General features: G+C 53.7%; 5 protein-coding genes across 15 annotated transcripts; 3 read left to right on the plus strand and 2 right to left on the minus strand.

The window, feature by feature from the left end:
• Positions 1-590: 590 nt before the first annotated feature.
• SF3B3 (splicing factor 3b subunit 3) lies at positions 591-20,094 on the minus strand. Of its 4 annotated transcripts, none has more exons than XM_073564333.1 (26): positions 19,946-20,094; positions 17,422-17,530; positions 16,948-17,274; positions 16,589-16,761; positions 16,271-16,412; positions 16,030-16,142; positions 15,719-15,856; positions 15,533-15,636; positions 13,618-13,783; positions 13,448-13,543; positions 13,197-13,269; positions 6,280-6,431; positions 6,037-6,192; positions 5,805-5,960; positions 5,583-5,726; positions 5,103-5,225; positions 4,862-5,016; positions 3,972-4,146; positions 3,688-3,893; positions 3,453-3,609; positions 3,246-3,371; positions 2,405-2,617; positions 2,192-2,290; positions 1,975-2,118; positions 1,149-1,253; positions 591-943 (listed from the first exon to the last, which is right to left on the minus strand). In XM_073564333.1, the coding sequence occupies exons 2-26, from the start codon at positions 17,489-17,491 to the stop codon at positions 803-805; spliced, it is 3,654 nt and encodes a 1,217-aa protein (XP_073420434.1). In that variant the 5' UTR covers positions 17,492-17,530; positions 19,946-20,094; the 3' UTR covers positions 591-802. The 4 variants fall into 4 exon arrangements, with proteins under 4 accessions (XP_073420434.1, XP_073420436.1, XP_073420433.1 ...); XM_073564335.1 differs by having other exon boundaries at positions 19,935-20,051; XM_073564332.1 differs by lacking the exon at positions 19,946-20,094 and adding an exon at positions 19,728-19,930.
• COG4 (component of oligomeric golgi complex 4) lies at positions 19,965-42,947 on the plus strand. Its single transcript, XM_073564339.1, has 19 exons — positions 19,965-20,167; positions 24,299-24,381; positions 24,486-24,600; positions 24,948-25,122; positions 27,840-28,033; positions 37,391-37,496; positions 39,041-39,198; positions 39,298-39,356; positions 39,436-39,569; positions 40,442-40,560; positions 40,723-40,889; positions 40,978-41,143; positions 41,210-41,272; positions 41,595-41,711; positions 41,783-41,875; positions 41,951-42,034; positions 42,124-42,225; positions 42,333-42,461; positions 42,539-42,947. Exons 1-19 carry the CDS (start codon positions 20,048-20,050, stop codon positions 42,671-42,673), a joined length of 2,319 nt encoding a protein of 772 aa, XP_073420440.1. The 5' UTR covers positions 19,965-20,047; the 3' UTR covers positions 42,674-42,947.
• Positions 42,770-69,595, minus strand: FCSK (fucose kinase). Of its 3 annotated transcripts, XM_073564336.1 has the most exons (24): positions 67,992-69,593; positions 66,223-66,314; positions 64,941-65,092; positions 64,819-64,869; positions 61,041-61,166; positions 60,863-60,935; positions 60,673-60,770; positions 60,516-60,596; positions 51,383-51,502; positions 51,152-51,299; positions 50,923-51,044; positions 50,702-50,803; positions 48,706-48,876; positions 48,554-48,627; positions 48,108-48,478; positions 47,059-47,269; positions 46,760-46,926; positions 46,432-46,659; positions 46,209-46,352; positions 44,446-44,565; positions 44,173-44,360; positions 43,992-44,091; positions 43,294-43,517; positions 42,770-43,163 (listed from the first exon to the last, which is right to left on the minus strand). In XM_073564336.1, exons 2-24 carry the CDS (start codon positions 66,296-66,298, stop codon positions 43,089-43,091), a joined length of 3,222 nt encoding a protein of 1,073 aa, XP_073420437.1. In that variant the 5' UTR covers positions 66,299-66,314; positions 67,992-69,593; the 3' UTR covers positions 42,770-43,088. The 3 variants fall into 3 exon arrangements, with proteins under 3 accessions (XP_073420437.1, XP_073420439.1, XP_073420438.1); XM_073564338.1 differs by lacking the exon at positions 67,992-69,593 and adding an exon at positions 67,953-67,988 and having other exon boundaries at positions 64,819-65,092; XM_073564337.1 differs by lacking the exons at positions 42,770-43,163; positions 43,992-44,091 and having other exon boundaries at positions 43,299-43,517; positions 67,992-69,595.
• LOC141077421 (uncharacterized) lies at positions 52,519-60,077 on the plus strand. The gene is made up of 2 exons (XM_073564347.1): positions 52,519-53,587; positions 54,081-60,077. Exon 2 carries the CDS (start codon positions 54,093-54,095, stop codon positions 55,164-55,166), a length of 1,074 nt encoding a protein of 357 aa, XP_073420448.1. The 5' UTR covers positions 52,519-53,587; positions 54,081-54,092; the 3' UTR covers positions 55,167-60,077.
• ST3GAL2 (ST3 beta-galactoside alpha-2,3-sialyltransferase 2) lies at positions 68,099-110,521 on the plus strand. Of its 6 annotated transcripts, none has more exons than XM_073564340.1 (8): positions 68,103-68,168; positions 106,290-106,362; positions 106,470-106,907; positions 107,368-107,561; positions 108,892-109,071; positions 109,141-109,186; positions 109,387-109,506; positions 109,574-110,521. In XM_073564340.1, exons 2-8 carry the CDS (start codon positions 106,348-106,350, stop codon positions 109,754-109,756), a joined length of 1,176 nt encoding a protein of 391 aa, XP_073420441.1. In that variant the 5' UTR covers positions 68,103-68,168; positions 106,290-106,347; the 3' UTR covers positions 109,757-110,521. The 6 variants fall into 6 exon arrangements, with proteins under 6 accessions (XP_073420444.1, XP_073420441.1, XP_073420447.1 ...); XM_073564341.1 differs by lacking the exon at positions 68,103-68,168 and adding an exon at positions 74,192-74,328; XM_073564343.1 differs by having other exon boundaries at positions 68,099-68,168; positions 106,290-106,907.
• Positions 110,522-143,153: the final 32,632 nt, after the last annotated feature.

Below are 143,153 nucleotides of genomic sequence, written 5' to 3' on the forward strand. Positions count from 1 at the left end.
TACCAGCAGAATAGTGAGTGCAGCTCTGGAGTATAATACAGGATGTAACTCAGGATCAGTAATGTATGTACACAGAGACTCCACCAGCAGAATAGTGAGTGCAGCTCTGGGGTATAATACAAGGAAATATATATTTCATCATATCATGACCAGGGGACGCCGTGTGCGGACCCTTTAGCTGTACAGGGGGTCTTCCTCGCTGTCGGCGCTCCTGGGTACATATATATAACCTGCAGGCACACGGTGTCCGTCTCTGCCCGCGTCCTACAGCTGGATATATTTATCATCGTCTGGTGGACGGATCATATGATCACCATAAAGGAAAGGTGACTTGAGGCTCCTCTGTAAATAACAGGAGGCTGAGTATTTTTACCCCGGGTCGCAGGATTTCATCACCTCTGCTGCAGCCGCAGACTCTGCACGATACCCGGCAATCACCAAAATAGCAGTTACCTACATAGTAATGGCAGAGAGTATGCCGTGAACATGCCGCCATCCTGACAGCAGACCTACGGCTGAGGAGCAGTCTGTACAGCGCTGCCTCGTGCGCCATCAACCTCCTCACATACCGGAGCGCTGTACACAGCAGATAGAAAACCGCGTTTATTGCGCCGTCTGTGCGGCCGGCGAACAATCTGACAAAGAACATAAAAAAAATCATTTTACAAAAAGTATTTACAAAAGTTCCACGAGAAATCAGGAGTCGAAAGCGGAGAAAGTCACCGATGCCAGGTGCGCTCCAGCTGTGGGGGGATACAGTGTGAGCACCCGGTCCCAGGAGCCGCGCCACGACCCTGCCTCATTAGAAGGCGTAGCGAGTACGGATGTCCTCCAGCTTCTTGGAGACCTCGGGAGGCGTTCGGTCCAGCTCCTCGGCCACGCTCTTCTGCTTCATGGGCTCCATGGAGTTGAACTGTTCACACAAGTCTCCATCAATCACATTCTGGGGGCAGAAGAGGCGACAGGTCACGATTCAGTGACGGTGCAAAGCTATGCGTCTCCATGGTTACAGCCAAGCGATGGGTGGTCTGCAGTCACACGCCCCAGACAGGCAGCGGCAGAGACTGTGCTCCTGGGCGTCCAGCTGCCAGCGGGGACGTGAGACCCCAGATGCAGATGTCAGTCAGGAAGAGAAGACCACCACCTACCTTCACCGGGAAGTAATAGGAGCGGAAGCTGAGGTGGTCTCGCCCACAGATGGGGGGATGCTCTGAGCGCAGGTGCATCTCTACATGCTGGAAGAAATCATGATCCTGCAGAGAGCGAAAGTGTCATCAGTGTCCTGGACAAGATTCACAAATCAGAGAGGGCCCAGGGCCCCCCCGCGGCCGGCCACCTTCCCCGGCCCAGAGCCCCCCGCGGCCGGCCACCTCCCCCGGCCCAGAGTCCCCCGCGGCCGGCCGGCCACCTCCCCCGGCCCAGCCTCCCCCGGGCCCAGCCGCCCCCCCCGCGGCCGGCCACCTCCCCCCGGCCCAGCCGCCCCCCCGCGGCCGGCCACCTCCCCCCGGCCCAGGGCCCCCCCCGCGGCCGGCCACCTCCCCCCGGCCCAGGGCCCCCCCCGCGGCCGGCCACCTCTCCCCGGCCCAGAGCCCCCCCCCCCCCCCCCCCGGCCGGCCACCTCTCCCCGGCCCAGAGCGCCCCCCCCCCCCCCGGCCGGCCACCTCTCCCCGGCCCAGAGCCCCCCCCCCCCCCCCCGGCCGGCCACCTCTCCCCGGCCCAGAGCCCCCCCCCCCCCCCCGGCCGGCCACCTCTCCCCGGCCCAGAGCCCCCCGCAGCCGGCCACCTCTCCCCGGCCCAGAGCCCCCCGCGGCCGGCTGCCTCCCCCCGGCCGGCCGAGCTGCGACCCTCCATATGAGCTTCTCATTCACATCAGCTTACTGACAGCCAAGTGCACAGGGGTGGCGGCTACGAGCGACCACTTCACGGCCGGTGCCGCGCTCCCTCCTGAGATCACAAGCGATACAAAACATTCACCTCATGGGAAGTAAATGGGACAAGGATGCCGATGCCCCCGGATAAGGTGGTGTAGACCAGGGACTCCGAGCCCCCGGGGATGAGCGTCGTCTTCTGCAGTGACAGCACCGTCTCGCCCACGTGATAGTTCATTATCACCTCTGCCTGTGGGATGGAGTATCGGTAAGAACAGGATTCACAAGAGGCGCTGCAGCAGCTTCCTCCACATGTACATTACCTTCTGAGAGGCCCCGTTCAGCAGCCCCCTGTCCCACAACGCCTTGTTACCAGTCGGATCTTCATCAACATCATCATTTATATTGGGGGGCAGCCGGACCTGCAGCGGACGGAGAGAGCGATGACTGTCCGTATGTGCAGACACTGACCCTACGGTCGCGGCCCCCCACATCTGTAGGAGGCGGTTGCTATACACCGGCCCGCCGTTACTCACCACACAGATGTTTCCAAACTTGTCGGCGCCAGCAACCGTGTCGTAGTCCAGCAGCGAAGAGTTGGTGACCCAGCGAGGATACGTGTCGTCAGCAAAAATGATCAGCTGGTTCTCATTGCGCTTGTAGCGCACCCAGATGAAGCTTTCCTGCACGTCGGACACGATGACGCGCTGCCCGATGGTCTGGATGCCCACAATGAAGTTGGCGATGTGCTGTGAATGGACAAGGGAATTAACCATGTGAGAGCCAGTGGGCGCTCAGGCCGGGGGGGGGGGGGGGGGGGGGGACAGCATGCGGACGGACCGCGCGCTCAGGCCGGGGGGACAGCATGCGGACGGACCGCGCGCTCAGGCCGGGGGGACAGCATGCGGACGAACCGCGCGCTCAGGCCGGGGGGACAGCATGCGGACGGACCGGGCGCTCAGGCCGGGGGGGACAGCATGCGGACGGACAGCATGCGGACGGACCGGGCGCTCAGGCCGGGGGGGACAGCATGCGGACGGACAGCATGCGGACGGACCGGGCGCTCAGGCCGGGGGGGACAGCATGCGGACGGACAGCATGCGGACGGACCGCGCGCTCAGGCCGGGGGGACACAGCATGCAGACGGACCGCGCGCTCAGGCCGGGGGGACAGCATGCGGACGGACCGCGCGCTCAGGCCGGGGGGACAGCATGCGGACGGACCGCGCGCTCAGGCCGGGGGGACAGCATGCGGGCGGACGGACCGCACGCTCAGGCAGGGGGGGGGACAGCATGTGGATGGACCGTGCGCTCAGGCTGGGGGGACAGCATGCGGACGGACCGCGCGCTCAGGCCGGGGGACGGCAGGTGGACCCACCTTGTTTTCACATTTCCTCAGGAGCTTCTTCTTCCCCAAATCATAAACTCTCAGCAGTTTCCCAACTCCTATCAAGACGCGACCTTGGAAAGGAGCGATGGCGGCTGGAACTTCCTCTACGGGGGTCTTCAATGTAAAAGCACACTTATATACTTGACAGGTCCGGAGCGGACGGCCGAAGTCCACCCCAGGTGCCCCCACACATACCTTGTGCATAAACTCCAGCTTCTCGCCACTGTTCACCAGCTTGTACGTATACACCAGTCCTCCAGCCACGGAGCGGGGGTTCAGGATAAGGTCCTTGGCTACGCCGACCAGGACGTACCAGTCATCTCCAGTGTTGTTGAAGCGGCACACTGCCACACTGCCAGGGATAACTACACATTAGCCTCATACAGAAGTATCAGGGACCCCCAATCAGGAGCAGAAGACCCCCCCTCACCTGAACGCGGCCTCGTTCTGCTCCAGCTGCACCAGGTCCAGCGTGTTCCCCTGGATGGGGTTCATCACCCGGATCACAGACGCCCACTGACCATTCCCAGCTTTCGGTGCTCCAAAGATGGACTCTGGCAGGTTCTCATTGAGGAAAGCAGCCGCCATCTCCGCAGCCAGCTCTCGCTCGTCCTCTCCGGCAGCTTCTACCATTTCCTACAAGAATCATTGGCAATCTGGGGTGACGGCACAGTCCCTGCCCGAGAAGGGTGGTGGCATCTGCCGGCAGCTTACCTCGGCCATCTGCTGCTTGCGCTGGGCCTTGGTGGCCTCCGTGTAGGCGTTGTGGTCCGTCTCTATGATAATCAGGTTGTTACTCTCAGGATGGATCACAAACTTTCGTGGCGTGTACTGAAGAGGGAACGCCACCTGGTTAAACACCGCACCCAACTTCTCCAGCGCCAAAATCCTGGCAGGGGACAAATGGGAGCGTTGTACGGAACACCGCCTCACTAGACCGGATGTGTGGACCGAACGGCAGGAACCCCACACCATCACATCCAGATACTCAACACGGGTGAGTGGGCTAAGGATAGCGCCAGGGTGCAATACGTGCTGCCTGAACTACAGGCATCGCCTTACCGCAGTGCCACGGCCCTCCACACAGAGTGCTGCCCACTTATTGAGAAGCAGCCGGCAGCGCACCCTTCAGCCACAATGGGGCAGCACCGCGCCGCACACCATGAAGGGGTTGTTCTATGTACTGCGGCTTCGATCACATGCACTGTCATCTCCAGGAGCGGCACCCACGGTGGACGGAGCGGCACCCACGGTGGACGGAGCGGCACCCACGGTGGACGGAGCGGCACCCACGGTGGACGGAGCGGCACCCACGGTGGACGGAGCGGCACCCACGGTGGACGGAGCGGCACCCACGGTGGACGGAGCGGCACCCACGGTGGACGGAGCGGCACCCACGGTGGACGGAGCGGCACCGATCTGGCTCCATACACTGAACCACAGGACCTGAAAATCACTTATCTTGCGAGTGCCAGACCCCCTGACGTGGATCTAAACACTTAGGTGTGGACCCCCGCTTGGCTTAGACATCTGTTCCACCATTACTGCAGTATAAGTTGTCGCAGACAGACCCCAACAGAGCACCCGATGGCGTCGGCTCTTACCTCAGGGTGTTGGTGGATATGGCCACGATGCCCTCTGGACACTGCTCGGAGGCAAAGCCGGACGCGTACTCCAGGGTCTCATACGAGAGGGGGGTGAGGTGGAAACGAGACTGGTAGGAATAACTGAGCCACGAACGGCTGGACATGGCCAGGACCTGCACACAGGAGCAGAGCGCACATATATCACCCTAGGAAGAGAAATGCAGCCCCCGCCGCCCCATGATCAGTATCGCCTCCTTACAGCCTCTTGTCCTTGCATCCTCACACGAAACAACTTGACCGGACGGGACCCGAGATAACGAGTTCTGGTATCAGACAGGTCGCCGGTCACGGGATCCAACACGGTCCGGAGCAGCACTCCGTTCTGTAGAGATTGAGGTGCATGTCAGAAGCAGCGACGAGGCCTTACACCACCCCCCCAACCCGGGACAGACGGGCCTTACAACACCCCCCCAACCCGGGACAGACGGGCCTTACACCACCCCCCAACCCGGGACAGACGGGCCTTACACCACCCCCCCAACCCGGGACAGACGGGCCTTACACCACCCCCCCAACCCGGGACAGACGGGCCTTACACCCCCCCCCGACCCGGGACAGACGGGCCTTACACCCCCCCCCCCCGCACCCGGGACATACGAGGCCTTACATCACCCCCCCGGGACAGACGGGGCCTTATACCACCACCCAGGACAGAATCAAGAACCTGCCGACATCTCACCTGCAGCCCAATGTTGAGATAGAGGAATCCAATGGAGCCGCGCTCCCCGAGCTCGTCCTGCCGCTCCGCACCCCCCATCTCCACGATGCACAGGGCCTCGGGCTGTGCGGGGAGCGCCTGCATACTGAGCGGCTGCAGACAGTCCTGTCAGGAGGAGGGCGAGAGTTACATAATGGCAGGTGTCAGGAGCACCACCTAGCACAGACATGTCCGCCACCTTACCGACGGGTCCAAAGAGATGATCCGGACAGTATTATCCACCAGCCCCACGGCCAAGAAGCGGGAACGCTGCTCCCCAGGGGGTACGTTGGCCAGGCTCATGCACACCACATCCGCAGACATCTCCTTCCTCTCCGTGTACTCGTTTAGCTGTCCTGACTGAGGGGGGACGTGAAGATCAATGAGGTGGGAATCCAGGAGAATGCATGCTGCTCTGAAGAGAGCCGGGACTTACAGGGTCCATCTCGAAGTAGACCAGCTCGCCCCCCGTCAGAGCGATCACCACCTGCCGCTGGTTCACCGCACACTTCACAATAATCTTCTTCCCCGGCGTCTTCCACTCGTTCACCCTCTTGTCTGCTCGAATGTGGCGGATCCCATCGGGATAGACCTGAAAGCACAAGATCTCGGGTAACATCCGTCATCTGCGACACATCGTGTCCTACAAGGCCCATCATCCCCCGTCATCAGTACCTACCTGGACCAAGGCGTCCTCACCCAGCAGAGAGCAGGACAGGGTGGGGGTCGTTCCCAGAAAGCCAGAATCCGTCACTTCTTCTACAGTCTCCCCGATAGACAATACCAGGGTGGCGTTCACGAAGGACACAATGATGTAGGCGTCATACTCATCTGTAAGAGGGAAGGTGGGCAGAGACCAGCGTTTAGATGCGGACCCCCAGACCTCAGATCTGTACATTCAGGATCTCTGCTTGCTGACCACTAGCTCATCCATCGGGTACAGGGCTCATTACACAAGGCCTCAATATACAGTACCACGGCGTGCCAGGGATAGGATGGGACGTGTCAGCCACTGGACAAAGACAGGAAGCAGAGATTCTACACAACTCCCCAATATACAGTACCACGTCGTGTCGGGGACAAGGGACGTGTCAAAGACCTCCGGATTCAGTTGGTATGAAGTGAAAAAGGAAGTAGATCCGGCTGGCGCCAGACCCACCGATGTCAGGCGGGATGGTGGTCCGCTCTGCCAAGGCTCACATGGGCACCACCCGGAAGCCTGCACTTCATATCCGGGACCCAAGTCTAAGGGTCCGGCTCACACAGACCTACAGGCGACACGACCGCTGAGAGGTACAAACTTTCACCGAGTGGCAGTCACTCGCCTGTTTACACGGCCAAGCAAACGAAGCGCCGGAGGGATCTGGCGGCCATGGCCCTCGGCAGCACGCCAGACCACCGAGAACGACGATGCTGCAGAGAAGCCGGATTCACCCGACGAGCGAGCGTTGTGCTCTGGAGCCTGTTCACACGGCAGGACCAGCGACATTAACGCTCACGCCGACCCGGCCGTGTAAAAGCCCCTTAAGAGGCAAACAAGTACTAGAGCAATCCTACTCGAGCGCTATGGTATGTGGTGGGCGCACGGCGGGTGAATAGCGAGGAGACGTCAGGAGGGATACACACCTGCGTGTGTGGAGGGGGGTTATACCAGCACCACCTCCACCAGCAGCCACCTGTGGAAGAAAAACAGAGGCTTGGTATTGGGAGAGTATCACCAAGTACCAGCCAGCGTTAGTATGAGCGCCAAGGGCGACACGTGAGAAGAAACCGGGAGCGGCACCGCCAGGGCCCTGCAAGGACTACCCATCGGTACTACAAGGACCCCTCACCTACAGCGGACGCTGCACTCGGGAGGACCACCCATCAGTACTACAAGGACCCCTCACCTACAGCAGACTCTGCACACGGGAGGACCACCCATCAGTACTACAGGGACCCCTCACCTACAGCGGACGCAGCACACGGGAGGACCACCCATCAATACTACAGGGACCCCTCACCTACAGCGGACGCTGCACTCGGGAGGACCACCCATCGGTACTACAAGGACCCCTCACCTACAGCGGACGCTGCACACGGGAGGACCACCCATCAGTACTACAAGGACCCCTCACCTACAGCGGACGCAGCACACGGGAGGACCACCCATCAATACTACAGGGACCCCTCACCTACAGCAGACGCAGCACACGGGAGGACCACCCATCAATACTACAGGGACCCCTCACCTACAGCAGACGCAGCACACGGGAGGACCACCCATCAATACTACAGGGACCCCTCACCTACAGCGGACGCTGCACTCGGGAGGACCACCCATCGGTACTACAAGGACCCCTCACCTACAGCGGACGCTGCACACGGGAGGACCACGCATCGGTACTACAAGGACCCCTCACCTACAGCGGACACTGCACTCGGGAGGACCACCCATCAGTACTACAGGGACCCCTCACCTACAGCAGACGCAGCACACGGGAGGACCACCCATCGGTACTACAAGGACCCCTCACCTACAGCGGACGCTGCACACGGGAGGACCACGCATCGGTACTACAAGGACCCCTCACCTACAGCGGACACTGCACTCGGGAGGACCACCCATCAGTACTACAAGGACCCCTCACCTACAGCAGACTCTGCACACGGGAGGACCACCCATCAGTACTACAGGGACCCCTCACCTACAGCAGACGCAGCACACGGGAGGACCACCCATCAATACTACAGGGACCCCTCACCTACAGCGGACGCTGCACTCGGGAGGACCACCCATCGGTACTACAAGAACCCCTCACCTACAGCGGACGCTGCACACGGGAGGACCACCCATCAGTACTACAAGGACCCCTCACCTACAGCGGACGCAGCACACGGGAGGACCACCCATCAGTACTACAGGGACCCCTCACCTACAGCGGACGCTGCACTCGGGAGGACCACCCATCAGTACTACAACGACCCCTCACCTACAGCGGACACTGCACTCGGGAGGACCACCCATCAGTACTACAGGGACCCTCACCTACAGCGGACGCTGCACTCGGGAGGACCACCCATCAGTACTACAGAGACCCCTCACCTACAGCGGACGCTGCACTCGGGAGGACCACCCATCAGTACTACAGAGACCCCTCACCTACAGCGGACGCTGCACTCGGGAGGACCACCCATCAGTACTACAGAGACCCCTCACCTACAGTCATGGCCAAAAGTTTAGAGAATGACACAAATATTAATTTTTACAAAGTCTACTGCTTCATTTTTTCTAATGGCAATTTGCATATACTCCAGAATGTTATAAAGAGTGATCAGCTTAACAGCAATTACTTGCAAAGTCAATATTTGCCTAGAAAATGAACTTTATCCCCCAAAACACATTTCAACATCATTGCAGCCCTGCCTTAAAAGGACCAGCTAACATCGTTTCAGTGATTGCTCCATTAACACAGGTGTGGGTGTTGATGAGGACAGGGCTGGAGATCAATCTGTCATGATTAAGTAAGAATGACACCACTGGACACTTTAAAAGGAGGCTGGTGCTTGGCATCATTGTTTCTCTTCTGTTAACCATGGTTATCTCTAAAGAAACACGTGCAGTCATCATTGCACTGCACAAAAATGGCCTAACAGGGAAGAGTATCACAGCTAGAAAGATTGCACCTCAGTCAACAATCTATCGCATCATCAAGAACTTCAAGGAGAGAGGTTCCCTTGTTGCCAAAAAGGCTCCAGGGCGCCCAAGAAAGACCAGCAAGCGCCAGGACCGTCTCTTAAAAGGGTTTCAGCTGCGGGATCGGGCTACCAGCAGTGCAGAGCTTGCTCAGGAATGGCAGCAGGCAGGTGTGAGTGCATCTGCACGCACTGTGAGGCGGAGACTCTTGGAGCAAGGCCTGGTCTCAAGGAGGGCAGCAGAGAAGCCACTTCTCTCCAGGAAAAACATCATGGACAGACTGATATTCTGCAAGAGGTACAGGGAGTGGACTGCTGAGGACTGGGGTAAAGTCATTTTCTCTGATGAATCCCCTTTTCGATTGTTTGGGACATCTGGAAAACGGCTTATTCGGAGAAGACCAGGTGAGCGCTACCACCAGTCTTGTCTCATGCCAACTGTCAAGCATCCTGAAACCATTCATGTGTGGGGTGGCTTCTCAGCCAAGGGAATGGGCTCTCTCTCAGTCCTGCCTAAAAACACAGCCATGAATAAAGAATGGTACCAGAATGTCCTCCAAGAGCAACTTCTCCCAACCGTCCAAGAGCAGTTTGGCGATCAACAATGCCGTTTTCAACATGATGGAGCACCTTGCCATAAAGCAAAGGTGATAACTAAATGGCTCAGGGAACAAAACATAGAGATTTTGGGACCATGGCCTGGAAACTCCCCAGATCTTAATCATATTGAGAACTTGTGGTCAATCATCAAGAGACGGGTGGACAAACAAAAACCTTCAAATTCAGACAAAATAAAAGCATTGATTTTGCAAGAATGGACTGCTATCAGTCAGGATTTGATCCAGAAGTTGATTGAGAGCATGCCAGGGAGAATTGCTGAGGTCCTGAAGAAGAAGGGTCAACACTGCAAATATTGACTTGCTGCATTAACTCATTCTAACTGTCAATATAACCTTTTGTTACTCATAATATGATTGCAATTATATTTCTGTATGTGATAAAAACATCTGACAAACACATAAAAACCAGAGGCCAGCAGATCATGTGAAAATATAATATTTGTGTCATTCTCAAAACTTTTGGCCATGACTGTACAGCTGACGCTGCACTCGGGAGGACCACCCATCAGTACTGCAGGGACCCCTCACCTACAGCGGACCCTGCACTCGGGAGGACCACCCATCAGTACTACAGGGACCCCTCACCTACAGCGGACCCTGCACTCGGGAGGACCACCCATCAGTACTACAGGGACCCCTCACCGACAGCGGACGCTACACTCGGGAGGACCACCCATCAGTACTACAGGGACCCCTCACCTACAGCAGACGCTGCACTCGGGAGGACCACCCATCAGTACTACAGGGACCCCTCACCTACAGCAGACGCTGCACTCGGGAGGACCACCCATCAGTACTACAGGGACCCCTCACCTACAGCGGACGCTACACTCGGGAGGACCACCCATCAGTACTGCAGAGACCCCTCACCTACAGCGGACGCTGCACTCGGGAGGATCACCCATCAGTACTACAGAGACCCCTCACCTACAGCGGACGCTGCACTCCGGAGGACCACCCATCAGTACTACAGAGACCCCTCACCTACAGCAGACGCTGCACTCAGGAGGACCACCCATCAGTACTACAGAGACCCCTCACCTACAGCAGACGCTGCACTCGGGAGGATCACCCATCAGTTCTACAGGGACCCCTCACCTACAGCGGACCCTGCACTCGGGAGGACCACCCATCAGTACTACAGGGACCCCTCACCTACAGCGGACGCTACACTCGGGAGGACCACCCATCAGTACTACAGGGACCCCTCACCTACAGCAGACGCTGCACTCGGGAGGACCACCCATCAGTACTACAGGGACCCCTCACCTACAGCGGACCCTGCACTCGGGAGGACCACCCATCAGTACTACAGGGACCCCTCACCTACAGCGGACGCTACACTCGGGAGGACCACCCATCAGTACTACAGGGACCCCTCACCTACAGCGGACCCTGCACTCGGGAGGACCACCCATCAGTACTACAGGGACCCCTCACCTACAGCAGACGCTGCACTCGGGAGGACCACCCATCAGTACTACAGGGACCCCTCACCTACAGCAGACGCTGCACTCGGGAGGACCACCCATCAGTACTACAGGGACCCCTCACCTACAGCGGACGCTACACTCGGGAGGACCACCCATCAGTACTGCAGAGACCCCTCACCTACAGCGGACGCTGCACTCGGGAGGATCACCCATCAGTACTACAGAGACCCCTCACCTACAGCGGACGCTGCACTCCGGAGGACCACCCATCAGTACTACAGAGACCCCTCACCTACAGCAGACGCTGCACTCAGGAGGACCACCCATCAGTACTACAGAGACCCCTCACCTACAGCAGACGCTGCACTCGGGAGGATCACCCATCAGTACTACAGGGACCCCTCACCTACAGCGGACCCTGCACTCGGGAGGACCACCCATCAGTACTACAGGGACCCCTCACCTACAGCGGACGCTACACTCGGGAGGACCACCCATCAGTACTACAGGGACCCCTCACCTACAGCAGACGCTGCACTCGGGAGGACCACCCATCAGTACTACAGGGACCCCTCACCTACAGCGGACCCTGCACTCGGGACGACCACCCATCAGTACTACAGGGACCCCTCACCTACAGCGGACGCTACACTCGGGAGGACCACCCATCAGTACTACAGGGACCCCTCACCTACAGCGGACGCTGCACTCGGGAGGACCACCCATCAGTACTACAGGGACCCCTCACCTACAGCGGACCCTGCACTCGGGAGGACCACCCATCAGTACTACAGGGACCCCTCACCTACAGCGGACGCTACACTCGGGAGGACCACCCATCAGTACTACAGGGACCCCTCACCTACAGCGGACCCTGCACTCGGGAGGACCACCCATCAGTACTACAGGGACCCCTCACCTACAGCGGACGCTACACTCAGGAGGACCACCCATCAGTACTACAGGGACCCCTCACCTACAGCAGACGCTGCACTCGGGAGGACCACCCATCAGTACTACAGGGACCCCTCACCTACAGCAGACGCTGCACTCGGGAGGACCACCCATCAGTACTACAGGGACCCCTCACCTACAGCGGACGCTACACTCGGGAGGACCACCCATCAGTACTGCAGAGACCCCTCACCTACAGCGGACGCTGCACTCGGGAGGATCACCCATCAGTACTACAGAGACCCCTCACCTACAGCGGACGCTGCACTCGGGAGGACCACCCATCAGTACTACAGAGACCCCTCACCTACAGCAGACGCTGCACTCAGGAGGACCACCCATCAGTACTACAGAGACCCCTCACCTACAGCAGACGCTGCACTCGGGAGGATCACCCATCAGTACTACAGAGACCCCTCACCTACAGCAGATGCTGCACTCGGGAGGACCACCCATCAGTACTAGAGACCCCTCACCTACAGCAGACGCTGCACTAGGACCACCTAACAGAAGATATTGTGCCAGCGCCGGCTGCCCACACAATACCGCACCACCCCGTACCACTACAGCGCCATAGTTGTATGGGACATTACAGTTGCAGGAAACAGGTGGAGGACCGAGGACGCGGTGCCGGGGGGCTACATGGTGATCATTTCCTTTGGTACTTTAGGAGTATTTTTGCTAGTTTGAAAAGCCCCTTTAATGACAATTACTCTGGCTCAATGACTACCACCCCCTCTGTCTGCACCTGCTGGGAGTCTAGGAGCCTTAGTGTATGGCCATGATTGGAGGCGAGGACAGGCCGGTCACAAGCAGGACCCCAGTAGAGGGAAGGAATGATGACCCCGCAGTCTCTAGAGCGGGGGTTGTACGGCCGTCACCCTCCCCCACTGTAGAGGGGCCGCACTACCAACCTTCAATATGTCTCCGCACCGTCCACACAGCATTGGGGTTACCGGGCAGCTCTGAGACAGCCATTTCAGAGACCTGGAGAGACGAAACAAGCGATCAGCGTCCTGGAAGGATCTCGCCCCTCCGCGGCCCTTACCGGACAGTGACCATCAGAATCTCACATCTTCTCCATGATGGCGGTCAGAGAAGAGACATGACAATTCATCAGCGAGACACAGAACAAGGCAGAAGGCAAGACGAGACCACAGCATACCTCCAGTCCGTGTCTCAAGACCCTGAGAGAGGAGCGCGGCCCCCGGCCACTCGCCACGTACAGCTGAGGAGTGTCCTCACTGGCCAAGTCAGCAATCTAAAGAAAGGACAGAGACAGTGGAAGGGTCCTCAGGAGAAGCACCACCCTCACCAGGTCCGGCCGGTGCTTACCTGGCAGCACATGATCGGGGACAGACTGTCCTGCTCATCCACCAACACCAGGTTCTTCAGAGGACGCGGCTGGAAGAAGAAAGTGTCCCCCTCCTCTAGGGGCATGGCAGAGGAGAACTCTGGCTCCTCATCGTCATCCCCCAGGTGAGCGATCTGGTACAGGTAACTGGAGGAGAGACGAGCAGTCAGCTCCCTACAGCGCAGCGTGCACGCACGTACTTCAGCCCCCCACAGCGGAGCACGCACACTGCCCCCCCCCCCCCACAGCGGACCACGCACACTGCCCCCCCCCACAGCGGTGCACGCACATCGCCCCCCCCCCACAGCTGACCACGCACATCACCCCCCCCCACATCGGTGCACGCACGTCCTACAGCCCCCCACAGCGGACCACGCACACTGCCCCCCCCCAGCGGACCACGCACATCGCCCCCCCCCCACAGCGGTGCACGCACATCGCCCCCCCCACAGCGGACCACGCACATAGCCCCCCCCACACACACACACAGCGGAGCACGCACATAGCCCCCCCCCCACACACACACAGCGGAGCACGCACATAGCCCCCCACACACACACACAGCGGAGCACGCACATAGCCCCCCCCCCCCCACACACACAGCGGAGCACGCACATAGCCCCCCCCCACACACACAAAGCGGAGCACGCACATAGCCCCCCCCCACACACACAAAGCGGAGCACGCACATAGCCCCCCCCACACACACACAGCGGAGCACGCACATAGCCCCCCCCACACACACACAGCGGAGCACGCACATAGCCCCCCCCCCCCACACACACACACAGCGGAGCACGCACATAGCCCCCCCCACACACACAGCGGAGCACGCACATCGCCCCCCACACACACAGCGGAGCACGCACATCGCCCCCCACACACACAGCGGAGCACACACATCGCCCCCCCCCCCCACACACAGCGGAGCACGCACATCGCCCCCCCCACACACACACACACACAGCGGAGCACGCACATCGCCCCCCCCCCCACACACACAGCGGAGCACGCACATCGCCCCCCCCCCCCCCACACACACAGCGGAGCATGCACATCTCCCCCCACACACAGCGGAGCATGCACATCTCCCCCCCCCCCACACACAGCGGAGCATGCACATCGCCCCCCCCACACACACACAGCGGAGCACGCACATCGCCCCCCCCACACACACACAGCGGAGCACGCACATCGCCCCCACATTGCCCCCACACAGCGGAGCACGCACATTGCCCCCCCCACAGCGGAGCACGCACATTGCCCCCCCCACAGCGGAGCACGCACATTGCCCCCCCCCCACAGCGGAGCACGCACATTGCCCCCCCCCACAGCGGCGCACGCACATTGCCCCCCCCCACAGCGGCGCACGCACATTGCCCCCCCCCACAGCGGCGCACGCACATTGCCCCCCCCCACAGCGGCGCACGCACATTGCCCCCCCCCACAGCGGCGCACGCACATTGCCCCCCCCACAGCGGCGCACGCACATCGCCCCCCCCACAGCGGCGCACGCACATCGCCGCCCACACAGCGGCGCACGCACATCGCCGCCCACACAGCGGCGCACGCACATCGCCCACACAGCGGCGCACGCACATCGCCCACACAGCGGCGCACGCACATCGCCCACACAGCGGCGCACGCACATCGCCCACACAGCGGCGCACGCACATCGCCCACACAGCGGCGCACGCACATCGCCCACACAGCGGCGCACGCACATCGCCCACACGTCGACACCCCCTCGCAATAGCGGAGCATGCGCGCATGTTGCCCTCCCCACAGCAGAGCATGCACGTCGTCCCCGCCCCCCCCCCCACAGCGGAGTACGAATGCACGTCGCCCCCCCTCACACACACAAAGCGGAGCGCTCATGCCAGGGCTGACACTTACTGGTTCCCAAACTCTGAAGCCACAAAAAGGAAGCCGGTCTTCAGGACGCACATCGCTGACGCCACTGGAACGGTGTCAAAGTATTTCAGCCGGATTTCTGTGACCTGAGGGAGAAGGTGCAGAGGGTGAGGAGACGGCGTCACACCCTGCCCCGCGGAGGCCTCCCATCGCTGGCACCGCCCTCACCATGTCCTCGTCTGTCTCCAGCGTGATCTTAAAGATGTCTCCCTGCTCCGTCTGCGCCAGGAAGAAGAACATGGATTTGGTTTTGTGCGTGGCGGAGCAGACGAAGATCATCCCTCGCTCGGGGTCGTCCAGGTCGTTCTGCGCAGAGACAAGGAAGTGTCAGGAGGGTTTACAGCAAGAAAGCAGCGATGATCCCCGAGGGCCGGCACAATCAGGGACTTCACTTCCTCTCCAGAATAGGGTCAGAGAAGAGACATGAGAATTCATCATTAATGGCTGCCAAGAAAGCCGGCGGCACGGCCGACACTCACCCTCCTCCTCGGGATGGGACAGCGGATGTCCGGCTGATCACCAAAGTTCTTGTATGTGATGTAGTTTTCAGAGCAGATCAGCACGCCGCTGGGGCCGTCCGAGCCGCCAGGAACTGCAAGGAAGAGACGTGAGGAGGTGTCAAAGATGCGGAAGCTGCCGCACCCAGTGATCATCAGCAACCACATCCCCGGAGGGGCGCTGGACCACCGCACATGCCGTGATTGGACACCGTGGCCTCACCTGTGATGAGGAAGTTGCCATGCTCCTCCAGCGGCTCGCTGTACTTCCGCACCACGTGATTCAGACCCAGATCCAGCTCGTAGAAGGTCAGTGTCTGCTGGGTGTTGGCGGCCGCTTCCCCCGTAGGGTCATTATCGGCCTCCTACAAAGAAACCAAATCCAGTCTAGTGCAAAGAACCAAATCCTGGCCCACGGTGCAACGGCCCAAGGAAGCTCAGCATCAGCAACACCACTCTCTCCAGCAGAGTCAGAGAAGAGACATGAGGACTCATCACACAGAGCGCAGAGCAGGAGCACAACCCCCAGCAGCCATCTCACCTCATAGTCCATCTCCAGGCAGGCAAACATGGGGTTCTCAAAGCCGACGTCCACCCCCACCACGTGGTACACCAGGGTGTTGGCCTTGTGAGCCTCCAGCGGGGAGGAGATGGTAAGCCGAGCAGCGGCGTCTCTGTTCAGGATGTAAACCAGCTTCTGCTTCTCTATGGCACCTGAAAATGGAGACAGAGGTGAGGAGCGGGCCTCCTCAGACACCCCAACACCATCACAGTACAGTCACATGGGAGAGACACCACCAGTCACGGCGGACCTGCTGCATAACGACGAGAGCCCAGCCTGAATAAAGGGGTCCTCAAAACGCTCCCGGCTAGGGCGGAGACCCCCGGGGAACAACTCACTTATCATCACAGCTCTGCCCTTGGGGTCCACTGCCAAGAACTGCCCGGGCACAATCCTGCGGCAGCCACTCTTCCCGAACGTCTCCTGGTGGATCTTCTCAAACATGTTCTTGGAAGGGTGGTACTCCAGGATGATGATGCGGCCGGAGTCGCTGCCCACCACTATGTAATCCTTGGTGCCGCCGGTCAGACGGAAAGCCATGAGCGAGCGGATGACTCCGAACACCTCCACCGTCAGCAGCGTGTGCACCTTGCCCGTGTTGGCATCAGGGCGCAGCAGCTCCAGGATCTTCCCCCGGGAAACAACGATCTCCTGGAGTTTAGTTCCTGGACACAAGAGAACAGAAGATGAGAAACTGAAGGGGGCCGCAGAGTGAGGAATCCCCAGAGGGGCCGGCACTACTACACCAGCCTCAGGAACGTCTCAAGAGGACGGAGCCGATCACTGGGACACACGGCGGCCGGGAACCGTACCTGAAAAGTTCCCATGGATGGCGAAGCTGATGCCGGTGGCTCTCTGCAGGGTCAGGTTATAAAGGAACATGGCGGCAGCGGCTCCAGATCAGTGGTGAGAACAGGCGAGCTGGAAGACAGGAAGAAGCATGTCAACTGGCGGCACCAGGTAATGTCACCGCGTGGCCACACAAGCAACTCCCACTGCTCAGAGGTCAGCCGTCTCCAGCAAGCATGTCAGAGAAGAGACATGAGGACTCATCATGGAGGGAGAGTGCGCGCGCGGGGCCCGAGAGAGAGGGGGAGGCGGAGAGCGCGCGGGGCCCGAGAGGGGGGGGGAGGCGGAGAGAGGGGGGGGAGGCGGAGAGAGGGGGGGGGGACGGAGAGCGCGCGCGGGGCCCAAGAGAGGGAGGGAGGCGGAGAGCGCGCGCGGGGGGGGGGGGAGCGGAGAGCGCGCGGAGCCCGAGAGAGGGAGGGGGGAAGCGGAGAGCGCGCGCGGGGCGTAAGCGGGGAGTGAGCACGGCCCGGTAGACTAGGGGGGGGGGAGAGCACGGCCCGGTAGACTGGGGGGGGGGAGGAGCGCACGGCCCGGTAGACTAGGGGGGGGGGAGCGCACGGCCCGGTAGACTAGGGGGGGGGGGGAGCGCACGGCCCGGTAGACTAGGGGGGGAGCGCACGGCCCGGTAGACTAGGGGGGGGGGGGGGGGAGCGCACGGCCCGGTAGACTAGGGGGGGGGGGGGAGCGCACGGCCCGGTAGACTAGGGGGGGGGGGAAGCGCACGGCCCGGTAGACTAGGGGGGGGGGGGGGAAGCGCACGGCCCGGTAGACTAGGGGGGGGGGGGGGGAGCGCACGGCCCGGTAGACTGGAGGGGGGGGGGTGAGCGCACGGCCCGGTAGACTGGGGGGGGGGGGGGGTGAGCGCACGGCCCGGTAGACTGGGGGGGGGGTGAGCGCACGGCCCGGTAGACTGGGGGGGGTGGGGGAAGCGCACGGCCCGGTAGATTGGAGGGAGGGGGGTGAGCGCACGGCCCGGTAGACTGGGGGGGGGGTGAGCGCACGGCCCGGTAGACTGGGGGGGGTGGGGGAAGCGCACGGCCCGGTAGATTGGAGGGAGGGGGGTGAGCGCACGGCCCGGTAGACTGGGGGGGGGGTGAGCGCACGGCCCGGTAGACTGGGGGGGGGTGAGCGCACGGCCCGGTAGATTGGAGGGAGGGGGGTGAGCGCACGGCCCGGTAGACTGGGGGGGGGGGGGGGAGCGCACGGCCCGGTAGACTGGGGGGGGGGGGGGGAGCGCACGGCCCGGTAGACTGGGGTGGGGGGAGCGCACGGCCCGGTAGACTGGGGGGGTGGGGGGAGCGCACGGCCCGGTAGACTGGGGGGGCGTGGGGGAGCGCACGGCCCGGTAGACTGGGGGGGTGGGGGGAGCGCACGGCCCGGTAGACTGGGGGGGTGGGGGGAGCGCACGGCCCGGTAGACTGGGGGGGTGGGGAGCGCACGGCCCGGTAGACTGGGGGGGGGAGCGCACGGCCCGGTAGACTGGGGGGGGGAGCGCACGGCCCGGTAGACTGGGGGGGGGGAGCGCACGGCCCGGTAGACTGGGGGGGGGAGCGCACGGCCCGGTAGACTGGGGGGGGGAGCGCACGGCCCGGTAGACTGGGGGGGGGGAGCGCACGGCCCGGTAGACTGGGGGGGGGAGCGCACGGCCCGGTAGACTGGGGGGGGGAGCGCACGGCCCGGTAGACTGGGGGGGGGAGCGCACGGCCCGGTAGACTGGGGGGGGGGAGCGCACGGCCCGGTAGACTGGGGGGGGGAGCGCACGGCCCGGTGGACTGGGGGGGGGAGCGCACGGCCCGGTAGACTGGGGGGGGGAGCGCACGGCCCGGTAGACTGGGGGGGGGAGCGCACGGCCCGGTAGACTGGGGGGGGGGAGCGCACGGCCCGGTAGACTGGGGGGGGGGAGCGCACGGCCCGGTAGACTGGGGGGGGGGAGCGCACGGCCCGGTAGACTGGGGGGGGGGAGCGCACGGCCCGGTAGACTGGGGGGGGGAGCGCACGGCCCGGTAGACTGGGGGGGGGGGGTGAGCGCACGGCCCGGTGGACTGGGGGGGGGAGCGCACGGCCCGGTGGACTGGGGGGGGGGGAGCGCACGGCCCGGTGGACTGGGGGGGGGGGAGCGCACGGCCCGGTAGACTGGGGGGGGGGGGTGAGCGCACGGCCCGGTAGATTGGGGAGGTTATTCGGTACCCGAGTCTTCTCTGCTCTCGCTCCTCACGGTCCCGTTATCCCCCGGCCTCCTGACCCCTCGCTCCCCCCGGCCTTTCCTCACCGGTGTCGGGCCGCGGCTCGGGCGGATGGCGGAGATTCCGGGCGGATTGCGGGCGGGGATCACTCTGCCGCCATTCCGCGCCGCGCACACTGCGGAGGCCGCCACACAGCTGCCTGTGGTGGTGGTGGTGCTGCTGCTGCCGCCGTCACCCCAGTAGTTCCGGCCGCACCTCTCTATGCTCGGTCCACCCGTATGGCCAGTGCTCACCGCGCACTCACCCGCCGCCCGCTCCGGTCACCGGCACCACGAGGACAGCCCTCGCTGCAGGACACCGGAAGTGACGTCAGGCGCGAGAGCCGGAAGTGACGCGTCCCGCCAATATGGCTGCCTCAGTGCGTTACCAAGGAGACGGGGGCTCAGCGCTCAGCATGGACCGGATTCGCTCCCTCACCGACCTGCAGGAGCTGGAGGAGGCGTACACGCGGCTGTGTGCAGAGGAGGTGAGGGGCCCCGAGACGGGCAGTGACGGGAGGAGCCGCCGGAGTAGTGAGGGGCCCCGAGACGGGCAGTGACGGGAGGAGCCGCCGGAGTAGTGAGGGGCAGTCTGGTTCCTTTAGTTCATTATTTCTCTGGATTCTGCTGAGAGGAGATTGATCCGTTCTCGTCACACAGCAGCTGCGGCTCCCAGGAGGAGTTATCGTTGGGTTACAATGATCAGCAATAGTTAATCCATCTGCTGATTCTATAGCGCGGCGTCGGGCTGCGGGGAGCTCGGCGTCGGGCTGCGGGGAGCTCGGCGTCGGGCTGCGGGGAGCGTGGCGTCGGGCTGCGGGGAGCTCGGCGTCGGGCTGCGGGGAGCGCGGCGTCGGGCTGCGGGGAGCGCGGCGTCGGGCTGCGGGGAGCGCGGCGTCGGGCTGCGGGGAGCTCGGCGTCGGGCTGCGGGGAGCGCGGCGTCGGGCTGCGGGGAGCGCGGCGTCGGGCTGCGGGGAGCGCTTTGTCGGGCTGCGGGGAGCGCTTTGTCGGGCTGCGGGGAGCGCTTTGTCGGGCTGCGGGGGAGCGCTTTGTCGGGCTGCGGGGAGCGCTTTGTCGGGCTGCGGGGAGCGCTTTGTCGGGCTGCGGGGAGCGCTTTGTCGGGCTGCGGGGAGCGCGGCGTCGGGCTGCGGGGAGCGTGGCGTCGGGCTGCGGGGAGCTCGGCGTCGGGCTGCGGGGAGCGCTTTGTCGGGCTGCGGGGAGCGCTTTGTCGGGCTGCGGGGAGCGCTTTGTCGGGCTGCGGGGAGCTCGGCGTCGGGCTGCGGGGAGCGCGGCGTCGGGCTGCGGGGAGCGCGGCGTCGGGCTGCGGGGAGCGCTTTGTCGGGCTGCGGGGAGCGCGGCGTCGGGCTGCGGGGAGCGCGGCGTCGGGCTGCGGGGAGCTCGGCGTCGGGCTGCGGGGAGCGCGGCGTCGGGCTGCGGGGAGCGCTTTGTCGGGCTGCGGGGAGCGCTTTGTCGGGCTGCGGGGAGCGCGGCGTCGGGCTGCGGGGAGCGCGGCGTCGGGCTGCGGGGAGCGCTTTGTCGGGCTGCGGGGAGCGCTTTGTCGGGCCTGCGGGGAGCGCTTTGTCGGGCTGCGGGGGAGCGCGGCGTCGGGCTGCGGGGAGCGCTTTGTCGGGCTGCGGGGAGCGCTTTGTCGGGCTGCGGGGAGCGCTTTGTCGGGCTGCGGGGAGCGCTTTGTCGGGCTGCGGGGAGCGCTTTGTCGGGCTGCGGGGAGCTCGGCGTCGGGCTGCGGGGGAGCGCGGGCGTCGGGCTGCGGGGAGCGCGGCGTCGGGCTGCGGGGAGCGCAGGCGTCGGGCTGCGGGGAGCTCGGCGTCGGGCTGCGGGGAGCGCTTTGTCGGGCTGCGGGGAGCGCTTTGTCGGGCTGCGGGGAGCGCGGCGTCGGGCTGCGGGGAGCGCAGCGTCGGGCTGGGAAGATGATATGGCCTCTGGCACACAGCAGCTGAGCAGCACTGGGAAGCGGATTACTATTTTTTTTACATGTATAACTTTCCTCAGATTTCACTTGCCAGAGCAATATCAGAACGCTGAGCTGTGATTGGTTGCTATGGGGCAAAGAAAATCTTCCTATAAGACAGCCTGATCATTCTCCCCCCTGTGAGGAGCTGATAGGAAACGCATCATGTGACCTGTGAGCTAAATGGTCTAGTGACGCATCTCACTGAGCCCAGCAGCGCCACCTGTGGTAGTGTAGAGTACTGACTCCTAGTGATTGTGTATGAGGAGAAGCAGCTCAGCATCCACCATTGTGAGAACAGAACAGGAGCCAGTGGGAAAGATTTTAGCAAGACTGATCTTCTGGCCTACCGGAGGCCGATCCTCTACCGGAGGCCGATCTTATCACAAAGACAAGTGAGGGGCATGAGCCACACACAGAAACACTCGCTCTCATACACAACATTGGAGCTGTGTCTGGCTACTGTGCAATTCCAGTTTTTATTAATAATATTATTATATTTGTGTGGTATTATAGTGTTTTAACACCTTCTTTATAAAGAGCAAGTGTGAGACAGAGCAGGGAGCGTCCTGGAGCTGGAGGAGGGGTCACTCTGTCTCCTCCCACTTGCTGTTTAGTTCATAATGAGCTAATCTCAGTCAGGATGGTGATGAACTAGTTCACTCTGAAGAACTACCCATCACTACTCCGTGGCGTCGGTGACAGGAGCAGCGTCGGACTGGAGCACCTTGGGCCCACCAGAGAAAATCATTCTTGGGGCCCACTATGTAGCTACATAGAAATAAATACAAGAAACCAATTGTGCGGTAAAACACACTAATATCCAGGTATAATATAAGGTGGTACACGTCCTAATTATGTAGCAGGGGTTGGGGTAGCCTCCTCAGAATATAATGCAGCCGTCTCATAGGGTATAATGCTTCCCCCCCTCATAGGGTATAATGCTTCCCCCCCTCATAGGGTATAATGCTTCCCCCTCATAGGGTATAATGCTTCCCCCCCTCATAGGGTATAATGCTTCCCCCCCTCATAGGGTATAATGCTTCCCCCCCTCATAGGGTATAATGCTTCCCCCCCTCATAGGGTATAATGCTTCCCCCCCTCATAGGGTATAATGCTTCCCCCCCTCATAGGGTATAATGCTTCCCCCCCTCATAGGGTATAATGCTTCCCCCCCTCATAGGGTATAATGCTTCCCCCCCTCATAGGGTATAATGCTTCCCCCTCATAGGGTATAATGCTTCCCCCTCATAGGGTATAATGCTTCCCCCCCTCATAGGGTATAATGCTTCCCCCCTCATAGGGTATAATGCTTCCCCCCTCATAGGGTATAATACTGCCCCCCTCATAGGGTATAATGCTTCCCCCCCTCATAGGGTATAATGCTTCCCCCCCTCATAGGGTATAATGCTTCCCCCCCTCATAGGGTATAATGCTTCCCCCCCCTCATAGGGGTATAATGCTTCCCCCCCTCATAGGGTATAATGCTTCCCCCCCTCATAGGGTATAATGCTTCCCCCTCATAGGGTATAACACTATATATATATATATATATATATATATATATATATATATAGATAGATAGATAATGGATAAAAAGATAGATAGATATATAGATAGCTATAGAAAGATAGATATAGAAATAGATATAGATAGTTAGATAGGGGATAAATAGATCTATGGATAGATGATAGATAGAGATAGCTATAGATAGGTATAGAGATAGAGAAATAGATAGCTAGATAGATGTATAGATAGATATAGAGATACATAGATATAGAAATAGATGTAGAGATAGATATATGTAGAGAATAGATATATAGAGATATAAAAAAACCAAACCACAGTACTCCCCTCTCCTCCTCGCTCCCACGCTTCAGACTCAGGAGCTGTCCCGTCTGCCAGACAGCGGGTGAGCGGTGAAGTGACGCCATCGCGGACTGATAGGAGAGAGACTCTCTCTGTTCCATTGCCGGCTGCCTAGGCTGGGGGGCGGGGCCCCGGGGAGTGGAGACCGAGAGTGAAATGATATGCGCTGCTTCCCACGCCCATGTGGGCGTGGGATGCAGTGAATATTCATTTCTCTTTAGTAGTGGGGACGGGCTGCTCCGCTGGCACGCAGCCCCCATAGCAGCTGTGTGGTGTGCCGCTGTTAGCGGCAGATCACTGGCTGGGGCCCCCTGAAGCAGTGGGGGCCCTAGGCAACTGCTGGCCCTGTACGCCAGCAGGTGCCAGGGCCCACGGGAATCCTCCGGCTCTCCGGTGGGCCAGTCCGACGCTGGACGGGAGGAGCCGCCGTAGTGTTAGGGGAGCCTTCATGTGTAGGAAGCTGCAGATTGTTTCCTTTCGGCCGCAGTCACTGTGATGTGTAGCGGTTGTCAGATCCTGGCCGTCATCAGATGGAACCTGTGCTGTGAGAAGAGCGTGCGACCGTTGGAGGAATGGAGAGCCACCGGATCCAATGCAGCAGATCTCCCACGGTCACACACTCCTCTGTGTTATTGCCTGAGATGGGACCTGACATCATCAGCAGCCAGTCAGAGGGGCGTGGTGCTGCTGCTGCACCGTCGTGTCAGGAACCCCACATGGGACTGTCGCCGTGTGTATCGCCCTGTACAGTAATTCCGGGAATCTGATGCCTCTCTTACAGGTGCAGGTGGAAGCAGAGCTAGAGGCGCTGCTCGGACAGCAGGGGGCAGTAGAGAACAAGATGCTGTCCTTACAGCGGATGGGGTACGTACACATGGGGGGGCAATCATCCTGCAGACACTGCACCGTCAGTCCACTCCCCCATAATCCTGCAGTCTGCCTCTGACCACCCTCGATCATTCATCCAGGCCGAATCTGCAGCTGATAGACGGAGACGCCCAGCAACTGTCCGGCATGATCAGCTTCACCTGCAACCTGGCTGAGAACGTCAGCAGTAAAGTGCGGCAGCTCGATTTAGCCAAGGTAGGCCGCCCAGTGTACGAGAGTAAATATATATATATATATATATATATATATATATATATATATACAGGGACTGCAGTACTCCATGTCTTATCCTCCAGTCACCTCCAGAGCTGCACTCACTATTCTGCTGACATTGTGTGCTATACTCCAGTATGGGGTGGTCTGTTCCCTCCGGCCCCTGATCGTGCTGGGCTCATGTGTCTTTCTAGTGAGGTCCAGTATGCCTGGTTCTTACCGCCAGTATCTGTCGACCCCTGTGCACAGTAGCTGGGGGGCTGGTGCAGTGTGCTCAGTGCCATTTTGTGGTCGATGGTGGAGACTGACGCCCGGGGTCTTCTCCACAGTGCCGGCTGTATCAGGCCATTCAGCGAGCGGACGACATCCTGGATCTCAAGTTCTGTATGGACGGTGTTCAGACGGCGCTGAAGAGCGAGGAGTACGAGCAGGCGGCTGCGCACATCCACCGCTACCTGTGCCTGGACAAGTCCGTCATCGAGCTGAGTCGGCAGGGACGAGAAGGTGACGTGTGCACGCTCAGCAGCCGTGTCCAGACACACTGACCCAGAATCCGGCCGCGCCGGTCCTTACTGTGGTTTTCTTGTTGGCTTGTGCACATTGTAGATTCAGACTGAAGGCAGTAAAACCCGGAAGGTGCAGGTAGGAAACGATGAGCACAGCAGGGGTCTGAGGGGGTGCAGGTAGATTACGATGAGCACAGCAGGGGTCTGAGGGGGCGCAGGTAGGAAACGATGAGCACAGCAGGGGTCTGAGGGGGTGCACGTAGGAAACGTGGCGCACAGCAGCGGTCTGAGGGGGTGCAGGTAGGAAACGAGCACAGCAGGAGTCTGAAGGGGTGCATGTAGGAAACGAGCACAGCAGGGGTCTGAGGGGGTGCAGGTAGGAAATGTGGAGCACATCAGGGGTCTGAGGGGGTGCAGGTAGGAAACTTGGAGCACAGCAGGGGTCTGAGGGGGTGCAGGTAGGAAACTTGGAGCACAGCAGGGGTCTGAGGGGGTGCAGGTAGGAAACGTGGAGCACAGCAGGGGTCTGAGGGGGTGCAGGTAGGAAACGTGGAGCACAGCAGGGGTCTGAGGGGGTGCAGGTAGGAAACGTGGAGCACAGCAGGGGTCTGAGGGGTTGCATGTAGGAAACGAGGAGCACAGCAGGGGTCTGAGGGTGTGCAGGTAGGAAACGAGGAGCACAGCAGGGGTCTGAGGGGGTGCCGGTAGGAAACGTGGAGCACAGCAGGGGTCTGACGGGGTGCAGGTAGGAAACAAGGAGCACAGCAGGGGTCTGAGGGGGTGCCGGTAGGAAACGTGGAGCACAGCAAGGGTCTGAGGGGGCAAATGAAGTACACGAGGGGCACAGCAGGGGTCTGAAGGGGTGCAGGTAGAAAACTTGGAGCACAGCAGGGGTCTGAGGGGGTGCAGGTAGGAAACGTGGAGCACAGCAGGGGTCTGAGGGGGTGCATGTAGGAAACAAGGAGCACAGCCGGGGTCTGAGGGGGTGCAGGTAGGAAACGTGGAGCACAGCAGGGGTCTGAGGGGGCGCCGGTAGGAAACGAGGAGCACAGCAGGGGTCTGAGGGGGTGCAGGTAGGAAACGAGGAGCACAGCAGGGGTCTGAGGGGGTGCAGGTAGGAAACGAGGAGCACAGCAGGGGTCTGAGGGGGTGCAGGTAGAAAGCGAGGAGCACAGCAGGGGTCTGAGGGGGTGCAGGTAGAAAGCGAGGAGCACAGCAGGGGTCTGAGGGGGTGCAGGTAGGAAACGAGCACAGCAGGGGTCTGAGGGGGTGCAGGTAGGAAACGAGGAGCACAGCAGGGGTCTGAGGGGTTGCAGGTAGGAAACGAGGTGCACAGCAGGGGTATGAGGGGGCACAGGTAGAAAAGAAGGAGCACAGGAGAGGTCTGAGGGGGCGCATGTAGGAAACGAACACATGAGGGGTCTGAGGGGGAGCAAGTAGGAAATGAGGGGGTATAGGAGGGGTGACAGTTCGCACTTGTTTCTTTTCTCCTTGTTTCCAAACTTTTCTCTGGTAATGCATATACACCCTAAGTAATATACAGTTGTGCTCAAAAGTTTACACACCCCGGCAGAATTTTTGCTTTCTTGGCCTTTTTCCAGAGAATATGAATGATAACACTCATGGTTAGTGGTTGGGTGAAGCCATTTATTGTCAGACTACAGTGTTTTCTCTATTTTAAATCATAATGACAGCCCGAAAGATCCAAATGACCCTGATCAAAAGTTCACATACCCCATTTCTTAATACCGGGGTATGTAAACTGTCACGTACACTCTTCTCAGCACGTGACTTAGGGTTGCGCCTGCAAGGGTTAATCATCTTCAGCATTCACCCTCTGTCCTATGCTGCAGTGGGAGCATAAATCACAGACCACACACCCCGCTCCTACACGCTGCCACCACTCACCGAACACACGGGCGATGAGTCCCGGAAATATTACTACTACTGTCTGCCAATCACCAGGAGCACACACTCTAAGGCTGTGGATTCTTTACAGCAACAAGGCTCAGACTTATTAAAGTTTTAAGCTTTAATAGAAAAGGTAAAGTGCAGTGCTTACAATAAAAGGATATAAAAATAGAAATAAAAAGTGACATACAAATATGCAAAACAGTGATAAAAACAAAATGGAGAAACTTACAGAAAAATCTAAACTTTGCAGTCTGGCATTCTGCTCCCTGAGTGAGGAATATGGAATGGAACACATCAGCTTCGCTGCCCCTCAAACTGTGAACAACTTTCTTTGTGTTGACCCCCAAGTTATAGACTCAGCTTGGAGATCAGATCTAGTCCCTGGTGTGTGACTGGATCATGGCTACTTTACCAATGAATGCATTATTTTCCTCTGAACACTCTATGTGTGACCTTTCTTTCTCATAGTAAATAGAGTGTCAGTCTGCAATTTGGTGTCTCCCTTCAAAATGCATCAGAGGTCTGATATGTTCCAATTCTGTGTGTTTGCGGGAAGGCATCCTGGGGTCTGAGACAGGAAACTGCCTTTTCTCAGGATAACATATGATAATGACCTTTGTGATAGCTGCAGCCTAAGGACAGATGCTAGTTAGCTGCCGACCAGACATATACATATTTTCACTACATAAACTTTTGCGCACAACTGTATATTTGGATGTCCACTAGTTCGGCCTCTCCACCGTCTCTCTGACCTCAGGAGGCGCCGACGTCTCATTCTCATCTTTCTGCATTGTGGTCTAGGCAGCATGATTGATGCCAACCTACAGCTCCTACAGGAGGCTGAGAAGCAGCTGAAGGTACTGGTCAGCGAGAAGTTTGATTCAGCAACTAAAGCCGGGGACCTTCCCCAGGTGGAGAGATTCTTCAAGATCTTCCCACTGCTGGGGCTGCACGAGGAGGGAATCAGCAAGTTCTCTGCATACCTGTGTCAGCAGGTGAGAATGTTTGTCTCCTACCCTAAATCTTTGCTGCATCTCTCTGCATCCTGCCGTTGCCTCCCCCGTCCGTCCACGCCTCCCCAGTCTGTCCCGCCTCCCCTCGCCTCTCCCGTCCGTCCGTCCGTCGCCTCTCCCGTCCGTCCGTCCGTCGCCTCTCCCGTCCGTCCGTCCGTCGCCTCTCCCGTCCGTCCGTCCGTCGCCTCTCCCGTCCGTCCGTCCCTCGCCTCTCCCGTCCCTCCCTCCCTCGCCTCTCCCGTCCCTCCCTCCCTCGCCTCTCCCGTCCCTCCCTCCCTCCCTCGCCTCTCCCGTCCCTCCCTCCCTCCCTCGCCTCTCCCGTCCCTCCCTCCCCTCTCCCGTCCCTCCCGTCCCTCCCTCCCCTCTCCCGTCCCTCCCTCCCTCCCTCGCCTCTCCCGTCCCTCCCTCCCTCCCTCGCCTCTCCCGTCCCTCCCTCCCTCCCTCGCCCCTCCCTCCCTCGCCTCTCCCGTCCCTCCCTCCCTCGCCTCTCCCGTCCCTCCCTCCCTCGCCTCTCCCGTCCCTCCCTCCCTCGCCTCTCCCGTCCCTCCCTCCCTCGCCTCTCCCGTCCCTCCCTCCCTCGCCTCTCCCGTCCCTCCCTCCCTCGCCTCTCCCGTCCCTCCCTCCCTCGCCTCTCCCGTCCCTCCCTCCCTCGCCTCTCCCGTCCCTCCCTCCCTCGCCTCTCCCGTCCCTCCCTCCCTCGCCTCTCCCGTCCCTCCCTCCCTCGCCTCTCCCGTCCCTCCCTCCCTCGCCTCTCCCGTCCCTCCCTCCCTCGCCTCTCCCGTCCCTCCCTCCCTCCCTCGCCTCTCCCGTCCCTCCCTCCCTCCCTCGCCTCTCCCGTCCCTCCCTCCCTCGCCTCTCCCGTCCCTCCCTCGCCTCTCCCGTCCCTCCCTCCCTCGCCTCTCCCGTCCCTCCCTCCCTCGCCTCTCCCGTCCCTCCCTCCCTCGCCTCTCCCGTCCCTCCCTCCCTCGCCTCTCCCGTCCCTCCCTCCCTCGCCTCTCCCGTCCCTCCCTCCCTCGCCTCTCCCGTCCCTCCCTCCCTCGCCTCTCCCGTCCCTCCCTCGCCTCTCCCGTCCCTCCCTCGCCTCTCCCGTCCCTCCCTCCCTCCCTCGCCTCTCCCGTCCCTCCCTCCCTCCCTCGCCTCTCCCGTCCCTCCCTCCCTCCCTCGCCTCTCCCGTCCCTCCCTCCCTCGCCTCTCCCGTCCCTCGCCTCTCCCGTCCCTCCATTCCCTCGCCTCTCCCGTCCCTCCCTCCCTCGCCTCTCGTCCGTCCCTCTCCCGTCCGTCCCTCCCTCTCCCGTCCGTCCCTCCCTCCCTCTCCCGTCCGTCCCTCCCTCCCTCTCCCGTCCGTCCCTCCCTCTCCCGTCCCTCCCTCTCCCGTCCCTCCCTCCCTCTCCCGTCCCTCCCTCCCTCCCTCCCTCGTCCCTCCCTCTCCCGTCCCTCCCTCCCTCTCCCGTCCCTCCCTCCCTCTCCCGTCCCTCCCTCCCTCTCCCGTCCCTCCCTCCCTCTCCCGTCCCTCCCTCCCTCTCCCGTCCCTCCCTCCCTCTCCCGTCCCTCCCTCCCTCTCCCGTCCCTCCCTCTCCCGTCCCTCCCTCCCTCGTCCCTCCCTCCCCCGTCCCTCCCTCTCCCGTCCCTCCCTCCCCCGTCCCTCCCTCTCCCGTCCCTCCCTCCCTCTCCCGTCCCTCCCTCCCTCTCCCGTCCCTCCCTCCCTCTCCCGTCCCTCCCTCCCTCTCCCGTCCCTCCCTCCCTCTCCCGTCCCTCCCTCCCTCTCCCGTCCCTCCCTCCCTCTCCCGTCCCTCCCTCCCTCCCTCTCCCGTCCCTCCCTCCCTCCCTCTCCCGTCCCTCCCTCCCTCCCTCTCCCGTCCCTCCCTCCCTCTCCCGTCCCTCCCTCCCTCTCCCGTCCCTCCCTCCCTCTCCCGTCCCTCCCTCCCTCTCCCGTCCCTCCCTCCCTCTCCCGTCCCTCCCTCTCCCGTCCCTCCCTCCCTCTCCCGTCCCTCCCTCCCTCTCCCGTCCCTCCCTCCCTCGTCCGTCCCTCCCTCCCTCGTCCGTCCCTCCCTCCCTCTCCCGTCCCTCCCTCCCTCTCCCGTCCCTCCCTCCCTCTCCCGTCCCTCCCTCCCTCTCCCGTCCCTCCCTCCCTCTCCCGTCCCTCCCTCCCTCCCTCTCCCGTCCCTCCCTCCCTCTCCCGTCCCTCCCTCCCTCTCCCGTCCCTCCCTCCCTCTCCCGTCCCTCCCTCCCTCTCCCGTCCCTCCCTCTCCCGTCCCTCCCTCTCCCGTCCCTCCCTCTCCCGTCCCTCCCTCTCCCGTCCCTCCCTCCCTCTCCCGTCCCTCCCTCCCTCGTCCGTCCCTCCCTCCCTCGTCCGTCCCTCCCTCCCTCTCCCGTCCCTCCCTCCCTCTCCCGTCCCTCCCTCCCTCCCTCTCCCGTCCCTCCCTCCCTCCCTCTCCCGTCCGTCCCTCCCTCCCTCCCTCCCTCTCCCGTCCCTCCCTCCCTCTCCCGTCCCTCCCTCCCTCTCCCGTCCCTCCCTCTCCCGTCCCTCCCTCCCTCCCTCTCCCGTCCCTCCCTCCCCCGTCCGTCCCTCCCTCCCCCGTCCCTCCCTCCCTCCCCCGTCCCTCCCTCCCTCCCCCGTCCCTCCCTCTCCCGTCCCTCCCTCCCTCTCCCGTCCCTCCTTCCCTCTCCCGTCCCTCCTTCCCTCTCCCGTCCCTCCTTCCCTCTCCCGTCCCTCCTTCCCTCTCCCGTCCCTCCTTCCCTCTCCCGTCCCTCCCTCCCTCTCCCGTCCCTCCCTCCCTCCCTCTCCCGTCCCTCCCTCCCTCCCTCTCCCGTCCCTCCCTCCCTCTCCCGTCCCTCCCTCCCTCTCCCGTCCCTCCCTCCCTCTCCCGTCCCTCCCTCCCTCTCCCGTCCCTCCCTCCCTCTCCCGTCCCTCCCTCTCCCGTCCCTCCCTCCCTCTCCCGTCCCTCCCTCCCTCTCCCGTCCCTCCCTCCCTCCCTCTCCCGTCCCTCCCTCCCCCGTCCCTCCCTCCCTCTCCCGTCCCTCCCTCCCTCCCTCTCCCGTCCCTCCCTCCCTCCCTCTCCCGTCCCTCCCTCCCCCGTCCCTCCCTCCCTCTCCCGTCCCTCCCTCCCTCCCTCTCCCGTCCCTCCCTCCCTCCCTCCCTCCCTCTCCCGTCCCTCCCTCCCTCTCCCGTCCCTCCCTCCCTCTCCCGTCCCTCCCTCCCTCTCCCGTCCCTCCCTCCCTCTCCCGTCCCTCCCTCCCCCGTCCGTCCCTCCGTCTCTCTCCCGTCCCTCCCTCCGTCCCTCCCTCTCCCGTCCCTCCCTCTCCCGTCCCTCCCTCTCCCGTCCCTCCCTCTCCCGTCCCTCCCTCTCCCGTCCCTCCCTCTCCCGTCCCTCCCTCCCTCTCCCGTCCCTCCCTCCCTCTCCCGTCCCTCCCTCCCTCTCCCGTCCCTCCCTCCCTCTCCCGTCCCTCCCTCCCTCTCCCGTCCCTCCCTCCCTCTCCCGTCCCTCCCTCCCTCGTCCCTCCCTCTCCCGTCCCTCCCTCCCTCCCCCCCTTTCCCGTCCCTCCCTCCCTCGCCTCTCCCGTCCCTCCCTCCCTCGCCTCTCCCGTCCCTCCCTCCCTCCCCCCCTTTCCCGTCCCTCCCTCCCTCCCCCCCTTTCCCGTCCCTCCCTCCCTCTCTCTCCCGTCCGTCCCTCCCTCCCTCTCTCTCCCGTCCGTCCCTCCCTCCCTCTCTCTCCCGTCCGTCCCTCCCTCCCTCTCTCTCCCGTCCGTCCCTCCCTCCCTCTCTCTCCCGTCCGTCCCTCCCTCCCTCCCCCGTCCGTCCCTCCCTCCCTCCCCCGTCCGTCCCTCCCTCCCTCTCCCGTCCGTCCCTCCCTCCCTCTCCCGTCCGTCCCTCCCTCCCTCTCCCGTCCGTCCCTCCCTCCCTCTCCCGTCCGTCCCTCCCTCCCTCTCCCGTCCGTCCCTCCCTCCCTCTCCCGTCCGTCCCTCCCTCCCTCTCCCGTCCGTCCCTCCCTCCCTCTCCCGTCCGTCCCTCCCTCTCTCTCCCGTCCGTCCCTCCCTCTCTCTCCCGTCCGTCCCTCCCTCTCTCTCCCGTCCCTCCCTCCCTCTCCCTCCCGTCCCTCCCTCCCTCTCCCGTCCGCCCGTCCCTCCCTCCCTCTCCCGTCCCTCCCTCCCTCTCTCCCGTCCCTCCCTCCCTCTCTCCCGTCCCTCCCTCCCTCTCTCCCGTCCCTCCCTCCCTCCCTCTCCCGTCCCTCCCTCTCCCGTCCGTCCCTCCCTCTCCCGTCCCTCCCTCCCTCCCTCTCCCGTCCCTCCCTCCCTCTCCCCTCCCTCCCTCCCTCTCCCGTCCCTCCCTCCCTCCCTCTCCCGTCCCTCCCTCCCTCCCTCTCCCGTCCCTCCCTCCCTCCCTCTCCCGTCCCTCCCTCCCTCCCTCTCTCCCGTCCCTCCCTCCCTCCCTCTCTCTCCCGTCCCTCCCTCCCTCTCCCGTCCCTCCCTCCCTCTCCCGTCCCTCCCTCCCTCTCCCGTCCCTCCCTCCCTCCCTCTCCCGTCCCTCCCTCCCTCCCTCTCCCGTCCCTCCCTCCCTCCCTCTCCCGTCCCTCCCTCCCTCTCCCGTCCCTCCCTCCCTCTCCCGTCCCTCCCTCCCTCCCTCTCCCGTCCCTCCCTCTCCCGTCCGTCCCTCCCTCCCTCCCTCTCCCGTCCGTCCCTCCCTCCCTCTCCCGTCCGTCCCTCCCTCCCTCTCCCGTCCGTCCCTCCCTCCCTCTCCCGTCCGTCCGTCCCTCCCTCTCCCGTCCGTCCGTCCCCCCCTCTCCCGTCCGTCCGTCCCCCCCTCTCCCGTCCGTCCGTCCCTCCCTCCCTCTCCCGTCCCTCCCTCCCTCTCCCGTCCGTCCGTCCCTCTCCCGCCCGTCCGTCCCTCTCCCGTCCGTCCCTCTCCCGTCCGTCCCTCTCCCGTCCGTCCCTCTCCCGTCCGTCCCTCTCCCGTCCGTCCCTCTCCCGTCCGTCCCTCTCCCGTCCGTCCGTCCGTCCCTCTCCCGTCCGTCCGTCCCTCTCCCGTCCGTCCGTCCCTCTCCCGTCCGTCCGTCCCTCTCCCGTCCGTCCGTCCCTCTCCCGTCCGTCCGTCCCTCTCCCGTCCGTCCGTCCCTCTCCCGTCCGTCCGTCCCTCTCCCGTCCGTCCGTCCCTCTCCCGTCCGTCCGTCCCTCTCCCGTCCGTCCGTCCCTCTCCCGTCCGTCCCTCTCCCGTCCGTCCCTCTCCCGTCCGTCCGTCCCTCTCCCGTCCGTCCGTCCCTCTCCCGTCCGTCCCTCTCCCGTCCGTCCGTCCCTCTCCCGTCCGTCCGTCCGTCCGTCCCTCTCCCGTCCGTCCGTCCGTCCCTCTCCCGTCCGTCCGTCCGTCCCTCTCCCGTCCGTCCGTCCCTCTCCCGTCCGTCCGTCCGTCCGTCCCTCTCCCGTCCGTCCGTCCGTCCCTCTCCCGTCCGTCCGTCCCTCTCCCGTCCGTCCGTCCCTCTCCCGTCCGTCCGTCCCTCTCCCGTCCGTCCGTCCCTCTCCCGTCCGTCCGTCCCTCTCCCGTCCGTCCGTCCCTCTCCCGTCCGTCCGTCCCTCTCCCGTCCGTCCGTCCGTCCGTCCCCCGTCCGTCCCTCCCTCTCCCGTCCGTCCCTCCCTCTCCCGTCCGTCCCTCCCTCTCCCGTCCGTCCCTCCCTCTCCCGTCCGTCCCTCCTTCTCCCGTCCGTCCCTCCCTCTCCCGTCCGTCCCTCCCTCTCCCGTCCGTCCCTCCCTCTCCCGTCCGTCCCTCCCTCTCCCGTCCGTCCCTCCCTCCCTCTCCCGTCCGTCCGTCCCTCCCTCCCTCTCCCGTCCGTCCGTCCCTCCCTCCCTCTCCCGTCCGTCCCTCCCTCCCTCTCCCGTCCGTCCCTCCCTCTCCCGTCCGTCCGTCCGTCCCTCCCTCTCCCGTCCGTCCCTCCCTCTCCCGTCCGTCCGTCCGTCCCTCCCTCTCCCGTCCGTCCGTCCGTCCCTCCCTCTCCCGTCCGTCCGTCCGTCCCTCCCTCTCCCGTCCGTCCGTCCGTCCCTCCCTCTCCCGTCCGTCCGTCCGTCCCTCCCTCTCCCGTCCGTCCGTCCGTCCCTCCCTCTCCCGTCCGTCCGTCCCTCTCCCGTCCGTCCGTCCCTCTCCCGTCCGTCCGTCCCTCCCTCTCCCGTCCGTCCGTCCCTCTCCCGTCCGTCCGTCCCTCCCTCTCCCGTCCGTCCGTCCCTCCCTCTCCCGTCCGTCCGTCCCTCCCTCTCCCGTCCGTCCGTCCGTCCCTCTCCCGTCCGTCCGTCCGTCCCTCCCTCTCCCGTCCGTCCGTCCGTCCCTCCCTCTCCCGTCCGTCCGTCCGTCCCTCCCTCTCCCGTCCGTCCGTCCCTCCCTCTCCCGTCCGTCCGTCCGTCCCTCCCTCTCCCGTCCGTCCGTCCGTCCCTCCCTCTCCCGTCCGTCCGTCCCTCCCTCTCCCGTCCGTCCGTCCGTCCCTCCCTCTCCCGTCCGTCCGTCCCTCCCTCTCCCGTCCGTCCGTCCGTCCCTCCCTCTCCCGTCCGTCCGTCCGTCCCTCCCTCTCCCGTCCGTCCGTCCGTCCCTCCCTCTCCCGTCCGTCCGTCCGTCCCTCCCTCTCCCGTCCGTCCGGCCCTCTCCCGTCCGGCCGGCCGTCCCTCCCTCCCTCTCCCGTCCGTCCCTCCCTCTCCCGTCCGTCCCTCCCTCCCTCTAACGTCCGTCCGTCCGTCCCTCCCTCTCCCGTCCGTCCCTCCCTCTCCCGTCCGTCCCTCCCTCTCCCGTCCGTCCGTCCCTCCCTCTCCCGTCCGTTCGTCCCTCCCTCTCCCGTCCGTTCGTCCCTCCCTCTCCCGTCCGTCCGTCCCTCCCTCTCCCGTCCGTCCGTCCGTCCCTCCCTCTCCCGTCCGTCCGTCCCTCCCTCTCCCGTCCGTCCGTCCCTCCCTCTCCCGTCCGTCCGTCCCTCCCTCTCCCGTCCGTCCGTCCGTCCCTCCCTCTCCCGTCCGTCCGTCCGTCCCTCCCTCTCCCGTCCGTCCGTCCCTCCCTCTCCCGTCCGTCCGTCCGTCCCTCCCTCTCTCGTCCGTCCGTCCCTCCCTCTCCCGTCCGTCCGTCCCTCCCTCTCCCGTCCGTCCGTCCCTCGGCCGGCCGTCCCTCCCTCCCTCTCCCGTCCCTCCCTCCCTCTCCCGTCCGTCCCTCCCTCTCCCGTCCGTCCGTCCCTCCCTCTCCCGTCCGTCCGTCCCTCCCTCCCTCTCCCGTCCGTCCCTCCCTCCCTCTCCCGTCCGTCCCTCCCTCCCTCTCCCGTCCGTCCCTCCCTCCCTCTCCCGTCCGTCCCTCCCTCCCTCTCCCGTCCGTCCCTCCCTCCCTCTCCCGTCCGTCCGTCCCTCCCTCTCCCGTCCGTCCGTCCCTCTCCCGTCCGTCCGTCCCTCTCCCGTCCGTCCCTCCCTCTCCCGTCCGTCCGTCCCTCCCTCTCCCGTCCGTCCGTCCCTCCCTCTCCCGTCCGTCCGTCCCTCCCTCTCCCGTCCGTCCGTCCCTCCCTCTCCCGTCCGTCCGTCCCTCCCTCTCCCGTCCGTCCGTCCCTCCCTCTCCCGTCCGTCCGTCCCTCCCTCCCTCTCCCGTCCGTCCCTCCCTCCCTCTCCCGTCCGTCCCTCCCTCTCCCGTCCGTCCCTCCCTCTCCCGTCCGTCCCTCCCTCTCCCGTCCGTCCCTCCCCCTCCCGTCCGTCCCTCCCTCTCCCGTCCGTCCCTCCCTCTCCCGTCCGTCCCTCCCTCTCCCGTCCGTCCCTCCCTCTCCCGTCCGTCCCTCCCTCTCCCGTCCGTCCCTCCCTCTCCCGTCCGTCCCTCCCTCTCCCGTCCGTCCGTCCCTCCCTCTCCCGTCCGTCCGTCCCTCCCTCTCCCGTCCGTCCGTCCCTCCCTCTCCCGTCCGTCCGTCCCTCCCTCTCCCGTCCGTCCGTCCCTCCCTCTCCCGTCCGTCCCTCCCTCTCCCGTCCGTCCGTCCCTCCCTCACTCCCTCTCCCGTCCGTCCGTCCGTCCCTCCCTCACTCCCTCTCCCGTCCGTCCGTCCGTCCCTCCCTCACTCCCTCTCCCGTCCGTCCCTCCCTCACTCCCTCTCCCGTCCGTCCGTCCGTCCCTCACTCACTCCCTCTCCCGTCCGTCCGTCCCTCACTCACTCCCTCTCCCGTCCGTCCGTCCCTCACTCACTCCCTCTCCCGTCCGTCCGTCCGTCCCTCACTCACTCCCTCTCCCGTCCGTCCCTCACTCACTCACTCCCTCTCCCGTCCGTCCGTCCCTCACTCACTCCCTCTCCCGTCCGTCCGTCCCTCACTCACTCCCTCTCCCGTCCGTCCGTCCCTCACTCACTCCCTCTCCCGTCCGTCCGTCCCTCACTCACTCCCTCTCCCGTCCGTCCGTCCCTCACTCACTCCCTCTCCCGTCCGTCCGTCCCTCACTCACTCCCTCTCCCGTCCGTCCGTCCCTCACTCACTCCCTCTCCCGTCCGTCCGTCCCTCACTCACTCCCTCTCCCGTCCGTCCGTCCCTCACTCACTCCCTCTCCCGTCCGTCCGTCCCGCACTCACTCCCTCTCCCGTCCGTCCGTCCGTCCCTCACTCACTCCCTCTCCCGTCCGTCCGTCCCTCACTCACTCCCTCTCCCGTCCGTCCGTCCCTCACTCACTCCCTCTCCCGTCCGTCCGTCCCTCACTCACTCCCTCTCCCGTCCGTCCCTCACTCACTCCCTCTCCCGTCCGTCCGTCCCTCACTCACTCCCTCTCCCGTCCGTCCGTCCCTCACTCACTCCCTCTCCCGTCCGTCCCTCACTCACTCCCTCTCCCGTCCGTCCCTCACTCACTCCCTCTCCCGTCCGTCCCTCACTCACTCCCTCTCCCGTCCGTCCCTCACTCACTCCCTCTCCCGTCCGTCCGTCACTCCCTCTCCCGTCCGTCCCTCACTCCCTCTCCCGTCCGTCCGTCCGTCCCTCCCTCACTCCCTCTCCCGTCCGTCCGTCCCTCCCTCACTCCCTCTCCCGTCCGTCCCTCCCTCACTCCCTCTCCCGTCCGTCCGTCCCTCACTCCCTCTCCCGTCCGTCCGTCCCTCACTCCCTCTCCCGTCCGTCCGTCCCTCACTCCCTCTCCCGTCCGTCCGTCCGTCCCTCCCTCTCCCGTCCGTCCGTCCGTCCGTCCCTCCCTCTCCCGTCCGTCCGTCCCTCCCTCTCCCGTCCGTCCGTCCGTCCGTCCCTCCCTCTCCCGTCCGTCCGTCCGTCCCTCCCTCCCCCGTCCGTCCATCCGTCCGTCCGTCCCTCCCTCTCCCGTCCGTCCGCCCCTTCACCTGTCCCCTCAGTGAGTGTCTCCAGCTGATCTTGGCCTCTGCTTTGCAGGTAGCTAAGAAGGCTGAAGAGAACTTGGCGCTGGCTTTGGCCTCGGAGGGCAATGAGCTTCGGGCGTCTCTCTTATTTGCAGATACGCTTACCCTGCTGTTTGAAGGTGAGTACAGAGCGGCGCGTCTCTGCACTGCCCCCACTTATAGACAACTCGCAGACAGTGCAGTTTTATCTCCAGCTGCGCACACGGGGGCAGTTCTTTCTCTGGCTTTGCACGCGGGGGCAGTTCTTTCTCTGGCTTTGCACGCGGGGGCAGTTCTTTCTCCGGCTTTGCACGCGGGGGCAGTTCTTTCTCCGGCTTTGCACGCGGGGGCAGTTCTTTCTCCGGCTTTGCACGCGGGGGCAGTTCTTTCTCCGGCTTTGCACGCGGGGGCAGTTGTTTCTCCGGCTGCGCACGCGGGGGCAGTTGTTTTTCCGGCTGCGCACGCGGGGGCAGTTGTTTTTCCGGCTGCGCACGCGGGGGCAGTTGTTTTTCCGGCTGCGCACGCGGGGGCAGTTGTTTCTCCGGCTGCGCACGCGGGGGCAGTTGTTTCTCCGGCTGCGCACGCGGGGGCAGTTGTTTCTCCGGCTGCGCACGCGGGGGCAGTTGTTTCTCCGGCTGCGCACGCGGGGGCAGTTGTTTCTCCGGCTGCGCACGCGGGGGCAGTTGTTTCCCCGGCTGCGCACGCGGGGGCAGTTGTTTCCCCGGCTGCGCACGCGGGGGCAGTTGTTTCCCCGGCTGCGCACGCGGGGGCAGTTGTTTCTCCGGCTGCGCACGCGGGGGGCAGTTGTTTCCCCGGCTGCGCACGCGGGGGCAGTTGTTTCTCCGGCTGCGCACGCGGGGGCAGTTGTTTCTCCGGCTGCGCACGCGGGGGCAGTTGTTTCTCCGGCTGCGCACGCGGGGGCAGTTGTTTCCCCGGCTGCGCACGCGGGGGCAGTTGTTTCCCCGGCTGCGCACGCGGGGGCAGTTGTTTCTCCGGCTGCGCACGCGGGGGCAGTTGTTTCTCCGGCTGCGCACGCGGGGGCAGTTGTTTCTCCGGCTGCGCACGCGGGGGCAGTTGTTTCCCCGGCTGCGCACGCGGGGGCAGTTGTTTCCCCGGCTGCGCACGCGGGGGCAGTTGTTTCCCCGGCTGCGCACGCGGGGGCAGTTGTTTCCCCGGCTGCGCACGCGGGGGCAGTTGTTTCCCCGGCTGCGCACGCGGGGGCAGTTGTTTCCCCGGCTGCGCACGCGGGGGCAGTTGTTTCCCCGGCTGCGCACGCGGGGGCAGTTGTTTCCCCGGCTGCGCACGCGGGGGCAGTTGTTTCCCCGGCTGCGCACGCGGGGGCAGTTGTTTCCCCGGCTGCGCACGCGGGGGCAGTTGTTTCCCCGGCTGCGCACGCGGGGGCAGTTGTTTCCCCGGCTGCGCACGCGGGGGAAGTTGTTTCCCCGGCTGCGCACGCGGGGGAAGTTGTTTCCCCGGCTGTGCACAAGGGGGAAGTTGTTTCCCCGGCTGCGCAGTTATTTCTCCGCCTGCGCACACGGGGGCAGTTCTTTCTCCGGCTGCATTGGGCTCTAGCACAGTCGCTCTGGGCTTGTTATACTGTTTTGGTGATATAGAGGGAGGTGTGCGCCGGGCACAGCCTTGTACTGTCCTGCCACTCGCGCTCATCAGTACCTCTGTATTTCAGGTATCGCCCGTATAGTGGAGACTCATCAGCCCATTCTGGAGACCTACTACGGACCCGGCCGCCTCTACATGCTTATTAAACACCTGCAGGCTGAGTGTGACCGACAGGTGGAGAAAGTGGTGGATAAGTTTGTACAGCAGAGAGACTACCTGAGGAAGGTGAGGTGTGGTCCCCGGTTGTGAGGAGGGTCTCGGCTGTGAGTTGATTACTGGGGGTGATGATGTGTGTGATTCACGGTGTGACCTCTCTTCCTGTAGTTCCAACGGGTGCAGAGCTGCATCATCCGAGCTTCATCCTCTGACAAGATCGAGCCACGGTGAGTGTTTGTCAGGTGTTGGAGTCTGACCCTCCAATCCTCAAGATGAAGTGATTGTAGTGTGTTGTGTAATATACAGGGACCTGGATCCCATCCTGGCTGAGGTGACTCTGATGAGCGCGCGGACAGAGCTCTACCTCCGCTTCATTAAACGCCGCATCACGTCAGATTTTGAGGTTGGAGACTCCATGGCAGCGGAGGACGTAAAACAAGGTCAAGTCACAATTCAGCTCAATGTCTGGGGTGTAACGCTGTGTTCACATTTCCATCCGGGATCCCTGTTGGGTTTTCTTAATTTGCAGCATTATATTTGGCTCTGATTCTGTACATTTCCCATTATTAGCTCTGGGTCCATTATATGGTGTATCCAGAACCACATTATAACTCCTGCAGTAGGCGGAAACCGTGACACCAGTGTGAACATAGATGAAGCCCCAAATATCAGGAGATGGAGTGGATGGTGCTGACCTCAGTAAAATCACTCCTATCCTCAGTGCCGTTACTCCTGGGCTCGGCGCTGTCACTGTCGACCTTGTCACTCCTGGTCTCGGCGCTGTCACTGTCGACCTCATCACTTCCGGCCTTGAGGCTGTGACTGTCGACCTAGTCATTCCCGGCCTCGGCGCTGTCACTGTCTGCCTTGTTGCTCCTGGCCTCCACGCTAACACTCTCAGCCTTGGCGCTGTCACTGTCTGCCTTGTTTCTCCCGGCCTCAGTGCTGTCACTGTCTGCCTTGTCGCTCCTAGCCTCCGCGCTGTCATTATTGAACTTGTCACTCCCAGCCTCGGCGCTGTCACTGTCTGCCTTGTCACTCCCGGCCTCGGCACGGTCACTGTCTGCCTCGTTCCCAACCTCCGTGCTGTCACTCTCGGCTTCGACACTCCCAGCCTCAAAGCTGTCACTGTCAACCTCATCACTCCCAGCTTCGGCGCTGTTGAGCTCATCAGTCCCGGCCTCGACGCCGTCAACCTAGTCGCTCCTGTGCTCATCACTCCCGGCCTCGACACCGTTGACCTCTGTCGCTCCCAGCCTCGGCACTGTCATTCTGTCATTCTCAGCCTCACCATTTTGATTCTTTCTTCCAGAACATCAGCAGAACCTGGACAAGTTGCTGAAGCATTGCCTCCTGAGCCGCTCCTTGCAGGAGCTGATTGGATACTACATCACCATGGAGGAATACTACATGAGGGAGTCCGTCAACAAGGTACGTGCCGACACCCGGGAGGAATAAGGGAGGCTGCCCTATGGATATAGGGGATGTTACGGAGGAGTGGACTGGCCTGCTGGGAGCACTGGTGCCGCTGGGAATGAGCTGAGGCCTGTACGATGCTGTGTAATGGGAGGCCGTGCTTTACTCCGTGTGTAGGCAGTGGCCATGGACACGTGCGAGCGGGGACAGCTGATTTCCAGCATGGTGGATGACGTGTTCTACATAGTGAAAAAATGCATCGGGCGGGCGCTGTCCAGCTCCAGTACTGATTGTCTCTGCGCCATGATTAACCTGTCGACAACCATGATGGAGTCTGACTTCAGGTGAGTGTAGGGACATTAATGCCGTGATCCAATTCGTGCATTGTGGGGTCTGATTGCCCTCATGTCAGGAGTCTGCCATCGATTGCAGGGAGGTCCTGTGTAACAAGCTGCGGATGGGCTTCCCGGCCACCACCTTACAGGACATCCAGCGCGGCGTGACCAGCGCCGTCAGCATCGTGCACAGCAGCCTGCAGCAGGGCAAGTTTGATACCAAGGGCATCGAGAGTAACGATGAGGCCAAGATGTCCTTCCTGGTACGACACTGAATCTGGGGGATGGGATCCGCCATTGTCACTGCTCAGTCTTGTTGTCTTTTCCAGGTCAGTCTGAACAATGTGGAAGTTTGCAGCGAGAACATTATGACCCTAAAGAAGAATCTGGAGGTAAGAGGACGGGTGATACACGGGGGCCAGGGTGGGTTATAGACTGGGGCCAGGGAGGGTGTGGCCGGCGGGAAAGACAGCTGTAGCCTATACCTTCTACAACCGGCAGCCATTGTCTCTATCCCTCACACCGGCTCAGGCTGTGCAGGAGGGCTGCGGGACGCACAGGGGGCTCATCACCCACCTGCTGTATAGCGGGCGGCCAGCCCAACGTTCTGTGCAGTGATCCATGTGATTATATATCAGTCCCGTAAGGCTGTAGTGACGTGTGCCCCTCACTGCGTCCCCCCGTGATACCAGTAAATGTTCCACCATGTTCCAGAATGACTGCAGGAAACTGTTTAGTCAGGACCTTGGAGGAGACCAAGCGAAAGCGAAGATTGAAAGCTGCCTCTCCGATTTGGCCTCTGTATCAAACAAATTCCGAGACCTCCTGCAGGTGAGTGCGGGGGTCCTGGTGGACAGGCAACGCCAGGGGGGCAGTGACATTTCTCCATTTCTCCTGGATAGGAAGGTCTGGGGGAGCTGAACACTACGGCCATTAAACCGCAAGCAAAGCCGTGGATTAACCTCTTCCTGTCGGTGTCCCACAACATTGAGGAGGTGAGAATATAGAGACTGGGGGGGACACGAGATTGACCATTGAAGTGAATCATCCCTTACCCTTCTTTTTCCCAGGAGGAATTTAATGACTATGAAGCCAACGACCCCTGGGTGCAGCAGTTTATTGTGAATCTGGAGCAGCTGATGGCGGAGTTTAAGGTGGGCGCTCCTCGTGCTGCTGGGCTGGACCCTGCACCTGTCGAGTGCTTGTAGAGTAGGGTTATTGAGCAGTGTGTATCGCCCTGTAGGTCGGCCTCTCGCCCGTCAGCTATGAGAATCTCACCAGTCTGCTCACCAGTCTGATAGCCTTGGAGCTGGAGAAGGTGGTTTTAAAATCCACATTCAGCAGGGTAAGATGGATGCCGAATGCCTGCGCTCCCCTATAGATACACCCATAGTCCTCATGGTTGTCACACATGGGGGTCCTCTCCGGCTAACTGCTCCTCTCTCCGCACAGCTCGGTGGGCTGCAGTTTGACAAGGAGCTGCGCTCTCTAATCGCTTACCTGACCACGGTTACAACATGGACCATCCGGGATAAATTTGCTCGCTTGTCCCAAATGGCAACGATTCTGAACCTGGAGCGGGTAAGTGGCAATGTGAGGCGGCCTGTGCTGGCCCATCCGGGCCGTGTCCTCACCACTCACACTCTCCATGTTCACAGGTGACGGAAATCCTGGATTACTGGGGTCCAAACTCAGGCCCACTGACGTGGCGCCTCACACCCGCTGAGGTCCGCCAGGTGCTTGCCTTACGTATGGACTTCCGCAGTGAAGACATTAAACGCTTGCGGCTGTAACGTTGAACTTGTGTATGGCCTGTGCGGAGCATCCTCATGGTCAGGCATGGTAGACTGGAGGCGCGTAAATGTCAGGGGGACACATGGTGATGGCACTTTATAACACAAATTCTGGGACATTTATTGATTAGGTAAGAAAATATAATCTACAGGACAGGTCTAAAAAGAGCTGAGGAGGAATCAGCAGCCCCCACCAGGGTAACGCTGCCCCTCAACTCCCTGCAGAGGGAGCAGCTTTCACCTTCATTGTCTCAATAAATCTCTACAACATCCACGTGACTTGTCCCGTCAGTACATGGCGCCATATCGGGTGACTAACGCAATGATTTCAGCTGGGCACAGGATCCGACCTGGGGCTGATGTGTCCCAGGACGATGCCCCACACTCCTCTGGGCCCCCGCTGCGCTCACATGCCTTAATCAGACTCCAGCCAGACCGTGACAGTCTCTGTGTCCACTTGTACCCTGTGGACGCTGCATCTCTCCAGGCCCTAGAAAACAGAAGAGGCGACCATGGCTATAAGCAGAGCTCAGGGCCAGATTTAGGGGTGACCCCAGAGGTATCTGCACACTCCAGCAGACAGACCACCTGCTCCCGCCCTGGTGGGGGACGCCTCGTACCTGAGTGCTCTCCAGCAAGTTCTGCAGGATGTCTCTCTGGTTTGGCCTTTTGGCCAGTATGTAGAGATAGCCGCCTCCACCTGCCCCTGCCAGGCTCTGCCCATGCACATGCGCCTCTAACGTGTCCATTATCCGCCGTACCGCCAGGGGCTCACAGCCGGGGGCCATGCACTTCTTCTGGCGCCAGTATGTGGAGAGACAGCATCCAAGCAGCTGCAAGTCCCCTGCAGACAGACAGATCCCGTGTTATTCTGCAGCCGCTGTATGTCAGTCATTATAAGGCCAGGGTCACACTAGCGTATGGCATTGGATGTGAGAGCATAGGATGCGATATGTATGACCCTCGACTCCTGCTCTGCTCCGATCGGGCGCAGAGTGTCATGCGACTGCTCCGAGCCTCTCGCACAGGGTCAGCGTATATCGCACAGCACTCGGATGATATCCGAGTGATGTGCGCTGTGTCACTCGCACCCATATAAGTCTAGCTGAGACTCGGCCGAATCTCGGTGCTAACTGCAACATGCTGCGATTTCTCCCTCACATAGAATATGGCCGAGGAAAGAAAACGGTGATGGGACCTGCCCCATAGATTAACAGTGGTCTGAGTGCTGTGCAGGTTTTATCGGATATCACTCGTCCGTACTCAACGCAAGTGTGACCCCGGCCTAAGCAGTATAATGGTTATCCCCTGCTCTCACCTCTGCGGAAGGACTCTGCACAGAGCTCGGCCGTGGTCACCAGGGCGTCCACGTTCTGCAGAATGGCAGGGAGGCGAGCGTACCAATTGCGGAGCACATCCTGAGGGGGACACAGATCTCACTTCCCACCCATCACCGCTGCCCCTGACAGGCGAGTGGCACAGACACGAGAATCGCTCACCTGCAGCAGGTTGCGGGCCAGACGCGTTTTTCCCGTATACACAAGCAGAAGATGTTGATTTATCGTCTCCAAAAACCCATCAGCTACCTGAATCCGCTCGACCTTTACATGGAGAGGAAGTTCTGGAGCTGAGCGGCCGATCTTCACTCCTGGAATCAATCCTCCAACCTGGTCCTGCCAGCCGCCACCTGACGGCGAGGGCACGAGGAAGGGGACGGCATTATCCTACACGAGCCACAAATCCGGGGTACACATGCACAACGGCGGACGTACCTGTGGTGAGCACCTGCTCCAGATGGAGAACAGCATGGATCAGGGATTCTGCATCCACCGACCGCCCAGAAGCCTCGTACAGCACGGCCATTACTGCCCCGGCCAGGATGCTGCTCGTGCCTGCAGGAGATGAGCGTTAACACTGCGGTGTCCTGCACACTTACAGCTTATAGGGTGGGCTCTGGGGATGTCTGAACCTGACAGGTGCGCTCTGCGGGGGTGGCTGCAACCTGACGGGAGTACAATGCGGGGGTGGCTGTGACTCCACAGGTGGGATCTGAAGGGACGGCTTCAGCTCGATGGGTGGGCTCTGCAGGGGCAGCTGTAGCCCCAAGGGTGGGCTTTGCGGGGGGCTGCATTCTACGAAGCCTGCACACCACGAGGGCGCTTCCTCGTGATATACACTACCGTTCAAAAGTTTAGGGTCACTTAGAAATTTCCTTATTTTTGATAGAAGTTTTTTCCAATGAAGCTAACATAAAAATGATTCAGAAACACACTCTATACATTGTGAATGTGGTAAATGACTATTCTAGCTGCAAACGTCTGGTATATAAGGCAATATCTTCATAGCTGTATAGAGGCCCATTTCCATCAACCATCACTCCAGTGTTCTTATGGTACTTTGTGTTTGCTAACTGTGCAAGAAGGCTAATGGATGAATACCCTTGAAAACCCTTGTGCAAGTATGTTAGCACAGCTGAAAACAGTTTGGCTGATTACAGAAGCTGTAAATGTGACCTTCCTTTGAGCTAGTAGAGAATTTGGAGCATTACACTTGTTGGTTCCATTAAACTTTCAAAATGGCCAGAAAAAAAGAACTTTCATGTGAAACTCGACAGTCTATTCTTCTTCTTAGAAATGAAGGCTATTCCATGTGAGAAATTGCCAAGAAACTGAAGATTTCCTACAACGGCGTGTACGGCTTCCATCAGAGGAGAGCACAAACAGGCTCTAACCAGAGTAGAAAGAGAAGTGGGAGGCCCCGCTGCACAACTGAGCAACAAGACAAGTACATTAGAGTCTGTAGTTTGAGAACTCGACGCCTCACAGGTCCTCAACTGGCAGCTTCATTAAATAGTACACTCAAAACGCCAGCGTCAATGTCTACAGTGAAGAGGCGACTCCGGGATGCTGGCCTTCAGGGCAGAGTGGCAAAGAAAAAGTCATATCTGAGACTGGCTAATAAAAGGAAAAGATTAATATGGGCAAAAGAACACAGACATTGGACAAAGGAAGATTGGAAAAAAAGTGTTATGGACAGACGAACCCAAGTTTTAGGTGTTTGGATCACACAGAACATTTGTGAGACACAGAACAACTGAAAAGATGGAGTGGCCAGCGCAGTCACCAGATCTCAGCCCCACTGAGCTGCTGTGGGAGCAGCTTGACCCTATGGTGCAAAAAGTGCCCATCAAGCCAAACCGACATGTGGGAGGGGCTTCTGGAAGCATGGGGTGAGATTTCTCCAGATTACCGCAGCAGATTAACTGCTAGAATGCCGAAGGTCTGCAATGCTGGAATTGCTGCAAAGGAGCATTCTGTGACGAAAGGAAAGTTTGAAGGAGAAAATTATTATTTCAAGTAAAAATCTTTTTTTCGAACCTTGTCAATGTCTGGACGAGATTTTACATTCATTTGGCAACTCATCTGATTGATAAAAGTTTTCATGGGTGACCCCAAACTTTTGACTGGTAGTGTATCTCATACCCAGATGTCCTAAGAATTGCAGTGAAAGATCACTCTGAATAGTTCTCATTTACCCAGACCGGATCCGTGGGGGAGATCAGACCACGTCTGCAGCTCAAACCCGCCACGATAGCGCACAGCGAGTTGTTCAGACAAGGACTTGTCGCCTGTCAGCTCCACCGTCCTCGAGCAGATGAATGCGGCTTTCAGTAATGCTCCTTAGGAGACAGAGACAATATGGCGTCATATGACGACGAGGGCCGATGTCGGCACTGACAAGCGTCTGCTCCTGGTCACCTGGTGCCTGCGGCTGGCAGTAATCCTGTAGATCATCGAGGCTTCCGCAAGTCAGCTGCAGATGGATTTCCGCTCCTGCAGGGCCGCTCTTACTGTACAGACGCAGCACGGGCTCCGGTATCCGTCGAGCTCGGGCACCAATTGGCCTCTTACCATCCACCAGCACAGCCACATTGACCACCGCACCACCATGCTCATATGTGATGGGAGGAGTGTCGCTCCAGCCTCCTGCCAATAAGCGGCTGCCATGTCACAAGTGCCGCGCTATGTACGAGAAAGAGTACGGGGGCTGATAGCACTGAGTATGGGGGACACTCCTGTAACTTACCAGACATATCGATGCGCGCCGGACACTCTGCAGTCACCCACCGGCCCTGAGGCGGAAGCTCCTTATCAACAATAGATACAAACATGAAGGAAGACATCACCGCTCTGCGAATTAGGATCTGCTCTGCGCCTTCATAATGTCGGGCAGCGCGGATCAGCAGCGCAGGTCTGGAGGGGGAATCGAGAAAGGCAGGAGTGTCAGGGCCGAGCCTGAGGGCAAGACGGGGCCGAACCCAAGAATATCTTTGGTGTTTTGCTTTTTCCTCACACCACGGTAATGCACCTTCATAACAAGGTCACCTTTGCAGCCACCGCTCCCGCTCTTCAGCCAGCAGCTTCACACCTTGCGTCACGTTGCCTTCTTCCAGCAGCCGGTAGGCAGGAGCCCAGGCCTTGTTAGCTGCTGGCCCGCTCCTAAGTCCTCCTTCCCTGCCAGCCATACAGCCCAGGAGGTCGGCCACACATGCGAGAGTCCGTGCTGCAACCCCAGCGTCATCAGTCGTGGCAGCCACTGTGTAACAACAAGAAACCTGATTATTCTGGTGGCACGGTACGCAGTTGTACCAAGCTGGTCAGGTGGCTCGGCGCGCAGTTGCACCCAGCTGGTCTGGCGCGCAGTTGCAGCGGCTGGCCTAGCGGCCCCGACGCTCAGATACACCGGCTAGCCTAGCGGCCCGGCGTGCAGTTGCTCCCTTACATGGTATGTGTTACTAGGGATCTCTGACTGCTTGGATCTCATCTGATGAATTTTATGGGTGGACGTGGTCACGCTCTGCCAATTTTGGAGGAGCTGATACAAACTGGTGTGAAAACTACCTATTGTGCAACAATTTTGTGACTTTTAACATTTATTATGGAAGTTTTTGCCGAAAAAACTTTGGTAAATGATGTCAGGACTCGAACCCCGCGACCCCTGTGCACCAGGCAGAAGCTCTAATGCTATTTAGATTGTGAGCCCCATCGGGGACAGCGATGATGATGTGTGCAACCTGTAAAGCGCTGCGGAATACGTTAGCGCTATATAAAAATAAAGATTATTGAGCTATTCAGACAGTTCCCTGCTAATCCAGATTCCTATACCGGTGTCTTTTCCTGGGAGGTTCGGCCCTACGGTGGTCCTGTTTGACCACCATATATAAACCTGGCCTGGCACTTCCCTCCTGACGAGGTTACTCGCCTCTCATCTGGCTCTCTCACCCGCTGCCCTCCATTACCATACCACCATTCCCAGACTCTGCTGTCCCTAGTGGTTGAAGTTGTAAAAACTCCAATTCAGATCAGATTATAACAAACCAGCGGCACAATGCATTCCTCTCCTCTGTACCGTGGGGCTGGTGCAGTGATCTTACCAGTATCTAGGGTGTCTAGCAGCTGGAGGTGGGTGCCCTCCAGCACTGCCGCGCGGATGATGGGCATCACACTCCTCTCCTCCCTGCCACAAAGAATGCTCTGCACCTTGTCCTGGGCCTGGCTGAAGAACAGCTCTCTGCGAGCCTGCAGCGTCCTATCCTGGTCACGATGCTGCCGCATCTGCTGCCATGACATGCGCCAGGAGCTGCGCCACACCTGAAGTTGATGCTGCGTGCTTTGGTTCTTTGGACTGAGGAACCATAGGACAGCTCCCACCCCCAGGTTGTGAGAGGGGTGTAGGACCGGGAACAGGGGGGCAGATAACACGTTCCGTTCCTGGCTGCACCCATGGCCCCAGAGGTCGTTCACGCTGCAAGAAACAGAGCAGACGCTCAGCGTACAAGAGAAGATGTCACTGATACCGCAAGCTGCGCCCACCACTCACCAGATCCCCGTGTTCTCAAAGAAGTCACTCCAGGGCATATTGAGAAACGTGGCCGATTCGCCCTCATCCAGGAGCTGGAGCACACAACATGCACAGAACATCACTATACAGCGCTTCCTACACCTCCTCCCTCCAGCCGGCAAAGCACGTACCTCCAGCTGATCATCTGCGCCAAGGAGGCTGTACACCGTCAGTGGCAGGGACTGGACTCGGATGAAATGTGCTTGGAGAATAACGTCCTTCAGGTGATGGCCTTGAAGACCTAACGACGCCGAGTGGTCAATCCCAGTCAGGAGACACCCGCTGCCCACACACAGCGGACCCTGAGGACGGAAACATTCTCAAAAGGGTCTGAAGAAAGCGGGGTGAGGAGGTACCACAGGAGTGGCAGCGAGTAATACAGTCAAGATGACTGGAAGAGGGGCGGCGAGTGTCCACCACAAGAGGACGGGACGAGGGGCGGCGAGAGTCCGCCACAAGAGGACGGGACGAGGGGCGGCGAGAGTCCGCCACAAGAGGACGGGACGAGGGGCGGCGAGAGTCCGCCACAAGAGGACGGGACGAGGGGCGGCGAGAGTCCGCCACAAGAGGACGGGACGAGGGGCGGCGAGAGTCCGCCACACGAGGACGGGACGAGGGGCGGCGAGTGTCCGCCACACGTGGACGGGACGAGGGGTGGCGAGTGTCCGCTACACGACACGAGGACGGGACGAGGGGCGGCGAGTGTCCGCTACACGACACGAGGACGGGACGAGGGGCGGCGAGTGTCCGCCACACGAGGACGGGACGAGGGGCGGAGAGCGTCCGCCACACGAGGACGGGACGAGGGGCGGCGAGCGTCCGCCACACGAGGACGGGACGAGGGGCGGCGAGGGTCCGCCACACGAGGACGGGACGAGGGGCGGCGAGAGTCCGCCACAAGAGGACGGGACGAGGGGCGGCGAGAGTCCGCCACACGAGGACGGGACGAGGGGCGGCGAGTGTCCGCCACACGAGGACGGGACGAGGGGCGGCGAGTGTCCGCCACACGAGGACGGGACGAGGGGCGGCGAGTGTCCGCCTCACGAGGACGGGACGAGGGGCGGCGAGTGTCCGCCACACGTGGACGGGACGAGGGGCGGCGAGTGTCCGCCACACGTGGACGGGACGAGGGGCGGCGAGTGTCCGCTACACGACACGAGGACGGGACGAGGGGCGGCGAGTGTCCGCTACACGACACGAGGACGGGACGAGGGGCGGCGAGTGTCCGCTACACGACACGAGGACGGGACGAGGGGCGGCGAGTGTCCGCCACAAGAGGACGGGACGAGGGGCGGCGAGAGTCCGCCACAAGAGGACGGGACGAGGGGCGGCGAGAGTCCGCCACACGAGGACGGGACGAGGGGCGGCGAGAGTCCGCCACACGAGGACGGGACGAGGGGCGGCGAGAGTCCGCCACACGAGGACGGGACGAGGGGCGGCGAGTGTCCGCCACACGAGGACGGGACGAGGGGCGGCGAGAGTCCGCCACACGAGGACGGGACGAGGGGCGGCGAGAGTCCGCCACAAGAGGATGGGACGAGGGGCGGCGAGAGTCCGCCACACGAGGACGGGACGAGGGGCGGCGAGTGTCCGCCACACGAGGACGGGACGAGGGGCGGCGAGTGTCCGCCACACGAGGACGGGACGAGGGGCGGCGAGTGTCCGCCTCACGAGGACGGGACGAGGGGCGGCGAGTGTCCGCCACACGTGGACGGGACGAGGGGCGGCGAGTGTCCGCCACACGTGGACGGGACGAGGGGCGGCGAGGGTCCGCCACACGAGGACGGGACGAGGGGCGGCGAGCGTCCGCCACACGATGACGGGACGAGGGGCGGCGAGCGTCCGCCACACGAGGACGGGACGAGGGGCGGCGAGCGTCCGCCACACGAGGACGGGACGAGGGGCGGCGAGCGTCCGCCACACGAGGACGGGACGAGGGGCGGCGAGTACACGCCACATGGGATCTGGAGGACTGGTCAGAGTTGGCAAGACCAGAGGAGGGGTGGTGACTACCAGCTACACAAGAACCAGAGGACAGGACAAGAGCAGTTAGTGGCACCGCCATGAGGACTGGAGGATGGTGGTAAGAGTTGGTGGCTTGGATTCGCCACAGTCATGTGGTTTTACCTGTAGGTGACAGTTCTGGATCACGCTACCCCGGGAGATGGCTACTTCTCCGCGCAGGCGGCTGCTAATCACGCAGCTTCCGTCTTCCACCAGCTCAGGATGCTACAGACACAACACATGTAACACCGTTAGACGGCGCCACACAACACCGCCAGATGCAGCACCAGGGATACAGCTGCAGTTCTGCCATGTATCAGACAGAAGCTCCCCCATCATTGTACCGTAATCGAGGAGTGCGCCATGGTGCTGCGGTCGCCGCCCGCTGAGGCCGCTGTGACCAGATTAGCGATGTGATCTCGAGCTCGCAGGGACAGATACTCGTAGCTGCCATCTGGGATGTACACTGCAGATGGAAACAGGCCAGGATGTAACGTCACCTCCCAATGGTAAGGGGCACCTGTGCGGCCGCTCCTGGTACTGATGTGCGGCATGTCCGTATCTTCCACCTACCCAGACTCAGCGGGAGGTCGTGCAGCTCCTTCCACAGGATGGAACGCGCATTTCTTAACTTCTGGCTGATGTGATGGTCGCCGCTCAGGAATGTCTCCTCGCTGACATCGCGGCACATGCTCATCAGAACGTCGAGGAACAGAGACACCTAGGAAAGCACGTCACGGTCAGCACAGAGAGCGCCGGGGCCCGATACACAAAATCCAGAGAATCCCCCCACCCCCCGCTCACCTCCAGGGGCTCCGCGCCAGAGTCCAGACCCTGATACGTGCAGCCGTCCAGGGGAGAAGCAGCGAGAGCACAGAGGAAACGCTCCGCTGTCTCTGTGGACAGGAAGACGATGCCGGAGACCTTGGAGAGGACACAGTGAATGAGAAGACAGATGGAGGCGAAAGAGACAGGCCTGTGATCTAGGAAAGGAGACAGTGAATAAGACAAGGGACGGCGCGAGAGAGACGAGGCCGGAGACCTAGGAAAGGAGACAGTGAATGAGAAGCGAGACGGAGGCAAGGCGAGGGAGAAAAAGAGAGACGGGGCGAGCGAGAGTGAACACAAAAGAGACTGAGAAGGGAGACATCTGGGACTGAAGGAATAAAGGTACAGTGCCTTGCGAAAGTATTTGGCCCCCTGGAACTTTTCAACCTTTTCCCACATATCCTGCTTCAAACATAAAGATACCAAATATAAATTTTTGGTGAAGAATCAACAAGTGGGACACAATTGTGAAGTTGAACGAAATTTATTGGTTATTTTACATTTTTGTGGAAATTCAAACACTGAAAAGTGGGGCGTGCAATATTATTCAGCCCCTGTAACTTAATGCTTTGTTGCGTCACCTTTTGCTGTGATTACAGCTGCAGTCTCTTGGGGTATGTCTCTATCAGTTCTGTACATCGAGAGACAAATTCTCGCCCATTCTTCCTTGGCAAACAGCTCGAGCTCAATGAGGTTGGATGGAGATGGTTTGTGAACAGCAGTTTTCAGCTCTTTCCACAGATTCTCGATTGGATTCAGGTCTGGACTGTGACTTGGCCATTCTAACACCTGGAGACGTTTATTTGGGAACCATTCCATTGTAGATTTTGCTTTATGTTTGGGATCATTGTCTTGTTGGAAGACAAATCTCCGTCCCAGTCTCAGGTTTTTTGCAGACTCCAACAGGTTTTCTTCAAGAATGGTCTTGTATTTGGCTCCATCCATCTTCCCTGTCCCTGCTGAAAAAAAAGCAGGCCCAAACCATGATCCTGCCACCACCATGTTTGACAGTGGGGGTGGTGTGTTCAGGGTGATGAGCTGTGTTACCTTTATGCCAAACATATCGTTTGGCATTGTTGCCAAAAAGTTCGATTTTGGTTTCATTTGACCAGAGCACCTTCTTCCACATGTTTGGTGTCTCCCAGGTGGCTTGTTGCAAACTTTAAACAACACTTTTTATGGATATCTTTGAGAAATGGCTTTCTTCTTGCCACTCTTCCATAAAGGCCAGATTTGTGCAGTGTACGACTGATTGTTGTCCTATGGACAGCCTGTCCCACCTCAGCTGTAGATCTCTGCAGTTCATCCAGAGTGATCATGGGCCTCTTGGCTGCATCTCTGATCAGTCTTCTCCTTGTTTGAGATGAAAGTTTAGAGGGATGGCCGGGTCTTGGTAGATTTGCAGTGGTATCATACTCCTTCCATTTCAATATAATCACTTGCACAGTGCTCTTGGGATATTTAAAGTTTTGGAAATCATTTTGTATCCAAATCCAGCTTTAAACTTCTCCACAACAGTATCACGGACCTGCCTGTTGTGATCATTGGTCTTCATGATGCTCTCTGTGCTTCACACAGAACCCTGAGACTATCACAGAGCAGGTGGGGGGCGGAGCCTGAACGTTGGTGGAGCAAGAAGCAGGAAACCTGAGCTCCCGGACAAATGCACCAAAAGGGGCTCTAATATCACCAGAGCCTTCTTTTTATACCATCCCCGCATTACAACCCAAACCAGGACCCCACTGGATCGCATAGACCCTGGGTGGCAAGTCACGTTCGGGATAAAGAAGGGATTCATATAACTGTGGCCCTGCAGGCGGGAGATTGCCGGAGTGGCGGAAGGATATACTGCTAACAGCACCATCGCCTCGGGTAGAGGACTTCACCCCTGACCCAAGGCTGTCAGATAAGAGAGACCCCGGAGCTAACCCTCCCCTGCAAATAAGGTACCATTGCGAAACCCCCTGACCAGGACACATAAAATCGCTACTATTCTCATAGCTGGGGGACGGCTACAGAGAGTGTGTATCACGCCGCAGCATTGAAAATAGTCCCGTCGGGCTTGCAGAAGACACGCGGCCCGGGACCTAGAATAGACGTGCAGCGGCACGCTTCAGCCTCCTCCCCTCTCTGCAGTCAGTGAGAGAGATCTGAGGAATTCAAGCGTCTCCTGGAGCTGAGGTAACATTGAAATAACAGAAGCAAGGTGACGGAGTGTCTTAAGCAGAGGGGTCTGATTCAGGGGACAGAGGACCAGGAGAGCATGGTCATTCTCCCTAACTCCGTAGCAATAAAGGAGATAATCAATTAATCAAGTGGGGGCCTGAGACTGTCTGACCCGAGGGGTGCGAGGAGAGAAGGGAGTAATATAAGGAGCCTTAGATCTGTATTAAGCGCTCCCCCCCCACCAGTGCTGTCCCTACATCTTTCATCCCCCCCTTATTTGCTTTCTAATTGACCCATGTTATACCTAGCTGTACGAATATAAGAGAGGATTCTCTGGAAAACCAGCAGAAAGTGGTTATAGACTGCCATCTAGTGACCAGAGCCAGAACGACATCTCTTTCCATTGTTTATCACTTATAAGATTGGGCATAAAATGGAACATTAGCTAAATTCATAGCCAGCGAGAGGAATTCTAATCTTCAAACTGCTCTATTCTTCTCTGCTTTAGATAACTGCAAAAATGGGGAGATCCAGCGTAAAAACGCAAAAAAGCATGCCCAAACCTACAAAGTCCACTACGCAAACAGACATGGATGACTTTCTTACAAAACAAACGGTTCCGTCAGATTCTCTTAAACCATCCAAGCTTCGTGATTTGACCTCATTAGGAGATTCAGATTCTGAACCGGAGAGTGACTCTGACACGGGCAGCACAGCGAGAGAGGCCTTAGTCACTCGTTCGTTCATCAAACGTATATTGTCTAAAGCTCTTGAGCCAATAGGACAAGAACTTGCAGAGATAAAACACGACCTAAAACTTCAAGGCCACAGACTTGAGACATTGGAAAATTCGCAAGTTGCCATGACGCAAAGTTCGAACGCTGTACTAGACTCTTTAAAAGTCCATGAAATCCAACTACATACAATTCACACGGTGCTAGAAGATCATGAGAACAGAGAACGTCGTAACAACATAAGAGTTAAAGGCCTTTCTGAAACGGTGGCCGTTGAGGCGTTATGGAAAGCAACACAAGAGATATTCAAAGAACTACTTAATGAATCAGATCCGCAGGAAATTGAACTGGTGAGAGTACACAGAGCATTGCGTCCGAGGCCTTCTCAAGGGGAAACTCCACGAGATGTGATCTGTCGCTTCCTCGATTATCGAGCAAAAGACTTAGTTCTTCGCAGAGCGCGGGAGGCGCAGGAGATCTCGTATGAAGGCTCACAAATTAAACTTTTCCAGGATTTATCGGCCAGCACTCTCAGGAAGCGGAGGATCTTGAAACCGTTCACTGAAGCATTGATAAAAAAAGGCGTCCGTTTTAGATGGTTGTTCCCGTTTGGAGTACATATCACAAATGGAGAAAAAGGTATCTCAGCAAGAACATCACAAGACATCAAAGAGGCATGTGAGTCCTTGGGGATTGAGCTGGAGGCCTACCCGGATCTGGAGTCCTTCCATTCGGCGACCCTATTGCATCCGCTGCCAGATGACCCGGCGTGGCAGATAGCCCTGACGCCAAAATCACAAAGGCTGAAAAGGAAGCTGACAAAGACCTCGCTTCCTAAGGACTCCAGAGACAATACTTGATCTTTGGGTTAGACCCAGATTTTGCAGTTAAGTTTTTCTTGGTGTCTACCCCAGTTGGGGTATTGAATGTGGTTGAAGCAAATCTGATGGGGTTGGCGTGCTTTTCCAAATATGGGTAAGCACTGCTGCCACATCTATCCAATAATTCGTTGTAAGGTTTCAACCTAGATTTAGTTACAGCCCAAACTGGGCATTCTCCTAGAATGGAGCATTTCATATTTCATATTTAGTTTATAGGCTGATTGGAATTTTCCTCAAGCTGGCATTCTATGAAACAATGTCAGTAGGTAACTATGGTACGTTGGCATATTGGTCAATGATATTGTGCAACTTAATAACATGGATAATGTTAATATTGTGTTCTCCCCCTCTTTACCTTTCTGTTTTCTCTACCCTTTTCTTTCTTTCGTCTGGTCTACTTGTCCTAGACCCCCTCCCCACACCTATAGGCACAAGGATTCGTCTCCGTCGTGAGCTGCAAGGATGCTGCTGTGTACAGAAACATGATGGATTCGGATAAGGTACACACATTCATCTCTTTTAACGCACATGGGCTGAACTCTCCAAACACTAGACGCCACACATTACAACTATTCAAAAAACAGCAGGCAGCAGTATTGCTTATTCAGGAAACGCACTTCAAACCGGATAAATTGCCCTCCTTTGAAAGCTCGATTTATGATAAATGGTTTCATGCGACAACCACCCAGTCCGGTTCCAGAGGAGTGTCAATAGCAGTGGCAAGGGGAGTGCCCTTCCAGCTAAGAGAAACTATGGCGGACCCTCAGGGTCGTTACATCTTTGTCAAAGGTCTACTAAACGGTGCCCTGGTAACATTGTGCAGTTTATACGCACCAAATAAAAAACTATTGAGATGGGTACTCTCAACACTGAAAAAAATTGATGGCTTTAGAGAGGGTGCATTGATAGTGGGTGGGGACTTGAATGTTGCATTAGAGCCTTTGCTAGACACGACTAAACAGAAAAGTTCGCTCTCACCTAAAGATCTTTACAGAATAAAGTCACAACTGGGATCTCTACAATTGATTGACACATGGAGATATCTAAACCCCTCTGACCGAGACTACACCTTCTACTCCCACCCTCATAAATCTTACCACCGTTTAGACTATATTTTTATATCCAGTAAAATGCTTGCCAATATACAACAGGCGAAAATAATTCCGAATATTTATTCCGATCACTCTTCGGTTTTGTTAAAATTCTCATTATCTAAAGCCTTTCCCCGACATAGAGTATGGCGGCTCAATGAGTCAGTACTTGGAAGTACCGAGGTACAGACACGTATAAACAAAGTGCTCTCCCAATATTTTGAGCAAAATGCTTCACCAGAAATTTCCTCACAGATACTATGGGAAGCACATAAGTCAGTTGTCAGAGGGGAGTTGATATCTATCACTTCCTTTCTAAATAAACTGCAACAAAAAGAAATCCAGGATCTTTATGATAGTATATCACAGCTGGAGCTTACACATAAACATAAAATAGATCAACATAGCTTAGAGAAGCTGCAACAAAAAAGACAGCAACTTAAAGACATATTAAACTCGAGATCTGCTAAGCTATATGCAACATGGAAAAACAGAATGTACGTCCATGGAGACAAAGCATCCAAATTAATGTTATCGCAACTAAGGAAGCGGCAGTCACGTACGCTGATTAACTCAATTAAGAATGAACAAGGGTTCAGCTCGCAAGCTCCTGAGCACATGGAGCGGGCATTCCTTGACTACTATAAGAAATTATATAATCTCCGTCCGGAAGATAACGCCGATTCCGCACTTAAAAGAAGCATGGACACTAGGTCCTTCCTAAGCACTTTAGATCTGCCTGTCTTGTCTGATTCCCAAAAACAATATCTTACTAGACCTTTTTCACTGGGGGAGTTGCAGTCCGCCCTGTCAAAGTGCCCGAAGGGGAAAGCGCCCGGTCCAGATGGATTCTCAGCACTTTACTATAAATCCTTCTCTGGCCTCCTACTCCCACATTTATTGAACGTTTGCAACGCAGTTTTACAAGGCCACCCATTGCCAAACCAAATGCTTACAGCCAGAATATCCCTAATACACAAAGAGGGGAAGGATCCTGAACAATGTAGTAGCTATAGGCCAATCTCTCTCCTTAATGTGGACCTAAAAATCCTAGCAGGGCTGATGGCAAAAAGAATGGCCAAGTCATTGCCAAATTTGATTTCCTTAAATCAGACCGGGTTTGTGGGTGGAAGGGAGGGAAGGGATAATGTCCATAAAGTATTGCACCTTCTTCAATACGCAAAAAATCGTAAACTACCATTGATGCTTCTTGGAACAGATGCAGAGAAGGCCTTTGACAGGGTGGACTGGGTATACCTACGGGAAGTGCTGATCAAGTTTGAAATACCCGAAGCGTTTATAGCAGCCGTAATGGCAATGTACGATAAGCCCACAGCACATATTAGGATTAACGATTTTACAACAGATGCATTTACTATAAAGAACGGAACAAGACAGGGCTGTCCCCTATCCCCGTTGTTATTTGTGCTAGCAATGGAACCTCTCTTAAAGGCCATACAAGTACATGAGGGAATAGAGGGTATTCGCATCAATAAGACACACTATAAAATAGCGGCATTTGCGGACGATCTTTTAGTCTTGATGACTAATCCTTTGCTGGGACTCCCAACATTGATGGCTCTTATAGATCAATATAGCAAAATTTCCAATTTTAAAGTAAATATGTCTAAGTCGGAAGCGCTAGACATACATATATCCCCGAATACCTTAGCTAAACTAAAAAGTACATACCCATTCACCTGGCCAAAACAATATATCAAATATTTAGGTGTAAAGATAGGAAGATCGGATAGAGACCTTTTTCAACAGAATATTCCCCCCCTAATTGCCTCAGTAGAAACCATCATGAAATCATGGAGGGACTCGTATGTGTCGTGGATGGGAAGGAAAAATTTACTGAAGAGCCTAATCTTACCCAAGTTTATATATATTTTCCAAATGCTCCCTATAACCATCCCCAAATCGTATCTTTTTAAAATTAATACATTATTCCGCAGATATGTTTGGAAAAAGCAAAAGCCCCGATTAGCATACAGGACATTAACATTAAACAAATCAAGGGGTGGGATGGGTGCACCAGACATAATGAGGTACTACCAAGCGACAATGCTTACCAGAGTGGTAGACCTGTTGCGGTCTCCTAACAATAAGCAGTGGATTGAGGTGGAGGAAGCCCTAGCACCTTATCCCCTGAGATCCATCCTTTTGGCATATCCTTGTAAAAACATAAACAAAAATCTACCTAATATACACACCAAAGCTACCTTAAAATTATGGAAGGGATTGGTGAAAACTCTAGTTCCCCCTTTGTCCCCCTTACTCAAGTTGGCAGATATAATGCCACACGCATCTTATTCCCGAGACAATGATGTAATCAAACCCGGTTCCCTGGCAAATGTAGCGGTTGATGACCTCTTGGCGGACGGGGCACTCCCCTCCTTGCAGGAACTGAAGAAGCAACCAGGGCTTTCCAACTTGACCTTTATACAATTCGGCTCTATAAGAGACTCCTTGGCACGGTATCTTTTAGGAGCAGACGTTACCCGCCCACTGACTGCATTTGAGACTCTCTGTGCAACAAAGGATAAACCCAAAAAGATAATGTCGTCTATTTACCAGATTTTAAATATAACTGACTGTTGTCTCAAAAGAGCTTATATAACACATTGGGAAAAGGATTTGGGATTCAAGTTTACCCCAAATCAAATATCACACATTTATAATTCATCTCATGGCCCATCACAATGTGTTAGAGCACAAGAGAATTCCTTTAAAATAGTCGCCAGATGGTATATTACACCACAGCAGAACACTTATTGGCGGACGGGGTCTTCTGCTAGATGCTGGAGATGCTGTGATTCGGAGGGAACATACTTACATATGTGGTGGTCCTGTCCACCCCTGCTGCAGTTCTGGCGACTAGTAGAGGATTATATCGGGGAAATTGTGGGCAAAAAGCTTACTTTGACTCCGGAGATAGTGCTTTTAAATTTTCTGTCACCGACTGGACATAAAAATACTGCTCTGTTGACTCAACACATTCTTTCAGCAGCGAAACTTTTGATACCTATGAACTGGAAGTCAACTACCATTCCATCTATATCCCAATTGCAAGAGAAGGTAGATATGCTATATCAAGTAGCCAAACTGGCTGCCTTGGTGAATGGCTCACTTTCAGCTTTTGAAAGAGTATGGCACCCATGGACCCGATTCAGATCCATTAGTAGAAGTTGATAAGGCTATGGTGGCCTCCTTGCTTGGCTTTATCAGAGTGGACGAAATCCTTGTTGCCTAGTGTTCCCCCCCCCCTCCCCTTATCTCCCTTATATTCCACCCCTATATCCCAACTTCTTCCTCTAATTACTTGACCTCCTGTCCCTTTACTCCCTATACTGTTTTTTTTTTCTCTTCTCTTTTCTTCTTTTTTGTTCTTCTTCATCTTTGTTTGAAATCATGGCATATGTGATGTAGCAGGGGCGTGTGGATGGGAAGAACCCAGATTTGAACCCAGATAATCCTGCTGCTGGAAGTTCCTTTAAGGCTGTTGGTGTCCTTAAACCTCTATATATCAATAGTTTTTGCCATGAATTGATATTTCAAACTATCTGTTTATCTCCCGAAAAGTGGAATTTGTAGGTTATATAATAATTTTGTAAGCTACCCTGTTGATTGCTTTCTTTCGGATGTAACTTGCAGATTTCAATAAATAAAACATTAAAACAAAACAAAACAGAGCAGGTGCATTTATACGGAGACTTGATTACACACAGGTGGATTATATTCATCATCATTAGTCATTTAGGACAACATTGGATCATTCACAGATCCACAATGACCTGCTGGAGGGAGTTTGCTGCACTGAAAGTAAAGGGGCTGAATAATATTGCACGCCCCACATTTCAGTTTTTGAATTTCCACAAAAATTTAAAATAACCAATAAATTTCGTTCAGCTTCACAATTGTGTCCCACTTGTTGTTGATTCTTCACCAGAAATTTACATTTGGTATCTTTATGTTTGAAGCATGATATGTGGGAAAAGGTTGAAAAGTTCCAGGGGGGCCGAATACTTTCGCAAGGCACTGTATCTGTCACTAAATATCGAGCATTCACAGGAAAAACTAAGACAGGCATATAGAAGACCGAATGAAAATGCCAGAGCGATGGCCAGGACAGAGGACTGGGGATAGCCGAGACCATGAGATAAGTAAGAGTCAACCGATGCCAAAGAGAGTGTTAGTGGCCGCCGCAATGAACAGGAGATGGCGCAGACACTACCAGTGGAACGTGCTGACCGTCCAGGAGACAGGCCCGGATCTGCTCGCTGGAGCCGCGGTAAACGATGTGCCTCACAATGCCCTGTAAGAATGAAGCGGACAGTGAGGTGCCGGCCAGAGACGGGCCACCGGACCACAGACGGGCCGTCTCCACCTACCTGCTCATCTGCCAGGTACACGCCGTGGTCCTTGGCATATTCTGGGGTTCCTGGCAGCGAGATGACACGAGCTCCCCTAAACTGCATCCAGTTAATTTCTATACACACAGGTCAGGTAAGGGAGAATGTCAGTAAGAAGGGTGCTGGATGGGGATGGAGGTCTGGGAGCCACGTTGGGGGCAGGACTCACGTGGCTTCGACAGAAGGGTCAGGGTCATGTCCGTACTACAGATCCAGACACCCGGAGGAGAGTCGGGACACAGCTATCGGGGCGGACAGATGAGAAGTCACACGTTACCAAGAAAGTCACCATTAACCAGACCCTGCTCCCCGAGCGAACAGTCCAGCAGTCAGACCTCGCGCCTCACCTGGTGCCTAAGTATGCTCAGCAGACTGTCCACGTTACAGGTGACAGCATCCACCGCCATCTGGGAATCCTCCACAGGAAGAGCCGTGAAACCTCGTCCACAGTCATCAAACAAGAAATCCCGACCCTGGAAGAAAAGGACGAGGTCTCCTCAGCCTCCGACCTCGGCCCCCCCAACCTCAGCCGCACATCCCCCCCCCCCCAACCTCAGCCGCACATCCCCACCCCCCAACCTCAGCCGCACATCCCCCCCCCAACCTCAGCCGCACATGGAAAGGACACCATTGTAGGCATTTACTACAGGCCGCCTGTGCAAGCTGAAGATATGGATGAACTCTTTATGCATCAAATGGCCAAGTTCTCCAAAAAATATGACATAGTTGTCATGGGAGATTTCAACTATCCAGACATTTGTTGGGAATCTCTCTCAGGCAAAACTAACAGGTCAAGGAAATTCTTATCCTCTCTTGCTGACAACTTTATCTTCCAAAAGGTAAAGGAGAAAACAAGGGGAACTGCTACCTTGGATCTAATCCTTATAAACAGGGAGGAAATGGTTGAGGAGGTAAAAGTGGCTGGGACCCTAGGAGGTAGCGACCATGCTATTTTAGAATTTTGGATAACTAGAGGCGGAAGACCTGTGAAGACTCAGATGTCAAGGTTAGATTTCAGAAAGGCAGATTTTAAGGGATTCAGAAAGAGAATTGGAGGGATCCAATGGCTGGATATCCTTAAAGACAAAAATGTCCAGGAAGGATGGGAAATCTTGAAAAATGAAATTCTCAAAGCACAGTTGTTAACAATTCCGAAAAGAGGGAAGAATAGGAAGCATTTAAGGAAACCAGGATGGATGAACACAGAACTTAAGCACATGCTAAAAAGGAAGCAAAAAATGTTTATAAAATGGAAAGAAGGAGGCATATCTAAAGAAGAATATAATGCTGTCTGCAGAACCTGCAAGGCACAAATCAGATTATCTAAAGCTGAAAATGAATTGAGGCTTGCAAGAGATGTCAAAAGCAATAATAAAGGATTTTGGGGATATGTCAAAAGTAAAAGAAAAGTCAAAGATGCTATAGGATTTTTACAGGATGAAAATGATGAAATGGTAAGACAGGATGTTGAGAAGGCTGAACTTTTAAATTCCTATTTTGCATCTGTTTTCTCTCAGAAAGGAAATGTAACATCAACTGTTATTCACTGTCCTATTAAGGGAATAGAAGAATCCAGGATATCTATAAACAGAAAGATAGTGAGGAAACACTTAGCTAACCTAAATGTATTCAAGTCTCCAGGTCCAGATGAATTACACCCCAGAGTACTGAAGGAGATAGCAGAAGAAATTTTTGAACCCCTCTCCATAATCTTTGAAAATTCTTGGAGAACAGGAGAAGTGCCAGAAGACTGGAGAAGAGCAAATGTTGTTCCTATCTTCAAAAATGGGAAGAAGGTGGACCCAGGCAACTATAGGCCGGTGAGTCTGACTTCTATACCAGGAAAGATCTTTGAACAAATTATTAAACAACATGTATGTCAATACCTGGATAAGAATGAAGTGATTAAACAGAGTCAGCATGGGTTTGTAACTAATAAGTCATGTCAGACTAATTTAATTTCCTTCTATGATGGTATTACTGATTGGGTGGATCAAGGAAATGCTGTAGATATAGTATATCTTGACTTCAGCAAAGCATTTGACAAAGTCTCTCATACAATCCTTATTGAAAAAATGACTAAGTATGGAATGGACAAGGCAACTGTTAGGTGGATTCATAACTGGCTTAGTGATCGGACCCAAAGAGTGGTCGTAAATGGCTGCACATCCAGTTGGAAGAATGTCTCAAGTGGGGTACCACAGGGCTCTGTCCTGGGCCCTGTATTGTTCAACATCTTTATCAACGATTTAGATGAAGGAATTGAGGGTAAACTGATTAAATTTGCTGATGACACAAAGCTAGGAGGGATAGCTAATACTAGAGAAGAGAGAGAGAGGATTCAAAAAGATTTAAATAAACTGGAGAAGTGGGCAGCAACTAACAGAATGGTTTTTAACAGGGAGAAATGCAAAGTACTACATCTGGGCAATAAAAATGAAAAAAGCATATATAGAATGGGAGGAATAGGGCTAAGTGACAGCACATGTGAAAAAGACTTGGGTATACTAATAGATCACAGACTGAATATGAGTCAACAGTGTGATGCAGCAGCAAAAAAGGCAAATGCAATTCTAGGATGTATTAACAGAAGCATACAGTCTAGATCACGTGAAGTCATTATTTCCCTCTACTCCTCTTTGGTCAGACCTCATCTGGAATACTGTGTCCAGTTTTGGGCACCACATTTTAAAAAAGACATCAACAAACTGGAGCAAGTTCAGAAAAGAGCGACCAGAATGGTGACCGGTCTGCAAACCCTGTCTTATGAGGAAAGGTTGCAGGATTTGGGAATGTTTAGTTTGCAAAAGAGAAGACTGAGAGGAGACTTAATAGCTGCCTACAAATATCTAAAGGGCTGTCACATTGTAGAAGGATCAACTTTATTCTCATTTGCACAAGGAAAGACTAGAAGCAATGGGATGAAGCTGAATGGGAGGAGACACAGATTAGATATTAGAAAAAACTTTTTGACAGTTAGAGTGATCAATGAGTGGAACAGGCTGCCACGAGAAGTGGTGAGTTCTCCTTCAATGGAAGTCTTCAAACAGAGGCTGGACAGACATCTAAGGCCTGTTTCACACTTCCGTTTTTTCAAATCCGTCAAAATCTGTTGGTTTCCGTAAAAAAACGGATCCGCCATTTTTTGCAGGATCCTTTTTTTGTCCTATAGACTTCCATTAGTGGTTACCGCGGATCCGTCAAAAAAACGGATCCGTTTTTTTAAAAACGGATCCGTTTGCATCAGTTTCCGTCAAAAAAACGGAAACGGATCCGTTTGGCGGACACAAAAACGGAAGTGTGAAACAGGCCTAACTGGGATGATTTAGCGAATCCTGCTTTGAGCAGGGGGTTGGACCAGATGGCCCAGGAGGTCCCTTCCAACTCTACGATTCTATGATTCTATCCCCCCCCCCAACCTCAGCCGCACATCCCCCCCCCCCAACCTCAGCCGCACATCCCCCCCCCAACCTCAGCCGCACATCCCCCCCCCAACCTCAGCCGCACATCCCCCCCCCCAACCTCAGCCGCACATCCCCCCCCCCAACCTCAGCCGCACATCCCCCCCCCAACCTCAGCCGCACATCCCTCCCCCCAACCTCAGCCGCACATCCCCCCCCCCAACCTCAGCCGCACATCCCCCCCCCAACCTCAGCCGCACATCCCCCCCCCAACCTCAGCCGCACATCCCCCCCCCAACCTCAGCCGCACATCCCCCCCCCAACCTCAGCCGCACATCCCCCCCCCAACCTCAGCCGCACATCCCCCCCCAACCTCAGCCGCACATTTCCCCCCCCAACCTCAGCCGCACATTCCCCCCCCCCAACCTCAGCCGCACATTCCCCCCCCCAACCTCAGCCGCACATTCCCCCCCAACCTCAGCCGCACCCCCCCCCCCAACCTCAGCCGCACCTCCCCCCCCCAACCTCAGCCGCACCTTCCCCCCCCAACCTCAGCCGCACCTTCCCCCCCCAACCTCAGCCGCACATTCCCCCCCCAACCTCAGCCGCACATTCCCCCCCCCAACCTCAGCCGCACATTCCCCCCCCCAACCTCAGCCGCACATTCCCCCCCCCCCCCCAACCTCAGCCGCACATTCCCCCCCCCCCCACCACCACCACTCACCGTGTGCAGGATGAGCAGCCGCGCTCCCTGGAGGACATCAGAGGAAACCACCTGCAAGGAGGCAACATCATAAAGACCCTCGACGTATCCACACAGGATGACTTCACAACGCTCCACCTCACCGTGTATCCAGCCCGGGCACTCAGATGCTCTGCAGCCACAAGGAGGGCGTTCAGGGTGGCCCCGCCACTTCCCACGTGAGCCTGAGGGTCTTCCACAGTCAGGATAAGTGTGTCAGATGGAAGAATCCCCCGACGCTGCCGGATCTCTAGCTCTAGAATACCAGTAATGGATAACAGTCAGAGTGACAGACAGTAATATGTAACAGTGTTATACTCCAGAGCTGCGCTCACTATTCTGCTGGTGCAGTGACTACATTTTAGTCCTCTGCTCTTACACAATGTTCTGCATCTCTTCGGTTACTTAAAAGCGGTAAGCCCACGAACAAAAGTTAATTTTATTCACTAGATCTTGGAATATTAATAATTTCCACAATTGGATGATAAATAAAATGTTCCTGTGCCGAGATAATCTTATACTCTGCCCCTGCTGTACTGTGTAATGGTCGTGCCTGACCATACAGGAACATGGTGTGATCGTACCACAGCTCCTGGGCAGGGGGAGCAATAGAGCGCTGCCGTTCTATCACGGGGGTCACAGCCGATTCTTATTTGAGATAAAACATTTCTTAATACCGGGCAGTGAGAGGTTTTATCTCTGTGACCCCCGCGATATAACGGCAGCTCTCTATTGCTCCCTCTGCCCAGGAGCTGTGGTACGATCACACCATGTTCCTGTATGGTCAGGCACGACCATTACACAGTACAGCAGGGGCAGAGTATAAGATTATCTCGGCACAGGAACATTTTATTTATCATCCAATTGTGGAAATTATTAATATTCCAAGATCTATTAATTAAAATGAACTTTTTGTTTGTGGGAAATTCCCTTTAAAGGGAACCTGTCACCGTGAACCTGCAATCCAAACTGCAGGCTCCATGTTACAGAACAGGAGGAGCTGGGCAGAGGGAGAGATCATCTCATGACACCAGATTCAGAATAACCTGTGTTTAACCATTTAACTTCTGCTCTTTTTGGGATGTTTGCTCCAGTGGGCGGTCCCATCGGTGACTGACAGCTGTAGAAGTGTGCATGCAGAGATAGCTGTCAGTCAATGATGGGACCGCCCACCGGACCAAACGTCCCAGAAAGAGCAGAGGTTAAATGGTTAATCACAGGTTATACTGTATCTGGTCACTCTAAGCTACATATTAATCCTCTCCACTCCATAACCTGCTGCCTGCGGAGTGGCCGGCATTATCAGGGTGACAGGTTATTATCATGGCAGTGATGAGCGACGGCCGACTGAGGAGGAAGCTGCTATCGAGTATTGAGGGGTCTCACCTCTATGGAAAGCCTGGACGCTGTCCTTGTGCTGACAGGTGAGAACCAAGACCGTCCAATCCGTGTTCACATCCATTCTGACCTCTGTCCACCTGAAGGGCAAAATGGAGGTCTGTTACACCCCCTATACTTATACCGCGGGGTCTGTTACACCCCCTATACTTATACCGCGGGGTCTGTTACACCCCCCCTATACTTATACCGCGGGGTCTGTTACACCCCCCTGTACTTATACCGCGGGGTCTGTTACACCCCCCTGTACTTATACCGCGGGGTCTGTTACACCCCCCTGTACTTATACCGCGGGGTCTGTTACACCCCCCTGTACTTATACCGCGGGGTCTGTTACACCCCCCTGTACTTATACCGCGGGGTCTGTTACACCCCCCTGTACTTATACCGCGGGGTCTGTTACACCCCCCTGTACTTATACCGCGGGGTCTGTTACACCCCCTATACTTATACCGCGGGGTCTGTTACACCCCCCTATACTTATACCGCGGGGTCTGTTACACCCCCTATACTTATACCGCGGGGTCTGTTACACCCCCCTATACTTATACCGCGAGGTCTGTTACACCCCCCCTATACTTATACCGCGGGGTCTGTTACACCCCCCCTATACTTATACCGCGGGGTCTGTTACACCCCCCTGTACTTATACCGCGGGGTCTGTTACACCCCCCTGTACTTATACCGCGGGGTCTGTTACACCCCCCCTATACTTATACCGCGGGGTCTGTTACACCCCCCCTATACTTATACCGCGGGGTCTGTTACACCCCCCCTATACTTATACCGCGGGGTCTGTTACACCTCCCTATACTTATACCGCGGGGTCTGTTACACCCCCCTATACTTATACCGCGGGGTCTGTTACACCCCCCCTATACTTATACCGCGGGGTCTGTTACACCCCCTATACTTATACCGCGGGGTCTGTTACACCCCCCTATACTTATACCGCGGGGTCTGTTACACCCCCCTATACTTATACCGCGGGGTCTGTTACACCCCCCTATACTTATACCGCGAGGTCTGTTACACCCCCCCTATACTTATACCGCGGGGTCTGTTACACCCCCTATACTTATACCGCGGGGTCTGTTACACCCCCCTATACTTATACCGCGGGGTCTGTTACACCCCCCTATACTTATACCGCGGGGTCTGTTACACCCCCCTATACTTATACCGCGGGGTCTGTTACACCCCCCTATACTTATACCGCGGGGTCTGTTACACCCCCCTATACTTATACCGCGGGGTCTGTTACACCCCCCCTATACTTATACCGCGGGGTCTGTTACACCCCCCTATACTTATACCGCGGGGTCTGTTACACCCCCCTATACTTATACCGCGAGGTCTGTTACACCCCCCCTATACTTATACCGCGGGGTCTGTTACACCCCCCTATACTTATACCGCGGGGTCTGTTACACCCCCCTATACTTATACCGCGAGGTCTGTTACACCCCCCCTATACTTATACCGCGGGGTCTGTTACACCCCCCCTATACTTATACCGCGAGGTCTGTTACACCCCCCTATACTTATACCGCGGGGTCTGTTACACCCCCCTATACTTATACCGCGGGGTCTGTTACACCCCCCTATACTTATACCGCGAGGTCTGTTACACCCCCCCTATACTTATACCGCGGGGTCTGTTACACCCCCCCTATACTTATACCGCGGGGTCTGTTACACCCCCCCTATACTTATACCGCGGGGTCTGTTCCCTCCTTTCGCTAGGATACATTTACCTCACACCCGGACATCAGCTGACTGCACACAAAGATCACGTGATCCCGCGTAGACTTCTGGGAAGTGTAGTTTGCTAATATCACATGCGTCGCTCATATATTGGATGGAGGTGCAGAGACCGGGAGCACCAGCAGGGGGAGACATTCAGCCGTTATAATGTTCAACAGCAACTGCAGGTGTGTATCTAATCCTCTCCTGTGTGATACTGCTGAGCCGTGTATCTAATCCTCTCCTGTGTGATACTGACTGCTGAGCCGTGTATCTAATCCTCTCCTGTGTGATACTGACTGCTGAGCCGTGTATCTAATCCTCTCCTGTGTGATACTGACTGCTGAGCCGTGTATCTAATCCTCTCCTGTGATACTGACTGCTGAGCTGTGTATCTAATCCTCTCCTGTGTGATACTGACTGCTGAGCCGTGTATCTAATCCTCTCCTGTGTGATACTGACTGCTGAGCCGTGTATCTAATCCTCTCCTGTGTGATACTGACTGCTGAGCCGTGTATCTAATCCTCTCCTGTGTGATACTGACTGCTGAGCTGTGTATCTAATCCTCTCCTGTGTAATACTGACTGCTGAGCCGTGTATCTAATCCTCTTCTGTGTGATACTGACTGCTGAGCCGTGTATCTAATCCTATCCTGTGTGATACTGACTGCTGAGCCGTGTATCTAATCCTATCCTGTGTGATACTGACTGCTGAGCCGTGTATCTAATCCTCTCCTGTGTGATACTGACTGCTGAGCTGCTGTATCTAATCCTCTCCTGTGTGATACTGACTGCTGAGCCGTGTATCTAATCCTCTCCTGTGTGATACTGACTGCTGAGCCGTGTATCTAATCCTCTCCTGTGTGATACTGACTGCTGAGCCGTGTATCTAATCCTCTCCTGTGTGATACTGACTGCTGAGCCGTGTATCTAATCCTCTCCTGTGTGATACTGACTGCTGAGCCGTGTATCTAATCCTCTCCTGTGTGATACTGACTGCTGAGCTGTGTATCTAATCCTCTCCTGTGTGATACTGACTGCTGAGCTGCTGTATCTAATCCTCTCCTGTGTGATACTGACTGCTGAGCTGCTGTATCTAATCCTCTCCTGTGTGATACTGACTGCTGAGCTGCTGTATCTAATCCTCTCCTGTGTGATACTGACTGCTGAGCCGTGTATCTAATCCTATCCTGTGTGATACTGACTGCTGAGCTGTGTATCTAATCCTCTCCTGTGTGATCCTGTCTGTGTCTCTCATTAGTTGCTTGGGTCTGTGATTGATCTCCTGTCTGTATCGGATCTGCTCTTTGCTCGGTCGGGTGTAGATTGTCAGTGATCTGCTCTGTGCTCGGTCGGGTGTAGATCGTCAGTGATCTGCTCTGTGCTCGGTCGGGTGTAGATCGTCAGTGATCTGGTCGGTGCTCGGTCGGGTGTAGATCGTCAGTGATCTGGTCTGTGCTCGGTCGGGTGTAGATCGTCAGTGATCTGGTCTGTGCTCGGTCGGGTGTAGGTCGTCAGTGATCTGGTCGGTCGGGTGTAGATCGTCAGTGATCTGGTCGGTGCTCGGTCGGGTGTAGGTCGTCAGTGATCTGCTCTGTGCTCGGTCGGGTGTAGATCGTCAGTGATCTGCTCTGTGCTCGGTCGGGTGTAGATCGTCAGTGATCTGCTCTGTGCTCGGTCGGGTGTAGATCGTCAGTGATCTGGTCGGTGCTCGGTCGGGTGTAGATCGTCAGTGATCTGCTCTGTGCTCGGTCGGGTGTAGATCGTCAGTGATCTGCTCTGTGCTCGGTCGGGTGTAGATCGTCAGTGATCTGGTCGGTCGGGTGTAGATCGTCAGTGATCTGCTCTGTGCTCGGTCGGGTGTAGATCGTCAGTGATCTGGTCGGTGCTCGGTCGGGTGTAGATCGTCAGTGATCTGCTCTGTGCTCGGTCGGGTGTAGATCGTCAGTGATCTGCTCTGTGCTCGGTCGGGTGTAGATCGTCAGTGATCTGGTCGGTGCTCGGTCGGGTGTAGATCGTCAGTGATCTGGTCGGTGCTCGGTCGGGTGTAGATCGTCAGTGATCTGGTCGGTGCTCGGTCGGGTGTAGATCGTCAGTGATCTGCTCTGTGCTCGGTCGGGTGTAGATCGTCAGTGATCTGGTCGGTGCTCGGTCGGGTGTAGATCGTCAGTGATCTGGTCTGTGCTCGGTCGGGTGTAGATCGTCAGTGATGTGCTCGGTCGGGTGTAGATCGTCAGTGATCTGGTCGGTGCTCGGTCGGGTGTAGATCGTCAGTGATCTGCTCTGTGTTCGGTCGGGTGTAGATCGTCAGTGATCTGGTCGGTGCTCGGTCGGGTGTAGATCGTCAGTGATCTGGTCGGTGCTCGGTCGGGTGTAGATCGTCAGTGATCTGGTCGGTCGGGTGTAGATCGTCAGTGATCTGCTCTGTGCTCGGTCGGGTGTAGATCGTCAGTGATCTGGTCGGTGCTCGGTCGGGTGTAGATCGTCAGTGATCTGGTCGGTCGGGTGTAGATCGTCAGTGATCTGCTCTGTGCTCGGTCGGGTGTAGATCGTCAGTGATCTGGTCGGTGCTCGGTCGGGTGTAGATCGTCAGTGATCTGCTCTGTGTTCGGTCGGGTGTAGATCGTCAGTGATCTGGTCGGTGCTCGGTTGGGTGTAGATCGTCAGTGATCTGGTCGGTGCTCGGTCGGGTGTAGATCGTCAGTGATCTGGTCGGTGCTCGGTCGGGTGTAGATCGTCAGTGATCTGGTCGGTGCTCGGTTGGGTGTAGATCGTCAGTGATCTGGTCGGTGCTCGGTCAGGTGTAGATCGTCAGTGATCTGGTCGGTGCTCGGTCGGGTGTAGATCGTCAGTGATCTGCTCTGTGCTCGGTCGGGTGTAGATCGTCAGTGATCTGGTCGGGTGTAGATCGTCAGTGATCTGCTCTGTGTTCGGTCGGGTGTAGATCGTCAGTGATCTGGTCGGTGCTCGGTTGGGTGTAGATTGTCAGTGATCTGGTCGGTGCTCGGTCGGGTGTAGATCGTCAGTGATCTGCTCTGTGTTCGGTCGGGTGTAGATCGTCAGTGATCTGGTCGGTGCTCGGTCGGGTGTAGATCGTCAGTGATCTGGTCGGTGCTCGGTCGGGTGTAGATCGTCAGTGATCTGGTCTGTGCTCGGTCGGGTGTAGATCGTCAGTGATCTGGTCTGTGCTCGGTCGGGTGTAGGTCGTCAGTGATCTGGTCGGTCGGGTGTAGATCGTCAGTGATCTGGTCGGTGCTCGGTCGGGTGTAGGTCGTCAGTGATCTGCTCTGTGCTCGGTCGGGTGTAGATCGTCAGTGATCTGGTCGGTCGGGTGTAGATCGTCAGTGATCTGCTCTGTGCTCGGTCGGGTGTAGATCGTCAGTGATCTGGTCGGTGCTCGGTCGGGTGTAGATCGTCAGTGATCTGCTCTGTGCTCGGTCGGGTGTAGATCGTCAGTGATCTGCTGTGTTCGGTCGGGTGTAGATCGTCAGTGATCTGGTCGGTGCTCGGTCGGGTGTAGGTCGTCAGTGATCTGCTCTGTGCTCGGTCGGGTGTAGATCGTCAGTGATCTGGTCGGTCGGGTGTAGATCGTCAGTGATCTGCTCTGTGCTCGGTCGGGTGTAGATCGTCAGTGATCTGGTCGGTGCTCGGTCGGGTGTAGATCGTCAGTGATCTGCTCTGTGCTCGGTCGGGTGTAGATCGTCAGTGATCTGCTGTGTTCGGTCGGGTGTAGATCGTCAGTGATCTGGTCGGTGCTCGGTCGGGTGTAGATCGTCAGTGATCTGGTCGGTGCTCGGTCGGGTGTAGATCGTCAGTGATCTGGTCGGTGCTCGGTCGGGTGTAGATCGTCAGTGATCTGGTCGGTGCTCGGTCGGGTGTAGATCGTCAGTGATCTGCTCTGTGCTCGGTCGGGTGTAGATCGTCAGTGATCTGGTCGGTGCTCGGTCGGGTGTAGATCGTCAGTGATCTGCTCTGTGTTCGGTCGGGTGTAGATCGTCAGTGATGTGCTCGGTCGGGTGTAGATCGTCAGTGATCTGGTCGGTGCTCGGTCGGGTGTAGATCGTCAGTGATCTGGTCGGTCGGGTGTAGATCGTCAGTGATCTGCTCTGTGCTCGGTCGGGTGTAGATCGTCAGTGATCTGGTCGGTGCTCGGTCGGGTGTAGATCGTCAGTGATCTGCTCTGTGTTCGGTCGGGTGTAGATCGTCAGTGATCTGGTCGGTGCTCGGTCGGGTGTAGATCGTCAGTGATCTGGTCGGTGCTCGGTCGGGTGTAGATCGTCAGTGATCTGGTCGGTCGGGTGTAGATCGTCAGTGATCTGCTCTGTGCTCGGTCGGGTGTAGATCGTCAGTGATCTGGTCGGTGCTCGGTCGGGTGTAGATCGTCAGTGATCTGGTCGGTCGGGTGTAGATCGTCAGTGATCTGCTCTGTGCTCGGTCGGGTGTAGATCGTCAGTGATCCGGTCGGTGCTCGGTCGGGTGTAGATCGTCAGTGATCTGCTCTGTGTTCGGTCGGGTGTAGATCGTCAGTGATCTGGTCGGTGCTCGGTTGGGTGTAGATCGTCAGTGATCTGGTCGGTGCTCGGTCGGGTGTAGATCGTCAGTGATCTGGTCGGTGCTCGGTCGGGTGTAGATCGTCAGTGATCTGGTCGGTGCTCGGTTGGGTGTAGATCGTCAGTGATCTGGTCGGTGCTCGGTCGGGTGTAGATCGTCAGTGATCTGGTCGGTGCTCGGTCGGGTGTAGATCGTCAGTGATCTGGTCGGTGCTCGGTCGGGTGTAGATCGTCAGTGATCTGGTCTGTGCTCGGTCGGGTGTAGGTCGTCAGTGATCTGGTCGGTCGGGTGTAGATCGTCAGTGATCTGGTCGGTGCTCGGTCGGGTGTAGGTCGTCAGTGATCTGCTCTGTGCTCGGTCGGGTGTAGATCGTCAGTGATCTGCTCTGTGCTCGGTCGGGTGTAGATCGTCAGTGATCTGCTCTGTGCTCGGTCGGGTGTAGATCGTCAGTGATCTGGTCGGTGCTCGGTCGGGTGTAGATCGTCAGTGATCTGCTCTGTGCTCGGTCGGGTGTAGATCGTCAGTGATCTGCTCTGTGCTCGGTCGGGTGTAGATCGTCAGTGATCTGGTCGGTCGGGTGTAGATCGTCAGTGATCTGCTCTGTGCTCGGTCGGGTGTAGATCGTCAGTGATCTGGTCGGTGCTCGGTCGGGTGTAGATCGTCAGTGATCTGCTCTGTGCTCGGTCGGGTGTAGATCGTCAGTGATCTGCTCTGTGTTCGGTCGGGTGTAGATCGTCAGTGATCTGGTCGGTGCTCGGTCGGGTGTAGATCGTCAGTGATCTGGTCGGTGCTCGGTCGGGTGTAGATCGTCAGTGATCTGGTCGGTGCTCGGTCGGGTGTAGATCGTCAGTGATCTGGTCGGTGCTCGGTCGGGTGTAGATCGTCAGTGATCTGGTCGGTGCTCGGTCGGGTGTAGATCGTCAGTGATCTGGTCGGTGCTCGGTCGGGTGTAGATCGTCAGTGATCTGCTCTGTGTTCGGTCGGGTGTAGATCGTCAGTGATCTGGTCGGTGCTCGGTTGGGTGTAGATCGTCAGTGATCTGGTCGGTGCTCGGTCGGGTGTAGATCGTCAGTGATCTGGTCGGTGCTCGGTCGGGTGTAGATCGTCAGTGATCTGGTCGGTGCTCGGTTGGGTGTAGATCGTCAGTGATCTGGTCGGGTGTAGATCGTCAGTGATCTGGTCGGTGCTCGGTCGGGTGTAGATCGTCAGTGATCTGCTCTGTGCTCGGTCGGGTGTAGATCGTCAGTGATCTGCTCTGTGCTCGGTCGGGTGTAGATCGTCAGTGATCTGCTCGGTGCTCGGTCGGGTGTAGATCGTCAGTGATCTGGTCGGTGCTCGGTTGCGGTGTCCGTTCTCCGCAGTCTCGGTCCCGGGATGAATGGACGAGCTGTGCACCAGAGTCCCCGCACTGCATCCCGGCATCAGGCAGATTCCCTCAGTCTCGACTCCTTCTGGGACTTGTAGTTCTTTGTTTAGTGGATTACGTTGGATGTTAGACAGACTTTGTTATCAGAGAACTACAATAACCAGAATGCACCGCTCAGCAGAACGCCGCCCTCCTGAGCCCGGTGTGTCGGGAGTTGTAGTCGAGGAATAGTCTCCGTTGTTGGTTAGTGCTGGAGATTGGACTACGTTTCCCAGGAGCCCCCGGGCTGCCCGCGGCGCTCAGCGCTCAGAGCCTGCACTGTGGTGCTGGATGGAGGGGGCGCGTGTGGTCCAGGGATGAGCCGGAGATGAGAGGCGGAGGGACGGGGACAAAGGCCTGAGCGGCGGCGGCGGCGGCACCGGGAGCCGAGCGGTACGTGCTGCGGAGGGGGAATGCGCCCCGTGTGTGGACGTGTGCGCCCCAAATATACTGTGTACCCCATATATACTGTATGTACCCCCTATATACTGTGTACCCCCTATATACTGTGTGTACCCCCTATATACTGTGTGTACCCCCTATATACTGTGTACCCCCTATATACAGCGTACCCCATATATACTGTATGTACCCCCTATATACTGTATGTACCCCATATATAGAGCGTACCCCATATATACTGTGTGCCCCCATATATACTGTGTGCCCCCATATATACTGTGTGCCCCCATATATACTGTGTGTACCCCATATATACTGTGTGTACCCCATATATACTGTGTGTACCCCATATATACTGTGTGTACCCCTATATACAGCGTACCCCATATATACTGTGTACCCCATATATACTGTATGTACCCCTATATACAGCGTACCCCATATATACTGTTTGCCCCCATATATACAGCGTACCCCATATATACTGTGTGCCCCCATATATACAGCGTACCCCATATATACTGTGTGCGCCCCCATATATACTGTATGTATCCCTATATACAGCGTACCCCATATATACTGTGTGTGCCCCCTATATACTGTGTACCCCTATATACAGCGTACCCCATATATACAGCGTACCCCATATATACTGTGTGTGCCCCCATATATACAGAATACCGCATATATACTGTGCGTACCCCATATATACTGTGCGTGCCCCCATATATACAGCGTGCCCCCATATATACAGCGTGCCCCCATATATACTGTATGTACCCCATATATACTGTATGTACCCCATATATACTGTGTGCCCCATATATACTGTGTACCCCTATATACAGCGTACCCCATATATACTGTGTGCGCCCCATATATACTGTGTACATATATATATATATACAGCGTACCCCCTATATACAGCGTACCTCCATATATACTGTGTGCGCCCCCATATATACTGTGTGCGCCCCCATATATACTGTGTGTACCCCCATATATACTGTATGTACCCCTATTTACAGCGTATCTCCATATATACTGTGTACCCCTATATATACTGTGTGCCCCCATATATACAGCGTACCCCATATATACTGTGTGTGCCCCCATACAGTGGGGCAAAAAAGTATTTAGTCAGTCAGCGATAGTGCAAGTTCCACCACTTAAAAAGATGAGAGGCGTCTGTAATTTACATCATAGGTAGACCTCAACTATGGGAGACAAACTGAGAAAAAAAAATCCAGAAAATCACATTGTCTGTTTTTTTTTTCATTTTATTTGCATATTATGGTGGAAAATAAGTATTTGGTCAGAAACAAAATTTCATCTCAATACTTTGTGATATATCCTTTGTTGGCAATGACAGAGGTCAAACGTTTTCTGTAAGTCTTCACAAGGTTGCCACACACTGTTGTTGGTATGTTGGCCCATTCCTCCATGCAGATCTCCTCTAGAGCAGTGATGTTTTTGGCTTTTCGCTTGGCAACACAGACTTTCAACTCCCTCCAAAGGTTTTCTATAGGGTTGAGATCTGGAGACTGGCTAGGCCACTCCAGGACCTTGAAATGCTTCTTACGAAGCCACTCCTTCGTTGCCCTGGCGGTGTGCTTTGGATCATTGTCATGTTGAAAGACCCAGCCACGTTTCATCTTCAATGCCCTTGCTGATGGAAGGAGGTTTGCACTCAAAATCTCACGATACATGGCCCCATTCATTCTTTCATGTACCCGGATCAGTCGTCCTGGCCCCTTTGCAGAGAAACAGCCCCAAAGCATGATGTTTCCACCACCATGCTTTACAGTAGGTATGGTGTTTGATGGATGCAACTCAGTATTCTTTTTCCTCCAAACACGACAAGTTGTGTTTCTACCAAACAGTTCCAGTTTGGTTTCATCAGACCATAGGACATTCTCCCAAAACTCCTCTGGATCATCCAAATGCTCTCTAGCAAACTTCAGACGGGCCCGGACATGTACAGGCTTAAGCAGTGGGACACGTCTGGCACTGCAGGATCTGAGTCCATGGTGGCGTAGTGTGTTACTTATGGTAGGCCTTGTTACATTGGTCCCAGCTCTCTGCAGTTCATTCACTAGGTCCCCCCGCGTGGTTCTGGGATTTTTGCTCACCGTTCTTGTGATCATTCTGACCCCACGGGGTGGGATTTTGCGTGGAGCACCAGATCGAGGGAGATTATCAGTGGTCTTGTATGTCTTCCATTTTCTAATTATTGCTCCCACAGTTGATTTCTTCACTCCAAGCTGGTTGGCTATTGCAGATTCAGTCTTCCCAGCCTGGTGCAGGGCTACAATTTTGTTTCTGGTGTCCTTTGACAGCTCTTTGGTCTTCACCATAGTGGAGTTTGGAGTCAGACTGTTTGAGGGTGTGCACAGGTGTCTTTTTATACTGATAACAAGTTTAAACAGGTGCCATTACTACAGGTAATGAGTGGAGGAAAGAGGAGACTCTTAAAGAAGAAGTTACAGGTCTGTGAGAGCCAGAAATCTTGATTGCTTGTTTCTGACCAAATACTTATTTTCCACCATAATATGCAAATAAAATGAAAAAAAAACAGACAATGTGATTTTCTGGATTTTTTTTTCTCAGTTTGTCTCCCATAGTTGAGGTCTACCTATGATGTAAATTACAGACGCCTCTCATCTTTTTAAGTGGTGGAACTTGCACTATTGCTGACTGACTAAATACTTTTTTTCCCCACTGTATATACAGCGTACCCCATATATACTGTGTGGACGTGTGCTGCTGTGTGCCCCCATATATACAGCGTACCCTATATATATTGTATGTACCTCCATATATACTGTGTACCCCATGTATATATATACTGTGTACCCCTATATACAGCGTAGCCTATATATATTGTATGTACCTCCATATATACTGTGTACCCCATGTATATATATACTGTGTACCCCTATATACAGCGTAGCCTATATATATTGTATGTACCTCCATATATACTGTGTGTACCCCTATATATATATATACTGTGTGCCCCCCATATATACTGTGTACCCCTATATACAGCGTACCCTATATATATTGTATGTACCTCCATATATACTGTGTGTACCCCTATATATATATACTGTGTGCCCCCATATATACTGTGTACCCCTATATACAGCGTACCCTATATATATTGTATGTACCTCCATATATACTGTGTGTACCCATATATATATATATATATATACTGTGTGCCCCCATATATACTTTGTACCCCTATATACAGCGTACCCCATATATACTGTGTGTTGCTGTGTGCGCTTCCATGTATAATGTATACCCCCATATAATATATACTGTGTGCCCCATATACAGCGTACCCTATATATACTGTATGGACGTGTGTTGCTGTGTGTGCCCCCATATAATGTATACTGTGTACCCCCTGTTTACCATGTGGACGTGTGCTGCTGTGTGCGCCCCCATATATACCGTGTGTTCCCCTATATACAGCGTACCCCCATATATTATTATTCTACATTTCTATAGCGCCATTTATTCCATGGTGCTTTACATGTGAAAAGGGGAAATATAGATAAGTATAATAAACATGTGTAAGACAAGGGACACACAAATACATAAGGAGAGGGGACCCTGCCCGCGAGGGCTCACAGTCTACAGGGATGGGTGAGGACACAGTAGGAGAGGGTAGAGCAGGTCGTGCGGTGGTTCAGTAGACCGAGGATCATTGCAGGCTGTAGGCTTGTCGGAACAGGTGGGTCTTCAGGTTCTTCTTGAAGGTTTCCGTTGATGGTGAGAGTCTGATGTGTTGCGGCAGAGAGTTCCAGAGTATGGGGGAAGCACGGGAGGAGTCTTGTATGCGGTTGTGGGAAGAAGAGATAAGGGGGGAGTAGAGAAGGAGATCTTGGGAGGATCGAAGGTTGCTTGCGGGTAGGTACCTAGAGACCATGTCACAGATGTATGGAGGAGACAGGTTGTGGATGGCTTTGTATGTCATGGTTAGGGTTTTGAACTGGAGCCTCTGGACGATAGGAAGCCAGAGAAGGGCCTGGCATAGGGGGGAGGCTGGGGAATAGAGGGGAGACAGGTGGATTAGTCGGGCAGCAGAGTGTAGGATGGACTGGAGCGGAGCCAGAGTGCTAGAGGGGAGGCCAGAGAGTAGGAGGTTGCAGTAGTCGAGGCGGGAGATGATAAGAACCTGCACTAGTGTTGTTGTCATTTTGTGGTTGAGGAATGAGCGGATCCGGGAAATACTTTTGAGTTTGAGGCGGCAGGAGGAGGCGAGGGCTTGGATATGTGGTTTGAAAGAGAGCGCAGAGTCGAGGATCACCCTAAGAAGGCTGAGATAGCAGACAGACAGTGTAGCATTTTGGTCAGTAAGGAGGCGAGGTTGGGTCCAGAGATGTAGATCTGCGTGTCATCGGCATAGAGATGATACTGAAAGCCATGAGATTCTATGAGCTGTCCCAAGCCGAAGGTGTAGATGGAGAAGAGTAGGGGTCCTAGGACTGAGCCTTGAGGAACACCGACAGACAGGGGGCGAGGTGAGGAGGTGGTGTGTGAGAGGGAGACCCTAAATGTTCGGTCTGTTAGGTATGATGAGATCCAGAATAGGGCCAAGTCTGTGATGCCAAGAGATGAGAGAGTCTGTAGCAGGAGGGAATGGTCTACGGTGTCGAAGGCAGAGGACTGGTCCAGGAGAAGGAGGACAGAGTAGTGTCGCTTGCTCTTGGCGGTTAGTAGGTCATTAATGACTTTAGTTGGGGCAGTTTCAGTTGAGTGATGCGGTCGGAAGCCAGATTGTAACCGGTCAAAGAGGGAACAGGAGGAGAGGTGGGAGGACAGTTCAAGGTGGACATGCTGTTCCAGTAGTTTTGAGGCGTAAGGGAGAAGAGATATCGGGCGATAGTTAGACACAGAGGATGGATCATCAAGGGAGGGCTTTTTGAGGATGGGTGTGATTGAGGCATGTTTGAAGGATGAGGGAAAGATACCATTTGTAAGTGAAAGGTTGAAGAGGTGTGTTAGAGATGGGATGAGGACTGTGGCCAAGTTAGGGATGAGGTGGGACGGGAGCGGGTCGAGGGCACAAGTGGTGAGGTGTGATCTTGACAGAAGGGTGGAGAGCTGATCTTCTGTCATGGAGGAGAAGCTGGCTTTTCCAGAACAGGGCTGAGCGGCTAGGAGGGGCATTGGGGGCTGCGGGCCAAAGTTTTGTCTGATCGTGTCGATCTTCTGCTTTAAAGAAGGAGGCAAAGTCTTCGGCAGAAATGAGAGGAGGGGGAGAAGGTGCAGGGGGACGGAGTAGAGAATTGAAAGTGCTGAAGAGCTGTTTAGGGTTGTGAGACAGGGAAGATATGAGAGATGCAAAGTAAGTTTGCTTTGCGGCAGAGAGCGTGGACTTAAAGCTGACAAGGGACTGCTGGTATGCGCTGAAGTGCTCAGTAGAATGGGTTCTCTTCCATCTCCGCTCAGCGGCCCTGGAAACCCGTCTCAGTTCTTTGGTCAGGCTGGTCAGCCAGGGCTGTGCCTGCTGATTGTACGTGAGGGGGGCAGCCGAATCAAGTGTTGCTGTGTGCGCCCATATATAATGTATACCCCCATATTATATGTACTGTGTACCCCCATATATACCATGTGGACGTGTGCTGCTGTGTGTGCCCCCATATATAATGTATACCCGCATATTATATGTACTGTGTACCCCCATATATACTGTGTACCCCCATATATACTGTGTATCCCCATATATACCATGTGGACGTGTGCTGCTGTGTGTGCCCCCATATATAATGTATACCCGCATATTATATGTACTGTGTACCCCCATATATACTGTGTACCCCCATATATACCATGTGGACGTGTGCTGCTGTGTGCGCCCCCATATATAATGTATACCCCCATATTATATGTACCCCCATATATACTGTGTACCCCCATATATACCATGTGGACATGTGCTGCTGTGTGTGCCCCCATATATAATGTATACCCGCATATTATATGTACTGTGTACCCCCATATATACTGTGTACCCCCATATATACCATGTGGACGTGTGCTGCTGTGTGCGCCCCCATATATAATGTAAACCCGCATATTATATGTACTGTGTACCCCCATATATACTGTGTACCCCCATATATACCATGTGGACGTGTGCTGCTGTGTGCGCCCCCATATATAATGTATACCCCCATATTATATGTACCCCCATATATACTGTGTACCCCCATATATACCATGTGGACGTGTGCTGCTGTGTGCGCCCCCATATATAATGTATACCCCCATATTATATGTACTGTGTACCCCCATATATACTGTGTACCCCCATATATACCATGTGGACGTGTGCTGCTGTGTGCGCCCCCATATATAATGTAAACCCGCATATTATATGTACTGTGTACCCCCATATATACTGTGTACCCCCATATATACCATGTGGACGTGTGCTGCTGTGTGCGCCCCCATATATAATGTATACCCCCATATTATATGTACTGTGTACCCCCATATATACCATGTGGACATGTGCTGCTGTGCACCCCTATATACAGCGTACCCCATATATACTGTGTGCTGCTGTGTGCGCCCCCATATATAATGTATACCCCCATATTATATGTACCCCCATATATACTGTGTACCCCCATATATACCATGTGGACGTGTGCTGCTGTGTGCGCCCCCATATATAATGTATACCCCCATATTATATGTACTGTGTACCCCCATATATACCATGTGGACGTGTGCTGCTGTGTGCGCCCCCATATATAATGTATACCCCCATATTATATGTACTGTGTACCCCCATATATACCATGTGGACATGTGCTGCTGTGCACCCCTATATACAGCGTACCCCATATATACTGTGTGCTGCTGTGTGCGCCCCCATGTATAATGTATACCCCCATATAATATATACTGTGTACCCCCATATACAGTGTACCCTATATATACAGTATGGACGTGTGCTGCTGTGTGCGCCCCCATGTATACTGTGCACCCCCATATATATATATATATACTAGCTGAAGAGCCCGGCGCTGCCCGGACATAGTAACTGTGGTTAGTTATAGCAAATTATAATTATCCACAAGAAGAAGAAAGTCCGCTCGGCACACCGGGATAAATGAAAAAAAAAAACCCCTTTATTAGGCTATTATGCCATATTAAAACGCCAAACCCCCTGCCGCGTTCCTGGTGCACAGAGGCTCGCTTAGTCACAGGTGAATAAAAACAAGATGCAGAGAAAACTATAGACCGGCTGCAGACCAATCACAGAGCTGCAATTAATTCCAAAGAGTGGCGACACATGAAAGGAAGAGCGAGCGGATCCCTGCAATCATACAGATCACTCCAGGATGGACCTTCCCAAGGAAATCAATCACACAGTCAGACATATAATTAGTCGATATTAGATAGATCATACACTAATTTTATACAGCTGGAGAATTTAATTGTACATAAAGAAAAAAAAAAAAATTTTATACAATAATATAAATGGATATATCTAAAAGTAAGTAAATAATTCCAAAATGATCTCCAATGGAAAATGGATTTTCTGCGCAGAAATGAATGATTCCATGCGAGAGGTGTGAATGAGGCCTACAAGCAGGATATAAACTTGGTGACAAATGGAATTTTTAGCACATAAAAAAATAAATTCTAGACACATTTAATGCCATTTTTTGGTTCGGTAGATATGTGGACGATCTGATGTTCGTTTGGAAGGGTAATTCCACAGACTCGTCCCTTTTTCATTCTTATCTCAATTCTAACAATCTAAATGTAATATTCACCTTTAGGCTGTGTGCCCACGATGCGATTTTTAAGCGTTTTTGCCGCGATTTTTGGCGCGAAAACGCTGCAAAAACATTTAAAAATCGTGTCCAGAACGCCCCCCCATGCATTCCTATGACATTCCGCACATGCTGCGCTAATGCTGCGCTTTTTTCCGCGGCGGAATCGCATCATGGAATAAATCGCAGCATGCTCATTCTTCTGTGCGGAATCACAAAGAATTGCCGCGACTCCGCACCCATAGGAATGCATGAGAACCGCTTCCCGCATGTGGCTATGCCCACCGTGTGCGAAGTTAAGCGTCTCATGTGCGGTTGGTACCCAGGGTGTGGAGGAGAGGAGACTGTCCTCCAGGCCCTGGGCACCATACCCCTGTAACAAAAAGAATAAAAAATCGGGGTATATTTACCTTCCGGTGTCCCGCGCTGCATTCCCGGCCTCAGCGACGCTCCCGTTCCCAGTAATGCCTTGCGGCAAGGTCCTGTGATGACGCAGTCTCGTGAGATCACTATAGTAACGCGAGACTACGTCATCACAGGTCTCGCAAGGCATCGCTGGGAACGGGAGCGTCACTGAGGCTGCGCGGGACGTCGGAAGGTAAATATACCCCGATATTTTTATTTATTTATTTTTTTTATCATTTTTAACATTTTATCTTTTACTATTGAGGCCGCATAGGCCGCCTCAATAGTAAAAACCTGGTCACACTCGTCACACACTATGTTTGGACAATCACTTGGAAAGTGCTTGAATATCGCGGCAAAATCGCGAACAGAATCGCGGTAAAATTACGGTGAAATTGTTCGGGGAAAAAACCGCGATTTCTGGGAAGGAGTCCGGTTTTCATTGTGTGTTTTAAAACACAGTGTGGGCCCATAGCCTCAGTGGTGCACGGAATCAAGTGTCCTTTTTGGATTTATTGCTCACAGGTGATTCTATGATTGGTAACGTTCACACTGCCATTTATAGAAAGGAAACTGCAGGGAATTCCCTGTTACTTTCTTCTTCACGTCATCCCCAACATTCCGTCCATTCCGTCCCTTATGGGGGATTCAATAGGGTGAAACGTTTCAGACAAGGCCTTGTTTTTACAAGAAAGTAAAGTCATAAAAAAACGTCTTTTTGATCGAGGTGACAATAATCAAATTGTCAGCAATGCATTCCACAAAGTGATGAACAAACCAAGACTTACAGGTCAGGCCGGGGTCACACTGGCGAGGAATCCGGGAGAGTAAGAGGCGCTAAAAGCAGCATTACACACGGACCAATGATTCTCTATGGGGTCCCTCGCACCAGCCGTATATTTCTCCTCCGTATCCATGCTCCGTGCCACTCGCAGCATGCTGGGACTGTCAGCGCACTACGCCCGTAATACGCCAATGCAAGTCTATGGGTGCGCAAAAAAATACGGATTACACACGGAACACACATGTGACCTGCGAGAAATACGCACCCGGTGTCTTTTACCAAAGCCGGCAATTCAGTGCGCTATACAGTAAACTCACACTGACAGGGTTAATAAAGAAACCAAAGAATAGATATAGACACATAAAATATATATATATATATATATATATATATACATGTCATTGTGACACAGAATACATATATATATATATATATATATATATGCATTCTATGTGTCTATATCTATTCTTTGGTTTCTGTTATAAACCTGTCATAGGGCTCCATTATATGTCCATTTTGCAAGGCGGCGAGAAAATCTCGCCTTACGGATTACATACGGATGCTGACATGCGCAAAATCCGCGACCACACCTTGATTACGGATGCCATACGAAGCACTGTTTAGGGGTCTGTCATCCGTATTACGCCTGTAAGCTACGGACAGTATTTTGCCTCGGTTAGTGTGACCCCAGCCTTAGTAACAAACCCTCCGCTGGCGCTGATCATATGGCGACTTTTTCAACGCCGTTCAGCCCCCAATTCAATCAAATTAAATTGTGAAAAACTATTCCCGTCACAAACCCAGACCAATCCTACAATCCGGCCGCCATTATGTTGCCCGAAGCGGAACCAGTTTGGCGAATTATCTTTCTCCCGGTCTTTTCAAATCACCAGAATAAATCCGTACTTGGATGACTTCCACTGGATTCTACAGACCCGCCGGTTCCAGGTGCCATGTCTGCACATACGCAATAGACAAATCCAAATGTGTTTTTTCATACCGAGGTTTTTCCCAACAAATTACATCTTTTATCAGTTGTGACAGTTTGTGGTTTATTGCATTTGTTGCACAGAGTGTGAGATTCAGTATATCGGCTGCACTAGACGCAAACTAAAGAAAAGAACAGCGGAACGTATCCGAAATATAGAACAAAGAACGCTTCCTCTTCAGGGGCGGAACAACACTGCGCTCCTGCCCATCAGAGCGACATGGAGTCATCTGCCTTCTATGGTCTAGAAGAGGTTAAATCTCCTGCCCGAGGCAGTGACCGACACCGGCTATTACATATACACCAAGCCTTGTGGATACTAAAATTAGACACTAAATCTCCAAACGGTCTGAATATCAGGAACGATTTGCTCTATATTTATTAATGAGATTTATGTACTTATTAGTGTTTTCTGTCACAAATAATTTTACAGTGATCCGCATTATGTTGTTACAGTAGGAAAGCACAGAATTATCTCACAGCTCCTATGTTATTCATATGTTTATCAAGCGTTCTGCAGTACTTCCACCATTGATTGCTGTGGGTCTAGAATTTAGTTTTCATTTTTTATGTGCTAAAAACTCCACTTGATTGTCCCCAAGTTTATATCCTGCTTGTAGGCCTCATTCACACCTCCTGCATGGAACCGCTCGTTCCTGCGTATCAATTATTTTTTAAGTCCAAAAAAATTTTTTTTTTTTTTTTTTTTGTGACTAATTCTATATATATTGTTCACAAGCGCTCATTCACACCTTTCGCATGGAATCATTTATTTCTGTGCAGAAAATCCATTTTCCATTGGAAGATCATTTTGGAATTATTTAATTACTTTTAGATATATCCATTTATATTGTAAATTTTTTTTTTTTTTTTTTTTTTTTTTTTTTTTTTTTCCTTGGGAAGGTCCATCCTGGAGTGATCTGTATGATTGCAGGGATCCGCTCGCTCTTCCTTTCATGTGTCGCCACTCTTTGGAATTAATTGCAGCTCTGTGATTGGTCTGCAGCCGGTCTATAGTTTTCTCTGCATCTTGTTTTTATTCACCTGTGACTAAGCGAGCCTCTGTGCACCAGGAACGCGGCAGGGGGTTTTGGCATTTTAATATGGCATAATAGCCTAATAAAGGGTTTTTTTTTTTTTCATTTATGCCGGTGTGCCGAACGGACTTTCTTCTTCTTGACGATATCTGCTGTGCTCACCAGCGAATTCATGCACCCACCTGTGGATTAATGAACTCGGCCCAAAGTGGTTTTCATTTGGATGCGATGCAAGCTCCCAGTCCTCCCTCTCCTATAATTATCCTCCATCCCATAGTCCCGTGCCCATATACCCATCACACATCCTCCATCCCATAGTCCCGTGCCCATATATCCATCATACATATTCTCCATCCCATAGTCCCATGCCCATATACCCATCATACATATCCTCCATCCCATAGTCCCGTGCCCATATACCCATCATACATATCCTCCATCCCATAGTCGAGTGCCCATATACCCATCATACATATTCTCCATCCCATAGTCCCGTGCCCATATACCCATCACACATCCTCCATCCCATAGTCCCGTGCCCATATACCCATCATACATCCTCCATCCCATAGTCCCATGCCCATATACCCATCACACATCCTCCATCCCATAGTCCCGTGCCCATATACCCATCATACATATTCTCCATCCCATAGTCCCGTGCCCATATACCCATCACACATCCTCCATCCCATAGTCCCATGCCCATATACCCATCACACATCCTCCATCCCATAGTCCCGTGCCCATATACCCATCATACATATCCTCCATCCCATAGTCCCGTGCCCATATACCCATCATACATATTCTCCATCCCATAGTCCCGTGCCCATATACCCATCACACATCCTCCATCCCATAGTCCCGTGCCCATATACCCATCATACACATCCTCCATCCCATAGTCCCGTGCCCATATACCCATCATACACATCCTCCATCCCATAGTCCCGTGCCCATATATCCATCATACATATTCTCCATCCCATAGTCCCATGCCCATATACCCATCATACATATCCTCCGTCCCGTGCCCATATACCCATCATACATATTCTCCATCCCATAGTCCAGTGCCCATATACCCATCACACATCCTCCATCCCATAGTCCCGTGCCCATATACCCATCATACACATCCTCCATCCCATAGTCCCGTGCCCATATACCCATCATACATATTCTCCATCCCATAGTCCCATGCCCATATACCCATCATACATATCCTCCATCCCATAGTCCCGTGCCCATATACCCATCATACATATCCTCCATCCCATAGTCCCATGCCCATATACCCATCACACATATCCTCCATCCCATAGTCCCATGCCCTTATACCCATCATGCATATCGTCCATCCCATAGTCCTGTGCCTATATACCCGTCATACATATCCTCCATCCCATAGTCCAGTGCCCATATACCCGTCATACATATTCGCCATCCCATAGTCCAGTGCACATATACCCATCACACATCCTCCATCCCATAGTCCTGTGCCCATATACCCGTCATACATATCCTCCATCCCATAGTCCAGTGCACATATACCCATCACACATCCTCCATCCCATAGTCCCATGCCCATATACCCATCATACATATCCTCCATCCCATAGTCCAGTGCACATATACCCATCATACACATCCTCCATCCCATAGTCCCATGCCCATATACCCATCATACATATCATCCATCCCATAGTCCCGTGCCCGTATACCCATCATACACATCCTCCAGCCCATAGTCCCATGCCCATATACCCATCATACATATCGTCCATCCCATAGTCCCGTGCCCATATACCCATCACACATCCTCCATCCCATAGTCCCGTGCCCATATACCCATCATACATATCCTCCATCCCATAGTCCCGTGCCCGTATACCCATCATACATATCCTCCATCCCATAGTCCCGTGCCCATATACCCATCACACATCCTCCATCCCATAGTCCCGTGCCCTTATACCCATCATACATATCCTCCATCCCATAGTCCAGTGCCCATATACCCATCATACATATCCTTCATCCCATAGTCCCGTGCCCGTATACCCATCATACATATCCTCCATCCCATAGTCCCGTGCCCGTATACCCATCACACATCCTCCATCCCATAGTCCCGTGCCCATATACCCATCATACATATCCTCCATCCCATAGTCCCGTGCCCATATACCCATCATACATATTCTCCATCCCATAGTCCAGTGCCCATATACCCATCATACACATCCTCCATCCCATAGTCCAGTGCCCATATACCCATCATACATATCCTTCATCCCATAGTCCCGTGCCCATATACCCATCATACATATTCTCCATCCCATAGTCCCATGCCCATATACCCATCATACACATCCTCCATCCCATAGTCCAGTGCCCATATACCCATCATACATATCCTTCATCCCATAGTCCCGTGCCCATATACCCATCATACATATCCTCCATCCCATAGTCCCATGCCCATACACATCCACCATCCCATAGTCCCGTGCCCATATACCCATCATACACATCCTCCATCCCATAGTCCCGTGCCCATATACCCATCATACACATCCTCCATCCCATAGTCCCATGCCCATATACCCATCATACATATTCTCCATCCCATAGTCCCGTGCCCATATACCCATCATACATATCCTCCATCCCATAGTCCCGTGCCCTTATACCCATCATACATATTCTCCATCCCATAGTCCAGTGCCCATATACCCATCATACACATCCTCCATCCCATAGTCCCGTGCCCATATACCCATCATACACATCCTCCATCCCATAGTCCCATGCCCATATACCCATCATACATATTCTCCATCCCATAGTCCCGTGCCCATATACCCATCATACATATCCTCCATCCCATAGTCCCGTGCCCATATACCCATCATACATATCCTCCATCCCATAGTCCCGTGCCCATATACCCATCACACATCCTCCATCCCATAGTCCCGTGCCCATATACCCATCATACATATTCTCCATCCCATAGTCCAGTGCCCATATACCCATCATACACATCCTCCATCCCATAGTCCCGTGCCCATATACCCATCATACATATTCTCCATCCCATAGTCCTGTGCCCATATACCCATCATACATATCCTCCATCCCATAGTCCCGTGCCCATATACCCATCATACATATCCTCCATCCCATAGTCCCGTGCCCATATACCCATCACACATCCTCCATCCCATAGTCCCATGCCCATATACCCATCATACATATTCTCCATCCCATAGTCCAGTGCCCATATACCCATCATACACATCCTCCATCCCATAGTCCCGTGCCCATATACCCATCATACATATTCTCCATCCCATAGTCCTGTGCCCATATACCCATCATACATATCCTCCATCCCATAGTCCCGTGCCCATATACCCATCATACATATCCTCCATCCCATAGTCCCGTGCCCATATACCCATCATACATATTCTCCATCCCATAGTCCAGTGCCCATATACCCATCATACACATCCTCCATCCCATAGTCCCGTGCCCATATACCCATCATACATATTCTCCATCCCATAGTCCTGTGCCCATATACCCATCATACATATCCTCCATCCCATAGTCCCGTGCCCATATACCCATCATACATATCCTCCATCCCATAGTCCCGTGCCCATATACCCATCATACACATCCTCCATCCCATAGTCCCGTGCCCATATACCCATCATACATATTCTCCATCCCATAGTCCCGTGCCCATATACCCATCATACATATTCTCCATCCCATAGTCCCGTGCCCATATACCCATCATACATATCCTCCATCCCATAGTCCCGTGCCCATACACCCATCATACACATCCTCCATCCCATAGTCCCGTGCCCATATACCCATCATACATATCCTCCATCCCATAGTCCCGTGCCCATATACCCATCATACATATCCTCCATCCCATAGTCCCGTGCCCATATACCCATCATACATATCCTCCATCCCACAGTCCCGTGCCCATATACCCATCATACACATCCTCCATCCCACAGTCCCGTGCCCTTATACCCTGGGCCGCCATCAGGGCATTACTAGCCTTACTGGTGTAAGGGGCCCCGGGAGCTGGAGGGGCCCCACGCTCAGAATTTTCATAAACCGGAGCGCTGAGTGTGAGGAGGAAGCAGGAATCATTGTGACAGACAGCTGGGAGAGGCAGCCAGTGCTGAGCAACAGGAGGGCGGGACTTTCCAGCATCCAATCCTGGCTGAGCGCGGGCTTAGTGCAGTGCAGATATAGTATTCTCCCGCCACACAGTCTGGAGCGAGTCACTGAGCAGCAGTGCAGCCCTCAGTCCCACGGTGAGTGTCTGAGCCTGTGTTGTTTAAGTGTATGGCCAGTGTCTTGCCAGGATCTAGTCCAGCCCCTGTAGCAGATGGATCCTCAGTGAGTGGGCTGTGTGCTCAGTGACAGCGTCAGTCACACTATCAGCACAGCAGCCGCTCACCGAGGAAGGACGCTGCTATGTCCTGAGTCTGACCCCTGCCTGTATCAGCCATAGACCAAGATAACAGCAGAGCTGAGTGCCCCCTCACCTCCTACAGAGAAGCATAAGACCGCTGAGCACAGCCTGCCCCCTGACAGGACACAGCAGCCCCCTCTCAGGATTCCCTGCATTTACTCTCCAAACTTATGTAAAACAAACTTCAGTCTTCAGAATGGAGCTGTGGTGTCCTGTCAGGGGCAGAGGGGGCACACTGCCTTATCCTTCTCTGGAGGGGACAGGGGGCCAGGACACTGCTCATCAGGATTTATAGCATCTCCCAGAGATGTTATGTAACACAACCACACACTATATATATATAATCACAAACACAGTATATGTTAGGCCGGTTTCACATTAGCGCTTTTTCAGCGCACGCACGGCCGGGGGTAGCTCCGCCCCCGAGCCGGCTCTCTGCCCGGCGTGCCCGCCCCTTGCTTGTAGCGCCGCCTCCTAGCGCACAGCGGCGCCTGCGATCGGCGCACCCTATCTTTAGCATAGGGTGCGCAGATCGTGCGCACCAAAATCAAACTTTTCGGATTTCGGCGTGCTCGGCGCAACGTCAAAAGTGCGCAGCGCAGGTCAAAGCGCAACTAGCGCACGGCCTGCGCACGATCTGCGCACCCTATGCTAAAGATAGGGTGCGCCGATCGCAGGCGCCGCTGTGCGCTAGGAGGCGGCGCTACAAGCAAGGGGCGGGCACGCCGGGCAGAGAGCCGGCTCGGGGGCGGAGCTATCCCCGGCCGTGCGTGCGCTTAAAAAGCGCTAATGTGAAACCGGCCTTAGGGTATATGCACACATTGCAGATTCTGCTGCGTTGTACCCTTAGGCTATGTGCACATGTTGCGGATTCTGCTGCGGATCCGCAGCGGTTTTGGCTCTGTGGAACGGTGTACAGTACCATTGTTTTCAATGGAGAATGAAAAACGCAGTGCACATACTGTGGATTTTTCCGTGGATTACAACCCGCAGCATGTCAATTCTTTGTGCGGAATCCGCAGCGGTTTCACACCTTCTCCATTGTGAGGTGTGAAGCCGCAGGGCTAATCCGCAGGTAAACCGCAGGACTTTTGACCTGTGGATTTTTCCAAATCCGCACAGAAAAATCCGCAGCACGTTTCACTACGTGTGCACATAGCCCAAAAGGCTAAAACCAAAACTGTTGTGCGCATGTTGCGGCTTTAAATCTGCAGCATGTCAATTATTTGTGCGGATCCGCAGCATTTTTACACCTCTTTTATTATAGGAATCGAAAAGTGTAAAAACGCTGTAGAAATCTGCAGAAAATCCTCAGGTAAAACGCAGGTCATTTTACTGGCGGATTCAGTGAAATTTGTGTGGAAAAATCCGCAGCAGAATCCGCAACGTGTGCACACACCCTAAAAGTCTGCAAAAATTCCACAGTATTACAGAACAGTAACTGAGGCCGGACTCCAGCATGAGAGGCTGATGAGAAGATCTGCAGGGGAATGAAGGCTCTCAGTCCTCGCTCACACAAGCGTATAACACGGCTGAGCGCTATGTGATGTTTTATTGCATAACACTCAGCACAGTGTTATACTATGGGGCATCGCAGATCTGTGATTTTTTCTACAGACCGAATTCGTCTGTGGAAAAATAATCTGCAGCACGCCGTGCAGCTGTCAGCTGAGTGCAGTCTGAATCCACGACCTCAGACAATGGAGAAGATGGAGAAATTAAGGTCCCTGTCTTCTCAATGTGCTCCGATTATCTCATGCAAGAGAATCCGATGACACTTGGATGAGAGTTTGAGCTGAGTGTCAGTAGCATAATTAAGCTGATTCTCTCACATGAGAGTATCATCACTCGTGTGACCCCGGCCATACACTTTTTTTCAGCTGGACAATTCTTTTATATACCTTAATTATTCCTAATATTCCCAAAAACTTTATAATATAAGTATCCTTCTTCCCAAACCCACTGACCTAAGCAGGGGCACTATCAGGGCATTACTGCCCTTACTGGATAGGGCCCAATGACCGGAGTGGGGCCCCGGTCACTATGTGGTGGTAAAATGTGGTCTGGTCATGGCGTGATGGTATTTGTTCCTTGTATATGGGATTTTAGTTCACCATGTGGTGGTAATATGGTGGCTGGTCATGGTGCGGTGGTATTTGTCCCTTGTATGTGGCATTATTGGTAATTTTAAAAATGGAAAAATAAACAAAAATATACCAAAATTGTATTGGATATTTTAGCAAATGTTTAGTAAGTTACAGTAGAGTAGGGCCCGGCCAAAAGAGTCTACTTTGTCGTGGTGATGGATTAAAAAATCTTTTGGCTAAAACAAAAGCTGCTGGCTATGTATGTGGTGATGGGAACTGTTAATGTGTGATTTGTGAGGACATGGTGCAGAAGTGGAGTTGTTCCAAGAGAGCGGTGGGACTTTGGAAGGTTCGAGGGGTGGAGACGGGGCTGGGTAGAGCCTGGGCGGAGTTTCAAGGGGCCCCGAAAATTTTGCCAGTATGGGGCCCCGAAATTCCTAGTGGCAGCCCTGCTTATACCCATCATACATATCCTCCATCCCATAGTCCCGTGCCCATATACCCATCATACATATCCTCCATCCCATAGTCCCGTGCCCATATACCCATCATACATATCCTCCATCCCATAGTCCCGTGCCCATATACCCATCATACATATCCTCCATCCCATAGTCCCGTGCCCATATACCCATCATACATATCCTCCATCCCATAGTCCCGTGCCCATATACCCATCATACATATCCTCCATCCCATAGTCCCGTGCCCATATACCCATCATACATATCCTCCATCCCATAGTCCCGTGCCCATATACCCATCATACACATCCTCCATCCCATAGTCCAGTGCCCATATACCCATCATACATATCCTCCATCCCATAGTCCCGTGCCCATATACCCATCATACATATCCTCCATCCCATAGTCCCGTGCCCATATACCCATCATACATATCCTCCATCCCATAGTCCCGTGCCCATATACCCATCATACACATCCTCCATCCCATAGTCCAGTGCCCATATACCCATCACACATCCTCCATCCCATAGTCCAGTGCCCATATACCCATCATACATATTCTCCATCCCATAGTCCAGTGCCCACATACCCATCATACATATCCTCCATCCCATAGTCCCGTGCCCATATACCTGTCATACATATCCTTCATCCCATAGTCCCGTGCCCATATACCCATCATACATATCCTCCATCCCATAGTCCAGTGCCCATATACCCATCATACATATCCTCCATCCCATAGTCCCGTGCCCATATACCCATCATACACATCCTCCATCCCATAGTCCCGTGCCCATATACCCGTCATACATATCCTCCATCCCATAGTCCCGTGCCCATATACCCATCATACATATTCTCCATCCCATAGTCCCGTGCCCATATACCCATCATACATATTCTCCATCCCATAGTCCAGTGCCCATATACCCATCATACATATCCTCCATCCCATAGTCCAGTGCCCATATACCCATCATACATATCCTCCATCCCATAGTCCAGTGCCCATATACCCATCACACATCCTCCATCCCACAGTCCCGTGCCCTTATACCCATCACACATCCTTCATCCCATAGTCCCGTGCTCATATACCCATCATACATATCCTCCATCCCATAGTCCCGTGCCCTTATACCCATCATACATATCCTCCATCCCATAGTCCAGTGCCCATATACCCATCATACATATTCTCCATCCCATAGTCCCGTGCCCTTATACCCATCACACATCCTTCATCCCATAGTCCCGTGCCCATATACCCATCATACATATCCTCCATCCCATAGTCCCGTGCCCTTATACCCATCATACATATCCTCCATCCCATAGTCCAGTGCCCATATACCCATCATACATATTCTCCATCCCATAGTCCAGTGCCCACATACCCATCATACATATCCTCCATCCCATAGTCCCGTGCCCATATACCCATCATACATATTCTCCATCCCATAGTCCAGTGCCCACATACCCATCATACATATCCTCCATCCCATAGTCCCGTGCCCATATACCCGTCATACATATCCTTCATCCCATAGTCCAGTGCCCATATACCCATCATACATATCCTCCATCCCATAGTCCCGTGCCCATATACCCATCATACATATTCTCCATCCCATAGTCCAGTGCCCATATACCCATCATACATATTCTCCATCCCATAGTCCAGTGCCCATATACCCATCATACATATCCTCCATCCCATAGTCCCGTGCCCATATACCCATCATACATATTCTCCATCCCATAGTCCATTGCCCATATACCCATCATACATATCCTCCATCCCATAGTCCCGTGCCCATATACCCATCATACACATCCTCCATCCCATAGTCCCATGCCCATATACCCATCATACATATCATCCATCCCATAGTCCCGTGCCCGTATACCCATCATACACATCCTCCAGCCCATAGTCCCGTGCCCATATACCCATCATACATATCGTCCTGCCCATAGTCCCGTGCCCATATACCCATCACACATCCTCCATCCCATAGTCCCGTGCCCATATACCCATCATACATATCCTCCATCCCATAGTCCCGTGCCCGTATACCCATCATACATATCCTCCATCCCATAGTCCCGTGCCCATATACCCATCACACATCCTCCATCCCATAGTCCCGTGCCCTTATACCCATCATACATATCCTCCATCCCATAGTCCAGTGCCCATATACCCATCATACATATCCTTCATCCCATAGTCCCGTGCCCGTATACCCATCATACATATCCTCCATCCCATAGTCCCGTGCCCGTATACCCATCACACATCCTCCATCCCATAGTCCCGTGCCCATATACCCATCATACATATCCTCCATCCCATAGTCCCGTGCCCATATACCCATCATACATATCCTCCATCCCATAGTCCCGTGCCCATATACCCATCATACATATTCTCCATCCCATAGTCCAGTGCCCATATACCCATCATACATATCCTTCATCCCATAGTCCCGTGCCCATATACCCATCATACATATCCTCCATCCCATAGTCCCATGCCCATATACCCATCATACACATCCACCATCCCATAGTCCCGTGCCCATATACCCATCATACACATCCTCCATCCCATAGTCCCGTGCCCATATACCCATCATACACATCCTCCATCCCATAGTCCCGTGCCCATATACCCGTCATACATATCCTCCATCCCATAGTCCCGTGCCCATATACCCGTCATACATATCCTCCATCCCATAGTCCCGTGCCCATATACCCGTCATACATATCCTCCATCCCATAGTCCCGTGCCCATATACCCGTCATACACATCCTCCATCCCATAGTCCCGTGCCCATATACCCGTCATACACATCCTCCATCCCATAGTCCCGTGCCCATATACCCGTCATACACATCCTCCATCCCATAGTCCCGTGCCCATATACCCGTCATACACATCCTCCATCCCATAGTCCCGTGCCCATATACCCGTCATACACATCCTCCATCCCATAGTCCCGTGCCCATATACCCATCATACACATCCTCCATCCCATAGTCCCGTGCCCATATACCCATCATACACATCCTCCATCCCATAGTCCCGTGCCCATATACCCGTCATACACATCCTCCATCCCATAGTCCCGTGCCCATATACCCGTCATACATATCCTCCATCCCATAGTCCCGTGCCCATATACCCGTCATACACATCCTCCATCCCATAGTCCCGTGCCCATATACCCATCATACACATCCTCCATCCCATAGTCCCGTGCCCATATACCCATCATACACATCCTCCATCCCATAGTCCAGTGCCCATATACCCATCATACATATCCTCCATCCCATAGTCCCGTGCCCATATACCCATCATACATATCCTCCATCCCATAGTCCCGTGCCCATATACCCATCATACACATCCTCCATCCCATAGTCCAGTGCACATATACCCGTCATACATATCCTCCATCCCATAGTCCCGTGCCCATATACCCGTCATACACATCCTCCATCCCATAGTCCCGTGCCCATATACCCATCATACACATCCTCCATCCCATAGTCCCGTGCCCATATACCCGTCATACACATCCTCCATCCCATAGTCCCGTGCCCATATACCCGTCATACACATCCTCCATCCCATAGTCCCGTGCCCATATACCCGTCATACATATCCTCCATCCCATAGTCCCGTGCCCATATACCCATCATACACATCCTCCATCCCATAGTCCCGTGCCCATATACCCGTCATACATATCCTCCATCCCATAGTCCCGTGCCCATATACCCATCATACACATCCTCCATCCCATAGTCCCGTGCCCATATACCCGTCATACATATCCTCCATCCCATAGTCCCGTGCCCATATACCCGTCATACATATCCTCCATCCCATAGTCCCGTGCCCATATACCCATCATACATATCCTCCATCCCATAGTCCCGTGCCCATATACCCATCATACATATCCTCCATCCCATAGTCCCGTGCCCATATACCCATCATACATATTCGCCATCCCATAGTCCCGTGCCCATGTACCCATCATACATATCCTCCATCCCATAGTCCCGTGCCCATATACCCATCATACATATTCTCCATCCCATAGTCCAGTGCCCATATACCCATCATACATATCCTCCATCCCATAGTCCAGTGCCCATATACCCATCATACATATTCTCCATCTCATAGTCCCGTGCCCATATACCCATCACACATCCTCCATCCCATAGTCCCGTGCCCATATACCCATCATACATATCCTCCATCCCATAGTCCCGTGCCCATATACCCATCATACATATTCTCCATCCCATAGTCCCGTGCCCATATACCCATCATACATATTCTCCATCCCATAGTCCAGAGCCCATATACCCATCATACATATCCTCCATCCCATAGTCCCGTGCCCATATACCCATCATACATATTCTCCATCTCATAGTCCCGTGCCCATATACCCATCACACATCCTCCATCCCATAGTCCCGTGCCCATATACCCATCATACATATCCTCCATCCCATAGTCCCGTGCCCATATACCCATCACACATCCTCCATCCCATAGTCCCGTGCCCATATACCCATCATACATATCCTCCATCCCATAGTCCCGTGCCCATATACCCATCACACATCCTCCATCCCATAGTCCCGTGCCCATATACCCATCATACATATCCTCCATCCCATAGTCCAGTGCCCATATACCCATCACACATCCTCCATCCCATAGTCCCGTGCCCATATACCCATCATACATATTCTCCATCTCATAGTCCCGTGCCCATATACCCATCATACATATCCTCCATCCCATAGTCCCGTGCCCATATACCCATCATACATATTCTCCATCTCATAGTCCCGTGCCCATATACCCATCACACATCCTCCATCCCATAGTCCCGTGCCCATATACCCATCATACATATCCTCCATCCCATAGTCCCGTGCCCATATACCCATCACACATCCTCCATCCCATAGTCCCGTGCCCATATACCCATCATACATATCCTCCATCCCATAGTCCCGTGCCCATATACCCATCATACACATCCTCCATCCCATAGTCCCGTGCCCATATACCCATCATACACATCCTCCATCCCATAGTCCCGTGCCCGTATACCCATCATACATATCCTCCATCCCATAGTCCCGTGCCCGTATACCCATCATACATATCCTCCATCCCATAGTCCCGTTCCCATATACCCATCACACATCCTCCATCCCATAGTCCCGTGCCCTTATACCCATCATACATATCCTCCATCCCATAGTCCAGTGCCCATATACCCATCATACATATCCTTCATCCCATAGTCCCGTTCCCGTATACCCATCATACATATCCTCCATCCCATAGTCCCGTGCCCATATACCCATCATACATATTCTCCATCCCATAGTCCCATGCCCGTATACCCATCACACATCCTCCATCCCATAGTCCCGTGCCCATATACCCATCATACATATCCTCCATCCCATAGTCCCGTGCCCATATACCCATCACACATCCTCCATCCCATAGTCCCGTGCCCTTATACCCATCATACATATCCTCCATCCCATAGTCCAGTGCCCATATACCCATCATACATATCCTTCATCCCATAGTCCCGTTCCCGTATACCCATCACACATCCTCCATCCCATAGTCCCGTGCCCGTATACCCATCATACATATCCTCCATCCCATAGTCCCGTTCCCATATACCCATCACACATCCTCCATCCCATAGTCCCGTGCCCTTATACCCATCATACATATCCTCCATCCCATAGTCCAGTGCCCATATACCCATCATACATATCCTTCATCCCATAGTCCCGTTCCCGTATACCCATCATACATATCCTCCATCCCATAGTCCCGTGCCCATATACCCATCATACATATTCTCCATCCCATAGTCCCGTGCCCATATACCCATCACACATCCTCCATCCCATAGTCCCGTGCCCATATACCCATCATACATATCCTCCATCCCATAGTCCCGTGCCCATATACCCATCACACATCCTCCATCCCATAGTCCCGTGCCCATATACCCATCATACACATCCTCCATCCCATAGTCCCGTGCCCATATACCCATCATACACATCCTCCATCCCATAGTCCCGTGCCCGTATACCCATCATACATATCCTCCATCCCATAGTCCCGTGCCCGTATACCCATCATACATATCCTCCATCCCATAGTCCCGTTCCCATATACCCATCACACATCCTCCATCCCATAGTCCCGTGCCCTTATACCCATCATACATATCCTCCATCCCATAGTCCAGTGCCCATATACCCATCATACATATCCTTCATCCCATAGTCCCGTTCCCGTATACCCATCATACATATCCTCCATCCCATAGTCCCGTGCCCATATACCCATCATACATATCCTCCATCCCATAGTCCCGTGCCCATATACCCATCATACATATCCTCCATCCCATAGTCCCATGCCCGTATACCCATCACACATCCTCCATCCCATAGTCCCGTGCCCATATACCCATCATACATATCCTCCATCCCATAGTCCCGTGCCCATATACCCATCATACATATCCTCCATCCCATAGTCCCGTGCCCATATACCCATCATACATATTCTCCATCCCATAGTCCAGTGCCCATATACCCATCACACATCCTCCATCCCACAGTCCCGTGCCCATATACCCATCACACATCCTCCATCCCACAGTCCCGTGCCCTTATACCCTGGGCCGCCATCAGGGCATTACTAGCCTTACTGGTGTAAGGGGCCCCGGGAGCTGGAGGGGCCCCACGCTCAGAATTTTCATAAACCGGAGTGCTGAGTGTGAGGAGGAAGCAGGAGTCATTGTGACAGACAGCTGGGAGAGGCAGCCAGTGCTGAGCAACAGGAGGGCGGGACTTTCCAGCATCCAATCCTGGCTGAGCGCGGGCTTAGTGCAGTGCAGATATAGTATTCTCCCGCCACACAGTCTGGAGCGAGTCACTGAGCAGCAGTGCAGCCCTCAGTCCCACGGTGAGTGTCTGAGCCTGTGTTGTTTAAGTGTATGGCCAGTGTCTTGCCAGGATCTAGTCCAGCCCCTGTAGCAGATGGATCCTCAGTGAGTGGGCTGTGTGCTCAGTGACAGCGTCAGTCACACTATCAGCACAGCAGCCGCTCACCAAGGAAGGACGCTGCTATGTCCTGAGTCTGACCCCTGCCTGTATCAGCTATAGACCAAGATAACAGCAGAGCTGAGTGCCCCCTCACCTCCTACAGAGAAGCATAAGACCGCTGAGCACAGCCTGCCCCCTGACAGGACACAGCAGCCCCCTCTCAGGATTCCCTGCATTTACTCTCCAAACTTTTGTAAAAAAAACTTCAGTCTTCAGAATGGAGCTGTGGTGTCCTGTCAGGGGCAGAGGGGGCACACTGCCTTATCCTTCTCTGGAGGGGACAGGGGGCCAGGACACTGCTCATCAGGATTTATAGCATCTCCCAGAGATGTTATGTAACACAACCACACACTATATATATATATAATCACAAACACAGTATATGTTAGGCCGGTTTCACATTAGCGCTTTTTCAGCGCACGCACGGCCGGGGGTAGCTCCGCCCCCGAGCCGGCTCTCTGCCCGGCGTGCCCGCCCCTTGCTTGTAGCGCCGCCTCCTAGCGCACAGCGGCGCCTGCGATCGGCGCACCCTATCTTTAGCATAGGGTGCGCAGATCGTGCGCACCAAAATCAAACTTTTCGGATTTCGGCGTGCTCGGCGCAACGTCAAAAGTGCGCAGCGCAGGTCAAAGCGCAACTAGCGCACGGCCTGCGCACGATCTGCGCACCCTATGCTAAAGATAGGGTGCGCCGATCGCAGGCGCCGCTGTGCGCTAGGAGGCGGCGCTACAAGCAAGGGGCGGGCACGCCGGGCAGAGAGCCGGCTCGGGGGCGGAGCTATCCCCGGCCGTGCGTGCGCTTAAAAAGCGCTAATGTGAAACCGGCCTTAGGGTATATGCACACATTGCAGATTCTGCTGCGTTGTACCCTTAGGCTATGTGCACATGTTGCGGATTCTGCTGCGGATCCGCAGCGGTTTTGGCTCTGTGGAACGGTGTACAGTACCATTGTTTTCAATGGAGAATGAAAAACGCAGTGCACATACTGTGGATTTTTCCGTGGATTACAACCCGCAGCATGTCAATTCTTTGTGCGGAATCCGCAGCGGTTTCACACCTTCTCCATTGTGAGGTGTGAAGCCGCAGGGCTAATCCGCAGGTAAACCGCAGGACTTTTGACCTGTGGATTTTTCCAAATCCGCACAGAAAAATCCGCAGCACGTTTCACTACGTGTGCACATAGCCCAAAAGGCTAAAACCAAAACTGTTGTGCACATGTTGCGGCTTTAAATCTGCAGCATGTCAATTATTTGTGCGGATCCGCAGCATTTTTACACCTCTTTTATTATAGGAATCGAAAAGTGTAAAAACGCTGTAGAAATCTGCAGAAAATCCTCAGGTAAAACGCAGGTCATTTTACTGGCGGATTCAGTGAAATTTGTGTGGAAAAATCCGCAGCAGAATCCGCAACGTGTGCACACACCCTAAAAGTCTGCAAAAATTCCACAGTATTACAGAACAGTAACTGAGGCCGGACTCCAGCATGAGAGGCTGATGAGAAGATCTGCAGGGGAATGAAGGCTCTCAGTCCTCGCTCACACAAGCGTATAACACGGCTGAGCGCTATGTGATGTTTTATTGCATAACACTCAGCACAGTGTTATACTATGGGGCATCGCAGATCTGTGATTTTTTCTACAGACCGAATTCGTCTGTGGAAAAATAATCTGCAGCACGCCGTGCAGCTGTCAGCTGAGTGCAGTCTGAATCCACGACCTCAGACAATGGAGAAGATGGAGAAATTAAGGTCCCTGTCTTCTCAATGTGCTCCAATTACAGTGGGCAAAAAAGTATTTAGTCAGTCAGCAATAGTGCAAGTTCCACCACTTAAAAAGATGAGAGGCGTCTGTAATTTACATCATAGGTAGACCTCAACTATGGGAGACAAACTGAGAAAAAAAATCCAGAAAATCACATTGTCTGTTTTTTTTTTCATTTTATTTGCATATTATGGTGGAAAATAAGTATTTGGTCAGAAACAAAATTTCATCTCAATACTTTGTGATATATCCTTTGTTGGCAATGACAGAGGTCAAACGTTTTCTGTAAGTCTTCACAAGGTTGCCACACACTGTTGTTGGTATGTTGGCCCATTCCTCCATGCAGATCTCCTCTAGAGCAGTGATGTTTTTGGCTTTTCGCTTGGCAACACGGACTTTCAACTCCCTCCAAAGGTTTTCTATAGGGTTGAGATCTGGAGACTGGCTAGGCCACTCCAGGACCTTGAAATGCTTCTTACGAAGCCACTCCTTCGTTGCCCTGGCGGGGGGCTTTGGATCATTGTCATGTTGAAAGACCCAGCCACGTTTCATCTTCAATGCCCTTGCTGATGGAAGGAGGTTTGCACTCAAAATCTCACGATACATGGCCCCATTCATTCTTTTATGTACCCGGATCAGTCGTCCTGGCCCCTTTGCAGAGAAACAGCCCCAAAGCATGATGTTTCCACCACCATGCTTTACAGTAGGTATGGTGTTTGATGGATGCAACTCAGTATTCTTTTTCCTCCAAACACGACAAGTTGTGTTTCTACCAAACAGTTCCAGTTTGGTTTCATCAGACCATAGGACATTCTCCCAAAACTCCTCTGGATCATCCAAATGCTCTCTAGCAAACTTCAGATGGGCCCGGACATGTACAGGCTTAAGCAGTGGGACACGTCTGGCACTGCAGGATCTGAGTCCATGGTGGCGTAGTGTGTTACTTATGGTAGGCCTTGTTACATTGGTCCCAGCTCTCTGCAGTTCATTCACTAGGTCCCCCCGCGTGGTTCTGGGATTTTTGCTCACCGTTCTTGTGATCATTCTGACCCCACGGGGTGGGATTTTGCGTGGAGCACCAGATCGAGGGAGATTATCAGTGGTCTTGTATGTCTTCCATTTTCTAATTATTGCTCCCACAGTTGATTTCTTCACTCCAAGCTGGTTGGCTATTGCAGATTCAGTCTTCCCAGCCTGGTGCAGGGCTACAATTTAGTTTCTGGTGTCCTTTGACAGCTCTTTGGTCTTCACCATAGTGGAGTTTGGAGTCAGACTGTTTGAGGGTGTGCACAGGTGTCTTTTTATACTGATAACAAGTTTAAACAGGTGCCATTACTACAGGTAATGAGTGGAGGAAAGAGGAGACTCTTAAAGAAGAAGTTACAGGTCTGTGAGAGCCAGAAATCTTGATTGCTTGTTTCTGACCAAATACTTATTTTCCACCATAATATGCAAATAAAATGAAAAAAAAAACAGACAATGTGATTTTCTGGATTTTTTTTTCTCAGTTTGTCTCCCATAGTTGAGGTCTACCTATGATGTAAATTACAGACGCCTCTCATCTTTTTAAGTGGTGGAACTTGCACTATTGCTGACTGACTAAATACTTTTTTTCCCCACTGTATCTCATGCAAGAGAATCAGATGACACTTGGATGAGAGTTTGAGCTGAGTGTCAGTAGCATAATTAAGCTGATTCTCTCACATGAGAGTATCATCACTCGTGTGACCCCGGCCATACACTTTTTTTCAGCTGGACAATTCTTTTATATACCTTAATTATTCCTAATATTCCCAAAAACTTTATAATATAAGTATCCTTCTTCCCAAACCCACTGACCTAAGCAGGGGCACTATCAGGGCATTACTGCCCTTACTGGATAGGGCCCAATGACCGGAGTGGGGCCCCGGTCACTATGTGGTGGTAAAATGTGGTCTGGTCATGGCGTGATGGTATTTGTTCCTTGTATATGGGATTTTAGTTCACCATGTGGTGGTAATATGGTGGCTGGTCATGGTGCGGTGGTATTTGTCCCTTGTATGTGGCATTATTGGTAATTTTAAAAATGGAAAAATAAATAAAAATATACCAAAATTGTATTGGATATTTTAGCAAATGTTTAGTAAGTTACAGTAGAGTAGGGCCCGGCCAAAAGAGTCTACTTTGTCGTGGTGATGGATTAAAAAATCTTTTGGCTAAAACAAAAGCTGCTGGCTATGTATGTGGTGATGGGAACTGTTAATGTGTGATTTGTGAGGACATGGTGCAGAAGTGGAGTTGTTCCAAGAGAGCGGTGGGACTTTGGAAGGTTCGAGGGGTGGAGACGGGGCTGGGTGGAGCCTGGGCGGAGTTTCAAGGGGCCCCGAAAATTTTGCCAGTATGGGGCCCCGAAATTCCTAGTGGCAGCCCTGCTTATACCCATCACACATCCTCCATCCCATAGTCCCGTGCCCATATACCCATCATACATATTCTCCATCCCATAGTCCAGTGCCCATATACCCATCATACATATCCTCCATCCCATAGTCCCGTGCCCATATACCCATCATACATATCCTTCATCCCATAGTCCCGTGCCCATATACCCATCATACATATTCTCCATCCCATAGTCCCGTGCCCATATACCCATCATACATATTCTCCATCCCATAGTCCAGTGCCCATATACCCATCATACATATCCTCCATCCCATAGTCCAGTGCCCATATACCCATCATACATATCCTCCATCCCATAGTCCAGTGCCCATATACCCATCATACATATTCTCCATCCCATAGTCCCGTGCCCATATACCCATCATACACATCCTCCATCCCATAGTCCAGTGCCCATATACCCATCATACATATCCTCCATCCCATAGTCCAGTGCCCATATACCCATCATACATATTCGCCATCCCATAGTCCTGTGCCCATATACCCATCACACATCCTCCATCCCACAGTCCCGTGCCCTTATACCCATCACACATCCTTCATCCCATAGTCCCGTGCCCATATACCCATCATACATATCCTCCATCCCATAGTCCCGTGCCCTTATACCCATCATACATATCCTCCATCCCATAGTCCAGTGCCCATATACCCATCATACATATCCTCCATCCCATAGTCCAGTGCCCACATACCCATCATACATATTCTCCATCCCATAGTCCAGTGCCCATATACCCATCATACATATTCTCCATCCCATAGTCCAGTGCCCACATACCCATCATACATATCCTCCATCCCATAGTCCAGTGCCCATATACCCATCATACATATCCTCCATCCCATAGTCCAGTGCCCATATACCCATCATACATATTCTCCATCCCATAGTCCAGTGCCCACATACCCGTCATACATATCCTCCATCCCATAGTCCCGTGCCCATATACCCGTCATACATATCCTTCATCCCATAGTCCAGTGCCCATATACCCATCATACATATCCTCCATCCCATAGTCCCGTGCCCATATACCCATCATACATATTCTCCATCCCATAGTCCAGTGCCCATATACCCATCATACATATTCTCCATCCCATAGTCCAGTGCCCATATACCCATCATACATATCCTCCATCCCATAGTCCCGTGCCCATATACCCATCATACATATTCTCCATCCCATAGTCCAGTGCCCATATACCCATCATACATATTCTCCATCCCATAGTCCAGTGCCCATATACCCATCATACATATTCTCCATCCCATAGTCCAGTGCCCATATACCCATCATACATATCCTCCATCCCATAGTCCCGTGCCCATATACCCATCATACATATCCTCCATCCCATAGTCCCGTGCCCATATACCCATCATACACATCCTCCATCCCATAGTCCCGTGCCCATATACCCATCATACATATTCTCCATCCCATAGTCCCGTGCCCATATACCCATCATACATATCCGCCATCCCATAGTCCCATGCCCATATACCCATCATACATATCGTCCATCCCATAGTCCCATGCCCATATACCCATCACACATCCTCCATCCCATAGTCAACCATTATGACATCATAATGAGGGGCGGGGCTTGATGCGCACACACTTTTTCCCCAGTATGTAGATAGGGGTAAAATTGTTTGGTGAATTGGAACGCGTGGGGTTAAAATTTCGCCTCACATCATAGCTTAGGACGCCCTCGGGGTCCAGACGTGTGACTGTGCCAAATTTTGTGTGTACATACATACACACTTTGAGCTTTATATATTAGATATACCGTGTGTGCCCCCATATTATGTGTGATATTACCTGAAAAAATGTGGTGGTCTCAGGAGAGAGGTGCGTAGCACGCCCCCGACGCGCGTTTCGGGAAGTCCTTCTTCAGGGGGGTGTATGTACCCCTATATACTCTGCACCCCCATATATATACCATATCTACAACTATATACTGTATATACCCTTATATACAGTGTACCTCATAGTGTACCCCCATATATACACTGTATGCACCCTTATATGCTCCGTGTCCCCCATATATAATGTATACTGTATGTACCCCAGATCACAGCCCCCCTCTCCCAGGTGTCGCCCATTATTTGCACAGTTTCGGGGTCATTATCGGAGGCTTCAGTGAGGCAGAGCAGCCCCCCGTTAGCGATCCGCTGGCAGGGCCCCATTCTCCAGATTCCCTCTGAGCCCCTCCTTCCCGGTTGGGCAGATGTTTGGGGGCCGCGGTGGCTGAGCGGCCGGGTATTACTGTGCGGCCGGAGGATTAGGCGTCCTGTGACCTCATTACACAGCAGGACTCGCGTACGGCCCGGACCCTCCGGCTGCAGAGTCAGGAGAGGTGGGCTCTGCGGGGTCCGGTGTGAGGAGGTGGTCCGCACTCAGCATGTCTTCTCTCTCCTGCAGGTGACGGGGATGTGACGCCGTCCCGGCTGCGTGGACCCTTCATATTGGAGCGTGTCAGATGATAGCACGGCAGGTGTGTGGGAGAGGGGCGGACGGAGATAAATGTGCAGACCCCCGGCCCCCGGGACCCCCAGCTGACGCTCGCTCACACCTCCACCACACTGTCATTGCCCTCCGCAGTGCCAGCAGCTCCTAGGTGCCAGGGTGGAGGCCCATGCGGCGGAGCTGTGGGACGCCAGGTCCCCGAGCACGGGACGCTTGGGGGTGCAGGTCAGGATGAGGTGCTCCCTGCGACTGTGGCTGCTCAGCACCTCCGTCCTGCTCTTCATCATGTCCCTCCTCTTCACCTTCTCTCACCATGGCACGGAGGCCCCGCTCTACTCAGAGCTGGGGGGATGGGCGTCAGCAGAGGGGCATCCAGTCCGGCTCGTGCCAGGTTACCCCGGGGTGAGGCATCGCCCTCCTCTGCCATCCATCTCGAGGGACTGCTCCTGCCAGCACTGCCTACGGCAACCGGGGGACTCCGCCTGGTTCGACAGTCACTACGACGCGGCCATCTCGCCTGTGTGGACCCTGGAGAACCGGGAGCTGCCGGCAGACGTCCAGCACTGGTGGATGGTGAGTTCAAAGACCTCTGACAAATGCGCTTCTCCAGTAGCCCTGTGCTGAGATACACCTCAGCTGAGATACCTCTGTACCCCCCAGGAAATAACGGCGGGTATAAAATAAGATTCTCACTGCAGTCACCACTAGGGGGATCTCCCTGTATCCAGAGATACATGATAAGATCCTGTCTGCAGCCCCCACTAGGGGGAGGTCCCTGTATACAGAGATACACGATAAGATCCTGTCTGCAGCCACCACTAGGGGGAGCTCCCTGTATACAGAGATACACGATAAGATCCTGTCTACAGCCACCACTAGGGGGAGCTCCCTGTATACAGAGATACACGATAATATCCTGTCTGCAGCCACCACTAGGGGGAGCTGTCCATATACACTCTGTTGGTTGCAGGCAGTGTTACGTTCCTCATTGTCTGCTGCTCTCCATGCCTTCTTTCTGCTTTGTGTCCATCAGATGCTGCAGCCTCAGTTCCGGTCACACAACACCTTGGAGATCCTGACTCAACTCTTCCAGATCATTCCAGGGGAGAATCCATACAAGCAGCAGGACCCTCTCCTCTGCCGGCGCTGTGCTGTGGTCGGAAATTCTGGGAACCTGCGGGGATCCGGCTATGGGAGAGATATAGACAGCCACAACTTCATCATGAGGTAGGATGGACGTATGTGACCCTGTGCCCGACCCCCAGATTATGCTCACCGTTATGTGTGGGATTGATGGCCCAAGGCGTGAGATGTGACTGATGACGGGGAGTAATAGATTGTAGTCTCCCGTCCTACAGTCTCCTCCCCCAGTAATGGCTGATAACAGAGTACTAGATTGTAGTCTCCTGTCCCACACTCTCCTCCCCCAGTAATGGCTGATAACGGGGAGTAATAGATTGTAGTCTCCTGTCCTACAGTCTCCTCCCCCAGTAATGGCTGATAACGGGGAGTAATAGATTGTAGTCTCCTGTCCTACAGTCTCCTCCCCCAGTAATGGCTGATAACAGGGAGTAATAGATTGTAGTCTCCTGTCCTACAGTCTCCTCCCCAGTAATGGCTGATAACAGGGAGTAATAGATTGTAGTCTCCTGTCCTACAGTCTCCTCCCCCAGTAATGGCTGATAACGGGGAGTAATAGATTGTAGTCTCCTGTCCTACAGTCTCCTCCCCCAGTAATGGCTGATAACGGGGAGTAATAGATTGTAGTCTCCTGTCCTACAGTCTCCTCCCCCAGTAATGGCTGATAACGGGGAGTAATAGATTGTAGTCTCCTGTCCTACAGTCTCCTCCCCCAGTAATGGCTGATAACGGGGAGTAATAGATTGTAGTCTCCTGTCCTACAGTCTCCTCCCCAGTAATGGCCGATAACAGGGAGTAATAGATTGTAGTCTCCTGTCCTACAGTCTCCTCCCCCGTAATGGCCGATAACAGGGAGTAATAGATTGTAGTCTCCCGTCCTACAGTCTCCTCCCCCAGTAATGGCTGATAACAGGGAGTAATAGATTGTAGTCTCCCGCCCTACAGTCTCCTCCCCCAGTAATGGCTGATAACAGGGAGTAATAGATTGTAGTCTCCCGCCCTACAGTCTCCTCCCCCAGTAATGGCTGATGACGGGGAGTAATAGATTGTAGTCTCCCGCCCTACAGTCTCCTCCCCCAGTAATGGCTGATAACGGGAAGTAATAGATTGTAGTCTCCTGTCCTACAGTCTCCTCCCCCAGTAATGGCTGATGACGGGAAGTAATAGATTGTAGTCTCCCGTCCTACAGTCTCCTCCCCAGTAATGGCTGATAACGGGGAGTAATAGATTGTAGTCTCCTGTCCTACAGTCTCCTCCCCAGTAATGGCTGATAACGGGGAGTAATAGATTGTAGTCTCCCGCCCTACAGTCTCCTCCCCAGTAATGGCTGATGACGGGGAGCAGTAGGTCGCACGTGCAGTCTGTGTTCCCAGTGGGTGTATATTGATACTGCGGGGGGCGCTCTCTCCCCGGTCAGGATGAACCAGGCCCCGACGCTCGGCTATGAGGGGGACGTCGGCTCTCGGACCTCCCACCACTTCATGTACCCAGAAAGTGCCAAGAATCTCCCGGCCAATGTGAGCTTTGTGCTGGTGCCGTTCAAGGCGCTGGACCTGCTGTGGATCACCAGCGCGCTCTCCACGGGACAGATCCGCTTGTAAGTACCGGGGTCCGGGGGGCCGCACCGCCTGTGATCTCGTCACTGACCGCACATCTCTCCCCGCAGCACGTACGCTCCGGTGAAGGCCTTCCTGCGTGTGGACAAGGACAAGGTGAGGACGGAGCTGCAGGGCTAGGCGGGGCCGCGAGGGCTGGAGGGTGGGGGCCGGGCCTGAGAGCTCAGGTGCTGCAGAGTGAAATGATGATTGGAGCAGTGGGCGGAGCTGGTGTCGGGTGGGCGGGGCTTATGTCTGGTGAATAATGGGCGGGGCTGGTGTCGGGTGGGCGGGGCTGATGTCTGCTGTCTCCTCAGGTTCAGATCTACAATCCGGCCTTCTTTAAGTACATCCACGACCGCTGGACGCAGCACCACGGCCGCTACCCCTCCACCGGGATGCTGGTGCTGTTCTTTGCGCTCCACGTGTGTGACGAGGTGAGTGGCGGCTGTGCTGTGACTCCGCCCTCCTGGTTGCCGGGGGTAACCTTCCTGTTGTCCTCAGGTGAATGTTTTCGGATTTGGCGCGGACGCTCGGGGTAACTGGCATCACTACTGGGAGAACAACCGCTACGCCGGCGAGTTCCGGAAGACTGGAGTGCACGACGCCGACTCTGAGGCGCAGCTCATCGACTCGCTGAGGCGGGAGGGAAAGATCAAGGTGTACAGCGGGGGCGGGGCACTCTGAGCTCCGCCCGCCATCTTCCTGGCTCCCAGCTCTGGAGTTGAACTTTTGCTGTGACTTCTGCTCTGGGTGGGATCCCTGCGCAGTATTGGGGTCTCCGCCCACTGTGTGACCCCCCCCCCCCCGACACAGACGTCGCCCTCTCCTGTTGCTGAGCGGGGGCGGGGCTGCCACTGACAATCTGCAGGGGCGTGGCTTCATACAATCATCGCATCAGCCAATCACGTGGAGGCATCTCGCGCTGCTCCGATCACTGGCGGCGCGGACCTGCAGGGAGATCGTCCTGCCGCTTCAGGGTCGGTCAGTGAAGGGCGTCTGTGCTGACCCTACGCTGCGAGCGGCACCGGCTCATTCTCCTTGGCTGCTGGTCGTGAGGGAGGTCCGTGCACATGGACATCACCTGCCTCATCAGTTCCATCTCCCGCCCTCCCTTTTTCGGCTGCTTATACTGGGGACCCCCGGACTCGTGTCTCGGGCCCCTGATATCTTGGTGGCTCCCATCATGCACAGCTGCTCTGATTGGTTGCGCTGGGTCACATGACCACGGCGGCGCGGTGTACGAGTATATGGCTCGCAGTGTTTGGACGTTATCAGTGTTAGATATCGGTGACTTTTGTGGCTCCCGTGTCATTAACCCTTCGGTCTTCTCGTTGTGGGGTCCTCCGGCTCCTCGGGGGCGGGGCTTATCAGTATTATCAGCTCTGCACTTTCATTATGGAAAGATTTAAATAATAAATAGGAATCCCTTTGTTGAGGAACCCTTCACAACTTGTCTCCGCCTCAGATTTATTGTCCCGCGGTCTCTGCGACGTTCGGGGGGATCTATTACCGCGGAGTAAACAAAGGAGCTGGAATCCAGCCGCTTCCGCTGTTTCTAAGCTCCTGATTGGCTGACAGATAACGTCCCCATCCGGGTCTTCACCTGAGATGAGTGATGGCGTCTGTAGGGGGCGCTCCTGGATGGGTCATATTAGCCTCGGTCAGGTACTGCATATGGGGAGCGCTCCCTCGCTATGGGCACTGGATGGTGGTGCTGAGCGGAGAGCCGCAGGCATCAAGAGCCGGCCCTGTAGAACTACAACTTCCAGCAGATCAGAGATCATCAGCCTGGAGCCTGATGAGCGTCACACATGTCCTGGGGGTCATATGTGGCTGTCACTGCTGTCATATCATCTTCTCCTGCAGTCACCTCCAGAGCTGTGCTCACTATTCTGTTACATCATGTCTCATCCTCCAGTCACCTCCAGAGCTGCGCTCACTATTCTGTTACATCATGTCTTATCCTCCAGTCACCTCCAGAGCTGCAGTCACTATTCTGCTGTTACATGATGTCTCATCCTCCAGTCACCTCCAGAGCTGCGGTCACTATTCTGCTGTTACATCGTGTCTTATCCTCCAATCACCTCCAGAGCTGCGCTCCCTATTCTGCTGTTACATCTTATCGTTTGCCCCATGGCCACCAATGTGAGGAGGATGGTGAGTGCGGGGGGGCGCAGACCCTGCATAGAACGTTTCCTTCTGTCTTTTGGGGTCATAAAACGACATCTGTGCGGCAGAAGAGACCCCTGATTCCTGGGACCCTGCTGTGCGCCATCATGGAGGACCCCCGCGGCTGTGGCCCCCGATCCTTGGATGTGGGGCTCTGTATTCTCACTTATATCCAGTATGGCCGCCCCCGCGGGACCCTCAGAGGTTGAGGTACAGGCTCTGCAGTGGTCCCCGGCCCCCCAGAGTAAGGGCGGGACCTCTCATCAAATTTTTGAGAAACAAAAAAAAATTAAAGGAAGAGACAGAGAAATGGAAATGAAATGGTGACATTCATTAGAAAACCTCTAAAATCCAGGAACCAAATGGGCCGAACCCCGGAGGCCGTCGGTAAAATGGGCCGAACCCCGGAGGCCGTCGGTAAAATGGGCCGAACCCCGGAGGCCGTCGGTAAAATGGGCCGAACCCCGGAGGCCGTCGGTAAAATGGGCCGAACCCCGGAGGCCGTCGGTAAAATGAGACTGCAACCCTGGAGGCCGTCGGTAAAATGAGACTGCAGCCCTGGAGGCCGTCGGTAAAATGGGCCGAACCCTGGAGGCCGTCGGTAAAATGGGCCGAACCCCGGAGGCCGTCGGTAAAATGGGCCGAACCCCGGAGGCCGTCGGTAAAATGAGACTGCAACCCTGGAGGCCGTCGGTAAAATGAGACTGCAACCCTGGAGGCCGTCGGTAAAATGGGCCGAACCCCGGAGGCCGTCGGTAAAATGGGCCGAACCCCGGAGGCTGTCGGTAAAATGGGCCGAACCCCGGAGGCCGTCGGTAAAATGGGCCGAACCCCGGAGGCCGTCGGTAAAATGAGACTGCAACCCTGGAGGCCGTCAGTAAAATGAGACTGCAACCCTGGAGGCCGCTAGTGAGGACACAAAATGGACGTATTCCAGCAATAAGACCAGGAGTCCTGATTATACGACCGCGGCGAGATTACAAATCTAAGGTGAACGTGCAAAAAAAGGGCTGAAACGTTGTAATTCTTGACATCCGCTGATTGTAAAGCGCAAAATAAGGCGCGAGAACCCCAGAAATGTGGATCCAGCCAGGAGCAAGTGCTGTCTTCTGCTTCACCACTAGACGGCGCTCCTGACATGACCAAGCTGGAGTCTATGTAATAATTCATGTATATAGGGAAATGCGAGCGCTGGAGGATCCCATCATCATCATCATCATCATCATCATCACGGCACGGGAGTGTAGAGACGTCACAATAAGAGGGGGAGACTTATAAGCTGCTGGTGTCCGGAAGGTTCCGTGCCGATTCCTGTTGGTATATATAAAGAAATCTAAGCACCGCCCGGAAATGAGTTTACAAATTAATAACCTTTACTGAAGGGGGAAATGTAATTGATTTGAAAGAATAAGAAATGATCTCGTAGAATTGTGAGGGGGGAACAGATGGCAACCAATGGGCGTGAGATGGGAGCGATGACCTGTGGATGGCAGCGCACCCCGCCACCTGAAATAATCACTTGGGTGAGTTGTTACCTGAACAGTGATTGGTCAGTGAGTTTATCCACTTATTGGGTGAAGAGTGACGGTGCGCTTTATTGTAGAGCCCCTGAGATGAGCCGGGCGTCAGGCTGCTCGAGGGTCAGGACCTCCGGCGTGTGTCAGTCACCGTCGGCTGCATACAAGGTAATCCGTGTGATTGCTGCAGGTGATAATGGGTTAATAGTGGATCACTTACTGATAGATCCTATGAGGAAGGTGATGCCGGGGATTTGTCCGGATGTCTCATTTATATGTAAAGGAATGCTAATAATAATGCTGGTGATGGTATTAGATGGTTTTCAGCGTTTCAACAAGAAACACCGGAGCAGGTGTGCATACGTAATCAGTTACTTACTGGCACTGGTGGTGCAGAATATTCCAGAAGGTTGTGGGCTAGTAGTGCCGAAAGGCTGCTCGCAGGGAGTGTGTGAATAGCGCACCACGGCTTGGTATAGTCTCCCACCAACGCGTTTCGAAGGATTCCCTCCTCTGGGTCAGGGCTGTGACTAACCGGTCCAATGCTTCTTTCTATACCTGCGCCCTCGCCTCACCCATGATTGGATGATAAGGGGCCGTGCAGAGTGGCGGGTTTGGCTGCTGTCCCCTTGGAATGTGGGGAGTGTATAATGATGAAATGGGTGTAATTAACGATAGTTTACGTTGCCTTAGGACCCTGTTTATGTGAGGGTGAGCATAAAAGAGTAAAATAAAGAGCGTAATACTAAACGTGTAGAATAATTTCATTTTCAAACCATCAATTTTTATTTATAAATTGTCAAACATTTTATCGTATTCACAGTAGTGTGGGTGATGGGGAAGGTGGAGACATTCCGCTTACACAGTGACCTAAACGGAAGGACCGCCCCAGATTCCATCTCTTATGACACTGAGACATCTTACTGTTAGATGCAGCCTCAGCGAGATTACTCCGGACGGTGAGGGGCTTCTGGGGTTATCCAGCAGCAATAATGTGTACCGCTACTGTGCGGAACTCCTGGGGCGGTGAGTCCAGATCAGGGGCGAGTAAGAGACCTAGCGAATGGTGGATCGCTTCCCACCCTCTCCTAACACTTCCACCACACATGTCTGCGCCAGGGTCTCCAGCACGGGTCTGGGGAGCTGCGGACCACCCTAGGAGTGAGCGGCCACCTATATAATGACCCCGTCCTTGCGTTCTCTGTGGGGTTAGTGCATTGGCCTCCACTGATCCGGTGGGAAGGTTTCCCACTTTTGTAAGTATGTGGTTAGTGAGGGGAGGGCGTTCTCCGGCGTGCAGCCTGTGGATGACGCCCTAATCGGTGACGTGGGGCTTATTAGCATAGAGTAGAGTTCAGATGGTGGAACGTGTGCCTGCTCCTTTCAGTCAGAAAATGCCGGATCTGCAAATATTTCTAGAAATCCCTTAGAGGGACCTTGTATCCATCCTGCAGTGATGAGAAAGTCATCACTTCCCTCCCCTCAAACAAATCCCCAACCGAGGCGGCTCCGGAAGACTTCCGGTTCTGGAGTTGGTGGTCCGGGATCCGATGCTCCGGCGTATCTCTGGGGGCTGTTGGAAGCGCGGTTTGTAGAAGGCCTAGTTTACTATTCCGCACCTTCCGTAGCTCCAGAGCAGCGTCACCGGTTGGGGACATGTTTAGGGTTAGGGATATGGCTGAGACCCTGGAGGTTCTCATCAGATGTTCTTCAGTGCCGGCCGTCATCGTTATTCCACACAAGTCGTAACTGTTCGAATACCGCGGCTCTGCAATACCGGACCCCGCGGGGCATCCCGGGCGTTCATTGGGAATGTGATGGGGAGATTGCGGAATAAATACAATATCTGTGGGAGAGTGAACATTCCGGCGCTCTCCCGCCCAGCCAAGACCAATCACGGCTCCTCATATGTAACATTGAGTTTTCTTCCTCCGAGCCTCATAGTTCACCGCCGATAGTGTGAGCCGAATACCCCGTTACTCCACACTGTCATTCCCCCATTATAAAGGATAATTAGCCTGAAGTTGTGTTGGGTGCACTACAGCTGGGGAGGGATGGAATACCGGACATTTGGCCAAGCTCCGCTTATAATATGATACTTTAGTGATTATTTGCATCGCTGACGGTAGGGATTCTGTGGGATTTGGTAATGCTAGGATGATATCGCCCGCAAATAATCTGATTTTGTGTTCTGTTTTGTTCTCCTGGATTCCTGATATTGTTGGATGGAGCCTGATTTTTTTTCCGCTAGAGGTTCAATCACCAAAGCGAATATAAGGGGTGACAACGGGCACCCTGTGTCGCCCCATTAGTGATATCATTCCAGAGATGGAGACCGACGCTGATGGATGGAAATACACCAGGGTGCTTGCTTTAACACTATTCCCCACGAATCCGAACCTGGATAAGACCTCAAACAGGGATCCCCGGTGCACGCGATCCCCAGTGCAACGCGATCCCCAATGCACGCGATCCCCGGTGTGCCCGATCCCCAGTGCACCCAATCGAACGCCTTCTCCGCGTCCAATGATAGGAGCAGAGAGGGTGTCCTGGTCCCCCCCACCATATGAATGAGATCATTTGTCTGGTGGCGTCCAATGTCTGCCTGGATTTAATACATCCAACCTGATCCCTGTGCACCAGGGAAGGGATTAGATCCGAGATTCTATTTGCTAATATTTTAGAGTACAGCTTGAGATCAGTATTTAAAAGGGATATTGGCCTGAAATTATTCGGCTGGTCGGGTGATTTGCCTGGTTCAGGGAGGGGGACTCTGGTCGCTTTTCATCACGTATTTTGCCTGTTTCGAATATGTTTTGGAAAACTAATCCGTTCATTGGTCGTGGGGATTTGTTGTTTTGGGTTGCTTGGATGGCTTGTTGTAGTTCTTCTTGGCTTACGGGTTGGTTTATTGGCATCGGTTTATCCTCTGGGATTTGGGGTGGGATATGCTGTTTGGAAAGTTACTAATTAGTTCCGCGTTTGGTTGTGGGGTCAGGTTATCATTCTCCAGGTTATAAAGGGAAGAGTAGTATTTTGCGAAGGGATTAGAGATTTCTTTAGGGTTTTGTTCTTGTGTAGAAGCTATGTTTTGCTTTGTTAATCTCGCTTTGATCTTCTCGGCTGGTATCTTACTCGCCAATAGTGCTTTGCTTTGTTTCTCCTCAGGTTATGCTCCTGTCTATATTGGAGTAGCTGGTATAATTCCTATCTTGCCTGATGTAGTTTCCCATATAGCGTGGGTGAGGGACTTTGTTTTCCATGGTGTCCTCCAGGGTTGCTATATTCTTGTTTAGCTCTTCTATTTGTCGCATTCTTTCTTTTGTGTTGCGCTGCTATCTGTATTATCCGCCCTCTTATATTTAGGCCTTGTGGGCGCACCACATTGTGGTCGGGGGCATGTCGGGGGTACGTCGGGGGTACTATTGATATCAAAATATTCCTGGAGGAGGTCGTTTACTTGGTGTTTGATGTTATCTGAGGATATTAGAAAGTTATTAATTCTCCACGGGGAATAATGTCCATTATTGTACGTCTCTTTAATTTGGCAGGTTACAGGAGCGCGGTCCGACCAGGTCATGTTCCCGTATACTGTATATTCTGCAGGAGCCATTTGTCCACTACCATTGGATCGATTCTTGAATATATGTTATGTGGGTGGCAGTAATACGTATAATCCCGCTCAGAAGCGTGAAGGACCCTCCACGCGTCATACAGTTCTCCCGACATGAGACATCGGGACAGCGCGTGGGCCTGGGGGTAGTTTCTATGTTGTCATCTATGCACATCCTCATGGATTAGATGAGTTTCTTGGACACATTATATGTCCGCCTTAAGTTTCTGAACTTCCTTCCAAAGTAACGATCTTTTAAAGGGGCTGTTTAGACCTTTCGCGTTACTGCTTGAAATCTGAAATACCATCGGTTACAGTAGTATGTGAAAGGATCAATAAGTCACCAAATATGGGGCAGCAATTGGGAAAATAAAGGGGTTAAGGTTATAAACCACTATAACAAGTACAACTCAGAGTCCGGTTCTACGTGAACCAACTGGATCTTCGTTCCTATCCAGTATTGGGGGGGTGAGAATAGAAAATATTATTCTCATGTCCCTTCAACCTGCCAGCAAAACAAAGAAAAAACTAGCAGTGTGGAGTCCCGGCGTAGGCCCACAGGGGCCACATATAGTCACAGTGTACTCGCGTGGAGCTTAGGTCCACCCTTTGCTCAGCGTCGGGGGGTCTCTTCTTTAGCGGGGAGCTGCTGTCTTCGCCCACTGATCACTCCTGGAGCAGGGTCATGGCTTCCCTGGGAGATACAAGGACGTGAGTGACTCCGTTCTTCGCCACCATGAGCTTTACCGGGTATCCCCACTTGTAGATGACATCGTTGTCCCGCAGAATCTTGGTTGCCGATGAAAATTCCCGTCTCCTGTTCAGGGTGGCTGCAGATGAATCTGTAAAGACCAGGATATCCCTGAATCTTTCCGGAAGCTCCTGCTTTGCTGTCGCTGCCCAGGTAGAAATGCAGCCTGGCTGTCACGTCTCGTGGTGCGGAGCTGAGAGCCGAAATTTTCACTTAGGAATCCGATGCGCCCTGTCAATCAGCAGGTCTCTGATCCACCGACAGCACTAGGGTTGTAAAAAAAGTCCGTTAGGAGCGCCTTCAAAGCTTCCGCCGTCACCCTCTCAGGGATTCCCCTGATGCGCAAGTTGTTGCACCTGGAGCGGTCTTCTAAGTCTGCAAGCTTCAGTTTTAAGGCCGTGATTTCTTCATCCGCCTCGTTAAGCGCATCCACAAGATGGTTATGCGCTGTAGTATTTTCCTCCAGCTTCCCCTCTAGGTGTGAGGGTCTGCCACCAATCTGCGTGACTTCTTCATCCGCCTCGTTATGCGCTGTAGTATTTTCCTCCAGCTTCCCCTCTAGGTGTGAGGGTCTGCCACCAATCTGCGTGACTTCTTCATCCGCCTCGTTATGCGCTGTAGTATATTCCTCCAGCTTCCCCTCTAGGTGTGAGGGTCTGCCACCAATCTGCGTGACTTCTTCATCCGCCTCGTTATGCGCTGTAGTATATTCCTCCAGCTTCCCCTCTAGGTGTGAGGGTCTGCCGCCATTCTGCGTGACTTCTTCATCCGCCTCGTTATGTGCTGTAGTATATTCCTCCAGCTTCCCCTCTAGGTGTGAGGGTCTGCCGCCATTCTGCATGACTTCTTCATCCGCCTCGTTATGCGCTGTAGTATATTCCTCCAGCTTCCCCTCTAGGTGTGAGGGTCTGCCGCCATTCTGCGTGACTTCTTCATCCGCCTCGTTATGCTCTGTAGTATATTCCTCCAGCTTCCCCTCTAGGTGTGAGGGTCTGCCGCCATTCTGCATGACTTCTTCATCCGCCTCGTTATGCTCTGTAGTATATTCCTCCAGCTTCCCCTCTAGGTGTGAGGGTCTGCCGCCATTCTGCGTGACTTCTTCATCCGCCTCGTTATGCGCTGTAGTATATTCCTCCAGCTTCCCCTTTAGGTGTGAGGGTCTGCCGCCATTCTGCATGACTTCTTTATCCGCCTCGTTATGTGCTGTAGTATATTCCTGCAGCTTCCCCTCTAGGTGTGAGGGTCTGCCGCCATTCTGCATGACTTCTTCATCCGCCTCGTTATGCGCTGTAGTATATTCCTCCAGCTTCCCCTCTAGGTGTGAGGGTCTGCCGCCATTCTGCGTGACTTCTTCATCCGCCTCGTTATGCGCTGTAGTATATTCCTCCAGCTTCCCCTCTAGGTGTGAGGGTCTGCCGCCATTCTGCATGACTTCTTTATCCGCCTCGTTATGCTCTGTAGTATATTCCTCCAGCTTCCCCTCTAGGTGTGAGGGTCTGCCGCCATTCTGCGTGACTTCTTTATCCGCCTCGTTATGCGCTGTAGTATATTCCTCCAGCTTCCCCTCTAGGTGTGAGGGTCTGCCGCCATTCTGCGTGACTTCTTCATCCGCCTCGTTATGCGCTGTAGTATATTCCTCCAGCTTCCCCTCTAGGTGTGAGGGTCTGCCGCCATTCTGCGTGACTTCTTCATCCGCCTCGTTATGCTCTGTAGTATATTCCTCCAGCTTCCCCTCTAGGTGTGAGGGTCTGCCGCCATTCTGCATGACTTCTTTATCCGCCTCGTTATGCGCTGTAGTATATTCCTCCAGCTTCCCCTCTAGGTGTGAGGGTCTGCCGCCAATCTGCGTGACTTCTTTATGTAGCTCTGTGAAAGCCGTTGTGACGTCAGGGTGGACGGCTTGTTTCAGGTCTCCCATCAGGGATCTGAGTGTGGCGACAGTGACCGGGGCAGAATTGGAGCCTTTGATAGGAGATTGTGAGGGCAATGGTCAGGGCTAGAGTTGAGCGACTTTGGTCGGATCAGGTTTCGTGAAACCCGAATGAAACAAAATAAGTTTCAGATGAAACTCGTCCGACTAGAGCAAAAAAAAGTCGGAGTTTCGTCCGACTTTTATTTCCCATTGACTTGCATTGGGGTCGGGTTTCGGACGAAACTCCGACTTTGTTTTGCTCTAGTCGGACGAGTTTCATCTGAAACTTATTTTGTTTCATTCGGGTTTCACGAAACCCGATCCGACCAAAGTCGCTCAACTCTAGTCAGGGCTTTGTGACTGTGAATCATCAGTCTCTGGACCTCCAGCACTTCTAGCAGGGGAGAGGAGCAGGGACTGCAGCGTGGGGGAGAAGCTCTGTGCGACCAGGGTATTTGCCGCTTTGCTGGTGGTGTGCGGCTCTGAGCTCTGCCGCTCGCTGTTACTCCTCCTGCGGCTGCCGCGTGGTGAGAGTCACAGACGTCATCTTGGATCCGACTGCCCGGCGCCTGCTCCCTCCTCCTTCCCCGCGTCATCCTTACTGCCTCCTCCGGTCACCCTCCTGCGCGATGAGCCGCTTTATTAGTGCCGGTGGCTGGGGAGCTCGGGCCGCGCACATCCGCTCAGCTCCACATCCGGTCACGCCCCCCATTTTATTTTTAATAAGGTTTAAAAAATAATAAAATAAATATATTAAATAAGTGAATAAGTAATGTAATGAGCCCCGAATGATAGGAAACTATAAATCGCTTTGATAAATGGTTTGTGTGAAGGGTGATTAATTTGCCGTCTCATTTTCGCGTGCTGCTCAGTGATGGGTGATTGTTACATGTGAGGCCTACTTGTTGTAGAGATGTAGTAATGTGCACGTAGTATAACGGTGACTTATTAACCCCTTACTGCTCAGGTCTGGAGTGAGGTCCTGGGGACCCGGGCCCTTGAAGTTGCCTCCCTCTGCCATCGAGACACTCCAGAAGACCCCGATGTTGGCTGGAATCTGCAGCGCTTCCCGGCTGGAGCCGCGGTCCCCTCCGATGCCGTCAACCAGAGTTCCACCAAGGAGATTATTACAGACTTATGCGCGCGGCCATCACCGAAGCTGCCGCTGTCATGAACTGGGGGTGGTTGGTTGCCCTCAGTTCTTCTTGAGGAGGGATTTATGTATATCCCACTTTCCAGTTCTGGTTTGGAACTTGCCGCTCTCTGGCGCCCCCCCCTTACCCTCAGGTCATACAGGGAACTGAACCTAGGATAAGTAGTCGCCAGAAAGGCTGCCTTGCTGTGTACTGGCTATTGGACACGCTGCAGTGAGGGCGATATGACTATTCCTCGTCCCAGGCGGGATATACAGTTATCTAACTCTGTCCGTCACTGCCAGGGTCTCTCCAATACCCCAGAACGCACTTCGCTGCCACCATCCTGATTTGAATTATTACCAGGTCAGGAGCCAACCCAAGCAGTAGCGTTGACTTAGGCCGGCGTCACACTAGAGAGAAATACGGCCGAGTGCTATGCGAGAAAAATCGCCTTACTCTCGGACCAGTGTTAATCTATGGGGCAGATCCCAGCAGCCGATTATTTTTTCTCCGCCGTATTATACGTGCTGAGGAAATCGCAGCATGCTGCACCGTAATATGCCAGTGCGAGTCTATGGGGGCGAGAAAACTACGGATTACACACGGACCTGACGTGTGACTTATACGCTCCGGTGTCCTTTACCAAAAGCTGGAAATTCAGTGCGCGATACTGTAACATCACACTGACAGGTTTAAGAAAGAATCGAAAGAATAGATATATATTTATATTTCATAGAGTTCTACATAACATAATAGCCGCTAAATCAATTGCCGGCTTTTGTAATATCATTCCCCAACCCGACATGAAATGACACATGGTCACATACAGTAAAGCATTTCATTTCATTTAGTTTGTCATATGTCTTTGACTAATAATTAGATTAGGGTATGTGTGTAACATTTAGGACATGTAGGTGTTAAATTAACGGGTAAATAAGTTGAAAAAAATTGCGTGGGCTCCTGCGGTAATTTCTCCGCCAGAGCGGGAAAGCCAGTGAGTGAGAGCAGATATTAATAGCCTAGAGAGGGACCATTGTTTTAGCCCCCCAGACACCCCAAAAAAGCCGCATCTATAAGATGAAACACACATGCTTCAGACAAAGGACAGGTTTCTGATCATCAACACATTCTTGAGGGAGGGAACCCTTAAGGATTAGACAAGCAGGCAGAGAGAGAAGGAGGGGAATCACAGCTGCAGCTTGGTTGCTGGGCTGCATGTCATTTGCAAAACCAAAAAATGTAGCAGAGCTAGGTGTGCTAGTAAAGCAAGGGAACGTTCTAGAAGGGTACTGTGAATATGAGCATATTCATAACATCATGGCAGCCGCCATACACACAGGTGATGGCCCGCGGTCATAGAACGCCCACGGGGTCCCCACACAGGAGGGATGTGGGCACAGCTGGTATATAAGGAGGTCACTGCACCAGAGGGGTCGTTATGTGAAGTCCCTCTGGGGAGGGTCTGGCCTGTACGGAGACCCCGCAGCGGAGGGGCTGTGACTGTGAGACACATATACAGTCATGGCCGAAAGTGTTGGCACCCCAGAAATTGTTCCAGAATATGAAGTATTTCCCCCAGAACATTATCACTGTCCCCCGTGTTTTGTTCTCAGGTTTATTTCCTTTGTGTGTGTATAGGAACAACACAAAAAAAAAAACAGAGAAAAAGGCAAATTGGACATAATTTCACACAAAACCCCAAAACTGGCCATACGGAATTGTTGGCATCTTTACAAAATTGTGGGTAAACAACTTTTGCTTCCAGCATGTGATGCTCGTTCACACTCACCTGTAGCAAGTAACAGGTGTGGGCAATATGGAAATCTCACCTGAAACCAGATAAAAAGGGGAGAAGTTGCCTCAATCTTTGCATTGTGTGTCTGTGTGTGCCACACTAAACATGGAGAACAGAAAGAGGAGAAGAGAACTGTCTGAGGACACGAGAACCAAAATTGTTAAAAGTATCAACAATCTCAAGGTTACAAGTCCATTTCCAGAGATCTTGATGTTCCTTTGCCAACGATGTGCAAAGTAATTAAGAAGATTACAACCCATGGCACTGTAGCTAATCTCCCTGGATGGAAGAGGATTGATGAAAGGTTGTAACGCAGGATAGTCCGGATGGTGGATAAGACCCAATGAAGGTCCAAAGAAATCCAAGCTGTCCTGTAGACTCAAAGAGCATCGGTGTCAGCGGGAACTCTCCGTCCACATGTGAATGAAATGAAATGCTATGGCAGGAGACCCCGGATACCCCACTGCTGACACAGAGACATAAAAAAGCTAGACTGACGTCTGTCACAATGTACGCGAGTAAGCCAAAGTCCTTCTGGGAAAGCGTCTTGTGACTGGATGGCTAATAAATAAAGCCGCACTCTGTAGCGCTATACCATGACATACATGAATCACGGCTACCAGATACACATGAATTGGCCAATTTATGCACTAAGTATTCTCAATTTTTCTTATTTTCTCGAGCAGTAATGCAAATCACGTATTTCACGTTTGCATGCTATAGCGCTACAGAGTGCAGCTTTATTTATTAGTTATATATGGAGGTGGCTTCTCTTGGGTTGCACCTGTACACACCTGTCTTCTGTTTGGAAGTGACAGGCAGTCTTTTCTTATTTGTGGACCGATGTGACCAAGATAGAGATTTTTAGTAAAGCACATCATGCTACTGTTTACCGAAAACGAAATAAAGCCTACCAACCGGGGCCTCAAACTCGGCAGAGTAAGTGGGCCACACATAAATAAAAATTTGAGCTGGCGGGCCGCATTCCTTTCCAACTTAATACACCTTGTACACACACAGCTCCGCTTCATCCACCTCGTACACACACGGCTCCACTCCGTCCACCTTGTACACACACTGCTCCGCTCCGTACACCTCGTACACACACTGCTCCGCTCCGTACACCTCATACACACGGCTCCGCTCCATTCACCTCGTACACACACGGCTCCGCTCCGTACACCTCGTACACACACGGCTCCGCTCCGTACACCTCATACACACACGGCTCCGCTCCGTACACCTCGTACACACACGGCTCCGCTCCGTACACCTCGTACACACACGGCTCCGCTCCATCCACCTCGTACACACACGGCTCCGCTCCGTTCACCTCGTACACACACGGCTCCGCTCCGTACACCTCGTACACACACGGCTCCGCTCCGTACACCTCGTACACACACGGCTCCGCTCCGTACACCTCGTACACACACGGCTCCGCTCCGTACACCTCGTACACACACGGCTCCGCTCCGTACACCTCGTACACACACGGCTCCGCTCCGTCCACCTCGTACACACACGGCTCCGCTCCGTACACCTCATACACACGGCTCCGCTCTATTCACCTCGTACACACACGGCTCCGCTCCGTACACCTCGTACACACACGGCTCCGCCCCGTACACCTCGTACACACACGGCTCCGCACACCTCATACACACACGGCTCCGCTCCATCCACCTCGTACACACACGGCTCCGCTCCATCCACCTCGTACACACACGGCTCCGCTCCGTACACCTCGTACACACACGGCTCCGCTCCGTACACCTCGTACACACACGGCTCCGCTCCGTACACCTCGTACACACACGGCTCCGCTCCGTCCACCTCGTACACACACGGCTCCGCTCCGTACACCTCGTACACACACGGCTCCGCACACCTCGTACACACACGGCTCCGCTCCGTACACCTCGTACACACACGGCTCCGCTCCGTACACCTCATACACACGGCTCCGCTCCATTCACCTCGTACACACACCTCGTACACACACTGCTCCGCTCCGCACACCTCGTACACACACGGCTCCGCTCCGTCCACCTCGTACACACACGGCTCCGCTCCGTACACCTCGTACACACACGGCTCCGCACACCTCGTACACACACGGCTCCGCTCCGTCCACCTCGTACACACACGGCTCCGCTCCGTCCACCTCGTACACACACGGCTCCGCTCCGCACACCTCGTACACACACGGCTCCGCTCCGTCCACCTCGTACACACACGGCTCCGCTCCGTCCACCTCGTACATACACTGCTCCTCTCCATACACCTCGTACACACACAGCTCCTCTCCATACACCCTGCTCCGTACACTTCATACACACGCGGCTCCGCTCCGTACATTCGCGGCTCCGCTCTGTACACTTCGTACACACGCGGCTTCTCTCCGTACACCTCGTACACACACAGCTCCTCTCCGTACACCCTGCTCCGTACACTTCATGCACACGCGGCTCCGCTCCGTACATTCGCGGCTCCGCTCTGTACACTTCATACACACGCGGCTCCTCTCCGTACACCTCGTACACACACAGCTCCTCTCCGTACACCCTGCTCCGTACACTTCACACACACGCGGCTCCGATCCGTACATACGCGGCTCCGCTCTGTACACCTCGTACACACACAGCTCCTCTCCATACACCTCGTACACACACAGCTCCTCTCCATACACCCCGCTTCGTACACCCTGCTCCTTACACTTCATACACACACGGCTCCGCTCTGTACACTTCGTACACACGCAGCTCCTCTCTGTACAATGTTTTCCTCTTGGCCATTCTTGGGTGTTTTTAGCTGTGTGGTTTGGGTCACTATCCTGTTGCAAGACCCATGACCTGTGAGACCAAGCTTTCTGACACTGGGCAGCACATTTCTCTCTAGAATCCCTTGATAGTCTTGAGAGTTCATTGTACCCTGCACAGATTCTAGACACCCTGTGCCAGATGTAGCAAAGCAGCCTCAGAACATAACAGAGCCTCCTCCATGTTTCACAGTAGGGACAGTGTTCTTTTCTTGATATGCTTCATTTCTGTCTGTGAACATAGAGCTGATGTGCCTTGCCAATATATTCCATTTTTGTCTTATCTGTCCATAGAACATTCTCCCAGAAGCTTTGCGGCTTGTCAACATGTAGTTTGGCAAATTCCAGTCTGGCTTTTTTATGATTTTTTTTCAGCAATGGTGTCCTCCTTGGTCGTCTCCCATGAAGTCCACTTTGGCTCATACAGTGACGGATGGTGCAATCTGAAACTGATGTTCCTTGAGCTTGAAGTTCACCTTTAATCTGTTTAGATGTTTTTCTGGGCTCTTTTGTTACCATTCGTATTATCCGTCTCTTTGATTTGTCATCAGTTTCCCTCCTGCGGCCACGTCCAGGGAGGTCGGCTACAGTCCCATGGAGCTTACATTTCTGAATGATATGTGCAACTGTAGTCACAGGAACATCGAGCTGCTTGGAGATGGTCTTATAACTTTCACCTGTAACATGTTTGTCTATAATTTTCTTTCTAATCTCCTGAGACAACTCTTTCCTTCGCTTCCTCTGGTCCATGCTGAGTGTGATACACACCATGTCTCCACACAGCACAGTGAGTATCTGTAGCCTCCTCTATACAGGCCCATTGTAATGGGACCTGCTCTAGTTTTTTTTCTGATATTCCCATAAATGCTGAGAGTCCTATTGATAATCTGGACAGAAATAAACTCTCAGGCAGCACAGTGGCTCAGTGGTTACCTCCATTGCTGTCCTACACTTGGGTCCTTAGATCATCTCTGATTGAGGTCAATGAGATTCCTCCTCTCAGACTCATCTCCGAAAATGAAATCAGTGACCACAAGGGAACCTGCTCTTCCTTCTCATGACCTGTCGGTTGGCACTGACAGACATATTGATGACCTGGCCATCAGGTAATGCTATGGTGGCTCAGTGCTTAGCTCGATCACCTTTTAACGCTTGGGTCCTTAGTTCTACTCTGACGGAGGTCAGAGTAATTCCTCCTCTCAGGTCTTTTTTAGAAATTGCACATGGAGCTGCTCTAGTTTTTCCTGATCTTCCCATTGGAGCTGCGAGTCATCAATGATTTTGCCGGTGGTTCTCTTGTGAGCAGCACGGTGGCTCAGTGGAAAGTGCTGGTGATCTGCAGCATGGGAGTCCAGGGTTCAAATCCCACCATGGATGACATCTGCAAGGAGCCTGTATGTTCTCCCTGACTGAGCTGACACCCATGCTTCAAAGACATACAGTGGTGGTGTTACCTGTGCAGCATCCAGGAGGGCTGCTTGCCTGCCCCCTTCATTGGGCAAGTAGCCTGAGTGGTGTCAGTCCTTATTGGATGAATGTCCTGATACAAGAAATTGTCTTGTATATACGCGGCTCAGCGGTGCCTGAGCTGTGAAAAGGAGTTTTTGGACTTAGTAAAATTTTGGCCCCCCTCATGTCCCTAGATGCAAATGTTCCTCCAACCCTCAGAATACAGGTAACACCATCACTGCCACCTACCTGTAGGTCTTTGGAGCATGGGTGGCAGCTCAGTCAGGGAGAACATACAAGCTCCTTGCAGATGTCATCCATGGTGGGATTTGAACCCTGGACTCCCATGCTGCAGATCACCAGTACATTCCACTGAGCCACCGTGCTGCTCACAAGAGAACCACCGGCAACATCATTGATGACTCGCAGCTCCAATGGGAAGAGCAGGAAAAACTAGAGGAGCTCCATGTGCAATATCTAAAGAAGAACTGAGAGGAGGAATTACTCCGACCTCCGTCAGAGTAGAACTAAGGACCCAAGCAGTGAAAGGTGATCGAGCTATCCACTGAGCCACCATGCTGCCTGAGTGTTATGTGATGGCTAGCTCATCAATAGCCAGAACTGAACTAAGGACCCACTCAGCTCAGTGGTTAGCTCGATTACCTTTTAACGCTTGGGTCTTTGGTTCTACTCTGACGGAGGTCGGAGTAATTCCTCCTCTCAGGTCTTCTTTAGATATTGCACATGGAGCTGCTCTAGTTTTTCCTGATCTTCCCATTGGAGCTGCGAGTCATCAATGATGTTGCCGGTGGTTCTCTTGTGAGCAGCACGGTGGCTCAGTGGAAAGTGCTGGTGATCTGCAGCATGGGAGTCCAGGGTTCAAATCCCACCATGGATGACATCTGCAAGGAGCTTGTATGTTCTCCCTGACTGATACATGAAATTGTCTTGTATATATGTGGCTCAGTGGTGCCTGAGCTGTGAAAAGGAGTTTTTGGACTTAGTAAAATTTTGGCCCCCTCATGTCCCTAGATGCAAATGTTCCTCCAACCCTCAGAATACAGGTAACACCATCACTGCCACCTACCTGTAGGTCTTTGGAGCATGGGTGGCAGCTCAGTCAGGGAGAACATACAGGGTCCTTGCAGATGTCATCCATGGTGGGATTTGAACCCTGGACTCCCATGCTGCAGATCACCAGCACTTTCCACTGAGCCACCGTGCTGCTCACAAGAGAACCACCGGCAAAGTCATTGATGACTCGCAGCTCCAATGGGAAGATCAGGAAAAGCTAGAGCAGCTCCATGTGCAATTTCTAAAGTACAACTGAGAGGAGGAATTACTCCAACCTCAGTCAGAGTAGAACTAAGGACCCAAGCAGTGAAAGGTAAGGGAGCTAAACACTGAGCCACCATAGCATTACCTGATGGCCAGGTCATCAATATGTCTATCAGTGCCCACCGACAGGTCATGAGAAGGAAGAGCAGGTTCCCTTGTGGTCTCTGATTTCATTTTCGGAGATGGGTCTGAGAGGAGGAATCTCATTGTTCTTGGTCAGAGCTGAACCAATGAAAACGCAACAAGAAAAAGAAGACTGTGGAGACCTGTGTGTGTCCTAAGCAGTGCCTTCCCCCCTCTCACCAAACCGTGATGGACACACGGACAGGCCTAGATGGGGTGAAACAGTTCGGTCACAGTTTATTAATGACATAAGCAGAGAAAGGCAATTACATTTCGTAACGGGAGGCTCATGGCTGGGATCCTGTCCGCGATCGACAGGCGATACGGCCAGCGAGCCATTACGAATGTTTGCCCTCCTCTACTTCCACCATGGAGGATCATGTGTACGAACTACACAGGACTCCAACCCCCACCCATCAACATTAGGGCCTACTCGACTCCATCCTGCAAGCTGGACAAAAATATATGTAGGCCGATTTCCATAAGGTGAACGCCGTCCGGTCTTAGTAGTGCTGTGTTATCTCCTTCCAGCCGGTGGTGACGAACCACAATACCACATTTTCCCCTCACAAATTTCCCCATCCGCACGTTGAATTTTTTCCTTATCCGCTCTATGGCTTTTTCATCTCTTGCTCCCCGCCAGACGGCCCGTGGTATCATTTGTGACCACACCAATACCATATTCGTGAATAAACATGTAAAATGTTCGATGTCGTCTTCCATTGGTAAAGATCAGCGATTTTACGCTTGCCAAGATCATTGCCCCCAACGTGTAACACCATTATCACCGGGCGCTTCGCCCTCCTGGAGATGTCAACCATCTCTTGGAGCGCCTGTTGCTATTGGAGGCCTCTGATCCCTCTCCAGTTGACTTCCAGACCCGGAAGCCTAGACTCTTTCCTCCAGGCCGTAGCTCGGGCCTCTTTGCCGCCCAATAGACATATGAATGTCCGAAAACCCAAACTTCCACTCCTGTAAGAGATAAAATGTGTTATTTCAGCAAATCTGGTCTTATGTATCTAGCGAAGCATGCGGATTTCCATCGACCCATTCTCTGCACCTCGGCCTCCGATACTCCTGCCCTCGCTGCTTCTGTGGCTGCCCTGATTCGGAAAGAATGCGTCCCGTATTCCTTTGGATTACCGCCGGATTTTTCTAAGCATAATGTGAAAATTTCCTGAAATTGATATTTGGTAAGAGAGAGAAAAAATCTGCTGTCTTGTCTTATTACCGCATAACCTTTGACTATTTTAAGTGGGCATACTGGGCCATCTGCTGATTTAACCAGCAACCATGTGCCCCTCCCAGTGGGATCGTACTTGGATTTTTGCACTCGAATACGCAGGTGTGGGAGAGAGGGTCCCCGTTGAGTGTCCGGGTCGGAACCAAGGGGACAGTCACCTGGGTTCCGGAGGAAACTGTTTCCGGGGGACAGAGTTGGGGAACGGACCGTTGTGACAGACAGATGGGCTGGGGGAGGGACCAGTATAAAGGAGGCGGGGAATTCCGGGGACGATGAGTCGGCAGAGCGAGACAGAAGGATCAGGAGATCATGGGAGCGACTGAGAGCCAGAGCGACTCACCAGATCTGGGAAGGAGGCCAGAGACAGGAGGGATACTTCCCCTGGACATCAGTGGAACGGCACAGAGACGATCGTCCGAGAACCGCTGCCCCGCGTCGACCAGCAGCCGCCGCCGCCTTCTTCCAGCCCGCGGCCATTGCCACCTCGCTCCTGCCCGCGGCTGCAGCCTGCCCGCGGACACCAGCGGCCGCTGCCGCCTCACTCCAACCTGCGGCTGTGGTCTGTCTCCCGATGCCCGCAGCAGCTCTGCCATCACCCGTGGTCGCGGCAAGCCCAGTGCCGTCGGAGGCTACCACGGTCCGGCTCCGGTCTGCAACAGGGGCTGAGCCTCTGCTTCCGCGGACTCCCTGTCGCAGCATGTCCTGTCATTCGCCACCACACATCGCTGCTGCTTGCCCCAGTCCGGGGGCTGCGGCCCATCCGTCCAAGGACTCCGTCGGAGCCTGTGAGGTTCCAGTGTCATCAGCACGTCGGAGCGCTCGAAGACTCCGTCAACGCCTCAGCAACTGGGTCCAGCGACTACTACACCGAAAGACCACCATCCCGAACGGCGAGGGACGTCTGGACGGCTAAGTTGACTATATAATTAAGGACCCGTAGTCGGCCATACTGTGGCCCTATAGTGACCGGCTAGTGCCGGAAGTAGTCGTGTTCTACCCGTTTGTGTTTGCTTGTTTAGAGCCCCTGTGAGGGCAACCCGTGTTACCCCTTTCGGTGATCAGGCCAGGACTTAGGGAAGTTCCCTCTAATCCTATAAACGTTATTATAGAAAGCAACAAATTGTCTCGCGGCTCGTCACTGCATCCTGCGTACCTGCAAGCACCACATTGGGCGTAGTCGGCAGGATGCAGTCTCTGAGCGCGGACAATGAGGGCCCCCAGCCCAGCATTTCTTTGGGGGCTATGCTAAGCAATCTACCCAGGTTCTCCGGCAGCAATACTATGCTGTGGAACTGGACGGAGCGAATGCGTGGGTTATTCAGGATGCATCCGCTTACCCCTGACCTAGAGGCAGAAGTGGCCCTGATGGCGTCGGATGGGGAAGCCCGGGATACCGTAATGTTAAGGCCCCGGGGGCAGCGAAACACCTTCGTCAGGGTGATACAGATCTTAGAAGAGGCCTATGGGGACCCGACCGATGTGGGGGAACTGAGAACCCAGATGTTTGGACGTGTGCAGAACGACGGGGAAACAGTGACCCAGTATATGAATGTTTTGCAGGAACTGTTTTTAGCCATTGAAAGGAAGGACGGAGTCGGCGTGGGGACCGTGGACGTAACGTTACGTGACCTGTTAGCAGGGGCTGGCTGGCAAATTTTGGCCTGGGGGGCAAGCACACAGCAGTGGCCCATTACCGGCGGCCCATCGTTCCTGTGTTCACCTGTGGCTGATTCATAAAGGGAGTAGAGGCTACAAACAGACAAAGCAATGATGGGATACTGGTGGTCAAATGCCAACTGTATCCTCCATTCCTATCAGAGAGGTGTCTGAGGCTCGAGCTGGCGGTGACCGTGACCAGAGCTATGGATACGCTGGGAGTACGGAGGAACGGTGACCGTGTGTGCACAGCGCTCCATCACGATTCAGTAACCTGCCGGAACCCACAGACGGCCGAGTCCAGAAATGAGTGCGGGAGAAAAAAGCCTGTTGCTGGGAAATGACATGTTGTCCTCATAGAACTGATTCATATCTGCTCCCCTCCATAGTGAAAACAGTCTGAAGAAGCCGCCATTAACTCATTTCTCCAAACCTGTGTAAATGTTAGTGGAGTTTCAGTGTGGCGATATACCCGCCGATGGCAGCGTGGCGATATACTCACCGATGGCGGCGTGGCGATATACTCACCGATGGCGGCGTGGCGATATACTCACCGATGGCGGCGTGGCGATATACTCACCGATGGCGGCGTGGCGATATACTCACCGATGGCGGCGTGGCGATATACTCACCGATGGCGGCGTGGCGATATACTCACCGATGGCGGCGTGGCGCTATACTCACCGATGGCGGCGTGGCGATATACTCACCGATGGCGGCGTGGCGATATACTCACCGATGGCGGCGTGGCGATATACTCACCGATGGCGGCGTGGCGATATACTCACCGATGGCGGCGTGGCGATATACTCACCGATGGCGGCGTGGCGCTATACTCACCGATGGCGGCGTGGCGATATACTCACCGATGGCGGCGTGGCGATATACTCACCGATGGCGGCGTGGCGATATACTCACCGATGGCGGCGTGGCGATATACTCACCGATGGCGGCGTGGCGATATACTCACCGATGGCGGCGTGGCGATATACTCACCGATGGCGGCGTGGCGATATACTCACCGATGGCGGCGTGGCGATATACTCACCGATGGCGGCGTGGCGATATACTCACCGATGGCGGCGTGGCGATATACTCACCGATGGCGGCGTGGCGATATACTCACAGATGGCCGCCTTCTCCTGTGTCTGGCGTTGGCTCCGCTTCTCTTCTAAGTCACCTGACGGCTTCAGACTCTCCAGGTCACGCAGAGTTCCATGTGACCCATAAGGCTGTGTGCACACGCTGCGGATTCTGCTGCGGTGTACAGTACCATTATTCCCTATGGGAAATGGAGACCGCTGTGCAGACGCTGCAGATTTTTCCGCGCGGTTTTGCTGCGGTTTTGATTCCGCAGAAAGAATTGACATGTCACTTCTTCCTGTGGATTCCGCAGCGGTTTCCTTTCTCCTCCATTGTAGAGATGATAATCCGCAGATCTTCTGACCTGAAATTTACCTGTGGATTTTTACAAATCCGCGTGGAAAATTCTGCAGGACCAAGCTCTAGGTGTGCACACAGCCTAAGTGGCTTCTACAATATAAGTCTATGGAGAGTGAGGCTCACACTGAGGAGAGACGTCCAGGTCACATAAAGCGCAGCGTGAGCCGGAGTCTGAAGACGTCACTGAGAAGCTGCCGGACCCCGGAGGAGATGCCGCGAGGGGAGCAGAGTAACACACTGACACTGCTCCAACATCTGCACAGAACTAGGGGAAGGTGAATGGGAGGATTCCAGGCGACAGATGGTTTGTACTGGATAATGTGTGACCTGTGTATTGGACTATTCACACTTTAACCTGTGTATAACATCAGACGTCTGTGCACACGGTGTATGGCATAAAGTACACTGTACAGGACGATACATGACGGGCGTGTGACATCAGACATTACATCAGTCACGTGTCATCCTGTACAGACCATCTTATATCTCTGCACATTGTATGGGGAATCATTTTTCACAGGGGCCACACTTGACACCACGACCTTCATGGAGGCCAAACCAAAAGGCTGAAATGAATTCTGCTCAATATCATTATTAACATATTAATTACAATTCATATTGAATATTAAACGTCATGTGGCGGCTCTGCTTCATGTGGATGACACGTCCTGCATCATCCACACAGGGTTCCCCATCGCGCTCCTGTGCAGGCGGCAGAGGCACTACCTACCCTGCCGAGGGAGGAGCAAACTGCTGTTCTGCACATGTGCAGGAAAAGGCCAGAGAGCATCGGCGCATGCGCATTGCAGTCCTGTGCTCAGCCCTCGATAAGGCACATAGAAGTGTGCGTGCTGCCTGTGCAGAAGTGCGATGGTGACAACCGAATGGATGACACAGGACATATCATCCAACCGAAGCAGGGAAGAAGAGAGGAGGCACTGGACCAAGACCAGCGGCGCCCATCACACCGCACTGCCCAGTAGGGGAGTATAATAAAGCCTATTATTTACAGGGCATCATATATACAGCATTCCATAACACTGTCACATGGGGCTGAAAGGTGGTGGTCATAAGTAATATGGGAAACACCTGGTGACAGGATCCCTTTAAGTATTCTGACATCTCCCCTATATACAGTATGAGTCCACACACAGCCCCCATATGCAAAATGAACCTCCACATAACGTCTCTATCTACAGTATGAGCCCTCACATAGCCTCTCTATGTGCAGTATGTCCTTATATACAGCGTGAGCCCTCACATAGCCTCTCTATGTGCAGTATGTCCTTATATACAGCGTGAGCCCTCACATAGCCTCTCTATGTACAGTATGTCCTTATATACAGCGTGAGCCCTCACATAGCCTCTCTATGTGCAGTATGTCCTTATATACAGCATGAGCCCTCACATAGCCTCTCTATGTGCAGTATGTCCTTATATACAGCGTGAGCCCTCACATAGCCTCTCTATGTGCAGTATGTCCTTATATACAGCGTGAGCCCTCACATAGCCTCTCTATGTACAGTATGTCCTTATATACAGCATGAGCGCTCACATAGCCTCTCTATATACAGTATGTCCTTATATACAGCATGAGCCCTCACATAGCCTCTCTATATACAGCATGTCCTTATATACAGCGTGAGCCCTCACATAGCCTCTCTATATACAGTATGTCCTTATATACAGCATGAGCCCTCACATAGCCTCTCTATGTACAGTATGTCCTTATATACAGCGTGAGCCCTCACATAGCCTCTCTATGTACAGTATGTCCTTATATACAGCGTGAGCCCTCACATAGCCTCTCTATGTGCAGTATGTCCTTATATACAGCGTGAGCTGTCACATAGCCTCTCTATGTACAGTATGTCCTTATATACAGTGTGAGCCCTCACATAGCCTCTCTATGTACAGTATGTCCTTATATACAGCATGAGCCCTCACATAGCCTCTCTATATACAGCATGTCCTTATAAACAGCGTGAGCCCTCACATAGCCTCTCTATGTGCAGTATGTCCTTATATACAGCATGAGCCCTCATAGCCTCTCTATATACAGTATGTCCTTATATACAGCGTGAGCCCTCACATAGCCTCTCTATGTACAGTATGTCCTTATATACAGCATGAGCCCTCACATAGCCTCTCTATATACAGTATGTCCTTATATACAGCATGAGCCCTCACATAGCCTCTCTATGTACAGTATGTCCTTATATACAGCGTGAGCCCTCACATAGCCTCTCTATGTACAGTATGTCCTTATATACAGCGTGAGCCCTCACATAGCCTCTCTATGTGCAGTATGTCCTTATATACAGCGTGAGCTGTCACATAGCCTCTCTATATACAGTATGTCCTTATATACAGTATGAGCCCTCACATAGCCTCTCTATGTACAGTATGTCCTTATATACAGCATGAGCGCTCACATAGCCTCTCTATATACAGCATGTCCTTATATACAGTGTGAGCCCTCACATAGCCTCTCTATATACAGTATGTCCTTATATACAGCGTGAGCCCTCACATAGCCTCTCTATGTACAGTATGTCCTTATATACAGCATGAGCCCCCACATAGCCTCTCTATGTACAGCATGTCCTTATATACAGCGTGAGCTCTCACATAGCCTCTCTATATACAGTATGTCCTTATATACAGCGTGAGCCCTCACATAGCCTCTCTATATACAGTATGTCCTTATATACAGCGTGAGCCCTCACATAGCCTCTCTATATACAGTATGTCCTTATATACAGCGTGAGCCCTCACATAGCCTCTCTATATACAGTATGTCCTTATATACAGCGTGAGCCCTCACATAGCCTCTCTATATACAGTATGTCCTTATATACAGTGTGAGCCCTCACATAGCCTCTCTATATACAGTATGTCCTTATATACAGCGTGAGCCCTCACATAGCCTTTCTATGTACAGTATGTCCTTATATACAGCGTGAGCCCTCACATAGCCTCTCTATGTACAGTATGTCCTTATATACAGTGTGAGCCCTCACATAGCCTCTCTATGTACAGTATGTCCTTATATACAGCGTGAGCCCTCACATAGCCTCTCTATATACAGTATGTCCTTATATACAGCGTGAGCCCTCACATAGCCTCTCTATGTACAGTATGTCCTTATATACAGCGTGAGCCCTCACATAGCCTCTCTATATACAGCATGTCCTTATATACAGCGTGAGCCCTCACATAGCCTCTCTATATACAGTATGTCCTTATATACAGCGTGAGCCCTCACATAGCCTCTCTATGTACAGTATGTCCTTATATACAGCGTGAGCCCTCACATAGCCTCTCTATGTACAGTATGTCCTTATATACAGCGTGAGCGCTCACATAGCCTCTCTATATACAGCATGTCCTTATATACAGCGTGAGCCCTCACATAGCCTCTCTATATACAGTATGTCCTTATATACAGCGTGAGCCCTCACATAGCATCTCTATGTACAGTATGTCCTTATATACAGCGTGAGCCCTCACATAGCCTCTCTATATACAGCATGTCCTTATATACAGCGTGAGCCCTCACATAGCCTCTCTATGTACAGTATGTCCTTATATACAGCGTGAGCCCTCACATAGCCTCTCTATGTACAGTATGTCCTTATATACAGCGTGAGCCCTCACATAGCCTCTCTATGTACAGTATGTCCTTATATACAGCGTGAGCCCTCACATAGCCTCTCTATGTACAGTATGTCCTTATATACAGCGTGAGCCCTCACATAGCCTCTCTATATACAGTATGTCCTTATATACAGCGTGAGCCCTCACATAGCCTCTCTATGTACAGTATGTCCTTATATACAGCATGAGCCCTCACATATCCTCTCTATATACAGTATGTCCTTATATACAGCGTGAGCCCTCACATAGCCTCTCTATGTACAGTATGTCCTTATATACAGCATGAGCCCTCACATAGCCTCTCTATGTACAGTATGTCCTTATATACAGCATGAGCCCTCACATAGCCTCTCTATGTACAGTATGTCCTTATATACAGCGTGAGCCCTCACATAGCCTCTCTATGTACAGCATGTCCTTATATACAGCGTGAGCCCTCACATAGCCTCTCTATGTACAGCATGTCCTTATATACAGTATGAGCCCTCACATAGCCTCTCTATGTACAGCATGTCATTATATACAGTATGAGCCCTCACATAGCCTCTCTATGTACAGTATGTCCTTATATACAGCGTGAGCGCTCACATAGCCTCTCTATATACAGTATGTCCTTATATACAGCGTGAGCCCTCACATAGCCTCTCTATGTACAGCATGTCATTATATACAGTATGAGCCCTCACATAGCCTCTCTATATACAGTATGTCCTTATATACAGCGTGAGCCCTCACATAGCCTCTCTATGTACAGTATGTCCTTATATACAGCGTGAGCCCTCACATAGCCTCTCTATGTACAGTATGTCCTTATATACAGCGTGAGCCCTCACATAGCCTCTCTATATACAGTATGTCCTTATATACAGCGTGAGCCCTCACATAGCCTCTCTATGTACAGTATGTCCTTATATACAGCGTGAGCCCTCACATAGCCTCTCTATGTACAGTATGTCCTTATATACAGCGTGAGCCCTCACATAGCCTCTCTATATACAGTATGTCCTTATATACAGCGTGAGCCCTCATATAGCCTCTCTATGTACAGTATGTCCTTATATACAGCGTGAGCCCTCACATAGCCTCTCTATGTACAGTATGTCCTTATATACAGCGTGAGCCCTCACATAGCCTCTCTATGTGCAGTATGTCCTTATATACATCGTGAGCCCTCACATAGCCTCTCTATGTACAGTATGTCCTTATATACAGCATGAGCCCTCACATAGCCTCTCTATATACAGCATGTCCTTATATACAGCGTGAGCCCTCACATAGCCTCTCTATGTGCAGTATGTCCTTATATACAGCATGAGCCCTCATAGCCTCTCTATATACAGTATGTCCTTATATACAGCGTGAGCCCTCACATAGCCTCTCTATGTACAGTATGTCCTTATATACAGCATGAGCCCTCACATAGCCTCTCTATATACAGTATGTCCTTATATACAGCATGAGCCCTCACATAGCCTCTCTATGTACAGTATGTCCTTATATACAGCGTGAGCCCTCACATAGCCTCTCTATGTACAGTATGTCCTTATATACAGCGTGAGCCCTCACATAGCCTCTCTATGTGCAGTATGTCCTTATATACAGCGTGAGCTGTCACATAGCCTCTCTATGTGCAGTATGTCCTTATATACAGCGTGAGCTGTCACATAGCCTCTCTATATACAGTATGTCCTTATATACAGTATGAGCCCTCACATAGCCTCTCTATGTACAGTATGTCCTTATATACAGCGTGAGCGCTCACATAGCCTCTCTATATACAGCATGTCCTTATATACAGCGTGAGCCCTCACATAGCCTCTCTATATACAGTATGTCCTTATATACAGCGTGAGCCCTCACATAGCCTCTCTATGTACAGCATGTCCTTATATACAGCATGAGCCCCCACATAGCCTCTCTATGTACAGCATGTCCTTATATACAGCGTGAGCTCTCACATAGCCTCTCTATATACAGTATGTCCTTATATACAGCGTGAGCCCTCACATAGCCTCTCTATATACAGTATGTCCTTATATACAGCGTGAGCCCTCACATAGCCTCTCTATATACAGTATGTCCTTATATACAGCGTGAGCCCTCACATAGCCTCTCTATATACAGTATGTCCTTATATACAGCGTGAGCCCTCACATAGCCTCTCTATGTACAGTATGTCCTTATATACAGCGTGAGCCCTCACATAGCCTCTCTATGTACAGTATGTCCTTATATACAGCGTGAGCCCTCACATAGCCTCTCTATGTACAGTATGTCCTTATATACAGTATGAGCCCTCACATAGCCTCTCTATATACAGTATGTCCTTATATACAGCGTGAGCCCTCACATAGCCTCTCTATGTACAGTATGTCCTTATATACAGCGTGAGCCCTCACATAGCCTCTCTATATACAGCATGTCCTTATATACAGCGTGAGCCCTCACATAGCCTCTCTATATACAGTATGTCCTTATATACAGCGTGAGCCCTCACATAGCCTCTCTATGTACAGTATGTCCTTATATACAGCGTGAGCCCTCACATAGTCTCTCTATGTACAGTATGTCCTTATATACAGCGTGAGCGCTCACATAGCCTCTCTATATACAGCATGTCCTTATATACAGCGTGAGCCCTCACATAGCCTCTCTATATACAGTATGTCCTTATATACAGCGTGAGCCCTCACATAGCCTCTCTATGTACAGTATGTCCTTATATACAGCGTGAGCCCTCACATAGCCTCTCTATGTACAGCATGTCCTTATATACAGCGTGAGCCCTCACATAGCCTCTCTATGTACAGTATGTCCTTATATACAGCGTGATCCCTCACATAGCCTCTCTATGTACAGTATGTCCTTATATACAGCGTGAGCCCTCACATAGCCTCTCTATGTACAGTATGTCCTTATATACAGCGTGAGCCCTCACATAGCCTCTCTATGTACAGTATGTCCTTATATACAGCATGAGCCCTCACATAGCCTCTCTATATACAGTATGTCCTTATATACAGCGTGAGCCCTCACATAGCCTCTCTATGTACAGTATGTCCTTATATACAGCGTGAGCCCTCACATATCCTCTCTATATACAGTATGTCCTTATATACAGCGTGAGCCCTCACATAGCCTCTCTATGTACAGTATGTCCTTATATACAGCATGAGCCCTCACATAGCCTCTCTATGTACAGTATGTCCTTATATACAGCATGAGCCCTCACATAGCCTCTCTATGTACAGTATGTCCTTATATACAGTATGAGCCCTCACATAGCCTCTCTATGTACAGCATGTCCTTATATACAGCGTGAGCCCTCACATAGCCTCTCTATGTACAGTATGTCCTTATATACAGTATGAGCCCTTACATAGCCTCTCTATGTACAGCATGTCATTATATACAGTATGAGCCCTCACATAGCCTCTCTATGTACAGTATGTCCTTATATACAGCGTGAGCGCTCACATAGCCTCTCTATATACAGTATGTCCTTATATACAGCGTGAGCCCTCACATAGCCTCTCTATATACAGTATGTCCTTATATACAGCGTGAGCCCTCACATAGCCTCTCTATGTACAGTATGTCCTTATATACAGCGTGAGCCCTCACATAGCCTCTCTATGTACAGTATGTCCTTATATACAGCATGAGCCCTCACATAGCCTCTCTATGTACAGTATGTCCTTATATACAGCGTGAGCCCTCACATAGCCTCTCTATGTACAGTATGTCCTTATATACAGCGTGAGCCCTCACATAGCCTCTCTATGTACAGTATGTCCTTATATACAGCGTGAGCCCTCACATAGCCTCTCTATGTACAGTATGTCCTTATATACAGCGTGAGCCCTCACATAGCCTCTCTATGTACAGTATGTCCTTATATACAGCGTGAGCCCTCACATAGCCTCTCTATATACAGTATGTCCTTATATACAGCGTGAGCCCTCACATAGCCTCTCTATATACAGTATGTCCTTATATACAGCGTGAGCCCTCACATAGCCTCTCTATGTACAGTATGTCCTTATATACAGCATGAGCCCTCACATAGCCTCTCTATGTACAGTATGTCCTTATATACAGCGTGAGCCCTCACATAGCCTCTCTATGTACAGTATGTCCTTATATACAGCATGAGCCCTCACATAGCCTCTCTATGTACAGTATGTCCTTATATACAGCATGAGCCCTCACATAGCCTCTCTATGTACAGTATGTCCTTATATACAGCGTGAGCCCTCACATAGCCTCTCTATGTACAGTATGTCCTTATATACAGCGTGAGCGCTCACATAGCCTCTCTATATACAGTATGTCCTTATATACAGCGTGAGCCCTCACATAGCCTCTCTATACACAGTATGTCCTTATATACAGCGTGAGCGCTCACATAGCCTCTCTATATACAGCATGTCCTTATATACAGCGTGAGCCCTCACATAGCCTCTCTATGTACAGTATGTCCTTATATACAGCGTGAGCCGTCTCGCGCCTCGTCACTGCATCCCCCGTACCTGCGAGTACTACATTTGCTTGGCGTTTCGTTAGCCATGACACATGTATGACCGTTGTATGACTGCAGGAATGGTTTCCAGACTAGCAGATCTTCTTTAACGAGCGAGTAATCGGTGAGAGAAGGCGCTGCTGTCCGGCATTACGCGGCTGGCAGATGTCAGTAGACCCGGTAAGGCCTGCGTCTGTTAGACGGTGACTTTTAACTTCACCGAAACTTTCCAACATCTGCAGCGCTTTCTGTATTTTATCAGCTGGTAGGCGGCAAACCATCGCATCGGTGTCTATTTTGATGCCCGTACATTACAGGGGCCGACGGGTGATAGCGGTGATATAAATGTAGATTTCTCTAGCAGGAAGGAGCAGAGTTTAGAATTTTTGGGCCCGAGCAATCATGGAGGTAGTGAATCAGAGCGTTGCTGCCCGTTTCATAACCGACTGCCCAGTCCAGGAAAAAGTGCTGAACAGCTGGAAATAGTGCCAGAAAATGGAGCATCCCATCGGCAGGCACATAGCAGTAATAGTGCTGGTCCACAGGTGGAAGCATTGATGGTGCACGGGTGACAGGCGGAATGCCGGTTCTAGGTCTGATTTTGCTAGCAGGGCGCCGGGCCCAGCTGCCCGGACTAATTCCACAGCCTTATGGAAAGTCGCGTATGTGACGCCCCCTCTGGGGGGATAGCGTCGTGAATCACCCTTCGGCCGATATTTACCGGGATCCTTTTTAGGAATAATGCCTAGAGGAGATAGATATTTTTGAAGGGTAGCGGCTGAAAGGGGCCCGCCATTCCACCAAGCTCATCTTCCTTTACAATTTTGTGATTTAGAATTTCGGGGAATTCTGGAGCTTTAGGTTGTCGGCCAGTGTCGGTGCTGTACTAAGCTTGAAGGGGACACAAAAGCCGTCCGTAAAGCCGGAGTGTGATAGCCGTGCCGCCTCCTTATTGCGGTAGAGGTCTAAGCATGGGCCCACCGCGGTTACGCTCACCGGGGTTTGCCACGTAGGCGCTCTGTTTCCCTGATGAGTGCACCTTGAAGCTGAGCAGTCGCGCCTAAATCTGCAGTGTGTTTGGAAACGGCAGTTTCCCTCGTTAATCAGCCAGGATGCCCCGGGTTTTCATACGACCACGGAGTGTTGACAAAAGCTTCCAGGTGTCCTCCGCAGGAAAAGTTACTGACCCGGAAACCTGAATTTAACCCCTGTGAGGCCGTAGCAACATCCCCTTTAAGAGCCATTGGACAGCAGGGCATCACCGAGGGAGTGGTGCTAAGGAGCGGGATTGGGCACTGACCGTATGTTATTGTCCTTAGTCATATGGGCTCCCCAGTCAGAGGCACGTTCCTTATGCAGTACCCTGCCTGCCAACAACAGTGTCATAGAATCATAGAATGGTAGAGTTGGAAGGGACCTCCTGGGCCATCTGGTCCAACCCCCTGCTCAAAGCAGGATTCACTAAATCATCCCAGTCAGATGTCTGTCCAGCCTCTGTGTGAAGACTTCCATTGAAGGAGAACTCACCACTTCTCGTGGCAGCCTGTTCCACTCATTGATCACTCTAACTGTCAAAAAGTTTTTTCTAATATCTAATCTGTGTCTCCTCCCATTCAGTTTCATCCCATTGCTTCTAGTCTTTCCTTGTGCAAATGAGAATAAAGATGATCCTTCTACAATGTGACAGCCCTTTAGATATTTGTAGACAGCTATTAAGTCTCCTCTCAGTCTTCTCTTCTGCAAGCTAAACATTCCCAAATCCTGCAACCTTTCCTCATAAGACAGGGTTTGCAGACCGGTCACCATTCTGGTCGCTCTTTTCTGAACTTGCTCCAGTTTGTTGATGTCTTTTTTAAAATGTGGTGCCCAAAACTGGACACAATATTCCAGATGAGGTCTGACCAAAGAGGAGTAGAGGGCAATAATGACTTCACGTGATCTAGACTGTATGCTTCTGTTAATACATCCTAGAATTGCATTTGCCTTTTTTGCTGCTGCATCACACTGTTGACTCATATTCAGTCTGTGATCTATTAGTATACCCAAGTCTTTTTCACATGTGCTGTTGCTTAGCCCTATTCCTCCCATTCTGTATATGCTTTTTTCATTTTTATTGCCCAGATGTAGTACTTTGCATTTCTCCCTGTTAAAAACCTTTCTGTTAGTTGCTGCCCACTGCTCCAGTTTATTTATATCTTTTTGAATCCTCTCTCTCTCGTCTCTAGTATTAGCTATCCCTCCTAGCTTTGTGTCATCAGCAAATTTAATCAGTTTACCCTCAATTCCTTCATCTAAATCGTTGATAAAGATGTTGAACAATACAGGGCCCAGGACAGAGCCCTGTGGTACCCCACTTGAGACATTCTTCCAACTGGATGTGCAGCCATTTACGACCACTCTTTGGGTCCGATCACTAAGCCAGTTATGAATCCACCTAACCGTTGCCTTGTCCATTCCATACTTAGTCATTTTTTCAATAAGGATTGTATGAGAGACTTTGTCAAATGCTTTGCTGAAGTCAAGATATACTATATCTACAGCATTTCCTTGATCCACCCAATCAGTGATTCCGTCATAGAAGGAAATTAAGTTAGTCTGACATGACTTATTAGTTACAAACCCATGCTGACTCTGTTTAATCACTTCATTCTTATCCAGGTATTGACATACATGTTGTTTAATAATTTGTTCAAAGATCTTTCCTGGTATAGAAGTCAGACTCACCGGCCTATAGTTGCCTGGGTCCACCTTCTTCCCCTTTTTGAAGATAGGAACAACATTTGCTCTTCTCCAGTCTTCTGGCACTTCTCCTGTTCTCCAAGAATTTTCAAAGATTATGGAGAGGGGTTCAAAAATTTCTTCTGCTATCTCCTTCAGTACTCTGGGGTGTAATTCATCTGGACCTGGAGACTTGAATTCATTTAGGTTAGCTA

This window comes from Dendrobates tinctorius, unplaced genomic scaffold (assembly GCF_039654945.1).
Source record: "Dendrobates tinctorius isolate UK_male_01 unplaced genomic scaffold, ASM3965494v1 ptg000450l, whole genome shotgun sequence".
Lineage (NCBI taxonomy): Eukaryota > Metazoa > Chordata > Amphibia > Anura > Dendrobatidae > Dendrobates > Dendrobates tinctorius.

Bases quoted from the DNA above. Each gene is read 5' to 3' on its own strand.
- ST3GAL2 (XM_073564340.1), top strand. The intron at 106,908-107,367 runs GTGAGTTCAAAG...TGTGTCCATCAG, and splicing joins ACGTCCAGCACTGGTGGATG to ATGCTGCAGCCTCAGTTCCG. The intron at 109,072-109,140 runs GTAAGTACCGGG...CTCTCCCCGCAG, and splicing joins TCCACGGGACAGATCCGCTT to CACGTACGCTCCGGTGAAGG.
- LOC141077421 (XM_073564347.1), top strand. From the start codon at position 54,093: ATGGGGAGATCCAGCGTAAAAACGCAAAAAAGCATGCCCAAACCTACA.
- COG4 (XM_073564339.1), top strand. From the start codon at position 20,048: ATGGCTGCCTCAGTGCGTTACCAAGGAGACGGGGGCTCAGCGCTCAGC. The intron at 39,357-39,435 runs GTGAGTGTTTGT...TGTAATATACAG, and splicing joins TCTGACAAGATCGAGCCACG to GGACCTGGATCCCATCCTGG. The intron at 39,570-40,441 runs GTCAAGTCACAA...TCTTTCTTCCAG, and splicing joins AGCGGAGGACGTAAAACAAG to AACATCAGCAGAACCTGGAC.
- SF3B3 (XM_073564333.1), bottom strand. From the start codon at position 17,491: ATGTTCCTTTATAACCTGACCCTGCAGAGAGCCACCGGCATCAGCTTC. The intron at 5,961-6,036 runs GTAAGTCCCGGC...GTCCCCCCTCAG, and splicing joins TCTACTTCGAGATGGACCCT to TCAGGACAGCTAAACGAGTA. The intron at 5,727-5,804 runs GTAAGGTGGCGG...TCCTCCTGACAG, and splicing joins TCATCTCTTTGGACCCGTCG to GACTGTCTGCAGCCGCTCAG.
- FCSK (XM_073564336.1), bottom strand. From the start codon at position 66,298: ATGGATGTGAACACGGATTGGACGGTCTTGGTTCTCACCTGTCAGCAC. The intron at 44,566-46,208 runs GTAAATGAGAAC...CATCTCCTGCAG, and splicing joins CCCCCACGGATCCGGTCTGG to GCACGAGCAGCATCCTGGCC. The intron at 43,164-43,293 runs GTACGAGGCGTC...TCTGTTTTCTAG, and splicing joins ACTTGCTGGAGAGCACTCAG to GGCCTGGAGAGATGCAGCGT.